The 137952-nt window shown below is 42.5% G+C and overlaps 19 protein-coding genes, 1 long non-coding RNA gene and 1 pseudogene across 47 annotated transcripts in view; 5 read left to right on the top strand and 16 right to left on the bottom strand.

Annotated features, from left to right (window-relative positions):
- LOC122620755 (poly [ADP-ribose] polymerase tankyrase) overlaps positions 1-3225 on the bottom strand; it is an 8327-nt gene extending 5102 nt beyond the window's left edge. The window contains 1 exon segment of the mRNA XM_043798362.1: positions 2528-3225. Coding sequence (XP_043654297.1) covers positions 2528-2723 — 196 coding nt within the window. The 5' untranslated portion in view covers positions 2724-3225.
- Positions 3226-3749: 524 nt separating this feature from the next.
- On the top strand, positions 3750-7566 carry LOC122619648 (myb-like protein P). The gene is made up of 5 exons (XM_043796701.1): positions 3750-4443; positions 4602-5002; positions 5145-5865; positions 5933-6237; positions 6299-7566. The coding sequence occupies exons 1-5, from the start codon at positions 4372-4374 to the stop codon at positions 6642-6644; spliced, it is 1845 nt and encodes a 614-aa protein (XP_043652636.1). The 5' UTR covers positions 3750-4371; the 3' UTR covers positions 6645-7566.
- Positions 7567-9140: 1574 nt separating this feature from the next.
- Positions 9141-19461, top strand: LOC122619675 (relaxin receptor 2). The gene is made up of 10 exons (XM_043796734.1): positions 9141-9228; positions 11229-11510; positions 11583-11763; positions 11947-12231; positions 12889-12960; positions 13941-14012; positions 17849-17920; positions 18080-18523; positions 18574-18848; positions 18903-19461. The coding sequence occupies exons 1-10, from the start codon at positions 9141-9143 to the stop codon at positions 19439-19441; spliced, it is 2310 nt and encodes a 769-aa protein (XP_043652669.1). The 3' UTR covers positions 19442-19461.
- Positions 19462-19586: 125 nt separating this feature from the next.
- Positions 19587-21108, bottom strand: LOC122619676 (zinc finger protein 32). 3 transcript variants are annotated; one of them, XM_043796735.1, is made up of 3 exons: positions 21041-21108; positions 19943-20983; positions 19587-19885 (listed from the first exon to the last, which is right to left on the bottom strand). In XM_043796735.1, the coding sequence occupies exons 2-3, from the start codon at positions 20971-20973 to the stop codon at positions 19717-19719; spliced, it is 1200 nt and encodes a 399-aa protein (XP_043652670.1). In that variant the 5' UTR covers positions 20974-20983; positions 21041-21108; the 3' UTR covers positions 19587-19716. The 3 variants fall into 3 exon arrangements, with proteins under 3 accessions (XP_043652670.1, XP_043652672.1, XP_043652671.1); XM_043796737.1 differs by having other exon boundaries at positions 19943-20867; positions 21041-21102; XM_043796736.1 differs by having other exon boundaries at positions 19943-20973; positions 21029-21099.
- Positions 21093-21825, top strand: LOC122619678. The gene is made up of 3 exons (XM_043796739.1): positions 21093-21333; positions 21420-21605; positions 21661-21825. Exons 1-3 carry the CDS (start codon positions 21208-21210, stop codon positions 21685-21687), a joined length of 339 nt encoding a protein of 112 aa, XP_043652674.1. The 5' UTR covers positions 21093-21207; the 3' UTR covers positions 21688-21825.
- LOC122619677 (S-adenosylmethionine mitochondrial carrier protein homolog) lies at positions 21699-23039 on the bottom strand. Its single transcript, XM_043796738.1, has 4 exons — positions 22834-23039; positions 22516-22782; positions 22037-22452; positions 21699-21927 (listed from the first exon to the last, which is right to left on the bottom strand). Exons 1-4 carry the CDS (start codon positions 22927-22929, stop codon positions 21813-21815), a joined length of 894 nt encoding a protein of 297 aa, XP_043652673.1. The 5' UTR covers positions 22930-23039; the 3' UTR covers positions 21699-21812.
- Positions 23040-23282: 243 nt separating this feature from the next.
- LOC122619880 (isocitrate dehydrogenase [NAD] subunit gamma, mitochondrial) lies at positions 23283-26195 on the top strand. 2 transcript variants are annotated; one of them, XM_043797083.1, is made up of 7 exons: positions 23283-23463; positions 23561-23638; positions 23706-24485; positions 24546-24732; positions 24797-24872; positions 25494-25815; positions 25903-26195. In XM_043797083.1, exons 1-6 carry the CDS (start codon positions 23407-23409, stop codon positions 25522-25524), a joined length of 1209 nt encoding a protein of 402 aa, XP_043653018.1. In that variant the 5' UTR covers positions 23283-23406; the 3' UTR covers positions 25525-25815; positions 25903-26195. The 2 variants fall into 2 exon arrangements, with proteins under 2 accessions (XP_043653018.1, XP_043653019.1); XM_043797084.1 differs by lacking the exon at positions 25494-25815 and having other exon boundaries at positions 23284-23463.
- Positions 26196-26383: 188 nt separating this feature from the next.
- On the bottom strand, positions 26384-26913 carry LOC122619882 (60S ribosomal protein L27). The gene has a single exon (XM_043797086.1). It carries the CDS (start codon positions 26877-26879, stop codon positions 26472-26474), a length of 408 nt encoding a protein of 135 aa, XP_043653021.1. The 5' UTR covers positions 26880-26913; the 3' UTR covers positions 26384-26471.
- Positions 26914-27666: 753 nt separating this feature from the next.
- LOC122619881 (probable cardiolipin synthase (CMP-forming)) lies at positions 27667-29593 on the bottom strand. The gene is made up of 5 exons (XM_043797085.1): positions 29434-29593; positions 28765-29316; positions 28196-28411; positions 27986-28121; positions 27667-27925 (listed from the first exon to the last, which is right to left on the bottom strand). The coding sequence occupies exons 2-5, from the start codon at positions 29263-29265 to the stop codon at positions 27810-27812; spliced, it is 969 nt and encodes a 322-aa protein (XP_043653020.1). The 5' UTR covers positions 29266-29316; positions 29434-29593; the 3' UTR covers positions 27667-27809.
- A 5207-nt stretch (positions 29594-34800) lies between these two features.
- Positions 34801-35421, bottom strand: LOC122621914 (annotated as a pseudogene).
- An 11372-nt stretch (positions 35422-46793) lies between these two features.
- LOC122618984 (very low-density lipoprotein receptor) lies at positions 46794-80364 on the bottom strand. 14 transcript variants are annotated; one of them, XR_006326067.1, is made up of 13 exons: positions 80154-80364; positions 78981-79515; positions 71191-71331; positions 62488-62607; positions 58553-58675; positions 57787-58013; positions 55324-56721; positions 54803-55001; positions 54436-54540; positions 49656-49795; positions 49435-49581; positions 47927-48109; positions 46794-47687 (listed from the first exon to the last, which is right to left on the bottom strand). XR_006326067.1 is itself a non-coding variant. In XM_043795593.1 (12 exons), exons 2-12 carry the CDS (start codon positions 79501-79503, stop codon positions 48068-48070), a joined length of 3162 nt encoding a protein of 1053 aa, XP_043651528.1. In that variant the 5' UTR covers positions 79504-79515; positions 80154-80364; the 3' UTR covers positions 46794-48067. The 14 variants fall into 14 exon arrangements, 12 of the variants coding, with proteins under 12 accessions (XP_043651528.1, XP_043651527.1, XP_043651531.1 ...); XR_006326068.1 differs by having other exon boundaries at positions 47985-48109; XM_043795593.1 differs by lacking the exon at positions 58553-58675 and adding an exon at positions 62158-62277 and having other exon boundaries at positions 46794-48109.
- Positions 80365-81273: 909 nt separating this feature from the next.
- Positions 81274-103960, bottom strand: LOC122618985 (very low-density lipoprotein receptor). Of its 11 annotated transcripts, none has more exons than XM_043795605.1 (12): positions 103764-103960; positions 99465-99970; positions 94728-94868; positions 89309-89428; positions 88096-88218; positions 87011-87237; positions 84998-86410; positions 84701-84899; positions 84374-84550; positions 82345-82478; positions 82118-82279; positions 81274-81955 (listed from the first exon to the last, which is right to left on the bottom strand). In XM_043795605.1, the coding sequence occupies exons 2-12, from the start codon at positions 99850-99852 to the stop codon at positions 81923-81925; spliced, it is 3117 nt and encodes a 1038-aa protein (XP_043651540.1). In that variant the 5' UTR covers positions 99853-99970; positions 103764-103960; the 3' UTR covers positions 81274-81922. The 11 variants fall into 11 exon arrangements, with proteins under 11 accessions (XP_043651540.1, XP_043651551.1, XP_043651541.1 ...); XM_043795616.1 differs by lacking the exon at positions 103764-103960 and adding an exon at positions 89061-89177 and having other exon boundaries at positions 99465-101498; XM_043795606.1 differs by lacking the exon at positions 103764-103960 and adding an exon at positions 100903-101498.
- Positions 103961-114522: 10562 nt separating this feature from the next.
- On the bottom strand, positions 114523-115691 carry LOC122621329 (probable palmitoyltransferase ZDHHC24). Its single transcript, XM_043799163.1, has 2 exons — positions 115583-115691; positions 114523-115530 (listed from the first exon to the last, which is right to left on the bottom strand). Exon 2 carries the CDS (start codon positions 115480-115482, stop codon positions 114592-114594), a length of 891 nt encoding a protein of 296 aa, XP_043655098.1. The 5' UTR covers positions 115483-115530; positions 115583-115691; the 3' UTR covers positions 114523-114591.
- Positions 115307-116548, bottom strand: LOC122621332 (probable palmitoyltransferase ZDHHC24). Its single transcript, XM_043799167.1, has 3 exons — positions 115583-116548; positions 115508-115530; positions 115307-115445 (listed from the first exon to the last, which is right to left on the bottom strand). The coding sequence occupies exon 1, from the start codon at positions 116415-116417 to the stop codon at positions 115587-115589; it is 831 nt and encodes a 276-aa protein (XP_043655102.1). The 5' UTR covers positions 116418-116548; the 3' UTR covers positions 115307-115445; positions 115508-115530; positions 115583-115586.
- LOC122621331 (probable protein S-acyltransferase 16) lies at positions 116419-117490 on the bottom strand. 2 transcript variants are annotated; one of them, XM_043799166.1, is made up of 2 exons: positions 116772-117490; positions 116419-116701 (listed from the first exon to the last, which is right to left on the bottom strand). In XM_043799166.1, the coding sequence occupies exons 1-2, from the start codon at positions 117353-117355 to the stop codon at positions 116578-116580; spliced, it is 708 nt and encodes a 235-aa protein (XP_043655101.1). In that variant the 5' UTR covers positions 117356-117490; the 3' UTR covers positions 116419-116577. The 2 variants fall into 2 exon arrangements, with proteins under 2 accessions (XP_043655101.1, XP_043655100.1); XM_043799165.1 differs by having other exon boundaries at positions 116419-117485.
- LOC122621330 (probable palmitoyltransferase ZDHHC24) lies at positions 117450-118449 on the bottom strand. The gene has a single exon (XM_043799164.1). The coding sequence runs from the start codon at positions 118375-118377 to the stop codon at positions 117526-117528; it is 852 nt and encodes a 283-aa protein (XP_043655099.1). The 5' UTR covers positions 118378-118449; the 3' UTR covers positions 117450-117525.
- Positions 118450-118508: 59 nt separating this feature from the next.
- LOC122621440 (probable palmitoyltransferase ZDHHC24) lies at positions 118509-119526 on the bottom strand. The gene has a single exon (XM_043799296.1). It carries the CDS (start codon positions 119448-119450, stop codon positions 118542-118544), a length of 909 nt encoding a protein of 302 aa, XP_043655231.1. The 5' UTR covers positions 119451-119526; the 3' UTR covers positions 118509-118541.
- Positions 119527-127598: 8072 nt separating this feature from the next.
- Positions 127599-128520, bottom strand: LOC122621184 (receptor expression-enhancing protein 5). The gene has a single exon (XM_043798967.1). The coding sequence runs from the start codon at positions 128500-128502 to the stop codon at positions 127975-127977; it is 528 nt and encodes a 175-aa protein (XP_043654902.1). The 5' UTR covers positions 128503-128520; the 3' UTR covers positions 127599-127974.
- A 1093-nt stretch (positions 128521-129613) lies between these two features.
- On the bottom strand, positions 129614-131106 carry LOC122620695. Its single transcript, XM_043798290.1, has 2 exons — positions 130082-131106; positions 129614-129952 (listed from the first exon to the last, which is right to left on the bottom strand). The coding sequence occupies exons 1-2, from the start codon at positions 131070-131072 to the stop codon at positions 129741-129743; spliced, it is 1203 nt and encodes a 400-aa protein (XP_043654225.1). The 5' UTR covers positions 131073-131106; the 3' UTR covers positions 129614-129740.
- Positions 131107-131513: 407 nt separating this feature from the next.
- On the bottom strand, positions 131514-132250 carry LOC122621513. The gene is made up of 2 exons (XM_043799382.1): positions 132100-132250; positions 131514-132031 (listed from the first exon to the last, which is right to left on the bottom strand). Exons 1-2 carry the CDS (start codon positions 132143-132145, stop codon positions 131622-131624), a joined length of 456 nt encoding a protein of 151 aa, XP_043655317.1. The 5' UTR covers positions 132146-132250; the 3' UTR covers positions 131514-131621.
- A 2674-nt stretch (positions 132251-134924) lies between these two features.
- LOC122621025 lies at positions 134925-136744 on the top strand. The gene is made up of 2 exons (XR_006326184.1): positions 134925-134958; positions 135134-136744. It is a non-coding gene; the product is annotated as an uncharacterized LOC122621025 (long non-coding RNA).
- The last annotated feature ends 1208 nt before the right edge of the window (positions 136745-137952 follow it).

Genomic DNA, 137952 nt, shown 5'->3' with positions numbered 1-137952 from the left:
TAGATGAATGTTATTAGATGAATGTCGGCATGTTTCGGTCGATTGGAAAGCCCCACAAATGAACGGGAAGGTCTAGCCTTCGGGTATTTCAACCTTGCCCATGGCATACGATAAGTAAAAAGGGCGAGAATGGTGTGGTTTCCGCATTTGAAGAACTGTTACCCAGAAAATCTCAAATAACTATCTATCGGCTTATGTTCAAGTGTCAGTTCTAAGTAAACAGCACAATCAAATGATAAATAATCCATAAATCGCATTATAATCAATATAAGCGATTGACAACTGTGATTATTTGTGTGATCAATCCGAGCGCCCGACTTATAAACATACTTTTGGCAACTCTTGCATTGTCTATGCCAGAAATGTGAGTCATCTTAATTGGGCACCGGAATTAGTCACACTGGAGATTGGAGATGATCAACATAAATGTTTATGGTCGCACTTATAGCTACGTTTATAATGAACTGCAGGCAAAGAGAACCGGATCGAATTACAAATCTGGGCAAACAAAAGCTTGAGCCACCCACCACACCAAAGAGTGGTTTGCGAAACGTTTGTGCCGTTCACTTTTCTGTGGGCAAACAATTACGAAAGTTTTGCATTAAAAATTAATAGAATGGAAAACTTAATTCCAACTGTTGCACTTGGAGCCGCCAAGCGTCAATTGCTCGCTTGTGATCCTTGGGACGGTGAACAATATACATATAAATAAAACCTGAGATATATATGCAATACCAAGTTGATTTGCAACTACTGGCCCGAAGGTTAATTTGCTTAACTTTTTGGTCAGCGATAAAAGTACGTTTTAAGTATCTCGCATATGGCCAAGATACGGTGGGGAAGGTCTCTCCGGGTTTATCGACTATATATGTACATAAATATGTAACAAAAACAACAACCGCCATGATAACGGGCCAATGTCAGAAAATCTGATAGTCGCCAAGAAGCAAAGAAGCGAAGTAAAGCGATTGCGTTTTACTATGTGTCACGATTGCGAGGAAAGGAAGGAAGAAACGTGAGCTTCGATTTGGTTTCCATCGCAACAGGTATTGTAAAAATTCGAGTGCCCAAAAAAATGTCATACACTCGACGAGGTGAAAAGCAAACCACAATAAAATATAACTTAAACGGCACCCGGACAATAACAGACCCCTCCAAGATCTCACTTTTTGTCCACAGAACGTGACAAAAAGACAAAGAGACAGACAGACGAAAATAATAATAATGGGAAACCAGTTTATAGAAAGAAAGACCCAGCGAGTGAATCATAGACAGCCAGATAATAAAAAGTGCTCAAGTTAAAAAGAAGTCACAAATGGCCAAAAGGCGAAATTGATATGCAAGGGGCGTCGAGTGAAACGGTTAGAAAAGCTTGATGGTGTTTTTTGTTATTTTTTGGGCTGTGCTGAGGGGCATGGGGAAAGGGAAAGGGGAAGGCGTTTCTTTCCACTTTTGATTTGATGCTGCCGAGTGACTAAATAAATCGCAATGCATAAAATGCTAACTAGGCCAAAGTCACAACAAAAGACGCGAAAATATTGAGCCAAAGACGTCAGCAGGATGGCGCATACAACGCAGCAGCCACAACAAGTCGCCCCACCACCCACTGCCCCGCCCACCGCCCACAAACCACTATCACTGTCAACCCCCTCGAAAACAGACACCTACAATAGCAGTCGAGATAATAGTTAAAAGGCTTGCAGGACTTTGTAAGTAAGCTAAAGATTAATCACTGGTATAAAAGACGTTAGCAGAAGTTATTGTGTTTACCTACTATAATATTTAAAGGCCAAACATTTAAGTGAAACCAGTGAAACAGGTTAGCCATAGAATCAGACCATATGCCGCAAACCTTTATCATTGCGATTCTACGGGTGAGTAAACAAAGCTAATCAGAAACATTGTTTACCATTGGCTATACTCGTATGTTAAACATTCCCATTCCAGTGCTGAGACAGTGAAAGCTCCCATTGAAATGGCTAATTACGTTGGCTCTGAGTGCTATTATCTCGACCGCAGCTGTATGAATGTTTTTTGAAAATAGAAAATGCTTAAATGCAGCACGCACACACATGCAGTGTTGAAGGAGGGGTAGTTCGGGGTATCCCCCTCCCCTTCCCCTTCGTGGTGAGGGGTCTTCCGGAAACAAGCCGAACATATAGAACACATAGAACGCAGAGGCAGAGGTAGAAGCCAAAAGCAGAAGCAGAAGCAGCAGCGACATGGAAACTAGGTCAACTCTCGACGCCATTGGAGCAGGCGAGTGTCCGACCGAGAGCGACGACAATGACGCCCGTCACACCCAGGCGCAACTAGCTCAAGGCCAAATCCGCACTGCAGCGGGGCGGTTTGGGCGAGTCCTTCAACCTTTCAGAGTAGGGGTTGGGGGGTGGGGGTGGGAATGGGTATCGAGGGGATACCCAGCCGTTTTTAGCCCGTCCTTGGAAGGGATTTTTGAGGGGGGACAATAGAAAATAGAGAATGGATGGCATCACATCACATCACATCGTATCACATCACAACTTACCCGCTGCGAAATGCAATGGCGTGGACTTGCGTCCCGCCGTATCCCTGGCGTTCACGGTCTGCGGCGTTATTAGCTTCTTCACCTTGGCGATCTCGCCCGTTTTGCAGGCCTCGAAGAGCTCCCGCAGCGGATCGTTGGCCATGACCGCATCGAGATTAACACTCAAAATGGCCCGACTTCGGCTGCTGTTGGCCATTGTTGTGCTTGTTTGCTACGCTTTGGCACACACACACACACGCCCCAAAATAAACCAAAAAAAAACGAAAAAACAAGCGCAATATTCAGTGGGCTTTCGGGTTTTCCACTACTCCCAGTAGTCCAGTTGCTCCTCCAGCAGTTGCTCTGCCCGTCCTACACAAGCCTCGCTGTTGGCCGTCGCTGGCTTGGCCGCATCCTGTGTCCCAGGTGTCCTGTGCCGCAGGAGCAACAATTTGCCACTGGCTGCCACGCGACCAGCCCTCGTTTTTGCTTAATATTTAATGCACAATTGCAGACCCAAAATCAATAGGATTTCTACGGTTCGACACTGCACGCTTGCAAGGATCGCGGTTGGCTTCGATTCGTTTACACTGGGACGCGGACCAACTCTGGGACTAGCTCCCTGGTACTTGGCCTCCAAAGCTTTGGGCACGGGCGATTATTTCCGGATTAATTCACTGCTCCGCGAAATATTGCATTGTTTTGTGACCGAATAAGAGTGACCGTTCGCGGGGTGGTCGCGTATTCCAGGTTGAGTAGAGCGGTGTGACCAGTTGACGGGGCAGGCCATTCTAGAAAAATACTAAAGTCGACAAATCAAGTGAGCTTTTTTTATTAATTATATTTTTAAAATTAATAAACTTATGTCCTCACATGGCTTTTAAATTTTTGTACTTCAATATGCACTTACTATCTGGTAAGAGATTGTAAACTAGAATGTAAGTCATTGAAACAAAATGACTTTTACATCACAATTGTGTTAAGAGAAATTACTACGTACAAAATAGAAAATTGGTAGTCCAAAAATTAGTTCATTGCTTTTATATGATAATTTAAGAAAAGTAAATATTACAATAAAGATTTGTTATAATAGGGACAAGTACCTATTACTAAGTAAAAGAAATTTAGTCCTTTTTCAAATAAGAACAAATACCTGTTCCAACAAAATGCATTCCCAATCAGCATTGTTATCGATACTCCCAAAAACACCTGTTTGGCCATCCCTGGTTGGCTGGTGGTGCAATCGATTTTTGGCATCGACTGGATGCCCATGCCAACAACAATGTTTGCCTTTAATATTTAGTTAAAATCCGTTGCAAATCCGTGAAATTAAATCAAAAGCAGTGTAGCTGCTTCATAACAAGAGCATCGTGCCTACTATAAAGTGAATAACCACGAAGGTACCCCGCCGGAAGTACAAAAGTAAACACAAAATCGGAAATCCGAAAAGTGAATCAGAATTTTTCCAGCTCACACACACACGCGCATTCCCGCACGCCCAGCAAACACACATGCAAGCGTATGGAACCAGTCGTGTTGTTGTCGTTGCTGCTGTTGCCATGAATAAGTGCAAGTGAAGAAGAAGCAGAAGCTGTGATCGGAAAATTAAGCAAAAAAGAAATAACAAAAAAGGAGCGAGGAAAAGCGGGGGTTGGGGAAAAGCAGACGGAAAAGTGGAAAGGCGGAGTGCAGCTAACACGCTTCGCTGGCTGCGCGACAGCAGAACGCCAGTCAAGCGCCAAAAACCATTAGTAGAACCCCATTTGCTGCTGGAGCGGCACAAGAAAGCAATTTTCTGGTAGCAGAAACACCAAGAAACGAAACTAATTGGCCGATCTTTAGAGACTCGACGACAATTAGCCGGAATGGAGCTGAAAGTTTGGGTTGAGGGCATCCAGCGAATAGTTTGCGGCGTTACAGTAAACACCACATGTCAGGTATGTGTGCTACAGCCGAGGTCAACGTAATAGCAACCGATACTATTAGCTAAATGCTACAGCAATTTTATATTGCCTCAGTGCTCTTATTGTGACCCGAATTGTATGCGCTCTGTTTGGTATTCATGTTGGTCTAATTATCATTTTATTTTCCACAGGATGTGGTTTTCGCTTTGGCCCATGCCACTGGGAAAGTGGGAAGATTCACTTTAATCGAAAGGTGGCGCAATAACGAACGCCACTTGGCCCCCAATGAGAATCCCATGAAGCTGCTGCTCAAATGGGGCGAGTATGCAAATGATGTGCAGTTTATATTACAACGTTCGGAAAACAAAACGCAACAGCAGCAGCCACAACAGCAGCAACAACATCAGCAGCAGCAACAACAGCAGCAGCAGCAGAACAATAATAATAACAACAACAACTATGCTGTGATGACAACAAAAAAGCCGCTGGGGCCGAACAACAATAACAATAATAAGCCAGCGCCCACTTTGCAAAAGCAAAAGTCGAACGTCGAACTCAGCTACCGCACAAAGGAATTGAAAAAAAGTTTTGGGTGGGTGCATTTTATATGTCAGTTAGTTTGAAAACTAACCCTTAAAGCGCTTACCTGGCTCTAATTGTTAATAAGCTAGCAAACTGCGTTCTAATATTCACCTGTGTGGTTACCCTCCACTGACAAAGTTTCTCTCTTTCAGGGGCTACGATGCCAAGCAGTTCGACAACATAGGCATAGTCAAGGGGATTCCGCAGCAGCAGCAATTGCAGTCACAACAAACGGCCGTTGGAGCACCGGCGAGTCCACCACAGGAGCAGCTGACACCGCAGGATAACAATAATGTGGCGCCACTAGTGCCGAAGCATGAGAAATCGCTGTCGAATCCGCTGGACATGAGCAGCACGGGTAGCAATGCACCCGCACCTGCAAGTGGCTACAATGACTTCTACAACAATAACAGCAGCAGTAATCAGCATATCTACAGCCAGCTGAGCAAATCCAGCAATGAACTCCGACGCTCCAGTCCCAACGAGATGTACTACAACAATAATAACAATAACATCAATAACAATAATAACTCACCGGAGCTGTACAAGCAAACGCCGACGATTTCCGCGAATGGAGCCTTAGTGCCACCTCCATATCGTGACCCGCCACCCCCGAGAAACAGCCCCATGTGCCAGGGCCAGCGTTTGGCCAGCAGCAATGCGGACACCATGTCCAATGCCTCCTCCTCGACGAATCCGTTCCTCAGCGACTACGATCAGCACAGCAGCCACAACAATAACAACCTGAACAATAATAGCCAGGCCATGGAGGAGGGTGAGCCCATGTTCCAGACCACGCAGTACAACGATTTGCTGCAGCTCATCAAGTTTCAGCGGGAAAAGATCACAGCCCAGCAAATGGAATTGCAAAAGGTACAACTATTCAAGTTTCTAAATTGATTTGCTATGCTAACATTTCATTATTATTTTAACTGCTTAGTTCGATACGGAAATAGTATATTTGGAAAGCAAAGAACGCGACCACGCCCATGAGTTGGATGCCATTTCGCGTGAGATTTCCAAGGCGGATCAAATCTTTCGACAGGGAAGCGAACAGCTGCAGACTCTGCAGTATGTGGAGGAGGAAAACGAACTGGTCAAACAGCAGGAGAAGACGTTGAAATCGGAAATTGCTCTACTGCGATCCAAGCTGGCCAATTGCGAAACAGAGCTGCTGCAATGCAAGAATAAAATGCGCTTGCTGATGGATGACATTGAGCTGGAGCAGCAACAGCAGACCAATAGGTGAGTGCATGTCAAGATATTTGCTTCATGTGTGTTTATTTACGATTCTTGGTTATTTTAGGCAAACTGTGGAGCGCGACTTCTTAATGGAAATGGAGCGCATTCAGAGCGAAATCGACCAGGCCCTGCACAACACTGACACTTCAAACAAAACAGCAGATAGTTTGAAAAAGGAACTGATGATGATCGAGCATGCCATTGCTGACAAGAAGCGGCAGGTGGAACAGCTGGTCAATGAGATGAAGGAGGTGAATTTGCAGAGTCTGACTGTGACCACTACGGAGGAGATCAAGCATCTGTTGGAGGGACCCAACAAACAGGGCAGCAGCCGGCGGATCATCGGCTCGCCCAGGCAACTTGAAACGGCGGTTCCAACCAGTAAAAATCCTCATGGCGTGTGGGTTTAAGTCACACACACGCCTTAGGGCCTGAAACTATTTTTCTAAACGTATTTCTCCTCCAACAAAATAATGTTTTTTGGGAACAAATTGATGAACATATCTTGAATGCATAATGGAGTTGACACGAAATTGATTCCTTATGAATATCACAATTTTAAACAATAATCTTACGAAATTTACAATGATTAACGTGCTTGATTATTGTTTTAGTATGCTTACATTCCAATCACAATCTATGGATCTCTCAATGCAATGATATGTGTTACAAATTTGAAAACACAACCCATTTATGTATCCACATTCAGAACTGTACTTTGTATTTTAAATTAGTTAATGAGTCCATATTCACATGTCCTAATCTTAATTTTGTGTGCTATACTTTTGTTTAATTTTTGCTGCTAGTCTACATGTTAACAAAAAACCCTTTCCAATCTCTACAATTCGCCATTAGTTGTTAATTTGACAATGAATTTTAATTGTTGCAATAATTCGAGAGTATCGTAATTTAAAAACGCCTTTCTAACGTTTAAGTAGTGCACTTAGTGATTTGTCTCCCACAGAATTATTCATTATAGAATTCACAATTCGAATTACACAAAACTTATTGTACTTAGCAATTAGCGCAGCTTTAAAAAACAAATTAGCAATGCTTTGTTGAAAAGTTTCACTTTTAAAGTGCTTAGCCTTAGCCACCGGATATCGAAACAAAAAAAGACAGAAACATAATTAATTGAAAAGGTATCACGCAATAGTATGATTACTAGCGTAAAACTAAAAGACAACCCACAAGTCGCTTCGATTTATTATGTTTTTAATTAGCAATATTTAATATATTTACACAAACTGATAGCGAACTACAAAAAACACCAACGGAAATGCAATTTATCGAATATTATACATTACTATTAACTTTAAACTAAAAAACGATTTAGAACAAATTCTAATTGCATTACATCTAATTAGCTAATAAATGCATTTTTATGATTTTCTCTTTAAAACTCGAAACGCACTGTCTGTATTTACTTTTGGGGTTTTTTTTAAACACCACGAATTTTCCGCAACTGAATTGAACGGTCAGCCGAAGTCCTGTGGCACACGAAGCTGCTCGGCCGCTTTTCTTTTGGCGGAGGAAAACAAAATCAGCAACACATGCTGCCAACAGCTTCAGTTGGCCGCTGTGCTCGAACGCGTTTGGTCCTTTTTGTCCTTGTCGACTTCCGTCGCATCCTTCGCCTTTGCGACTTCCTGGCGAGGCGCGCGCGACTTTCGATTTTCAAAAAGTGTCTGCCCCGTGAACGGGTCAGTGAAAGTGGCTCGTTTAGAAATAAAGTGGCAAAGGAACACACATTTGAATGGTCTGTTTTGGGGCGCATCCTATCGCATTGACACAATCTGCAAAGTGGTCGAGGGAGCATTAAGTGGCCCGGCAGCAAATGGAGGAGCGAAGGAACCGCTCCGTTTTTATGGCCCCTTTTCCACACCAAATGATGTTCAATTGCGATGATTGCGATAATGAGAGGCCCAGTTTGAGTTTTCTTTGGGGATCATGCATCGCAGAGACAATGTGACCTTTTGCGGAAATTATGATTTGTCTCCGGCTGACCTTGAGCCCTGCAACCCTTACTTCCCCGCCATCCAATTAAGCGGAATTTAATCAGCCGGAGAAGAAATGCTCCGGAAATGGGGGGAGTCACATATTGCACTTCCATTTCGTAGTACATTTGGCAAACCTCGTAACCTTGAGTTTGGCTTAATGTCTTGCATAAATCGCGGAATAAAGTGGCTACTTAAAAATAGAACCTTGCGACTGGAGCCAACTGAAATTATTCATTTCGCTAGACTTAGCGGGGCACGCTTTATGACTTCCTCTTAACTTATATCTATGTTTTTGCTTGTTTAACAAACAAGCATTATTTAATACAAACTTGAGTCATTAAAGCAGCTTTCAGATGCTTAAATGCTTATTTTTGAAACATTTAAATACCCAATAACTTTAATCCGTCTGTGAAACTTTAGCTCGACGTCTGTCAAAGTGGCATTGTGTGCATATATTTTTTATGGACACCAAATCAATTTTATCCAGCGCTGAAATCGAAACCCCACCAAGTGGAAAGCACTTGCCATTCAAAATATTAATTTTGAACCCCAACCCCAGATCCTCCTGCTGGCGTCGTCCTCCTTCCGCTTCATCTGCTGTGTAATCCTGGCACTTAAAACTCTTCTCGCCGAGCTGTGAACATTAGCCAAATGAAGTGACAAGAAATTAACGCAAAACAAAAAAAAAAGGAACGCTGCGATATAAGAAATAATAATATAAAAACTCAATGAGTCAGCACCGCAACGACTGCTGCTGTTGTTGTTTCTGCTGAATGGGGGCGTGGACGGAGTGGGAATTGAGTGCTCCTAATGATGAACTCGGTCAAGGAGCCAGTGCAGCCATGGTGGCCAAGTAATTAGATAAGCGAGCGTGCAGGATAAACAGGAGCGAACCGATAAATCGCAATGGTCTACGGGAGGAGCATCGCCGTAGGCGTCTGTCTGATGACCGTCGTCCTTCTGCTGGCCGCCGTGATATTCTACTTGAGTCTGGGTGAGTCCTTAGAGTGATATCCTTCCAAAAACTCCATAATTCGCACACCTATCTTAAAGGGTTTTGAATGCATTCTAATTTATAGATACTTAGCTTTTAAACTAAACTCTAGTTACTTTCTAATATACTTTATGGTTCTACTTAAAGTGCTTTCAAAACTATTTAGCTCAACATTCTTGTGCTGCTGTAAATACGTATATATTTGTATATCCTTGAAGGGTTTCTTCGGGCCTTCGAGCAAAAACCAAAATCAAATTCCAAACTGCAAAACGGCCATAAATTTTATACTCAAAAGTATTTGAAAGTAATTTGTTGTATAATACGATAAAAAATCAGGCAACAAAAAAAGCGGTGGCAAAAAGAACAACAAACGGCTGATCATAAAAAAAATAAATACGAGTACGGCACAAACTTTGTCTTGAGCGCAAAACAATTTTCGCACATCCATGGAACCATCGAAGTATGAGTATAAATAAATATATATCTGAGGCCTTTTGGGTGCTGAATGTTTTGCTTCCTCGTTCGAGGCTTTTATCTTGTTTTACGAGTATCAATATCGAGAAATTCGCGCTGCTCTTTGCCGCCAGAATATTATATATTTTTTTATGCCAATTTGCGTATTGATTTGCCATAGGCAGCTATGGAATATAGGCGAAACATGTTTGATTTATGCCCTTTTGTCGCCTCGCATTCCGAGTACATGCATCACGACAAATTATTTATCTGCCAGATACAATTTGTCCGGCTTAGGTTTAAATCAGTCATGGAGCAGGAAACTTAAAGCGGGGAAACTGGGGAGATGGATGCCTTTAGGAGCCAGGATTTGTGTGTGAACATGTGTCCTTGTCTTGGACACAATGAAATTGAAAGTCTCGCCTAATGCACAATGGCTTTTGTGTGTGGCCGAGTCCTTCCTAATGAAGTTACACATATGTATGTACGGGAATATGGAAAAGGATATGGGGAAATATATTTGTGCAGCTTGATGTGAATCATAAGGCTATTATGCCGGAGGAAATGCATTTCGACTTCAGGCTTAGCACATGAAAGATTCAATTTACTTAAAGGGCAGTAAATCAATTCAAATTCCTTGATATCTTATGTTTAATTAAAACCATTTATACCATTTACCGTGTAAGGCGAAAAGTTTTTATGAGATAAATGAGAAAGCAGCCGAAAAAAATACGTTTCTGACGCAATCCGTGCAATCGGATTAAAAGCTGCTCAAGGTGCTCCACTTCCAGTTTTATTTGCTCATTTGTCTAACGAACTATGTTCCATAATCTAGTAATTTGAATTGCTCAATTTTTGGAAGGACTCGCAACGCGTGGTACCCAAACAAATCGTAAAAATGATAAAATGCAAAACAAGAATGTCATTTCGTTTTACGACAATTACCCCAAAAAAGTTGTAGGCATTCAGGCAGAAAAACTCTCGGTATAAATTAATTCCAAGCGTAAGAAATTTCAATTGAATAGAAACTTAGCTTAACTTTTGAAGTTAAATTAGCTACAATGGCACATTCATTTATTTAAGGCAATCATTTCGATACATGTACTTGATTTAAACGCTTGAAAACACATATTGTTAACAAAGCAATGCTCTCAAAAATCAAAGAAACGACAGACAAAACTTTTTTGCACATTAAGTTTAATTGCCATGTGTTGACAAAAAACCATAAACTTAGCTACTTTGTTTGATAGAGGTTATGACAATTAAGTTGTCAACTGGAGCTTAAAGTTTGCTTGTTAGAGATTAAAATAATTACTCATACGCAGTGTGGGCATGGAAATTATCAGAGGTTTAAGCAGAAGATATTTAAATGTCATAAAGGTAAAGATGGTTTCTTAACGACGAAGCATTCTTAGGAAATACATATGTTTTGGTTAAAATCACTAGATTGTGTTTGCTGACAAGTGTGCGACTCAAATGCAATATGCTCAGCTGTCCTTGAGTGATAATTAATTTGGGATCTGTTCGCTGCGTTGTCCTTTTCCCAGGACCCTGCCCCGCGGCCAGCTTCGCCTGCGACAACGGCACGCTGTGCGTTCCAAGGCGCCAGATGTGCGACAGTCGACTGGACTGCGCCGACAGCAGCGACGAGAATCCGGTGGAGTGCGGACTCCTCTATGGCAGCAAGGAGATTGCCGACAAGATTGTGCGTAATGCGATTGAAAAGAAGCAACAGCGCCTAATCTCCAGCGCTGCGAATGCGAGCGGTGCGGATTTGACCACGCCGATGGTGCCACGGAATCAGAGCCTAACTCTAAACATGACTTGTGGTGCGTGGATGTCCCAATTACACTCCAAAAATTTCTATTTAGTTTGGCAATAACTTTCTTGTGATCCCTTAGATATCGTCACATATCCGAAGGCCTGTCAGTGCGGCCAGCGAACCATCCTCTACTGCGGTCGCTATGCGAAATTGCGTCGCTTTCCGCGTCTCAGCGCGGAGGTCACCAATCTGATCATCATCCGCAACAATCTGACCCTGCGGGACAATATCTTTGCCAACTTGACGCGGCTGCAGAAGCTGTAAGTTAAGATTCATAGATACAAGAAAACTGCATAGACCTTTAAGCAGTCAACAAATATAAACAGTGGTGTTATCTGATCTAGTTTCACTCTTCTGCTAAGTAAAGTGAAATCAATCTAGGCAGTAATTTACATAAATTGTGTAGAAACACTTGACTCACCTGACTTTCCCTTCTCCCTCAGAACGCTTAAGTACAACAACATATCACGTGTGCCGCTGGGCAGCTTCAGTGGCCTCTTTCACCTGGAGCGCCTGGAGCTGAGCCACAACAATGTCAGCCACCTGCCCCACGGCGTCTTTGTGGGGCTGCACAGCCTCCAGTGGCTGTTCCTGGTGAACAACCACCTGCACCACCTGCCCATGGAGCAGCTGCGCTTCTTCAGACGATTGGAGTGGCTGGTGCTGAGCAGGAATCGCCTCACTCTGCGCAATGTGCAGCTGCCGAAAATCCCGTCGCTCTACGAAGTGTGAGTAAATCGAATTGGATAGTCGCTCTTCTATTTGCTAGATTAAAAACAGAAACTGAAACTGAAACAGAAAGGGAATCAGTTTGGTTTGGTTTGCGGACGAGCAGCTCCGCTGATGTATTCAAGCGTAAAATGCTGCTAAAAGCTGCTGGTGCAACCGCTCATTGGGTTACTCGGGTATTGGGTGTCCTGTGGACTCCGGGATTGCTTGTTTCGCCATAAGCTGATTCCGTTTAGGACTCACACAATGTTGTCAACGTGGCTGCACTCACTTTGTTCCCAAAGTGTTCGTTTGATGTCCTTTAGTGGTGTTTACTCGCGTTCTGAAGTTCACCCTTTAAGGGTGCAACATTGAAGTTTGTCGCTCTCATAAAGTGCTCTTCATCTAGTTTAAGAACTGGTACAATTTAACTCAATCTATTTACTACTAAGCTACATTTTTATATCAATTCTTAAAGCCAACGCAAGTTGTCCTGCATCAACTTTGATTATCTTCGGTCTGCCCGAAGCAAACATTCCTCACTTGCCCACACAAGCACACACAAAAAGCTTAGGGAAGTCTTAGAACAGGGATCCAAAAATATATATAAGGAAAACTAGGCCTACAGCTTAGCCAGATTGCTGGATGCCTGCATAAATATCTCTTTACTTTTACAGCTATTTGGATTTCAATCGCATCGAATACATTGGCGAGGAAACTTTTTCCCAATTGGATAATTTACATTTGCTGTAAGTAAAACAATCAACTTTTCACCCACCCGCAACAACAAAACCAAAAAAAAATTGGAAAAGATGCCAGCAAGTGTCGAAAAGTCTATTGAAATATGTTGTACTTAGATTTTATGGTGCGTATGCGTAATTTTTACTCTTCGTTGCATTTTGCTTTCGTTCGTTTCCAGTCAGATGTTTTTTTTACTTGTTTATTTCGAGAGATTTATGTGGGTTACATTGTTGCTGAGGCAGTAGAAAAAGAGGAATGGAGCATTGCGTATACGCACTGTTGACATGACACTGAGGTGGATACTCGATACTTCGACACCTTCTTGCCGGCAAACCAAAAGCCAAAAACAATGGAATTTATGCACAAATAACCATAAATTGGCACTTTTATTGTGTACGCCAGTAACATATGCTAAACAAATATTTAAACGAAGAGTGACAAGGCGAAAAAGTAAAGTGGATGGCCGACGATAGATATACTCTTGTGCGGTGGTTTCCTAGCCTGTCCTTATTTTTAGTGAAAAAAGAGAAAAAGCGAGTTGAGTTCAGAGGTCTTCCTAAATCTTATAGACTAGGCTTCGCCTGCAAAATCCCCGACTGACGGAGCACACATAATCATTAATTTATGCATCAATAGCTGACAATATAAGTCAATGGGTCGTCTGGGTGGCCGACGCCTTGCTGCTAACTGAAAATAAATCAGTTACCCAAATTGGCCAACGTAAATAAATGTGTTAACCTTTACAGACAGTGGAAACGAGTGGGGCGATGAGATTTAGATGGGATAAATTGTGTCGCAATATTTGTGCCCATCATCACATCATATGTGTTGGCAATTTATCTGGTGATTTGGAGCATATGGGAAGTTCAAGAAAAGATACTAAAGATGTAGAAGGATATTAGTGAGGGATGTTAGTTAGTTTTGTTAGAGAAGCTTAGTTAGTTGTATTCTACGCTCAGTATTTACCATTATCATTATTTATTCGCAGAGATCTGCAGCACAACCTCATAACGCACATCCATGGACGAGCCTTTGCGAATCTAACGAATATGCGAGATATGTGAGTATGCCGAATGGTTTGGGTGGATTTCTGAAAGTTTAACACCGACACTAAGCATGAGTTATGGCACACAGAGCTAATTAGCATAATAATACGAATAATGCCGGCACAGAAGCTAATGAACTCCAGCTCTGGTCAAAGAATCAGCACCGAGCACAAAGCCGCAGGAATGCCACCAGAGTAAATCCTAATTTGGCAAAGGATTTCGAGCAGCCAAGCCAGAAGTTCCCATCCCTCAGTGGACATTTGCTTTGTGATTCCAAATCGTAGTCAATGATATTAATTTTGGGTTCATTAATGCGCAATTACATATACGAAATGCGGCTCACTCTGTTTATGAAATATTAAAGTTGAAAACTTTTTGGGCCCACAGACAGATAAATAATCACAAGGGATACGAAAGTTGGCTGCTGGCTGCTTAACCAAGGAACTGCCCTACAATTGCAAGAACAGAAATATTTTTATGAACTTGACCACGCCCACTCTATAAAAAAGTTTACCCCTTGGGCCAACTAATCTAACCTTTATAGTCATAGTTTATTTTGATGAAAGTAATAGCAAACTGTAAAGTGAGAGGGGTAAATCTATAAACGGCAGTCGTAAAAACGAAAACAAATTGTTTAACGCTTTGAGGAAGGAATTTGATGGGCCTCAGACAACATGGCGTATGCTCGATATTGAAGACTGCCAGCCATCGAGAGCTTTAAGAGCGGATTTGTGAAGAATGTGTGTGGCTGGAAAAGGAATCGAATGGTGCTTTCTGGTGGCTTTCATAACCATATATCAATGGCATATTCAATAAATGTCTCGGGCTGCTCAGCATCCATCGTCTAGCATCAAGCTGTGGCCTTAATAAATTTACCAAAACCCATCCAGCATATATACATACATCAGCATATCAAGGATGATAACGGACACACCACACACCACACACCACATACACCACACACACCACTCTTGACCAGATTGGCTAGAATAGAAAGCGAACTTTTGGCTTTCGCATTTTTGTATCTTTTGGGACTTTGACTTCTGGCCAACGCAGCGCAGCCAGCGCAACAAATAAACAAACATTATTACGACCAAATAAAAATGCAAATAAATTTGTATTTTATGTGAAAACAATTTCGCCAAAGCCTTGGCCAGTACCCAGTAAGCAACTCCGGGCCAAGTTGTGGGCCAATAATGAAGGAGTTTATTGAAATCGACTCGGGGCGCTATTCCCCAATCGTCATTGCTTCATTAGATCTAGCCACTCCCCCCATCCGAGCTGCAAATCCTTTACGCCTGTTGATGACACCTCTTACCATCTGACCATCTTACCAACCATCTTTCTGCCAACCAAACCCCCACCCACCCGGTAGCCTTCCCGCCCCTCAGCCATGCAAATAATTTGCCCTTTGTTGGCGTGCTAGGAATTTCTCAGCATTCCACCGAAGAGTAGCACTTTTGTAGCTACACAGAAAGAAAATGTGCCCCTTAATGACCATCAATTGAGGTTTAATAGATTTGGAAATGCGCTTGATATACGTTTAAATTCTTTATTTATTTATGTTCTTAGTTAAATTTAAAATATTTCTTGAATGCATTTTTAATTTTGAGGGGCTTTTGAACAAAACTTTATAAATTCCTTTTTTGTTTTGTGCATCGACTAGAATAAACTGCACGAAAATTACTTTTGGCCAGCGTATCCGTGTATCCGTATATGTGTACAGTATCTATCGGATACGCATCTAAATGCTGCTCATGTATCTGTCTTCCTTCAGCAATTTCTGCTGATTTGTTTTGTCTTTGGTATAGCATCCCCCAGGGCTTTCGGAAGGGGGGCAGGGGGGGAGCGTGGCCATAAAACAAACGAATGCGAAAATATTTGAGAAATCGCTGCACTAATTTGATTCCTGCCGTCAAGCCACTGAGCCACTGACAGGTCATTACAGAGATATGCGAATGCTCCATTGGCTTTAAAGACCCACAACTTCTGCATTGTCCACTGGACACGGCCGTGACGTTAATTATGGTCAACATAAGCCCTTGGCCACCATCTCCGCCTCCGCCCCCCCCGCAGCAGTGCAACAAATGCCGCAGTTTCGTTGTGGAGCACATTGCCCCAAAAGAATCCACAACTGAAACGTGTCATTTGCAAGGGAAGCGCAAATGGCATCATTTGGTTAATATGCACTTGGCTGGAAATGGGGTGCGTTGAATGAGTTAACAGGTGGAGAAAATGGCGAGGATATATAAGACTTAGTATACCCTAATAGTATATGATACTAAATACTAATATAAACTAATTTCAAACAGGAGGCTAGTCAGCTTCTATAGGATTTCGTAGCCTCTAAAATATGTTTAATTTTGCTTATATCAGGACTTTCGAAGAAGAGTATAGATCAACCTGTTTGAAGCTGGCAAACGCCGTACTTGGAGATATTTCTCCGCCATGGTTTTTGCTTCTTGCACGTAGCACACGAACACAACTACGGGCATTTATTTGTCATTTTCTTAAATGCGCAATGACCGCCATCCGGCCCTCCAACGTTTACTCAGGCCTTTTGATGCTGACGCACTTGCGATGCCCGCCGAAATGGGCCACGTGAATGTGGCCACCGGAGGATGTGCTCGTCCATGAACAATGGGCATTACTTGGGGCTTATTTGGGGGGCGAAAGCCCACAACCGAGGGACTGCAACTTGTTGCCCTGCCAGGGAAATATGTTAATTGTGCTCGTGTGTGTCGTCTGGCTCGGTCCGGATATTTATGAAGTTATTAAGTGCGTTCCTTTGAGCGGCCTGCTTTCAGCTGGACAAAATCATGAGGCCAGTCGATCCAAGAGGCCTGTCCCTCAATAATTAATTAGAAATTTACATAATAAATATCAGTGGGCAGCCCGGGTGGAAACCAATTTTTCGACGGCTCAATTTGTGGCCAAGTTAAATATTTAGTTGAAGCTTTTACCCGCGCTGCAACTTTATAGCCAGCCAACAATTACCAGCAATCTGTGTGGTGGCTCCTGGTGGGCGTGGGTGGGTGGTGGAAGGGGGGCGTGGCCATTGTCTTTGGGCGACAAACCATAAAAACAAACTGTTAACAGTTGGCGCTCGTCCATTGATTGACCAGACAAGTGCAAGCAATGGAGCTCAACGTCAGTATCCACACCCACATCCTCATCTACATCCTCATCCACAACACCATCTCCATCAGATTCAGTTCCTTAGATCTCACATCAGCTGCTGCGATTCCCATGGACGTGACACGGTGGAGCCAACACACCAATCGCGACCCATGGAAAACATTAAAGTTATTATGCCCCTACGCGATGAGCATAATAATAACGCAGGATAACTTTCTCCACACGGAGTGTGTGTCATTAAATGGGTTGTTTCTTGCGGAGTTTAAAAGGAAGTAAGAAGGAAGAAGTTCTTAAAGCTTGAATTGTTTATATCAAAACAGAAGTTGTGGCTTCGGATCCACTGTGCCGCATCCAGTCTGTCATGAATGCGAGCACATAAAGCCCCGGCCAGTTGCATCTACGCCACACACTGATAGACAATGTTTGCGCACTGATTTATACTCAGCCAGCTATTAAATAAGATTTTTCGTTATTACGCTGCCCAGAATTTTATTATGTGACTTTCAAAAGCTCCCGGCCAACTTGTTGTGGCTTTGCCTTAAAGCCGCGCCAAGCTGAACATTGTTTTTTTACTCTTTTAACTTTTAAAGTCGCGAACGCAACTGCGTTGGCTTTATCAGCAACAAATGCAGGGCCATTATGCGTGGCGCACGCGGCGTATGAGCAACGTTAAATCTGCGAATAATTCTTAGACGTGCGTTTCTTTTTACAGCCGCCTTGTCGGTAATCCCATTAAGGAGTTATCTGGCGAAACATTTTTGCACAACACTCGACTGGAGGCACTGTGAGTATACTCGGAACATTTGTCTGTTTTAATTTCGAAAAATCACAAAATATTTCATCAAGTACTATAGTAAAAGGAGATTAAACGTAATTTGTGTTGAGATAGTTGATGATTTCTTTTAATTACGATAATTCATTTGGGCATTGACCAATTTTTCAGTTCGCTGGCCCTAATGCCGATCCACATCAGCCGCAATTTGATGGAGCCGCTGAACATCTCGTTCCTGAATCTCACGGGGATTCGGTATGATCACATCGACTTCGACGCCATCAACTCAATGCGCAACCTGACGTACATCATCTACGATCGATTCTTCTACTGCTCGATGACGCCGCAGGTCAAAATGTGCAAACCATCCACCGATGGAGTCAGCTCCTTTCAGGATCTGCTGAGCAAACCAGTTCTACGTTACTCCGCCTGGGTGATGGCCACCCTGACAATAGCTGGGAATGTTTTAGTGCTGTGGGGACGCTTCATCTACCGGGATGAGAATGTGGCTGTGACAATGGTGATTCGGAATCTAGCTCTGGCTGATATGCTGATGGGTTTCTATCTGGTCACCATTGGTGTGCAGGACTACCGCTACCGCAACGAGTATTACAAGTAAGGTACATCCGATTGATTATCGCATTAGCTAATCCCCGACCGTGCAGGGTTGTGCTGGACTGGATAACCTCGTGGCAGTGCACACTGATTGGCACCCTGGCCGTCAGCTCTTCGGAGGTTTCGATGCTCATCCTGGCTTTCATGTCGCTGGAGCGGTTTCTCTTGATCGCCGATCCCTTCCGCGGCCACCGCAGCATTGGCAGCAAGGTGATGTGGCTGGCTCTGATCTGCATATGGATAACGGGTGTGGGTTTGGCTGTGGCACCGGTGCTTCTGTGGCGGACCAGCACCCTACCCTACTACGGATCCTATTCCGGAACCTGTAAGGACAATGTTTAAAAAGTAAGTTTACTTATAACGAATTCGAACTTTACAGGCTTCCCATTGCAAATCCACGAGGCCTTCCCAATGGGCTGGCTATACTCGGCGTTCGTGTTCCTGGGCGTCAATCTGCTGCTGCTGGTGATGATTGCGATGCTCTACACGGCACTCCTCATTTCGATATGGCGGACGCGGAGTGCCACTCCGCTCACACTGTTGGACTGCGAATTCGCTGTGCGATTCTTTTTCATCGTGCTGACCGACTTTCTGTGCTGGGTGCCCATCATCGTTATGAAGATCTGGGTTTTCTTCAACTACAACATCTCCGATGACATCTACGCCTGGTTGGTGGTCTTTGTGCTGCCACTGAACTCGGCGGTTAATCCTCTCTTGTACACCTTCACCACGCCCAAGTATCGAAATCAAATCTTCCTGCGCGGCTGGAAGAAGATTACTTCTAGAAAACGAGCGGAGGCGGGCAATGGCAATGTGGCCACCACCACGACGGGCACGGCAACAGGTTCCTCTCAACATCCGGATGACTCCACGACCTTGGCCAAAGCCATTCCATTAGCCCTTACGCTGTCGAACTGAAGGATTCTTGTGGCGGAGATCGAACTTGTATACCATCAGATTTAACAGCATTTATTTTGTCTATGATATCGAATATCTATATATGTATGTGAATATCTATTCCTATCCGTGTAAGATAACCAAAGGAAAGTGTGAAATAAATTGAATGTGATATTTGTAAGGCAATTTTACCGGTTTTATAATGGATGCTACTTAGACTTATGTTTGCAATAATTTTCAGTTTGCTCCACTATAAATATTGTTATCTAACTTTGGATAATGTTTTTAAATACTTTTCATTTAGAAACAGCAGCGTTATCATTCCTGGCACTGTCTGATTCATTCTGGTCAGAGTAAATCTTTGCCATCACCAACTTGGAGCGCACTATGTGAAACTTGCGCATTTCTTCCAGGTCCTCCATCTGCACCACCATGTTGTGCTTACGTTCCAGGTGCAGGCGTAGTCTAAAATATGATTAAGGTTACTTTCATGTTATGTACGTGTTTAACAAGATAACAAACTTGTTACGAGCTGGATAGCTCTGCTGGCAGTGGGCGCACTCGAATGGCATGGCCGTGTGTGTGCACTCGTGATTTCTGAGGGATGAAGACGAGGTAAAGGACTTCTGGCAGCCGGGAAACTCGCAAATGAAACGGGATCCAGAGTGCTTCACCTGCTGGTGGACAGTCAAATGGGATCGCTGTGCGAATCGACGATCGCAGAGATCACAGGAATAGGGAAAGTCTCTGGTATGATAGCGTTTATGAATCTCCAGGGCTTTGGCAATGGCAAACACCTTGCCGCACATGTCGCAGTGGAGTCCGGATTGCCTGTGCTTCGAATCGACGTGGACTTTGAGCGCCTGCTTCGTGAGGTAAACCCTGTCGCACTGATTGCACCGAAAGCTGGGACGATTGTCCAAATGAATCAACTGGTGCTTGGCCATGCGAGAATGATTCCTGAACTCTTTCTGGCAGAACGTGCAGTTGAATTTCCCCGAATACCGATGGCGAGGCACAATGTCCTCTAAGCTTTGGGCAGTATCGGGGGTTTCCACCATCTCCTGGTCATCCTGCCTCTCATCAATCTCCTCCACAAAGAACTCCTCACTCATATCCGCCTCATCCTCCTCGTCTTCTTCCTGCTCCGTATCGCCATTGGCTTCAGTTGCCCCAAATATCTCCCTCAGCTGCTGATTGGCAATGGCCACTTTCTTGTGGAAGTCGTAGGCCCATTGCAGTTCCACCGCACATCGTTTGCACAGGGTTCGTGGCTCGTTTTTGGGATTTTGTCGCAGGTCCTCCTTGGTGCAGATCTCGTAGCAGTCGTAGTAACTCAGCACCGCCTCCTGGTCATAGATGACGGTCATGTCCAGCATTTGGTTAGGATGCGGCTCCTCCAAACACAAGCGGCAGCAATTGCTCAGCTCCAAGTAAGTAGAACTGCCTGAAAATGAGACTTCTTGGGACACAAGTTTCAGGGGAGCTTCTGTAGTTCTTCTTGCTATTGTAAAATTGAGCGTTTTGCACGCTTTTGACGTTTGGGGTTCCATCTATGGAAAACTAATTTTGACCAAATTTGTAAATTTTACTCTAATTACTTAATACTTCTTTATTTACAGTTGAAAATCCCCGCTCAAAACATTAAATGCGAAGAAAAACTAAACATAGCTGCTACAGAGTTGCCACCTATTCTTCAAGAGATCTGGCATCACTTGGTAGCGCTTAAATTTTTAAGAACTTTTTTGCTTCGCAGTTCTTGTGATTTCTTTGTACATCCCCTAAAAATGAAGACGGTTCTCGAGCCCGAGACAACCATGAGTCCTGAAGCGGACATACTGCATCCGGACGACGCTCAGTACATATGGCTGCCAATTTTGGTGCTTGTTGGCATTTTTGTTCTCGCTGCTTTGGTGCGTTACATTCCTTATCGCCGCCGTCTGTTTGTTCAAGTGGATGGATGAACATTTGTTTAATTTATGCATTTGGGTCTCCCCAGGTCTACGCCATGTCACGTAGTCGCTGCCGGATTTCCTGGGATTGCCTTAGATGCAGGAAGGCCCAGCGAAGTGGATACATCAACGTGGATGAGGAGGATTCAGATGTGCCCATGGCCTGCGGAGATGAGCTAGGAGATCAACGCACTGCAGCTAGTCTGCTCACTGGTCGCCTTCACATTCAGGATGTGAGTGAGGTTTTGACAATGTACCATTCCAATTATAGTTTTACTTCTTCCACAGGGAGCCAATAACGCCTCCAACGCTTAGTGAATCTCAAAAGTATTCCATACACTTTATTGTCCACGTTGTCTTCAAACGGTGGTTGTCATCGGTTAAGTTACTACTGCAAACTACGTGCCTCTACTACAAGTACAACGAAAATAGCCCTAATTTTAATGATCCGTACTGGTGGCGCCAAGGACTCGCGTCGTCAGGTCGTAGAAGCCAAAGAAGAATGCACCGCCCAGTGTGATCCACAGCACCCGCGGCACAAAGCCAGCAAACAGACTGAAATGTAACATAGACGTACATTAATAAATGTAATAAACAATTTATAAAGTTCCGTGGGTAAACTATAAGGATCAACTCCAGTCGAGTCGAAACTGAAAATAATTACCCGCTGAAGCCCCGCTCCAGGTAAATGCCATGCAAAATTCTTCGAGCACTGCGACGTCGGTTGAGACTCTCCCTTTCAGCCAGCATAATTCGGGTCTTGACCACATCGAGCGGCGTGGTTAATCCCGCCGAAATGCCACCAGCGACAGCTCCACAGAGAGCCACCGAAAAAGGAGAGGATTCAAAGCCGGTCAGCGGAGTCCATTGCAGCTTAAAGTACTCCCAGAGGGGGAACTGAATCAAACTGAATGGAATCTCCCGCATGATAGTCGAACCGAATCCACGGTACAGACCGCGTTTCAATCCCTCAGTGCGATATGCCCGCAGCAGGATTTGCAGGCCGGACTGTTTGTTGCCCAGCAATGTTTGGGAGCGTTGCTTGGCAATCTCCACGGGAACACGGATCAAGCAAGCCAACTAAGGGATACAGAGATTCGTCAGATTTACACACTAGGTGCGCAGTTTTAAATGAAATCCTACCACTTCTGCTGCTGAAGCCGCCGCCATGTGGACATAGGGTGAATCTTTGGTGTGGGTAAGCGAGCTAAGGAACTGCTTTCCGCACTCGTAGGTACAGAAAAACAGGGCCGCCGTGGGTGCACTTCCTGCAGCCGCAGGAGCGAGTCCTTTGTAGATGCCCCTGAATCCTCCTGCCCGCCAAAAGCCCAGCTCGCTTTGCAGTCGTGTCTTTACTGTGTCTATGGGAAAGAGCGCTATGTCCACCACCATACCAGCCACGCCTCCAGCCTAAAAATCATTATTTATGAACAGAGTTTGATTTAAATTCGAAATACTTACAACAAGTGCATGCAGAAACTTTAATTTATTGACCGGCTCCTGCATGTTGATTCCCACGGAACCCGCGCCCGAATCCAGACCCAACTCCGCTGCCATGTCCTATAAATTCTGTTGGTACATTCACTTTAAGTCATCCCTTCGGAATATTAACTACAATTATTTTAGTAAACAAAAACATAAAATGTGGTTGTTAACGTAACAGTCAGCTGCTTATTGCATATCTGGCAAGGCTGCAAATAACAGCTGCTTGCTGTAGAGTTGTCAATATGCTGAAAGCCGAACCAATAAATATGTTCTTAAATAAATAATTATTATTTTGTCGAAAGTGTTATTTTAAAAAATATGTGTATTATTTAAGTTTGATTATTTTCATTATAACATACTAACATTATCCTTTTAAAAAACCAACGTAATTATTTTGAATTGCTAATTGCTTGACAACCCTAAAAAGCCGTGGTTCTTGGCAAGAAGCAGCAGCACCGATTTGGCCAAGTGGAATTAAATTTGCCGTGATTTAACTGATAGTAGAATCCCAACTGCAGCGGTAGAAAACAATAGTCCAAGGATCTAATCATGGCCCTTCGCTTGACCCAGAGATTGCTGCAGACGCAGACGCCGTTCCTTACTCGCGTAAGTTTTCTCGGCCGGAAAATTGGCCCACAAATGCAAATTACATAATGCGCGCCTGCGAGATCCTATTGATCGTACTTATCTATTCCAATTGTAGGGCTATCCCTTGCTGGTGACCAAGGAGAAGACCGAGGATGTGGCCCACACCAAATCGGCGCTGCAAAAGAAAGTCACGGTGAGTCCAACCGCTGGAGTTCATCCTCAATTGAGGTTATAGCATCCGTTTATATCTTCGAGAACAGGGCACCGATATTCCCTCGGCACAGTACGGAGGTCGTCATGCCGTCACCATGCTGCCGGGCGGCGGCATTGGTCCCGAACTGATGGGCTATGTGCGCGAGATCTTCCGGTACTGCGGTGCACCCATCGATTTCGAGGTGATCGACATCGATCCCTCGACCGAGGGCAACGATGATCTGGACTACGCCATCACATCCATCAAGAGGAACGGAGTGGCACTCAAAGGCAACATCGAGACCAAGTCGCAAACTTTGACCGAAGTTTCGCGCAACGTGGCCATCCGTAACGAACTAGATCTATACGTCAATGTGGTGCACTGCAAGTCGTATCCGGGCATTCCGGCCCGTCATCACGACATCGACGTGGTGCTAATCCGCCAGAACACCGATGGCGAGTACGCCATGTTGGAGCACGAGTCTGTGCCCGGAATCGTGGAAAGCATGAAAGTGGTGACCGTCGAGAATGCCGAGCGTGTGGCTCGCTACGCCTTTGAGTTCGCCCGCCAAAACAATCGCAAGAAGGTTACCACCATCCACAAGGCCAACATCATGAAGCTGTCCGATGGCCTTTTCCTGGAGGTCGCCAACCGTGTGCACAAGGACTATCCCGAACTGGAGCACAACAACATGATTATCGACAACACCTGCATGCAGTCCGTGTCGAATCCCCACCAGTTCGATGTCATGAACATGACCAACCTGTACGGCACCATTGTGTCTAACGTTCTTTGCGGCCTGATGGGCGGAGCTGGCCTCATTTCCGGCAGGAACTACGGTGACCATGTAAGTCTCTGTGCCTTTTGCTTAACGCATAATCCTCAATATTTTCCATATCAATTTCAGTATGCCATCTTTGAGCCGGGCACCCGTAACACCGGAACCGCCATTGCCGGCAAGAACATCGCCAACCCTGTGGCCATGATCAGTGCCAGTATCGACATGTTGAACCATCTGGGTCACAAGGAGCACGCCAACGTCATCCAGGAGGCCGTCTACCAGACCATTGTCAACGATGCCATTCGCACGCCAGGTGATTATGGCCCCCATAGTTATTCAATAAACAGAATCAACTTTATCATCTCAAACCCTTGCAGATATTGGCGGCACCAACTCCAGTACCGATGTGGTTGAAAATATACTCAAGATCTTGAGTGCCAAGCGCGTGAATTGGTAAAATAATCGTCTGCATTTAGAGTAGTTCTATTTGTTCTATTATTTCGCTGTCACAACCAAGTGTTGTATTTTCTATTACGTTTTAAGCAATCAAACATCTATCGCTTGTCCCCTTTTACTTCACTGTCGCGATAAGCCCAGCCTAGGCGGGCCTTCTTGTATTATAATTTCATGCTGTTATTGTATTATTTTAATTACTTACTTATTACTTCAGCAGAACTGTAAGTGTTATTGCCGAATTGGCCTAACTGTGTCCTATCCAACCAGCACACCACAGACTCCACTTAACCACTAACTTTTTATTTTCCTTATATCTTTTAGTTTTAAGTACTTCTTTATGGGTAACACATGCTCGTTGGTTACCTAGAAGAGGCCACTTAAAATGTGTTTATATAAATTCGACAACTGTTTAGCAATTGCTTCGTTGAACTATTTTCTGTTGTATATTTGTCCTAAGTAGTGCCCTTAGTAGAACACACCACCACACACATTCAGTACACAAGTATGTAGTATTTTCGTTTTGAACGTGTAACCAAATTGTCCTCGTGCAGCTCTAATGAAAGAAATTCTGTTTTTTCTCCTCTCCCCGAAAATCCGAAACGCTTTACCGCTCCGCAGGCCACATGGAAACTATTTTAGCCAATTTTAGGCACTATCGCACTACCGAACTCAACCAACTGCTAACAAACTCAGCAAGATAAACCAAATCGAACCAAGTCTAATACCAAAACCAGTCAAAATTATATTAACCCCACAACTAAGCCAATTTGAGACATCCTGTACCCCAAAGCCAATGCATTCAGCGTTAAATGTGATGCCCAGAAAAATCGGTGTAATCAAATCGAGATTGAAATATTCCGCTGCTTAACCCAAACAAAATATGTTACCCCGGCTAAATGTCCATTGTGTGTTCATTCGATGTCCAAGTGTGATAATTCAGGTAATACAAACTCCAAATATTTTTCAGCTTCATTTCTCCAGCTCTGTTTGAGAAGGTACTAATCCGTTTTTATCTTATATTCCACAGATTTTCTTGCCGGCCCTATCCCATGTATCTGCACTCTGATTTTTTCTTTCAAATTCCCTACTGGAAAGCTGTATATTTTCTTTTATTTTACCTTTAACGCAAAATACCCTGAGGCAACAGTACATGAACAACAAGAATAACACACTTTGCGCTCTTCAAAAGCCTAGCAAGTTCCACAAGTAGTCAATCAAAGCGATATTAAATTGTACATTTTCCAAAAGATTTGTAATATTGAAAATGTATTATTCTGTTCGAATATTTATTAGTAAAGGAAAAAGTAAAAAAGACACTAACTATCATGTTTCGGATTTGGGCGGTTAAAGGCTCGGGAAATGCACTGTATTACGAAGAGCAGGTATTCCATTCCAAACAGTCCGAAAATTCCTGTTGTGCACATCCTATTCTATGTATTGCATATACTATCATCACCGTAGGCATATTTGCCCCACTTGAACACTCAATAAGAAGGCGTAGGTTCCACTTCGGTCAGTTTTATCAGAATTACTTCTTTGTTTATTAAACCTTAAAAAGAGCGACAATCCAGTAACCACAAGTAGCGAATGGGCAGCTTAGAAACGCAGCTTCTGGAAGAACCACTTGTTCTTGCCCTCCTTGTAGACGGACTCGAACTTGACGCGGGTCTGGAAGCGGTGCGTCTTGCGCTTGACGGGATCCTTCAGGTCCTTGGGCGACAGCTTCTCGAAGCTGATGTCGTGCGCCGTGTAGCGGGTGGGCATCAGATGGTTGTAGTTCAGGCTCTTCAGGAAGGGCTTGACCTTGGACTTCTTCTTCAGCTTGTTCTTGCCCATCTTCTTGGTCACCTTGCGCGGGTAGCGATCGATGCCGGCAACGAGGGCGTGTCCGAAGGGCTTCTCCGGGGTTCCATCGTCGTGGGTCTTGACGATGATGGCCTTGCGACCGGCGTAACGTCCGCTAAGGACGATTACGATCTTGCCCTGCTTCATGATTTTCCTCATCTTGGCGGCTTGCTCTGTAAATTAGGCGAAAAGTTAAAAGAACGTTAGTAAACTCGTCAGATCTCATAACTTTTATTTATAACTATTTGGCGGGGAAGTTTAAAGGAGATGATCCTAGTATCGATATTATTGTCGTCTATACGATCTCGGCACAAAAGGAAGAAACTAAAATAAGTATTTCAAGTAACACGTTTTTGGTCACTGTGGAGCAAGTGTTGTAGTACCACAGGTTGCCGTATGTCTTGAATTCACTTATTATCTGTTAACACAATTAATATATTCCAATTGAAATACACAAGTTGTAAGCAACTTCGAAGATCTACTCGTTTAAACCATGCGGTAAGTTATAACCAGATATTGTGTTTTTTTCATTGAAGAGAAATAGGCAGAGCCTCCATAGAATCGTTTTTTCTGCTTTGTGGGACTGAAAACGTCGTTTCACTCCTTTTAAAATCATTATCCATTTTGAGGGGGCATAGCCTTTACAATGCACACCACTCGCAGTCCTACCGAATCGCAGAAAATAATATTTTGGCTAAAATTTAACTAAAATTACACGCGGAACACACCACTCACCGGAAACGGGCGAAAAGAAAAGAAGGGGAGATTTTAGAGAGGGCAAAACGTCGTCTTTTTATCGATACTTAGTGGCAACATTTCCGGTATTTTTGGTGCGGTCACTCTAACGTGTGGCGGTGTTTTATACTATCTGGTAACACTGGGCCATGTATTTTTTTTGTCACTTCAATTTAAAAGTTTTCCGTTTGCAAATTTAAAACACGAATAGTTGTGGAAAAACACTTAAAATTTATTAACAAAATAGATTTATTTTATGGTAATCATTTAGAAAACACAATACATACTAATCATTGCTTAAGGAGAGCTACTACTTCTTCATAGTACTCAGATATTTAGCGGAAATGCCCGATCCTACGTCTTTTTTTGGATAATCTTAAAGGTATTATGCCGATTCATGACGTAGCTGAGGGCAGTGGCAGCCGTAGTTAGGCCAGTCAGGTACCAAAGGCCCTGCAAAGCTGGATGATCTGGAGTGGGATAATACAGATGTGATTAATCCGTCTTGCAAAGTGTGCACTATATCTTACCCAAATAGTTCCAAATGGGAGCACCCAGGCTCAGTCCAATGGTGGCCAACTGGACACCCGTGTTGATCTTGCTGAGCAGCGTGGGCTCCAGTTGGGCAGTAACATGGGTGGCGTCGAAGTAGCGCGAAAAGGTTTTCTACCAAAGAATGATAATTAAATTGTGATTATACAAATCAGTAGCATAGAAACGTAAATAAATTCTTCACTCACCGGCGGTGGCAGACTTATGTAGCGTATAACAAATCCAGCTCCTAGGAGGAATACATCCCGGAACACCACGATGCCCATGAGCCACATGGGCAGCAGATCCGTGTAGCACAGCGCGATGACCAGCGAGCCCATCAGCAACTTATCTGCCATGGGGTCCAGGAAAGAGCCGAACTTGCTCGCCTGCGAAGGCCACCGTCGGGCGATCTGTCCATCCAACTAAAGAAACAGGAAAATAAATATTAAGTAGAATGCAAAATTATGTTTCTAAGTATCTTGGTTGGCATACCAATGCCGAAATAAAACGTGCATGTATGTTTAGATAAAGGAACTATTTTTGGGTTTCGTCTGAGCAATTCGGTTAAAAAATGCAACATTATATATAGATATTTCGAATCTGAAAGTACTATATATGTAGAGGAAAACAAAACACAGACCGGGCAGAAAACAAGACAATAAATAATGCAATAGAACACATCACATGTTTTTTGTTTTGCTTAAATACTAGAGGACCTATTCTCACTTCGAGTATATCGGATTTTTATTTAAAATGATGGTCCTGGGAAACTCACCAGATCCGTGATGCCGGCGAAGGCTAGGAGACTCATGCCTAGAGTGAAGTCGCCCTGGACTATTACATATCCGATGTAGGGTGAGAGGACGGCGCGACTGATGGTCAGCATGTTGGGTATGGTCATAATGTTCTCTCGCTCCTCCCGTATCTCGTCGATCTTCTCGCGCACTCGTTCCTGAACCTTGTGCTTGGCCTCCCGGATGTCATCCACCAGGAAGTTCTTCCTCTCGATGACGCCCTGCAGCAGATGGCGTCCCTGCAAGGTGCGCAAGTGGAGTGACTGCTTCTTCTCATCGGCAAAGAGGCGGAGCCGGGCCAGTTCATAATTCCTGCGCCGCTTAATGTCCAGAAACGAGATCCGTATGAATCCCGTGGCGGCCGCATAGCGATTCAGGCAGTTGACGAAGCTGCTCCCACCGCCACCCAAAACGTGCTCTAAGGTGGCGGCTCCATGGTGCAGTGGCCGCTGCACCTGACGGAAAATGATGGCGGGCAGCATGGGTTAATAGACGTCCGATCCCTGTCTCAAGTCCAGAATCGTTCGCGGGCTCTGTAATCACACAAAATGTCCACAATCAGTTTCAATTCGTTGAGATCCGTAACCTTGATGCCAAATTGATCGGCCACCGACCCTTGGCCATTTGTTATCACCAGCTGAAACACTCACCATTGGTTGGGAATCCTTGCTCAGTGCTGGCACCTGGGTGCAGTACGAAATCTGAATTATTATTCGATTACAAATTACTGCACTGCATTTACGGAAATTTTTAATTCAATTTTTGTTTTTATTACACAAGTCGGCTCCGATAACACTGCTGATACGGCGATAGCACTATCGATTTCAGCGATTGCAACGGACAAAATGTGCCGAAAAATGCTACTTATTTATACCAAAAATACCAAACCAAGCAACGAGCGGTTTTTTGAATTTCCTAACTTGAATTAAAAATAGTTAACTATTTATGTGTCAATCCAATTGTTAGGCACATGTTACACATATTTTATTGTAAATTTGCTGAAGAAATGGATTTTTTGTTAATATTTGTAATTTTATATGCATTACTGAAGCAATAGGCAATATGAAGCAATAGATAAAGACATATTTCAAAAGCAATTGTACGTCAATGCGCATTTATCGCCAACATTAAACGCAGAAGAGAAAAGGATATATGTAGATTGTGAGTTCCTTTTCCGTGTAATAAAAACTCGGTTCAAACGATAAAAACATCACAGTCGTCGTATGCTGGATAGGTCATAATAATGAAACATATAAAACTTTTTTCTCTGGTAGATTTAATCGGAATCGCTTGTCAAAACAGCTCAGCGGCTGTAAAGGTGTGCATTTCGAAATTTTTTGAATTAGAATTTTACATTATTTACTTTAAATAATAAGGACTTTGAAAATACTTAGAATAACATGAAAATTAGTGATGCAAACGACTCTTGGTCGAGACTGTCACGAGGGGTGCGAGGTCTGGGTAGAACAAGTCTGGGGTCTGGGTACATCTAACTAAAATTAAACCAAAACATGTTGGAAATTATTTGTAAACGTAAAAAAAGAAAAATGTAAAATGCGGGCTGCGGGCTGCGGGGTGCGTGGTCTGTGCTGAGGGGTGCGGGGTCTGGGTAGGTCAAGGTACATCTAACTAAAATTAAACCAAAACAAGTTGGAAATAACTTGTAAACGTAAAAAAAAATGTAAATGTAAAATGTAAAATTTAAAATGCGGGATGCGGGCTCTGGTCTACGGGGTGCGGGGTCTGGGCTGCGGTGGCTGTGCGGGGTCTAAAATTAAACTAAAACAAAACATAAAAATATAAAATGTAAAATGTAAATGTAAAATGTAATATGTGGTGTAATGGTGCGGGGTGCGGTTTTTTTGCGATTTTAATATCAGTATTTTAATCAACACATTCGAAATATTGGTCCAAATATGGAATGGTTTATCTCGTTGAATTCGTAAATAAATGTTCAATCGAACTGTGTTTACCAAAAAAATTAATTTTTGTTTCAAATTTTGTCCAATTTTTGATGATGATGTTTGGAGTTTGGCCGAAAATTGAATTTTGATCAAAACATTCGAAATATTCGCACCCCGCACCCCGCACCCCGCACCCCGCACCCCGCACCCCGCACCCCGCACCCCGCACTCCGCACCCCGCATTTTACATTTTACATTTTACTGTTTACATTTTACTTTACAAATAATTCCCAACTTGATTTGGTTTAATTTTAGTTAGATGTATATTGATCTACCCAGACCCCGCACAGCCCCCGCACAGCCCCCGCACAGACCCCGCAGCCCAGACCCCGCACCCCGCAGCCCAGACCCCGCACCCCGCAGCCCGCATTTTACATTTTACATTTTACTTTTCTTACGTTTACAAATAATTCCCAACTTGTTTTGGTTTAATTTTAGTTAGATGTACCTTGATCTACCCAGACCCCGCACAGCCCCCGCACAGCCCCCGCACAGACCCCGCAGCCCAGACCCCGCACCACGAAGCCCGCATTTTACATTTTACATTTTACACTTTATATTTTACTTTTTACATTTTACTTAACAAATAATTCCCAACTTGATTTGGTTTAATTTTACTTAGATGTATATTGATCTACCCAGAACCCGCAGCCCAGACCCCGCACAGCCCCCGCACAGCCCCCGCAGCCCAGACCCCGCAGCCCCCGCACAGACCCCGCAGCCCAGACCCCGCACCACGAAGCCCGCATTTTACATTTTACATTTTACACTTTATATTTTACTTTTTACATTTTACTTAACAAATAATTCCCAACTTGATTTGGTTTAATTTTACTTAGATGTATATTGATCTACCCAGAACCCGCAGCCCAGACCCCGCACAGCCCCCCCACAGCCCCCGCACAGCCCCCGCACAGCCCCCGCACAGCCCCCGCAGCCCAGACCCCGCACCACGCAGCCCGCATTTTACATTTTACTGTTTACATTTCACTTTACAAATAATTCCCAACTTGATTTGGTTTAATTTTACTTAGATGTATATTGATCTACCCAGACCCCGCAGCCCAGACCCCGCACAGCCCCCGCACAGCCCCCGCACAGCCCCCGCACAGCCCCCGCACAGACCCCGCACAGACCCCGCAGCCCCCGCACAGACCACGCAGCCCAGACCCCGCACCCCGCATTTTACGTTTTACATTTTACATTTTATATTTTACTTTTTACATTTTACTTAACAAATAATTTCCAACTTGATTTGGTTTAATTTTACTTAGATGTATATTGATCTACCCAGAACCCGCAGCCCAGACCCCGCACAGCCCCCGCACAGCCCCCGCAGCCCAGACCCCGCAGCCCCCGCACAGACCCCGCAGCCCAGACCCCGCACCACGAAGCCCGCATTTTACATTTTACATTTTACACTTTATATTTTACTTTTTACATTTTACTTAACAAATAATTCCCAACTTGATTTGGTTTAATTTTACTTAGATGTATATTGATCTACCCAGAACCCGCAGCCCAGACCCCGCACAGCCCCCGCACAGCCCCCGCAGCCCAGACCCCGCAGCCCAGACCCCGCACCACGCAGCCCGCATTTTACATTTTACTGTTTACATTTCACTTTACAAATAATTCCCAACTTGATTTGGTTTAATTTTACTTAGATGTATATTGATCTACCCAGACCCCGCAGCCCAGACCCCGCACAGCCCCCGCACAGCCCCCGCACAGCCCCCGCACAGCCCCCGCACAGACCCCGCACAGACCCCGCAGCCCCCGCACAGACCACGCAGCCCAGACCCCGCACCCCGCATTTTACGTTTTACATTTTACATTTTATATTTTACTTTTTACATTTTACTTAACAAATAATTTCCAACTTGATTTGGTTTAATTTTACTTAGATGTATATTGATCTACCCAGAACCCGCAGCCCAGACCCCGCACAGCCCCCGCACAGCCCCCGCAGCCCAGACCCCGCAGCCCCCGCACAGACCCTGCAGCCCAGACCCCGCACCACGCAGCCCGCATTTTACATTTTACTGTTTACATTTCACTTTACAAATAATTCCCAACTTGATTTGGTTTAATTTTACTTAGATGTATATTGATCTACCCAGACCCCGCAGCCCAGACCCCGCACAGCCCCCGCACAGCCCCCGCACAGCCCCCGCACAGCCCCCGCAGCCCAGACCCCGCAGCCCAGACCCCGCACCACGCAGCCCGCATTTTACATTTTACATTTTACTTTTTACACCACCCGCACCACGCATTTTTTGTCACATTTCACATTTATTTCAATTTTTGATGATGATTTTTTGGTTTTGGCCGAAAATCGATTTTTCGTTTTTTTGCGATTGAAATATTACGAGGGTCGTTTGATAAGTCCGTGACTTTTTGTATTTGCCGCGCACCTGCTCTAAATACAACACTGCTCCTGTCAGCAGTTATCGATTAACAGCTGACTGTAAAATTTTGAGAAAGCTGCGTTTTTTGGTTTGCGTTTTATAGGCATTGAAAGCAGACGATCTCGTGAATTTTTTGTTCCATCAGGACAATGCACGGGTGCACACGTGTGTAGTCAGCATGGCAAAATTTCATAAATTGGGCTACGAACTGCTACCCCATCCAGCATATTCTCCAGATTTAGCCCCCTGTGACTATTTTTTGTTTCCAAACATGAAGAAATGGCTCGGCGGTAAGAGATTCGGGTCAAATGAAGAGGGCATCACAGAAACAAACGACTATTTTGAGGGCCTTGAGAAAACCTATTATTTGGAAGGAATAAAAAAATTGGAAAAACGCTGGACTAAATGTATAGAGCTAAAAGGAGATTATGTTGAGAAATAAAACGCTTCTTTGACGAAAAAAATATATTTTATTCAAAAAGTCACGGACTTATCAAACGACCCTCGTAGTATTTTGATCCGAACATTCGAAATATTGGTCCAAATATGGAATGTCATATCTCGTTGAATTCGTAATTAAATTTCCAATCAAACTGTGTTTACCAAAAAAAATTAATTTTTTTCCAATTTTTGATGATGATTTTTAGATTTTGGCCGAAAATTGATCTTCCGTTTTTTTGCGATTTAAATATCAGTATTTTGATCCGAACATTCGAAATATTGGTCAAATATGGAATGTCATATCTCGCTGAATTCGTAATTAAATTTCCAATCAAACTGTGTTTACCAAAAAAAATTAATTTTTTTTTTCTTTTTTTCCAATTTTTGATGATGATTTTTTGATTTTGACCGAAAATTGATTTTCCGTCTTTTTGCGATTTTAATATCAGTATTTTGATCCGAACATTCGAAATATTGGTCCAAATATGGAATGGTATATCTCGTTGAATTCGGAATTAAATTTCCAATCGAACTGTGTTTACCAAAAAAAAAATTATTTTTTTTTAATTTTTTCCAATTTTTGATGATGATTTTTGGATTTTGGCCGAAAATTGATTTTCTGTTTTTTGGGGTTTAAATATTAGTATTTTGATCAGAACATTCGAAATATTGGCCCAAAAATGGAATGTCATATCTCGTTGAATTCGTAATTAAATTTCCAATCAATTTGTGTTTACCAAAAAAATTTAATTTTTTTTTAAATTTTTGATGATGATTTTTGGCTGAAAAATGATTTTCTGTTTTTTGCGATTTAAATATCAGTATTTTGACGAACATTCGAAGTATTGGTCCATATATGGAATGTCATACCTCGTTCCATACCTAAATTTTTTGCAATTTTATAAGATAATTTTTGAATAACCGGACTGATAATATAAGCGGAGTCGTTATAAGCGGATTCTACTGTATTTGGATAGAAATTAACAAAACTATAACACCCTGGACCCCGCACGAAACATATTTTGATATTTTTTTATTAATCTTATAAATTTCTCACCCTGCAAATTTCAATACTGTTTTAGCTTTTAAAGGAACATTTGTTTTTTATTCATTTACGATTTTATTGAGTGGATCAAAAGGCCAATACGTTCCAGAAAATAAATAGTGTAATAGTGATTTCGAATAGCCTTTCAACTTTGAGTCAATCCTTTCTTATTGCGTAAATCTTAATGGATGTTCGATACTCCTTGTCAAATGCAACTTTCAATCTAATCATGATCTAATCATCACCATTTGCTATTTGCAGATCTTTCAAGTCGTTCTCCTTGTACATAAACTCATTTATTATCAGATCGTGCTGTTAATAACAAAAATATTTATTCCGAATTACTAATTACTTTTGATACTTTTCTTGTTTTACTTGCTTTGTTTGATACTTACATCATACGGACAGGTGTGATTTACATATGTTGGATGCTTGTATAAATACCTTATGCATCATATATATCAATGGATGCGCTTGGGGATTCCGCATATAGTAACAAAAATCCAGGGTCTGGTTAAAGAGAAATCGTCGATATCCGTTTGATTTCTTGTACAATGACACATTTATGTCCACGTTGTTGATTGACACTTTGAATACTTTCCAAACCATATAGAAAGCAGTCACGCCCCGTCGAATGAACTTCATCTCGCAGCGGCTAAAATTCGTAACCGTGGTGTCTAAGGACTCGCAAATCACATTTTGCAACTGAAAATCTCCTGCAACTAATATTGACCACAATAAAGTCCAAAAAATTCCAATGACAAGACCGCTCGACATGCCCAGCTATTTTCAATTCCATTCCTAGAAGTTGAATTAGTTTTGATTTCTTACTGAATACTTACTGAAACTTACTCCTATTTTAGGGCAATTTAGACAAGTTGCGATCAAAATGATCAGAAGAATGCGACTCAATTTGCTCAATGATGAATGTCTACTTTCCTTTCTCATTCTGCATGCTAGAGAATTTATAGCCTGGCCTAATCGATCAATCGGCAAACGAGTCCTTTTTACTGATGATAACAGTTTGACGCAAGACTTCGTCCTATTTATCTAAAGTATCTTATCAAATATATTCGCAAACTATGACGGAATCATCATAAGTTTATTACTTTTTTTAGTTCGGCTTGGTATATATTTAATGAAGTCACTGTAATCAAGCTGACCGCAAGCTTTTCGGGACTTGTCAGTCGTTTAATTGGATTTAATTTAATTACACTGCCACTTAAACCAGGCGACTGCCGCTCCCCGCTCGCCTCCCTTCTTGGATATGCAAATAAGCCGCGTTTAACGCTTATTACTTAATATAAACTTTGGCAGCGGCTCGACCATGACCTGACCCCATCAGCTGGCTAATGAATTTTCCCGAAAGTTGCCACGCCGAATCTGTTCCACGTTTAATGGTCACCATAATGGACATGCCCATCCCATCCCATCACATCGCTTAATAAAGACAAGCCAGGGCAAATAATTATGAAAGACTGCCAGGTTGCATATTCATTCGCCGGGGAAAGCTTTTAGAAATATATCTTCTCGTTTGTGAGCTGGGCGAGTCACGTCTCCCGGGTGACCCAGTAATTAAGGGCGGGGGGACAATGCGATGACACTTACACGGAATTTCCGCCCATTGGGCAGCAAGACAATGCATCCGCATTAATAATGAACTGCATGCAGGGGTGTTCGCTTCAATAATGTCCATGGCATGTCAACCGTCAGTCCGCATGTTAATTTCGAGAAATCTCCTTCCTTTTTTTGCCGATTTTCTGAATGACACTCATGGCCACTCAGTAGCTGTCTGCCATAAACAGGAAGCTCCAGCAGGGCGGGAAATGCGGAAAATGCGAAAAATGCGGAAAATGCGCGACAGCATAAGAGATTGACAACTTTTTGTGATGCCCTTTCAATGGGCACGAGTATGGCGCAAAAAAAAAATGCAAAACTATTGATATCAGTTTGCAACTGAATGCTGCTAATAAAAGCTGTTACTGATGTGCAGCTTTGTGCTAGAAACTATAATACAATACTTTGAATGCTTTTGTAGTTACGATACATCATTCAACTTTTTATTGCTTTCATAAATACACTCTGAACTGGCTGTGCATATAGAATGAAATGAAATGAAATGTATACTGCCAAGCGAACCATGCCTTTGAAAAGGGAATTCCCGCTTGATGTTCGACCTTAGCCCGTGTCCTTCCATTGCTTTTTATAATTTTTATTGGTTTTTCTCCCTGCGCGCCTCATTGCGCTTCATTAATCAAAAGTAATTTTCCGCCTTTCACGGCAGTCAGCCCCCCAAAACGCCCCCCGATTTCACCTGGTAAATGCTACCCAGTGAAGATGTCTAACGTCAGCGGCGATGGCGGAAGAAACCGGAAAGGAAATGGCTGGAAAAAAACAAAATGATGGCAGCCATTTTGCATTAAGCCTGGACATTTGCTGTACGTGTGTGAGTGTATAAGTGTGTAAGTGTATGAGTGTGTCTGTGTAGGTGAGTGGGGCTAATTAACTGTTTTACATTAAGTGGCCATAAAGGCAGCCGAACGATGGGCATTTTAGCCTATTTTAATGCGCTTCCCGTCGCTGGCGGGCGTGATCGGCTCGGACAATGAAGAACCGCTGGCCATTAGCGGCCATCTCTATACTACTTTTGCTATTCGGTCCATCCGCTTTTGGCGTTTTCCTTAAATGATTTACGAGTGCTTTAAAGGCCGGGGCCATAAAAACCGAAGCCAACTTCATCTGGCCGCTCGCTACTCGCTACTCGGACTTTGGTGTTTTCCTTTGTGCTTAATTTAATTAAATACTTGCTCGGACTTTTGCACTTTTGCCCCCACCCCTATACATTCTCTCTCTCTCTTGGTCGAGAGAATGGTTAATGTGGTCAGCATAAATTGTGGCCAGCTCATTTGGCTTTAAATCATTTGCGGCCAGCTATAACGCCATGGCCCGAATATACATATAAACCATATGAACATGAACATGAACTGCCAATTGGTTCAACTACTAATGAGAGAATGGACCGCTCTTTATAGCTTTCTCAAGCAGGTGTGGTTCTGGGTTTCATCGCAATAAAGGTGTTTCTACACTGAGGCAAGTTTGTCTATTCCATTCGGCTTTAATTTAGTTATTTCTACGAAAAGTGTTGGTAGAACCTCTCAATTTTTCGTATATACTTTAAACTAAGCTAATGGAAAAATCGTATTATTTTCTATGCAATTTTATACTCTAAATTGAAACACAAGGCATGTGCTATTTCCCAGTGGAAGGCAATCCAATTTCCATGCTGAGGTAAATCAAAAATCTGAGCACAATTACAAGTTTGGTTTTGTGGCCAGTGGAAGTTCAGGTTTTGGGAAATAAGTTTGCTTCTCCAATTTCGAAAATGCTCGACGGCCCGCCCACAAATCACACGCCAATGACGACTAATTAGAGAGCAGAAGGCGAAGGGTGAAGGACGACGGACGAAGGACGAAGGCAGCACTTCAGAGTAGAGTAACAATGACTTTTCAGAAAACTCCAACTATTTCCAAGCTGTGCAAAGGACTGCCCTCGTTTCAGGACCTCCCTCGACGGCCACGCCCCCCAGTGCCATATCCCTTTCCAACGTCCACCCCCTTCCCCCCTTCACCCTCCCACAGCACGACTTTGCTTTGTTCTAAGTTATAAACCCACAAGTGGCGGCAAACTTTTGCTTTACGGTGTCGCCATCTTTTTTCCCGATGAAAATGGAGGCGGGGCGGGCAACTTAAAAGAAGATTAAACCGCAGCTGCCGGGGGATTCCCCTACTACAATTTTTATGGCTAGGGTAGCGAACAACTTTGCCTGGACAGCGCCACTTGAAATGAGAACGTTTGGCGATTTTCCGGCGACACTTGTCGAAAGTTACGCGTAATTATAGCAAAGTGCGGGCATCCAGAGAGTGTGCTGAAGTCGGGCCTGGTTTCCGCCTGGTTTGCCGCCCAAGGAACCTACTTTAGTTTATGCATAAAATCAGATGCTGGGAGCCACGGGATACAGGCCATAATATGCGGGTCCTTCACCCAGGATGATAGGTGTTAGCCCAACCAAAAAGGGCAGGAGAAACCGCACACAAATTAAGAAAGGGCTACTACTACAGATAAGGGAAAGTTCAAAGGACTGCCGTATTTACATATTTCGCTATTGCCAAATATTTCGCTTTAAAGGTGAATTATTTTATATATTTTAAATAGGGAACTTGGCTTCCGCAATATTTAAATATCTCTGTAGTAACCAGCTTAGCCTCGCTTACAACTCGTCTTAATTTGCTCATTTCAAACATTCGCCGACAATTTTCTGAAGCCCATTCAAACTTCGTCTCGCTTTCAGAAAAATGTAATTTCACCAACCCAAAAATAGGAGCAAAACTCTCGTCTGTTGGTGCCCGAAAATGAAATTCTTGCGAGTGGGGAAATAAAAGCGTAATTTTGTTTCAACTTGAAGTCCTCGCATTGCCATGGCGACAACATTAATTCGCTTTTAATATAATGAAGCCGCTTAAATGTCAAGACAATGAGACCGGAATCTGGAATCTGGAATCAGAACGGTTGCGAAGGCATCGGCAGCGGGAAACCATCAATCAAAATTTCGACGAGGGCCGTATGAAAAACTATAATAAAATCATTAGCCTGGTAATCCCCCAAACGTTACGGAATCAAAATAAAATCATCAGCCCGGAATGATGATGAATGGCCGGCTGGGTCGACTGGTCGGCTGGTCGCCCGGTAGGCCCAAGTGGCCACCAGTGGCAGAGAGGCATCATCCTTCGGAATCCATGACAAAACTGGGCAGCTTTCTGCACTCCAATCTCTTTTTAATAAACACAGACCAACACAACGCAAGAAAACACAAAACACACAGCAACAAAGTGATTGTGTTTGGTATGCTCCAGCAGCCAACACTCAACGGCAAGTCGGAAAACAGCAGTAAAAGCTACGGCGATGGCGATGGCGAAGGCGATGGCTCAGCGGCATCATTATCGGGGAAAACGTCCTGCATCGACGAGGTCCCAGTTCAGATCGGACTTTGTATACGAAAAGTTGTTTTTGTGCACTACCCTTCAATGGTGTTTATTTGGGTTATCTATAAAACAGTTGTCACACAGTTTTTATGCCACAAAAACCAGCTGTATTCAAAGAAAAGTAATTGCATTTAGGAATTATAAACCTAAAATGTATTTTACTTTACTAAGGCAATGCCTAAGAATATGAAGACATTTGTAATCAACATACTACAAGCTTACATAACCTGTAGTATAATATTCCAATTATTGGAGAAGCTTTTGCAATTAATTATATAAATAAGTATTTAATATCATCAAGAACATATAATGCATAGGGAAAACATTAAGCGTACGTAAACAGCACTAATCCTATCAGATTTTCTTTTATAAGCCAAAGGGTATTAACGTTTTCGGTCTGCCCCATATTCGTCATCTATTTTTGGGGAAGAAAAATGAAAATGTTTAACGGAAAAAATAAAATACTCACGTTCCTCCTAGGCGAACGTGATTCAATTTGTTTTGTTGGTTAGAAAACTAAAATAGCAAAAGCAAGCCACAAGAAAGGAGGGAAAATATAACTAAGGCCAGCATGGCCAACAAGCAAAGTAGAGGAAAGCAGCGAGGAAAGCACCGCAAAGTAAGGCGAAAACAGGAAAAATTATAGCACAAGCAAAAAACGTTGGGCGGAAAATGTGGATTGGGGGCCCATCCGTTTGGTCACTCGCTGTTCTACGCTCGGCCAAAAAAAAACCGAAAACGATGGGGAAATGGAAAAATGTTAAAAGGCAGCTGGATGAGTCTTAAAGCCAGGATTGAGGCGACTCTGTTTTTGTCTTGGCCGCAGGCGGGTGTTCTCAAGAAGGCACTGCTCTATGAATGCGAATTGCTGCACTGCAGTCCCTGCTGCTTGGGCCCCAAAAAGTAGGCTACAAAAACAAGCGTGGGCAAAAGTGGATGGAAAATGTAGTTGGGAACAAATAGTTTAAAGTATAACTTAATATATTGTTACAGCACTGAGTAAGCAAAGAAATGGATTTATTATCCAACCTAAAGAGCTTAAAGTTAAGTTACTACTTTCATTATCGTGAGAGTACTACCTACCAATCATGAAACTCTTGTGGCTGCCCTCGCTTTTCGGAATAAAGTTAAATACATTGCGGCCGAAAAAGGCAACCGCCCACGCATCCAGGGAGACATATTGTACTACATTGTAACATGACCGGACTATTGTGAGCCTGGTCCACATGTCGAAGGTCATTTTAAATTAGTTTTACTCCTGCTTCGTTGTGTTTATTTTTTTCTGCCGCATCCTTCGATTTGAGTGTGTGTGTGTGTTCCTGTGTGCTTATCCCTTACCGGCGTCGCTTGGCAGATCTTTAACAACGTCTGCCCCGGGACTTGCCCCTCTACATAGTCAGCGCTGTGGACTAAAATAGTCATACGCCACGTGGTCCCGGCGCTGTCGTTATGACAATTACGTTAGACATTTGCGTCACGTAAGCGAGCAGCAGCGAGAGCGAGGAAATCCCAGACTCATGCCGACTGGGCCAATACAGAATCGCTGGCTCATCCTGTGCATAACCTCCTGTTCTTGTCATTGTGTATGTATGCTCGGAGTATTCGGAGTAGGTGGGTACGAGTGTTTGCAGAGCCACGTGTAACAGTATTCGAGATAATCAACAACTTCATTCGGCGAAAATGGTTGTCAATACTCCCGGGTGATCCGTAAGCTGATGGTTGGCACCTCCAATTGTTGACAACTTGTGCTTGTCCCCCCCTCTTGAGAACGTAGCTCAGAAAAATGATAATAAAATAATATTGCCAGGCGGTGCGTGCCATTTTTTGGCACCTGCCAGTTGATTGCTTGGCTATATTCCACAACACAAAATTGATGAATGTAAAAGATTTTCAAATTAAATACCAACCTAAATAAGAATATATTTTTGTTGCACTCAATTGTTAGTATCCTTTTCAATTACGATTCCATCTGCCGCTTGTCCTTTGTGGTTCTTCATTATCTGCTGGCCAGTGTATCCCTGCAAATCCTTCATAAATTCGCAGCAAATTCACTTTGTATAGAGTAAGCGTCCGCTCACTACAGGTGACACCGCTCTGCGCCCTGTCACAATCAGGATCAGCAGCATGGGACAGGAGCAGGCAGGACAACGTCTGCAATGTTTCTTTATTGGAATTGTCGTAAAAGTCGATAACAGAGCCTGGAGGCGCGGCGCACTGTGTGAGTGGGGTTGAGGGTGGAGAACTGACTGGGTTGCCATTCGGGTCACAAGCAATTTAATGTCAATTTTGGTATTAAACGTGCTGGCTGCCAATTCACCTGCTGTTTCCGCCTACCAACCTCCCAGCCACCCAGTGTCCCATATCTCTTCCTTTCTGTCTGACTGTCATTCGCAAGCTGGACTTGGCCTGCTTTTGCTGTTTGCAAAGGCTGCCACACGCACTCAAATCCACGGCAATATCATAGCAGGCCCAGGCTCAACGAGAATATACCCCGTACTCGCTGTCCTGCCACAAATGGTAGTTCTTTAATCAATAAAAGCCACAAAGTATTGTCTGGCAACTAAGTATGTGCTCTCTAATTTAATTTAAATACACCCACCATAAGTCTGGTGTACCTTGGCTCAGTTGAAAAACATAGGGTATTGTGGCAACAGCTGAGTAAAGAGGATCTGCTAGGGAGTTCCTTCAATAACTTTGGCAAACTAATGTTGACAGACCACTGGCATTCGATTAGATCTAATTAATTTCGCAGCACAACGCCACGATTTGCGAATTGGTTTGTCTCCCCATGTCGTCCATTCGCATGTGCTCTCTAATGGCGTTCGGATTTGTTTGTTTGCCATTAATTGGTTGACCAGTACAAAAATATTTCGCATTATTTGCCAAAAGCAATGCACACTGTCAGCAATTATAATACTTAATTAAATAACATTTTGGTCGATTGAATTTTTCGTTCACTAAACCCATTATTTTGTTACATTTCGAAAAGTGGAGAACGAATTTGAATTGTGTATTCCATACACTAATCATTTCCAGTTTCATTGAGTTAGAATAATTAAATGCTGAATGGCGAAAAGCTTTGAACGGAGTGAAATATACAAAATATGGTGTATGCTGCAGGGTTCTATATTTTTTTTAAATATTTGGATTCATGGGAAATAGAAAGCCATGCATTATTGAAAAAAGGAATCAACTCGCTACTTGCAGATGTCCTGTTCGGTCTTTTCTGTCATCGGCATTGCATATCCTGTCACGCACACTAGTTAGCACGTTAACAAAATGGCGGAAACACTCGTTTACACTCACGCTCACACACTAACACATGCACACACACAAAGTGCAATCTGCTGCCAACCGCAATGTGAACTTTTCAGTTTCCCCTCGCTTTTGCTTTTGCTTTTGCCCCTACTGTTGCTTTAAGTAATGGAAAAGCGAAAAGAAATCCTGCCCGCTGCGCTGGGAACTCGAACAGTCGACATCTGGCGATGGCGTTTCAAGTTGAAAATTTGCAAACAAGCCGAGAGACGCACAGAAATTAAATGAAATTAAGTTGTGGTCGACGCGACCATATCACGAAAGATAAAAAATGGAATAAATTAAAATGATTTGTTTTATGCAGTTGCTTGAATACCCTTTTTCCAGTTGAACAAGGAGTAGTTACGTTAAAAAAAGTGTGGAAAGCGATAATTGAAAATTTATATTTTATACTTTGTCAAATCAGCACATAATTATAACGCTTTTCCCAAGTTTTAAGCTAATGGCAGTTCATTAATTAATATAAATTGCAATTTATATGGTCGCAGCTGGCTTGCTTCCACACATTACCTCGTTTTTTTTTGGTTCGCCCATAATAACTTTTTCTACATTGTGATGCAGCATCAATTTTCATGTTCCCTGCAGCGAGCGGCAACCTTTGCGCTGGAGTAATTTTACCCGGTACAAGGTCAGGGAAGAAAATCGCACAACTTTTTCCAGGGCAGCGAATAAAAAAGTGAAATTTAAGCCACACACGCAGAGCAGAAGACAGACGACAGTTTTGCGCCAAGGCCAAAGGACTCGGGACTCGAGTGTGTGCCACATGCACTCCCACACACACACACACATAAACACTCACACACACCCAAATAACAACACACACCCACACACAGTGTTAAGTCAGCTGCCGCCATTTTGTAGCCATTTTATCATGGCAAACAAAAGCGGCTTACAGCCTCCCGTTGGCCTTCTGTTGTCTTCTGTTCTAAGTCTTTCCATTTTTTTTCGATTTTTTTCGACTTGAAATTGATGAATTTTATTCATGTGTTCAACGAGCGTCTGAAAGGTTGTTTGGGGAAAACACTCGCAAGCTTGGAATGGAATTCGTCAGTTGATTAGCTGCGTGTCTCGCACGGCAATTAGGCAAATTGTCAGGCTCCATTTTAAACGCCCACATGCTTATCGACTTTGGCTTTGATTAGGCGCCCCTTGGAAAGGTGGAGACGTAGGGCTCTCAGGCGTAATTACATTAACAATTCCGAAAACATGCCCCCGAAAAAGCCGGAGTCGTCGTCGGCCAATGTCACTCACAGCTGGGCATTCAATGTGGCACGAAACGTATCCATTATTCAGGACGTGGTGCAAACAACTCGACCGACAAGCCAACAACGTCCTGCTGCGTGTAAGACGCACTGGGTACAGTGGTGCACCACTCTGCTCCTCCTCCACTTCCTCCTCTACCTTCTCGTCCTGGAAAGCACGCCTGCAGCACCCACTGCAGCAGCAGCACCACCACCACCACCACCACCCACATTCACATTCCATGGCATACGCACAGCATATTTGGCTTGTGAACTTGCCTACTAACCTTGTGTGCATGTGCCATGCAATTGGCCCCAGGATAACCTGGCAATAATAACAACAACGACAGCATCGTCAACAGCAACAACAACAACTGCAACTGCAAGGATGTGCAAACATGGCGAGGTCCTTTCGCCTGCAATGGCATCGCTGGGCTTCGGTGGGCTGGTGGCCAGTGGAGTTGGCCTGTAATTAAAGTTCCCTCAGTTGCCACTCTCGATAACCGCATGGCAATGCAGGTACAGTTGCCGCAGCAGCTGTACCACGGAGATCCTTATTTGCCAGGACTTTCATGTCTTACGTGGTAATTACTTCATGGGATTAAGACGAGTCCTTTCTAGAGCAGCTATATGCTCATATCTGTTACCATGAACACCGCGAGCCTGGCTTTCATAGAAGAACCATTTTAGACGTCAATTTCACTCTCATTCGAACGTGAAACGCAATTGCATTTCCAGTTTCGCTTGACAAAGGACACAAGCCCAAGAGGCAGTCAAAAAAAAAAAGAAGAAAATTGGGGGAAAAAAGGACACAAATGAAACCGAGAGGGAAAGTTATCGTTGGCTGCGCATCGCTAACAAAGTACAGTGGCGTCGCCGTGACCAATGACAGCCATGTTTCCTGCATCAGGAGTTGCACAAAGTTGTCGCTCAGTTGCACTGCACCCCCCGGCCCCCCGCATCCCACTGCATATGCACATCCTCATCCACAGCCACATCCACATCCCTTCGAGCCACACACAATTCTGGCCACGTTTCCTCGTTCTATTTCTTTTGCCCAACTGCCGAGGCTCATTGGCTTTTCGAAAATACACGTAGCGAAATGCAGCAATGCTTAAAGCTTAAAAAGTATGTCTGATCCCAAAAACATTTTCAATACTGATGACTCTTTTTGCTCAGTGCACGACTTTGAGCGGGTTGTGTGGAGTTTTGTTTGGTGGCCGCCTGCGGCTGGCAAAACGACAAAATGTATGCTATGTTCCGGCTGAATTGCAGATTTTCATCCTTTGGCACCCTGCGCCCCCAAGCACACACACACACACTCACGCACCCGCACCCGCACACACACTCGCACACACCGAGTCGCTTATTCCGTGCGCCTTTATGTGCAAAATGGGGGGTGTGGGGGATTCCTCGTTGATTTCACTTTGCTGGGGAGCGAAACTGGGGAGCGAAACTGGGGAGCTGAGCGGCGCCAAGGAACAGTGTTTTGCCATTTGGTTTTACTCGCATATTGCTAATGGAAAGCAGCCATGCCACCTGGCCCAGTTGGATATGGGATCTGGGATTATCCCAGCCGTTTTGCGACATACTTTCGGGATCATATCTAAATTGAAAAAGTTATCGGTGCCGTGTGTCAAATGTGTCGCCATTGCCATCGCTGTCGCCGTTGGTGTCGCCTTTTATTTACATTTTATTTTCATGGCAAACGTGAGCCGTGCACCACGTTAATCGATTCAAATCGATGCGACTGCCGAAATCCGCTCACAATATGCCAACATTTCGCTGACAGCCAGCTGTCCGGCAGGCAATAAACGAAAATAATGTCGTCCTGCTTGCGAGGGAGCTACATAAATTATAACATTAAGCACACCCCGAGAGGCATAAAACTCTTATTTAGTCGCCGGAAATCGCTGCGTCGCACTTTTCCCCCATGCCGATAATTCCCAGCCATAAATTAGGCAAACAAAAGTTGGAGCCTCTTAAATACATATACATACTAGGGGGGCTCGATAAGCGGGATTAGAGATCAAATTAAAACAGACTGGCGATTATCCTGACCGAAAAGCAACCCAAACCAAACTGTTCGATCTCAGACTTCGAAGCGAATCTGTCGCCGGACGAAGCTCATTACGTATTGATGCCCTCTCATGTGAAATAATTGCCGTAGTTGTCCATTAGCATTTAATAATTCATGGCTGCGTGTCCATGTGTCGGTGTGTGTGCGTGTGTGTTTGTGTGTGTGAGCCAGCAAAAGTCAAAACTGTGTGTTGGCATTGCGGCTATTAAGTTCGGGCCATCGGGCTGAGTGAGTAAACACGATTGGCTTCACGGTACTGGCTTGTATGATATGCGGTTCGCCCATCATCGTGATGATAATTCAGTTGCACTAATCGAATGCCGTTGATTGATAATCGTAGTCAGTTGATTTGTTTTTGCAGTAGTTGAGTTTCCTGCAGTTTTGAACTAAAAAAATAAAATAGACTCTTGTTTCATGTTTTCAAATTCCATTTTATTTCTATGAATAAACTTTAATTTAAAATATTCTATATAATTCTTGTTTTGTTACTATCGTAAACGGCTTTATTCAAATTTTCACACATACCATTTATAGTTAGCTAATATTTTTGTTTCAAAAAAGCATTAAAGCAAATACTTTTCATGCCTAAATTAAAATACATTTTACAGGAACCAAAAATTGCCAATACATATTAAAAATTGTTTGTTTGTTGTGTAAAACTTGTAAATAAGTTAAAATGATTGAAATCTTCTTTACACACTAAATAAATGAGAAGAATAGTAAAATCACTACACATAAGATGATTTAATGCAGGTTTAATGCTTTTAAACTGATCACAGCAAATTGTTTTGAATACCCAAGAAAGAAAAAGAAGCAACGTATGTAGGTAATAAAATTTCAAATACTCTAAAAATCTTTTCTTTTTTTTTATAAATTTTGTCTAAATATTTTAGTTTTTTTCTCGTTTTATATATTTACAGTGGGAGTTTTGTTCAAATATTTTGCTAAAAAGTAATCCAACTTGGTGCTAAAAACTTTACTTTCAAGATAATAACTGTTTTTATTAATTCCTTGATAACAAAAAATATACTATACCTAATCACAATAATTGTTAGGTCTATAAACAGTTTCAGTTTAGCTATTATCCCTATTTTTTTTTTCGATTTCACAAAATGTTTCTTTTGGTACCAAAAACTTCAACGAAATGTCTTAACTTTTTACAATTGATTTCATGGACGTGAAAGGAAAGTTGGACTTCTGGCTCTGAATCCTGGCTCGTTCCTTCTCTGAGTTCTTCTGGGCTTCTGTGTGTGTGCGTGTGTGTGTGCTTGTGTGTGTGTGTTTGAGAGTATACGTGTGGGTGGAAGGATATGCGTTGATGTCTGTGTGTGTGTGGGTGCGACGTTAGTTGATGTCAAAACGTTGCGCCTAGAAAAGTTTTACGTTGTTATTAGTTTATGGGTGTGAGTGTGTGTGTTCAGTGTATATGTGTGGGTGTGTTTAGTGTTGTTACATTTAAATTAAACTTTAAACTAGGCAACAAATTGAATTTGTTGAGTATTTTCAATTTCCCCATGCTGATGTCGTTCTTGTCTTTTCTACTTTCTTTTTGGCATTCTTCTTTTCTTACTGCTACACATAAGTTTCATATTCTTCGCATTTCTCACATCAAAACTTGCACTCAATAGTTCAGTTTTTGGGCCTTTTTGTCCAACAAGGAATTACCAGTAGGAGTTACTTTGTGGATATTCGCGGTCAGCCGGCCAGTATTAGCTGGATATGCATTTAACATGGTCTTTGGCGGTGGCCTAAACACATTCGGTGCCAGGTTGAAAGAGGGGATTATTGGCCTAAACGGGGTTAAAAGAGAATACTTAGTTAGTAAAGTCGAAATCTTTCCTGTTTGCATCAAACAAGTAAAATAAAACTAAACAATTAAAATTGAATAAATATTAACATAAAGTAAGGAACTATAAAAAGTGTATCAATGTAAATCTATCAGCAATGTTGTTGAAAGTACTTAAAAAACAAAGATAATCGGCGCTTATCGAAAATAAATCAAAATAATCCTATTAGTTCGTTTTCAAATGACCGTTTTTTTTGTGAAAACCTTTTGCCACGCGATAAACACCACTAAATGGCAATAAAAAAGAGATTTACGGCGAACACTTTAATTATAAACCTTAATGAAAACAGCCGACCGCTAAGCCTGTGGCTTGTGAATTTTCAGCCACCAAAATTGCTTGCTTATACTCGTATGCAAATTTTGATGTTATTTATTGGTTGGCAGGCACACGGAAAATCTCTCTTAATGCCATTTTGTTTAATTTTGCGTAATTATTGTTATGCATTGTTTGTCGGTTTCCGCTTGGATTTGTCTTATTTTTTATTTATTAATTAACCGCTTTAATTAAAATTGGCAACGAAGCAGCTGCAAAAATGCGTCAAGGTGGAAACAAAAAGAAAAAAAACGCTAATTTAATTGAAACATTTCACTAAAATGTCCTGCCAAATTGAGTCGCTTTATGTTTTAGTTGGGCAGCTGTCGGGCTGTGGGACATTTTGACGCTCCATTGACGCCATTTAATTGGCCTTTTAGTTAATTGGCCAATTGATATGCATATTTTGATTGCATTTGCAGCTCTGCAATTAGCGTGACCCACGGGCAGTGAATTCAAAGAGCACGCATTTCAAAGCGGGACACCACGCTCAAATCGACGGTAAATTAAATTAAAGTCCAATAAAATCATAATTAAATTGCGCACACGAGACGGTAATTATGTAATACAATACGCCAATAATGGTTCCTATATGGATTTTATAGCCACAACTTACCGTTTTTAATATCTAAATTGGGACTGCGGTTTCGTTTCACTCGCGGCATTTTCAGATTAAAGTAATTGCAAAAAATGAATTCGATTAAAGTGGATTACAAATGGGAAAACTTGGCGGCTACGTTCACAACAATTTTTGGTACTTATGCCTAAACTTATTTGCATCAACTTACTTAACACTAGATACAACTATGATACGACCACTTAAACCATCTATGTACAACATTAACTTAGCAACTAGCTGCCTAGAACATACAACCTAGAACTTAGAACACCGCCTAGAATCTGACATAGCTAAAGTCGTTAGGATTCGTGGCCATCGGTGGGGCCGACCCGCTTACCTCCTCCTCCATGGCAGTGGCGTACATGTGTGGCGTCACATTCTTCTCCAGACTGAAGTGGTCCTCCGTGGTCTTGTGGTACACGGGATTCTCGAAGTTCATCGAGTTCACGGCGCGCGTGCAGCGTCGGTACACGACAAAGACGACCTGTTATGTTACAAAGTGATTTAATATTAGTATATACCATTATGAGTTGACTGTAGCTATTTTGCAGTACTTACGCATGCTAGTAGAGCGGTGCCCGTTAAACTGGCTATCACAATCAACGCTATTTGGCCGTAATCCTTTTCTGATTTCGTACCAGATAGGTCTTGGGACTTATTAGCTGTGTCTGTGCTATTGCTTTCAGTTCTTCCTGCAACTGTGGAAAGAAAGAGAAAATTGTAGACGCAGGTAAAAAATGAGAAAAATTGGGCTATACACATATAAAACCAATTACACACAAGCATGTAAATATTAATCTTAAAGTATGACATTTTCTCAGAGATTTTACGTTTGAGATTTCTCACAATTTAAATACATGTTGCAAAAATTGAAACCACTACCACCAATTAATGATGAAAATTTGAACTTCCGCGCACATTCCACAACTTCCAATATCAAAGGCACTCTCGCCAGATATTAATAAAATATGCCTGCCGCAGCTTCAGCTTTTACCCATAATTTGATAATTCCTATGGCCAAATATAATTAAAATGTTGTCTTTTTGTGAGTTTGTGGGGCAATAGGAAAAGAAGGAGTCGACGACGACAACGAGGACGAGAACGAGGACGACTACATCCCGTGGCGAATGTTTCCGCTTTCGGGGGCTTCGCTGTTTTTTGCTGTCAGCTTCTGTGCTCTTTTATTCGGTGCCTTTTGCCTTTTGCTGTTGTTCTGGCAGGATGTTGTAGGATTTTTCCGCTGTCATCATAATTCGTTTTCATATTTTTCCGTTTAGAATTTGTTCAACAGCAGAAAAAAGCGCGCACAAAGTTAAGCGCCACCAGAGTCGCGCGCGTTCGTCTGGCAAAGGATATGCGTCGCTTTCTAGGAGGCTACCCAAGTTTTATCCATCCCCACCCACTCCGTTTAAATCCCACTGCTCCTCCAAGGATACCCACTTCTGCCGTTGATATTAATTTCTGCTCTACGAGTGTCCGCAAGGAGGACTTTTTGATTCGCGCGAGAGCGTGTGGCAGGGAATTATCATTAAAAGTTGATAGCGGCAACAGCTGTGTGGCATCGATTCGTGGCAATTTCGGCGTAGGCGCGTTAAGAAGCTGCAAATTTATTTTGCTGGCATTAACAGACAGTCAAATGGCAGGGCAAACATCTAAACATCTGAAAAGTTGCACGTTGCTGTGGCATATTAATTGCGCGATTTTCCTTCGGCTTAAGCGTGTGGTTGCTTATCTCTTCTGAGGCGAAGGTTGCATGAAATTGCTAGCAGCTGTTTTAATAATTTTTAAAAACATTTTTTTTCAGACTTTTTACTAATCTTTTCTCATTGCCCTAAGCTATATATTTTCAGAAGCAGCATTGGTTATTTGCTACACTAAGTTATCGTATTTATTATCGTTATTGTCTTTGTATCATTTTTCGGAAACATTTGGAATTTACTCAGACCTCTGGAAACTTAGCTTAGTTTCATGAAAATATTTGATACTAAAATACATGAGTGGAATTCGTATTTATTTGCTACACTAAGTTATCGTATTTATTATCGTTATCATCTTTGTATCATTTTTCGGAAACATTTGGAATTTACTCAGACCTCTGGAAATTTAGCTTTGTTTAATGAAAATATTTGATACTAAAACACATGAATGGAGTTCGTATATTCGTACTCGCATTCGCAGAGATTAATTTATTTCTGTACTTTGCATTTTCTCTTCGGTATATAGCATCCATTTCTCTAACGACTGCTTTAATGCTTGCCTATAAATGTCACATATGATTGCTTACTTCTAATCTATACGAAATGCAATTTCCGTGCTTCACACACACACACACAGCTCCCTGAAAACATGCAGACATATGAGAGTGAGTTATGCCTCATCGCCCATTTTTATAATCCCGCACATGTGCTCTCATATTTATTTCGAAACTCCAACTGAGGATAACGCAAAGCAGGTGCTCGGGAAACCCGAAACACCCGAAACACCCGGAACTCCCAGGAAACCCGGAACCCCTAGATCCCCCGCCACCGGAAGTGCCATAAAAAGTGCGACAAAATGGCTGCCGTGCCACCGTTTCGCCTCCCAAATGAAATAAAAACGCATAAAATATGTTCCGTCACCTGTTTTGGGTATCCGCGAGGGGTTGTAAACAGATTAGATAAACCAAATAAAAACAGAGTTTCAAAGTTTCAAGTCCAAAATGGTGTGGCATGCAAATAAACAAAATGGCGGCTTTCCTGTTAATATTTGACCCCCATTGTTGTCTTCGGTTCGGTGGCAATATGCAGTAAAGTTGGAGGCGAACAATAACAATTGCCAATGACTGGACTGACCGAAGTGCAGGCAAATGAAAGTCATAAAATGCTGCAAGGAGCAGCAGCTGTTCACCCAGTTTTCCTCGCATTTCCCTCCGATTTTTCCCTCGATTTTCCCCCACGCCCTGCTGTGGCTGGCTATTAAAAACGCAGTCGTTACTTCGACGGCTCAAAGTTTATGGTTACTGGGGCTCTGTCCATCTGTCCATCTGGATTTCACCCTGGCATTTCGCAGCCCGGCTCTGTGCGCATATAGATACGTATGTCTCCCTTGGACTCTGGGGTATTTGCGAAACTTTGCCTGCCTGCTGCCTGCCTGCCTGCCTGCGCTTAATTAAGCAATTTGAAGTGGGCAAAGATGGCCATAGAAAAAGTAGCACAAACCGCTAATTGAAATTGCAGTTATGCCGGACCGGGCCATCTAATTGAAATAGTCCCTAACTAGTTTATAGTTATTTACTGACCCGCGCTTCTCGGGCTCCTACCAACTTTGCTTAAGCCCTCTTTGTCGCCATTCTTTGGCCGCAAATGTGTTGCAGCTTTTCTCATCTGCCGGCCGGCCAAGAAGAGCGCAGATGGCGCGACCTTCAACCTCGTCTTGGCCCATGGCCCATCTGCAAAGAGGGCCACTATGACTTCTTCAAACTGGCGTAATTAGGCGCAATTGTGCGGGCTTCTCGCTAAGCACTTCCAGGAAACTTGATTTCACCCCGTGGGCATGACAACGTTTTAAAGCTCCCGGAAGTTTGGCCACTTTTCACTTCTAAGCCGGCAGGACAACGAAAGCGGATAACGACTGGCAGCGGGTGCGATTAACATTGGAGCTCGGTAAACCGGGGATTTGTTTCATTTCTTCTGTGGCCAACTAATTTGCTATACTAATTGCATAAGGAGTTTCGCTTTTTTACCAAATTGATTGCCGCAATAGCTCCTTAATAAACTTTTTCACAAAATAACAACAAGAACGCATATTTGTACTCGTTAAAAATTCAAGTATCTTTTTGGTGCCCGCGGAGCCAGAGTAAAATACCCTTTATTGGCCTTATTTGTTGCACGAAAAATAAGAAAATAATCTGGTTGCCATAGCGAAATATCTGATTTCGTGCCGCTGGAGCTCCTTATTTAAAATGCGAGGCCTGTATAATTTTGCATTCGCCAGTGATCAAAGTGCGTCTGCTAAATGTGAGATTATTAAAAATAATGATACGGCATTTCGAAAAGGAGCCCAGCATTCAAATCCAAATCAATAGCAACAACGAGTGAAGCGAGTGCACAAACGCCACTGGACAAGTATCTTTTGGCATTGAAATGGCGTTGTGAAATGGACTTTGTGGTGGGACATATTTTAAGGGATAAACCGCAGGCTAGATGGGTTGTAACTCACTTTCGCCACACGGCCAACGAAAACATTTTGGCCCAATGTCGACAGTTTCGAGGTGTTGACAGTGCCAATTTGCTGGCCGGATCAGCATCGCTATGATGAAGATGATGATGGGGATGGGGATTGGGATGAGGATGATGGGTATGATGGGGATGATGGCAGTGGGAATGACGAATTTCTGGTTAAACTATTTGCCAGGCTCCATATCAATCCGCTTGCGTTCGTGTTTCGCTTGCCCTTGCTTATGTACAATTTAATTTCATGGCGATTTGTTGACGACTGCCGCTGAAATGCTGCCATTCTGCCATACTGTCCTGCTGCCGTTGCGGTTGTCAGTCGTTCATCATTCGCTTCCGTTCCGTTCCGTTTCGTCCATGGGAGTAGGAGTGGGGAGTGGGATTCCCATTCCCATCCGAATCCATGTCATGCCTGTCAGGGAGCAGTTCGCAAATTGCACGGAGAAATTCGCCCGGATCCGGGTCTGATTCTGGTCCTGGTTCTGGTCCAGGTCCTGGTACTGGGAGTCCCAGAGTCCCGAGCTCGGGCAAGTGATGTGCTGGATTTGAGTCGGCGGCGGGAATCGGTTGGTGGGAATCTGGGTGGTCCTGTTGCCATTAAACATGTCACCAATGCTTCCCTTTTGTGGTTTTTGCACTGTGTGTGTGTGAGTGTGAGCCCGATATTTATGTTTTACGCTCCGCACTTTGCATGAGTATTGGGGTTAAAGTTCATGTGTGAATGTATATGCCTGTGTGTGTGCATTTTGAGTGATTACGTCGATATCATTGATGTTGATTTATGATGATGACGATGGCTGTACATACATATATACCCGTGAGTGTTGTTCGAGAAATTGTCGCAAAAAATGTCAAATGAAATTAAAACATGGAAAACACAGGTGAAAATTATGCTCTCAGGGATATAACAGCACATGAGAACACGAAACAGAGAAGCTTAGATAAAACCGACACCAATCTATATCCTTTCTTCACTCGCAGGATTCGCAGAATTCCAATAATATAAATGTATTTCGATTTATATGTCTGCTTTCATTCAATTTAAATTTACTTTATAGGAACTTTTGCGAACCCCACTTAATTCTAGGCAACCACCACCATAAGTTTCGTAGAAAAGTGTCGCATACCCGGCGCTTCACTGTACCCATCTTGAGGTAGTTTTGTGGTTGAAGTGGACGACTGTTTGGTTGTCCGGTGCATCGGTGCAGTGGGATGCACAGTTGGGATACGCACTACAAACAAAAGGTTATTTCATAGGTATAATGAAATTCGCAAAGGTGAAAATGCAATTCAATGAAAAGCGCACTGCAGTTGGCCACTTAAAAGGCCGCAACCGCAGCGGGAAAGCGTTCTGCATCTCCACGCTTCGCGCTTTTGGCCATTGCGCCGTTGGCCAGTTGAACCGCAAAACGTTGCCATCGAGCCGGAATGTTCAAATGCAATTACGAAATCCCCCGTGCAATTGCCAAAAAGGACACAGTGAAATCTACTTACGATCTTCGACGCACATTAGCCCGTCGGGCATCAGTTTCAGGCCGGTCGGACAGGCGCAGGATATGCGAGGACTCCGCTCGTTAATCCTGGGCGCTGGCAGGCAGAGATGCGAGCAGTGGCCATTCACCGACTGGCAGTGGTTGACACCGTCTGGTTGGCGATACGGGTGGTACACGTGCACCGCCATGGGGTGTTCCAACTGGAAATAGCGGAAATACGAGCACATTTTAGAGATATATAATTTATTTTTGGAGAAAAAAATCTTTAGATATATGGAATTTTTGTATCTGGTTCACAAGGGTTTACACATGTATCATATTTTTTGTTTTAATTCGTTTTTGTTGGTACAAGGCACGAGAAACTTAGATAAGAAAGCCAAACACTGCGTATCATTTTTCACCCTTATACACCAAGTGGCATTCGAAAATGTAACGTAATTTCATAAATTCATTTATCTTGAACACTTCCGAATATACATTTCAGATTAATTCAAGAGCCAGCAAATTGGGAAATACACTTACCATATGCGTCGCTGTGACGGGCTCCACATCCTCTCCGTTGAACTTGTTGGCCTTGAAGACGGCCTGCTTGTCCCAGTCGGTCCAGTAGACGTAGTCCTCGAAGGTGGTGATCGAGAAGGGATGCTTCAGATACTCGCTGGAGTAGAGCACCTGCTGCCTTTGCGAGCCATCGTAATTCGACGACGAGATGGAGTTTAACTTGCCATCCACCCAGTAAAGGCGCTTTTGAACCAGGTCCAAGGTGATGCCATTGGGCCACTTGACATCGTAGGTGATGATGGCAGTGCGGTGGGAGCCATCCATGCCCGCCCTTTCGATGCGCGGAGAGGCGCCCCAGTCGGACCAGTACATCCAGCCCTCGATGGGATCCAAGGCGATGGAACGCGGAATGTCCAGCGAGTCCTTCACCAGGACCCTGCCCATGCTGCCCTCGAAGTTGGTCAGTTCGATGGTGCACCTTTGGGTGTCCGTGAAGTAGACATGGTTGTAGATCCAATCGACAGCCAGGCCATCCGAGGTCACCGAGGACTTGGTCAGCACCACCGTCTTTTCGCTTCCCTCATCAATCGGTGCTTTGTATATGCTCTTTGTGGTCACATCGCTCCAGAAGATCATGCCAGTGCGGAACACAAAGTCCAGCGCGGTGGCTGCCTTTGTACTATTCACTATGGATGTCATTTCCGGTCGATCCAGTGCTATTTTCCGGATGTCATGGCGCCGGGCCAGCAGCAGCGAGGCATGTCCTTCGCTGGCCTTGCACCTGGTGTGATTCTTCAGGACTCTCATGTAGCCCGCCTCGCACTCGCACTTGAAGGCTCCGATCTCGTTGACGCACACCTGAGAGCAGATGCCCGGAGTCTGGCACTCATCGATGTCCACACAGGTGTGTTGATCGGCGTCCAGTTTGTAGCCGTCGTGGCACTCGCAGCGGTAGCCCACCTCCAGATCCACACACTGGTGCATGCAGCCGCCGTTCTTCGTGGAACACTCGTTGATGCCACACTTTCCGGCCGGCTCGTCCTCGCCATTCGGGCAGTCCTTTCTGCGGTCGCAGACCTTGGCATTCGGGATGCACAGACCGCCGCCGCAGTCGAATTCACTGGTGGCATTGCAAGTCTTCGGTGGCGCACTGATGTTGCAGTTCTTCTCATCACTGCCATCCGCACAGTCCCTGTCTCCGTTGCACGTCAGATGGCCGGCGATGCAGGTGTGATCGTCGCATTGGAACTGATCGGGACGACATGTGGTTTTCGCGCAATTCGAGGGCGACTCGTCCTCGCCATCGGGACAATCGGCCTCGCCATCGCAAACCCACGATGTGTGCAGGCAGGTGATTCTATCCGCGCACTGGTACTCTCCCCTTTGGCAGAAGTTCAATAGATTGGCGGTGCAGTTTTGCTAAAGGGAAATGATTATAGACATAATGTAGTTTACTTAAAAGTCAGAGCTTAATGCCAAGTTTTTGTACGAGGTCGTCTCTTGAGAGGCATTGCCTTAAAAGATGAATCTCTACCCGGGACGGGGATAAAGGAAGTTAACTTTGCTGCTGCTACAACAGTTTGCTTTTCTTGTTAAGTGCCAACCAAATATTCAGGCAGCTAAGCCCGGTGCACAAACACACTCTCGCACACGCAAAGCCCTTATGCACCAGCACGCACACACACATACACCGACACACACACACATGAGCATACGTACATGCACACTTATATAGAGGACCCTGTGGCCATTGCCTGCATTTTTTGTACTGCATTCTTTTAGGAGATGCCAGAAAGCATTTTCCACATTTTATACGCTTTGCGAGAAGGAGTACTTGTGTGTAAATAGTCAGTTTATTTTTAAGAATTTAATTAAAGGGATTTTCAAAAGGTATTGTGTAGTGATTCGATTATGTTTGATGTTTTTGCGATGCAGGCTAATAAACATTTTAACAAATATTCCATATGGAAAAAAAGTGAACAGCTTAAGAATTTGAATACAATTTTTTGCTTTGCGAAAGGGTATTTTTTTTGCGATCTGTTCGGATAGTGTGTGCAGTGTTTTTATTGCTATTCGGAGCCATGCAATTTCGGGCACCACCCAACGGACAACAAAAGCCATGCGTCATACATATAAATGTTTATGGGAAACAGTTGCCGACATGGTCCTCGTCGTCGTTGCCAGTTTTGAATAATGCTCGCGTCTTGCATAATTTATGCTTCCTAGCTTGCTCCATATAAATACATATTTATATGCGAGGGCTGTTAAACAACTTGCCATTTGTATATGTGCGTGTGTGTGTGTGGGTGGTTTGATAATGTGCTCATATCAATTTTCATTGCTAGTTGAAGGGAAAGGGGAAAAGATTTCCGGGCCTTACACGGAAAAGTAAATGTCTTGCCCATTTTATTTGTGGAAAAAGGACGTTTGTTGTTCTCTTGCTATTAACTTCAAGATTGGCTTTAAATATGAATGTTTACTCACCACCTCATCCTCGCCATGACTGCAGTCTGCATCTCCATCGCAAACCCATTGATTGGGAATGCAGTTGCCACTCCTGCAGGTGAAGGAATCGGCATTGCACTTCGGCTTGATCCCGCAGTTCTTCTCATCCGATCCGTCACCGCAATCGTCGTCATCGTCGCACTTGAAGCGGTTCTGGATGCAACGTCCATTGCCGCAGGTGAACTCGTCGGAGCGACACGTCTTATCTGCCAAAGTCCAATCCAATGATTAGCTTAATTCGTAATTGGCTTAAATGGAATTTCGGTGGGAGGATTTGGTGAATGTGATTAGTGTGCGCACGGATGGGATGAGGAAAAGCCTAAGCCGCAAAGAGCAAGTCTTTGAGACTTGGGAAAAGCCAACACCATTACATAAATTGCCGACAAACAAAGAAAGCATACAGAAAAGCGAGAGATGTGCAAGTGACAACAAAAGAAACAACAGAAACAGCGCCGCACACACACACAGGAAACCAAAGTGTTCCCTCTGTGTGTGCGTAAATATTTGTACATTATTGCATACGAGCTTCACCATGGCACAACACAAGTCTTCAGGAACATGTGTGTTCATGGCACAGTCAAGTGCAGGGAATACTGCACTATAGTATCTAGAAATAAATATCTACCAACACCAAAAAGAGAAGCAGGGAGAAATCTACGATTATTTCGGTTATCACGCTAAAAGCAACACCAACACCAAGCAAAGCAGGTAAGCGGTAGCTAGGAAATATTCGTTTGTGGCTTACTGCACTGCGCCTCATCGCTGCCATCGCGACAGTCCTTGTTCTGATCGCACATCCAGGACAAGGGAATGCACTCGCCCCCGCCCGACTTGCAGGCAAACTGCTCGGGCGAACACGTTGGGCTTCCTAAAAAGATCAAGGTCAAGGAGAAATTCATGATGAGTGGCGAGGTTTTAATATATTCAACAAATAAGCCAGTTTCGGAAAGCCGAATATATTTTGTTCATACTTAAGTAGTTCCTAGAAACAAACCATATAAAATTATTATGTTTTATAATGTCTTGTATCAGCATTTAGAAATAGCACTTATAATGGGTAAAAAATGTAATAAATTCCGGAGCACCTCCTTCAAGGCTGTAATCATAAAGGACCCCGGAAAAAACCCACTAACTGTCTAGCTAATGGGACTTGCTCTGGCTGAGATGGGAAGCGCTCCTTAAAGGCAAGCGAGGGATGTCCTGTAATTAAGTTTATAAGCAGCTGCCGTATACGAGGAGGTGGGGCAGCAACCGTTCTCCAAGTGATAAACATAGTTGTCATGCCGACAGACACACCCTCACACCCACCACACCATAGTGGCACAACCAACAGCCAACAAGCATTCGGGGGCTAAACAGTTGGCATTTTATCTAGGCAGTAATTAAGACATTATCAGCCAACACTCCATAAAGTTAAAACGCACACATGCGTATGCATTAAAGCAATTATCGCACACACTCACACTCTGCAAGTTCCATTGAAGTTATCCTTGCCAAAGGAACGGACATTAAACAAAGCTGACTACACTCCCACACACACGCATAGACTCTCTCACACACATACACACACACAGACACACTGGCGCATTAAAACGCTTGTGTTTAACCCTTAATGCGTATTAGTATGCCAGTTCTTGGCGCCTCGCTTTTGTGCCTTCTTTCGCCTTCTTTCTCTCTTTCATTGCCTACTACACGCCTTGCTTTTGTTTCACGTTGTGTGTGCGTGTGTGTGGGAGTGATTTTCCCTGATATGATTATGTACATACATCGCCGCGTTACCTCTGTGTGTGTGCGTGTTAGCAATAAAATCTTATGGCTGAGCCGCACATTTGAATATGCTTTTTGGCGTTTTGTCTACCTCCTTCCTCCGCCTTCCTTTCTTTCCTTTCCTTCCCTTCCTTTTCCTTCCTTCATCCCGTCTATTTGTTTACCGTTTACACGTGCAAGGCGTACGGCATTCGGCGGAAATTTCTGACATCGTTGCAAATAAATTAATTTATTATTATTCTCTTCTTGGTATTCGCCATTTTTGGCGGTTGCTTAGCATGTACAACGGGTCGTATGCGTGATATGCCTGTAATTGGAATTTACTGTGACCAGCTTACTGAAATTACTCGTCGTTCGCCCGCTGAATATTTACTGAAATTGCTCGGATGCCACGGAAATATTTAAATTTAGGTAATTTTTGTTCCATACTCGTATTTAGCGCTTTTATAAATAAATAAAATTACTTTTTTAATTACAAGTAATTTCATAGCTATTTTCCAAGTAATTTCATAGCTATTTTCCAAGTAATTTCATAGCTATTTTCCGAGTAATTTCATAGCTCTTTTTCTTGTAAATGTGTTCGTTGTAATTGGCCTATTTAAGTGGCCTTTAAACCCATGTAGTCCCCAGCAGCAGTTCTAGCTTTATTTTATAATTGCTCCATCGGGTGTCCAGTGAATTACGTTTGAGGGAATATGGTTTCCTCACAATTATTGGATAAGTTGACTTTCTCTTACATTTTTCACAATTAAAATCATTTCCTGTTAAGCATCGTTCATATTCAGTTGAAAATACTTTTCGATTATTTCGCTTGCCCCGTTCACCGTGCGCCTGATATAAATTCAATTATCCAATATCATTTCGCCCCACCATAATTTATGGCTTCATTAAATTCTCCGTCGCTGGTGAGGAAAATATTCGCCTGGGGTCCTTTCATATATAACTATATATGTATGTATGTATGTGAGTATATGTAGAACTTTCCATTTTATCCATTCGAAGGTAACTACTTGGCTGAATGGACGTTTCATTCTCGTGTGTGGTGTCCATGGGGACACAGCTTCCAACTCGGCTTCTTCTTCGGCTTTTGTGAGTCCTGGCAGAATCAATTTGCTATCGTGGTGGGGTCACAGTCAATGGACCGCCGAGGATGCTCCGCTCTGGATGCTCCTTGCTCAACGCACACAACGCATCCTGGCAGAACTTTGGCATTGTATTCAATAGCATTTTCTTGTTATCTGACGCTAAAACCCATATACTTGCAATTTGATTTTAATTTTATTTAAAATGCTTTTTTGGACCATGTACAAGACATGTCCTGGTCGAGTGCAGCAGCCACGCCCCCCATCCCCTCTCGGGCACTTGAAAGCCAATGAAGCTTAATGCCTTTGTGGGGCAGTTTGCGTTTTGTTTATTGTTCAGCTAACCCCCCAAAACCCCACCCCAACCCCTTGGTCTCCTTTTGTGAGATGGGCAGCCGAGCTTTTCCCATAATGGTAAACAACGAAATGAAGAGTCCGAGCGGAGTGTTAAATGGAATTAAATAAACGGGGCGGGCACCATAACTGAAAATACCACTTTTATAGAGAGAAATCCGCAGCAGCGAGCTGAACTTTTGTTGGCCCCCCAAAAGCAAGTTAAATTAAGATTCACAAGGGTAACTGGGTAAAAGCAGAAATGTCAACAAGGTTTGATGACAATTTTAAAGCACATAAAAGTCATAAAAAGGCACACATATCCATTCACATGAGCAGACGTGGCTTTATGCTCACACAACACACACTCGTGGTCAACTCAACAGTTTAGACTGAAGAACATAGGTAAGTTATATTTTAATTTAAAATGTTATAAAGAGATTTAAGACTATATAATGAAGCAGAAGTGATTCTAATTGAAGTATGTATGGAAATACGTTAAAGTATTATATTAAAGATGAAGCACTAGTATTTTGACGAGCACTGTACATCCTGGTAGGCGACCATTGAGCCACGACTCCCCGCGTATAAACCACAGGCTCAATTTGGCGCTGCGTTCGGCTTTTGATTACCGGTTTTTATTTTCATCAAGGATAACATCATAAAAATCGCATCATTTTTTCAATTACAGCGCTGAAATTCCGTCCGACATAAAAACATTTTCCCTGCTTTATGCTTTCCCTCCTTTTGCCAGGCACTCTCTTTCTCTCTTTATATAGTTGGAAAATTGTGTCACAGACAATAAACCACTAAACAAGTTACTCGGCGGCAAGAAAAATGCGAGAAATAAAGTGAATGAAAAGCGGAAACTACGCCCAAAACGGAACAGTGAGCCAAAGTGAGCCAAAGTCAGCCTAATGCATAAATACAAATTAGTTCCGCCGATGGTCACGTTGCGATATTGTCCCCAAGAAGTGACATTAATTTATGGCCTGGTCAGTCCCGGGCAAGTCATAAAGTCCACCCGAGATCTCAGTGGTCCGCAAAGGTCTTCCATGCATTTAAATTTCGATTAAGTGACTTCGCTTTTTCGCTCGTTTTAGTGATGGACAAATCCTCCGGTTAGTATGCAAATGTGTGAGGGAATAATTCATTCTGTTTCGCTTACTGCCACAATCCATTTCGTCGGATCCGTCGCGACAGTCCGGGTCGCCATCGCAGGTGAACTCCATGTATACACATTGCTCACCATTCTTACACATCATCATGGCTGCGGAACACCTGCCCCCTGTGCACATTATCATGTTTTCGGTTATAAGGATTTACAAATTAAAAATTACTCTTAAACGTAAACATTTCCAAGTGGAATACCAATTTAAGCTGTGATTCCATTCGGTGAGTTAGCCTCACAGTCGCAATTTCGCGATTCAATAACGTTTTCAATCGCATATACCTCGATATCTACTGTCTATATCAAAGATAATGGGCTGACACTTACGGCACTGGGACATCGCCTCGTCGCTTCCATCGGCGCAGTCGTTCTCCCGATCGCAGACCCATCTCTGTGGAATGCACTTTCCGGTGCCACACCGGAATTGTTCCTGGCCGCAAGTCGATTCTGCAAGGGTAAATGTTTGAAATCAATTTTACATAACTGCTGAAGATAATGGCTTCGATAGAATATTCCCCCATTGCCATAAATGTATATATATATATACGAGTATATATGCACACATTTATGCAGAGCATGGCTTTCGAAACTTTTAATGCTCGAATGGTTAAGTGTGTCAAAAATAAATGTGATTTCTATGTTCCTGCGGCTTCCGCATCAGCTTTTGTTTTATGCTTTAGTGGAAATAGTTTTTCTGCCATTTTATGCTTACTTTATTTTATGGCTTTGCTCGTTTAGACTTTTTAGGTTACTTTTAAAGGTCCAAAGGATATTCCTATTATTTCAGGATGCTTTGCTGCTGGGAAAACAATTTGTTTGGCTGGCTGAGTGATGGTAATGCAATTAAGAGATAAAAGGAAATTCCTGATCAAGTTAGCTTTGGCTTGTTAACCAATTGACGCGGGAATGTGATGAATGCTACTGTCTGAAGAGGTTATCTATTACTCAGCAGCCGTAAAATGGCAATTAAGGCAATAGAATTGAAATAACATATATTTAGTCTAAGGATTTTGTAATGTAATTTATGTAGTATGTTTTCAGGATTTTTAAAAACTTTTCTTCGGCTTTTCTTTGCTTTGCACCTTTTGTGATTTTGTGAGCTTCTACAAGAGTGCAGACAATTTGGCGCTTAATTCAAACGAATTCCTCTGAATGACATCTGCATTCGGTTCGACATGACTTTAAGGGGATTCTTGGCTGCTCCGCTGGGTGAAGTTTTCCGCTTCCCCCACACTCTGCCGGGAGTCGTTTGCCATAAACTTAAGCGCAACTTTTGTGGCAGTCCCAAACTCCGGCACAAACTGTAGTAGTCCCCGGTAGCCCCAAACCGAAAGCCCCACCCAAAAGTGGAAGCCAAAACCCAGGGGACGCAGACATACAGCCGCCGCAGTGCGAAAAATGCGCATCACGTTTTGCGTTTTGCGTTTGGGGATCCGGGAAAAGAGGGAAAACTGCGAAAACTGGGATGCTGCGATGCTGGGAAACTGCTGGGAAATGGAAACAGTGAGCTGGAATGGCGAAAACGTTCTGGGGCGTATTTACCTAGACAGCGGCATTTAGCGGCCAAAAAAGAACATTAAAACGGGTTTGGATGGGGGATTAGTTTCCCGGGGTCTGGGTGTGGGATATAGTCTGGTTTTCGGTTTGATTTAGTCTGGGCTTAATGAGCTAACGCATCAACGGGAGTCAAAGGCAATGATTAAATATTTATTATCGACTTGGGTGCCGGCTGTGGTGTGAATTGAAGTGCCTTTCTGATTTTTGTACAAGTCTTTGATGCAAAATGTAAATATCTCAATGATTTATTTATGAAACCATAAATAGTCTGTCATCGCCAGAATATTACACACGGAATTAAGGACATTATTCTGAGCTAATGCACAAATAGACATTTTGCACAAGCAATTTGTTTTGCTTTGTTACACAGCGAGAAATGATATAATAAAAAAAAATAAAAAAATAACAATAAACATAATAAAAAAAGTTCTTGAATTATTAATGATTTGTACATGCAATAGAGAACCTAAATCCACATGTTTGGAATAGTGCTTCTTTTATGCGTGAATACCATATTCGCAAATAGTGGCTCTTGATATTTGGCCAACAGTTTGTTGGATTATATACATAAATCTAAATAAATGTGTGCATTTTTTGTTCCTGTGCCTAAAAGCACTTTTCGCAGCTGCTTTGCCACTTGCCACCCAGATGTAAACTTCATTATTTACAGTCTGCCGCGTCGCGACAACGTGGAGCAAAAGGTGGGGGGGGTGGGATTTTCGGGGTGTTACCAGTGGGCGGGAAAGTGTGTGTGGTGTTACTGCCAGACAGGCTCTTAATTCCCCTCAGCATCCCAACTGCAGATTGTGCAATTCATTTAAAGTCCTTTCGCCGAGGTGCGAAAATCTGACGACACGACCGTGCGATAATGAATGGCACACCTGCTGGCGAATTTGAATTGCTCGCCAATATTTATTAAACTCCAACTGCAACACTTTGGTGTCGTGACGCGGGGGGGTTGGATATCACAAATTGAGGTTCCCAACTGGCGACAACAAAAGTGACAAAGTCAGCCGACTTAAGCCAAAGCAAATACATCGGAAACTTTCCGTCTTGCCATACAGACACCGAGTACTAACCTCGACAAAGTTTGGCAACAATGCAGGTCCTTCGTCGGCTCCTCTGCCAGGACAACAGTCCCCAAGCTCATTTACAGGCCGAAAGCTTAGTGCTAGAAAAGTTGCCTTGTACTTGGGAAGTGTCCACGGGAAATGGGCGTAAAGTTTTTGCGGTCATTCATCGATTTGGCGCATTAAAAGTTTTCTGATATTTGCCGTTTTCCAATATCCTTTCCAGTTCCCTTTTCGTGCCAATACATTTTGTGAAATTACTGCATGAATTAAGTTGGCTAAACTTAAAAACTCTTCAAATCGAATATTCACTTTCATAGAAAAACATAGCCGCAGAGACAGAAAAATGTAACATGAAATTACTTTTATTGATTCCTGGGTTGCGAGGCAAAAAAAAAGATGTCCTAATGAAGTTTGTCTGTCTGGCAGAGCATAAATTGAATTGTCCGATTCATTTAAACGGCGGAAGGCAAGCGAAAGCAAAAAGTATACGAGAAATGCGAAAGTGAATTTCACTTTTCCCCCAAAACTCCATCCACCTGACCCTCATCGCCCACTGCCCATTCGCTCTGCCTGTCTGTCTCGTCTCAATAAATAAATGAAAAATTTGTGCCACAGTTAGGGGGATTTTCCTTTTTCACTGTTTACAATTGTTTTCCCCATCCGGTTTTTTATTTATTTATTTTCGGCCTTTGTTTAGAGAAGTATCTGCTTCCGCACACAGCGGGTTGTGTCGTAAAAAAAAGGCTCGCCACTCGTTGTTTATGGCACCTTTTTCCACTTTATTGAAGTCGTACTCCGCCTCAAGTATTTCAATAAAAAAGGAAAGGAGCAGCCAGGCAAATGGGGCAGCTAAGGGTTTGTTTTTGGTCTGGTGTACATGAGACAATGTCGGCATCATAAATCATTCGCCGAACAGAGGCTGCGAGTCGCTCTAATGAGGCAAAGTTTTAAGTTACACATGGCTTGGCAACTGTTGCTACATTTTTACATTTTGTACAGTGCAATCGCACTTTAAATGCTTGCCCATTTATATGTTAAATAAACTTGTTCCGGGAAGCGACGCAAACAAATTGATTCGCGGAATGGAAGAAGAATAGATGGCACTGTGAAGTATTTGAAAAGTAATTCCCATTTCTGTGCATTCCTAGCCAACTTAGGATCCAGCCAATTCGATGGATTGCTGCGCTTAAAAATGTGCGGAATACATAATTTATGGCTTTCGGGTAAGGACACGGATTGGGTAGCAAGGAACAAGGCCAAGGATATGTGACTGAAGTTATCTAAGGACCGCACTCGGCGCACAGAAAATACGTAAAATACACGTATGTATATAGAGGATTCAGCTCCGGCACCGTCGCATTTTTCTTCGATTTTTTCTTGGTTGGGTGGCAGGCTTATCAGCTGTCTGCTTTTCCAAATGCGCCGCATGAATATTTATGCCCTCGATATCGAGCACTAGCATGCCCATGACCAATATGTATGGCATCCACACCACATGGCATAAAAGCTGCTTAAAAGTCGGGAAGCGTTTACGGCGTCTTTCGTCTTTTGTCTCTGGCTGTTTACGCGGCGTATGGGTAATGTGGTGAATGTTGGCAACACGGCGTATGAGCAACGCCAAGGGAACGGGGCACTTAGCGCTGCTCTAATGTCTTAGATCAGCTCGGTTGTTAATGGCCATAGCCAGTTTAGTTGCCTATAAGTTATTTACTTATTTACTGCCTCCTAAGACATTATTTTTTGTCATCTCTGTGGAATTGACATCGATTTTCGCCCACCTACTGTGTAGCGCCCATGCATAAGGGATAACACCCACTCAACGATTACGTCGCACAGACAATAACAGTAAATTGAAATTCACTTGAAGCGGTTAATGGGGAAAAACTTGGACCGAACATTTCCCGATTGGGTTTTTCTTCAGCTTCATTGCGGATTTACATTATTAAGATAATGGACAAGTGCACTACAATACTCGGAATAATGTCAGCCCTAAGTATATACTTCAATGTGGGTATCTTTTATCAATTTCATTTTTATAGAAAACGGTAGGAAGATGCAGCTATACAAGTGTTTGAATATAGTTATTGTGGCGTATTATTTAAGTAGTAAGACTGCCCTTTGTTCGTTATAGATCGGCATTAAAAAGTATACGAAATAATAGTAAGCGAAAACCAGCGTATTCCCCATTTTAATCTGATCGCTAATCTGATTTGCGGGTATTATCGTTCCACAACCAGAACAAACACTTTCCCATCATACCCGTTGTTTCGAATAATCCGGCGATGAGCAGCAGGATGGAGCCGCCCAGGATGCGGCGTGTTGGTCCCATGTTGGTTCTTTGGAGGCTCTACCGTACACTGCAGGGCAGTGTGTTAATGTTCTTGCCAAAGTGCTCCGCTGAATTATTAAATTAAATTACTGTTTATTCGGGTTTTGTCGTCGCGCGAATGTTTGCACTGGGCTGCTCTGTTGCGAACGTGTAATCATAATTATTTTAAATGGCAGTCAAGTGGTCTGCCAGCAAAAATGGCAGCAAAATGGCGGAAACATCATCATAACATCAGGACGGCCAACAGCAGTGGCAGTAACTCAAAAGTAGGCAACTGTTTGCCGCTCACGAATAATATGCGAATTTATTCTGGCGAAAATGTCATTTTAATTGGTTTCATATTCAACGAAGTCACTAAAGTTTTTCCTCTCAGGCGTGGAAATTGAATTTATGTACTGTTTTTATCAAAGGATTCGCTTTTAAATATTTGTAAATATTATGTGCAATTCCAATGGTTAATTGTTTGGTTTAAAACTAGTTGAATTGCGGTTGCTTCGTAAGTTTTTCTGCTATTTTAAAAAGGCAACTGGTTTCGGTTTTAATTGTTTAGCTACGAATTATGAGGATGAATAGTTGAATTTTATCAAAGTGTGGAACATTTCGCACTTCATATATCTACGTTATGTAGTTAAAGGTTTTCACAAGCCGAAGTTCTTAATTATGTTTTATGTGACCCCTTTTGTTTTTCCAGCATTCACAGTTTTTTCCACGCATTTAACGCTATAATTAAGCCACTTTTTTCTCGTCTGCTTGTCATATTTTTATTGAATTATTATTAATGCGGTTGCGTATTCAGAATTTCACATAATTCCCGCTTGAAACAATTTTTTTTTAAGGGACGTTGAGTTAAGCCGAGTTGAGTGTTTACATTTAATAGCAATTTCGTATTTTGATAAGTCGACAGGAATTATGACGCCCGCAAACTCACGCACAACTGGGAATTTGAAATGAAAATTAATAAATATTAAAACCAATTATAACAGATTAAAGTGCGGGTAATGTGTGAAGATTAATTATGTTTAAGCTGCATTGCAATTCAAGAGTCTTCTTCAGTTCAAAACTACATGCATGCGGATTCGGTGTCAAGTTCATGCAATGCAATGCAAAACAAAGGCCAAATCTTGGCCGAATCTCGACTGAAGAGCGTTTGGTAAGAGATGCTGCCAAAAAGAGCGGGCCAGAGGGCCAAGTAAAAATGTAATAAAAAGTGGCGCGCAGAAGCGTGAAAAAAACATAAAACACAAAAAACGGAAAAGGAAAAACACAGAGACACTTATGCACACACACACACACAGAGCGAGAGAGTTATCCTGCGGAAAAGCTTGCGTTGTGGGGGAAAAGCTGCTGTTGCTTTGAGCGCTGCTGCCTTTTGATGTTACCGCCAAAGAGACGCCAGCCAACTGTTTTCAATCTGTCTGCTAGCGTTTGTCGGCACAATTTGGCCTTGCCATTGATTTTTGCCAGCCGACCACTGCTGTTTATTTAGATTTCTTTAAATCAATTTGTTTAAATATTTTCACTTTCTTATAATATGCATTTACAAATCACTTTAAGCTGAAAGAATTATGCACTTTATTTTTGTTAGTTCCTCTCGACTTGTGTTTTACGAAAGTGATTTTATTTTTGACGCCTCGGAGTCCTGAAATCTCAGTTATCCTGGCCGCAGAGCACACACGTCCGCTTCTTTGCAGAGCTCGAAGCAAACTGATGGCAGTTTGGTCCTCATCGGATGCTGAGCATCCGAATGGCAGAATCCAGTATTTTGCAGACTTTGCTGAGCGCCTCGCTGAGAGCTTTCACTCATTTGCGAGACTCGCACTCAAATAAGTGAGTTTAGGACGCTCCGGCATTTTAATTTAATCCGTATTCACTAATAATCCATATTTTTGTGCGCAATTTGTCAAGACAGGAAAAATTCACAAAAACCCAATGACCCTATGTCACTAGAAATTAATGTGTTTTTGTGACGCCTTGCTAGTTCACTTGAATTATAAGCCACTGATAACGCTCGTCTGTAAACTACTGCTGTAGTTTCTAGATTATAAGCTAGAGATCCGTCTGAACTGCCTTTGTGTAGAACTTATACTTTAATACAAGTTTTTGGGTCAAGTTTAGTCTGGATTTCCTTGTTGTGCATTTGTTGTTTCTCAATTGTCCGGTTGATAAAAAGTTTAAGGCGCATATTAACAATTCATTGAACCAATTCTTTTTTTAAGATACAAAATAAATATCTAAAACATGATTGTTTAATGAGGCAGTGATTTTATAATTGACAAAGTGTATTATTATTATGTAAAATATCTTTAACTTCATATATTTAATCACATTTTTTTCTATGTACTTGCATTACTTTGTCTAAGATTTGACAAATAAATTCGCAAACTTAGCTTATCAGTATATTTGTAATATATTTACAAATTTGTGTTGGTGATAAAGTACCTGCAAGACTTATTGAATACTTTTAGCAATCAAGTTGCAATAAGCTTTTCCTTCTTTGAGTGATTACAAGCATTTGGTTTGAGTTTGAGTTCTTGAGCCCGCCGTCCAGTTTATCACCCAAAGCTGATGCAATGGCTTAGTTAAATTGCACTTGACTTGCTTGCAGTGCCTCCAATTAGACTCAACTCGAATGGCACTGCAACTGCAACTGGAACTGGGACTGGGTTGTTGGTAATTTAGCAGGCGTGTGCTCGACATAAGACCCTCTATACTATATATAATTGCGGCTCAGCTGGTTTCTGTGCTTAAAGACCACTACTAAGCCCCAAGCCCAAGCCCAAGCCCCAGTCCATGCCCAATATTTACGGCTGGCAGTGTTTTGAGCACTGCTGCCCGAAAGTAGGCAATGTTAAATTTTTCGGGAAGCCCCAGGCCAAACGAAACCAACGAACCGTGGACCGAAACAGACTGGTCTGCTAACCAAACTTAAATTAAATGTAGTGAGGCTAATAAAAAAATCCACACACACACACACACACGCACACGCAGAGTGTAAAAATTAAATGAAAATAAAGTCGGGGAGTCACGGGGATTTTGGGGGAATTTCTAGTCCTGCCTACATGACACTAAATAAACAGCCAGTTGTTACTTACTCAACAGCGAAGCCAAACAAACGGCCGACATAGAAAAGCACAAAAACACAAAAACACCAAAACCAATACGAGGGCAAACAGCACACGCAGAGCGAAGTAAATGGTTAGTTCTGTGACATTTCTAAATTGAAAAACTACAAATGACTGACAACAGATTAGAGCGAGAGCGCACGTAGTTCGCAGGCAACAGCTGCGTTTTCAGGACCAGCACCAGGACCAGGACCTCCAGGATGCAGGGATCCTTTAAATCCCAATCCCAATACCAAACTCAAACCCAAACCCAATTGCGGAGCCAGCGCTTGACTTTGCAGATACTCCGTGTCCAGTTCTGGACCATGGCCACACACATACTCATACTCGTATATGTAGGAAAGTAAATAAGACGAAAAAGCAACACCAGCAACGAGTAAAACTTTCTTTCCTTTGGTGAAATGGCTACAGCAGCAAAGGATACAGCCAGAAAAAAAGCGGACTGCAAATACATTTTGCGGCTTTGGCTGTTGAGTTCTTTCAAGTGCGAGGTTCCGTGCAACCTTTCGAGTGTATTTGTATAAGACAACAGCTGAATTGAAGGCCTAATCAGAGCCGGAAAGATAAAAATTGTATGGAATGGAAATGGAGAATGGCAAGGGCAGAAGAGCTCCTTAGAATTTCGGGTGATTTATTTGCACAAATGCAGGAAGCACCATGATGAACTCGACCCCGGGTTGGTCACACAAAAAATCAAAGCTCAGCCGAAACTTACAGGTTATTTCATTTAAATGTCAGTGTTATTGATTTAAACACTCAAAAAAAGAGCTGTTTATTCAAAGATACCCAATTACAATGTATAATAACTAAAATATGACACACTTTTGACACAATTGAAAGCCAGTCAGTGCCTAAACGCTAATTTGCAATTAAAACCAATCCAGTTTGGCTTTAAATCAGAGTAATTTATGCGTGGATTTTAATGGGAATTTTCCCGCTGTGCACTCACCTGTGAACTTGCACTCCTCCAGCCGCTCATCACTGTGGTCCCGGCAATCGGAGGAGCCATCGCACACGAACCGTATGGGGATACACTCGCCGGTGGAGCACTGGAACTGCTTCTCATCGCAGTAGTTGGTCAGACCGAGCGCTGCAAAATCAAATGCATATTAATTAATTAAGTTGAAATCCTCGGGTTAGCCGCAGACTATAATTAAACGGAAAAACGAGCGTGGTTGGAGTTTGCACATCCCAATGGGAGGGCCTAATAAAATTCATAACTAAAATTTAAGTTGAAAACTTTGGCTCGTTAAGCACACACACTGAGCAACTGAGATAGCGATGGTTTACTGCGAAGGGGAAACGGGGAGGGGAGGGGGGATTGTGGAGAAAAGGCGTTTGTTGACAAGCCTTAAAACCCTTTTTAATGAAAGCCGAGACTTGACAATAAACAAAAACTTGTAAATAATGAAATCCAGCCGAAGGGCGAGGCTTACACATGTCTATGTATATAGAAGTGGCCAAGTGGGTGTTGTTTCTGCGGTCCATGTTCTTGTGGTGGACCGCAAAAGGACCCCAAACGACGAAGGGCCGCAAGTTTTTGGGGTGGCGAAATTAATAAGCGAGAATTTGATGGCAGCTAGTTGGAAAGTTTCGGAAGTGATGGCTTCATCAATCGTTTTACGGGCCACTTGACATTTTGCTCGGCCGCCCTAATCTATCTTTCATTTTCTGTGTCTTTGGACCGATTAGCATATGCACGTATGTATGTTAGTATCTGCTTAGCATATATGCTAGAGTCAACCGACTTCGGTTAATGTGACGCCATTATGCCAAAGTGTCTCGGATTGTGTCTGTGTGTTTGGTTATGTGTGTGTGTGTGAGGCGGTCTATCCGCGTAGCATTTACCGTTTAATTGCGCGCATTTAACACAAATTGACAATTGCTTAGGCAGCGTCAAAATCACGCACGAGCTCACCCAAAAAGTCACGCACACTCACAGGAGCTCCTAAGAGTGGACCCAAATTGTAGGCAACGCACTTTGGATCCAGCTCGACATATATAAAATAATATTCTTTAAATAGATTATAAAATGTAAGATATATGTATATATATATACAAACAACTTATTTCCCTTTTTCCCAGATTAATCTATAACATTCTGTACTGCTACAAACAAAATGTTGAGTTTGTCCACTGGTCGTATGAGTAATGTTTATGAAAATTGTTTTGATATCTTTCTAATATGCAGTCCTTTTTTGGTAAAATTGTGAAAATATAAGACAACTTCTGTTAAGAACTTCCAATTTAGCTCACTTTGGTCCACTCCTTTGGACACACACGCATTTAATTACGAAATCAGACCTGTCATGCATTGCCCTCGGCACGCACACATGTCCAGGAGGACTAACACACACACGGTCACACGCTCACACTCTCGCACACACACACACACTTAGATAGCCCGAGTGACACGGATTTGACGAGTGTGTTTGTGGTTCATTACCATGGGAACTTCAAGGCATGCTGGCTTCAAATTCCGACTTTCATCGCCTCAAATTTTTTCGCTGATTGTATCTTTTTGCTCTTGCTTTAAACTTGCGCCTGCATTTTGCATTTTTCCTATGCAAGCACGTGTATTTATTTGCCAAAAAATATATGTATGTATATTCAACGCTTCAGTTTCTTGCTGCCTTTAGCTGCAGCTTTTCATTCTTTTGCTGGGTGGAAATTTTTTATTAGTCCCCCGTAAATTATTAAAAATGTGCGCACACATTTTGAATTTATGAAAAGAGTTTTGTTTGCTCCTGTCGTACGTGTTTGTGTTTCCATGTATGTGTGTGTGTGTGTTTATGTGTGTGTAGGGTTGCACTTGTTTGGTGCTCAGAAATTGCAATTGCTTTTGTAGACAAATCTGTATGTAAATGTGCAATGCAATTTGCATTTTAAGTGAGTCGTTTAGTAGCTTAATTGAAATAAATATTAAAAGCGAATGCCCCATCCAATCCATTTGACAGAACTTGGATTATAAACCAAAAAGAAATTTATACATCTCCGTTTCTCGCAAGCTATTTATTTTGCATTTCCAGAAATGTATTTTATAGCTGGCAATTGCTAAATGGACACCCACAAATTATTTTCTCTAATTCATTCTCATCGCTTTCAACTGTGCGGTGGGTTTATTTTTATTCACAAAGCTAAGTAAGCGGATACTTTAGAGCAGCTTAATGCATTTGAATCGACTTTCTTAATAAAATGAGAAATCAACCTGCTAACAGAATTTTTGATTCGTTGGAGGCATTTCCAATTAATGACTTTTGTTTGTGAATATTTTAAATACTCAAACAAATCATAGGAAATCATTGAAGGATTGTAACTTGACTCTTGTAACTCTTCCTTGTTTAATATTGAATATCCGTTTCTAGTAAAGTATATACGGAAAATGATTTTCTTTAATATTTAATTTGATGTCTCTCAGTGAAGCCTTATCATTATAACCTCCAGGCATTTATTTCCAGCGCATTTCACCCAATTCTCACAGCCACCTATTTAATACAAATTAAATCAGTGGGGCAATAATTTGCGGTGTGCTCCACAGAAGAGTGCAAACATGGAGCAGCTGCCTTCGTGGGTAATAGCCGCCAATTTGATTGACAGAATTACGAATGTCCGTCCGTCCAGCGCAAAGGCAACTGGCCAATTAAATGCTTAATGCGAAGTTCATTGAACAGTTTTATTTTACTTCTTGGAGCAGGAATCAATCAGGAAAGAAAATGCTGGTCAAGAGTGTATTTCACATGAAAATCTCGCACCATTAATTCAATGACAGCAAAGGGCATGACAGGAGGGCTGTCTTGGTTAGCCAAGAGGGCGAAATAATAAACAGAAATCAGAAATCAGCGCAAAAGTCAATCAGAGTTCAAATCAATATAAATGCTTTATTAATGGCCCGAAAGGTTGTCGGCGATTGTGCCTAAACCAAACCCCACCCCCCCTCTGATTTGATTACGCCTGCAATCCTATTAATAGTCGGTGATTAATCACTGATTCGACCATGGTCAACTACACCGCAATAACAACATGGCATTACGCAAATTAACCGAAATATTTCCAGTTTAGATAAACTATGAAGCCAGCCAATTTCGATAGCGAGCACTTTGCACCTGAACAGCAGTTCAAAGTGATAACATTGTTCTACGCATGGGTTCAAAAAGTTTAATCATTATTTTGCTGGCTGTTCTTTTTTTATCGACTAGTGCAGTCTGGGTTACCAAAATTAAACTGCTAATAATTGCGTAAGTATAGTAAAAGTAAGTTTTTATTGTGCCTCGTGCCTACTTATTTGTGTCTTAAAACGTTGTTTGCTTGAATTCATGTAGTTAATCTTTAATCCTACTATTTGAGGTTCAGTAATAGGGGTCTGCTACTTAACTAGGTGCTAACAAATGCATTAGATTTATTATCTGCTAAGTTCTTGGTATGCATATATAGTCTTTTTCATTATTTTCCCAAATTTGTACACAGTTTAATTTTAATGTTCTTTTGTTGACTACTGTAATTGCATTGCAACCTAATGGTTGTACAAACTTCACTTCAATTGGATGCGTATTCGATTTTTAATCAGAACTACTATGTGTAGATTAGCTAGTTATCTATTAGTGTGTTATCTAGACTATCTGTAAGCGCCTGCCTGGGCACTTCAGATAAGACAGATAACCTTCTGGGTGGGGGAACCAAAGCCAACAGCACTATCTTCAGGTACGAGTACTACGATTTGCAGACGCCTTATCTATACCACGTAATGTTTTGGTACCAACTAGATCGTTAGTATAGTTTTTATTGCGAAAATAGATTTAGACTTACTCATAAATTCGATTCCGAAGTAAGCGGAAGATTAATAAATCTTATCTTATAACCACCATAAACAAGTCATAGCTACGTAGTTGGTTTTAATTATAAATTTACTAGTCTAGCATGAGATGCCTAAAATACTTTAGATGAGTCAGAGTTACTCTATGCAAATAACATTGAATTGAAAAATGTAGTTGCTTAAAGTTTTTATCATAATTATAATAATTTCGTGTGATTTTTTTCCACTGTTGTGGAGATAACATATGGGCTGATAAAAATGGTTACCTTTGGCACAACGATAAAGAGTAATCAACAAATAATTGTATAATCATGTGAGCACTGCGCTTTGGATACCAACCAGTACAGTTTGCACTCGCTGTAGGGGATCGTCAACTCTGAACTTTATTTCGTGAGCTCTTAAAAGTTATAAAAAACATAAGAGAAACTATTGAAACTGCTCTTAAATGTTGGCAAGAGATGTGAATTCGTTCGATATGCTTCAGTACGAGTGTCTTGTTATTGTTGCTGGCTGCTTCAGTTGTTGTTGCTTAATGGGAAAAAAGGTGGCCTGATCGCTAACGTCATAGCCGACGAAAACAGACAAACAACATTATTAACAACAATAACAATTACTCACACATCTGTTGGCCAAAGTCGCTTGGGCGTCGAAAATGGCATTAAGATGACTCAGTACTATCTGCTAATAATGAATGATGTTCCTTACAGTTGTATGTACAGTGGAATTTCGCCAACGTCATCACCTGTTTGCTGTGAGATATAGCGCTGAATATAGCGCCACTGAATTTCTAATGCATGCACATTCGTAGTATCTATTGTGGGATTTTTTTGACAGCCCTGCTAATGCTAGCCAACAAATCACGCCACCTTTTTTTGCCTTGCAATTGAATTCGGCGCGCCAACGCGGCGTATGCGTTATATTTCGATGAATGCCCGAAAATAGAAAACCAATTAGAAAAGAGAAATTCGCTGGGCTGTGTGGGAAATAGCTGGCATATGAAGGTCTGACCTTCGCACTTTGTTGGCAGTACTCATTAGGCCAGCATTGAGATACAGTTAACACCGTCTGATTGTGTTTTGCATGCATCGCTTATGAAATTTGTCACTGGAGCACGAACAATTGCAGTGCATTTATTTGGCTTCCATTAGTGCTAGTGCTGGAAACCAGTTTTCAAACAAAAGCACAAAAGAAAATCGGTTTTTTTTATTTCGTGCCCCATAATTATACATAATGGCAAATGTTTTTGTAATTAAGGCAGACGGACTGGACTGGCTGCAATGCAACCAACTCCAGTTAAGGGACCAAGTTTGTATCAGAGACAGTTGAGTCCAGAGAGCACGTGCAAATTCCAGCCGTAATTAGCCAAGTTAATTATAAATGTCCCGGCCAAGTTGGGACTGGCCGAGGAGTTTTTTTTTATTTTTTCGCCTCGCCATCGTCGCCTGCAAACTTGTTTAAATTCGATTTTGAAATAAATCAACTCGGCCAGGAAGTCGATGCCTTGGGAAACTTACGTTGTCGCAGTTTAAAAGCAGTCATTAAAGCTGTCAAGGACGTGCCCAGAACTTGCTGCCAAATGAGCGTTGTCAATTTCGTCGTCCTGCAAACTACTCGAGTTTGCAATGATTTCGATTGGGTTTGCTCCAAGTTTTGTTGGGCGGAAATTACTGCCATGCCATGACCTATAAATCGGATTAAAACCTGTCTCACGATATATTTGGCACCTGAGATATTGGTTTATATTAAAACTGTCAAAAGTACAGCGGAAATGCATTTAGACACCAGGAGTGGGTAATCCTCGACCAGAAACCATTAAAAAGCACTAAAATCCATTTGACATAGATTGATGGCAAACTATATATCTTATGATGCAACGGCTTATCATTCGCTAGTTCCACTTTCAATCATCTGCTTTTAACCTTAAAGCTACGGCGATTATCATGACCCAGCGTTATTCAGTTTGTTTTTACCTTTGACATTCGTTGGCATAAACGCAAAGCGTTTTAACCCTCCGCTTTTAGCCAAGTTGAAGGTTTCATTAAAGATTAAACACAAACTTGCTTGGAGTCCAACGATTTGTGACTCCCCTACTGCGAACATAATGAAAAGCTCTTTCGAATTCATTCATCATATCGAGTTTTAAAATTCAGAGATGGTGAATCACAATGGTAAGTACTTTGATACTGTGCCCTGAAATTAAATTAAGTTCCACTGTATTGTATGTTCTACACTGTACTTTTAATTTGTGCAAAAACTTGGTTATTCAGCAACTTTCTCATAGTTATAAATGTAAATGTTTTACGTAGGTTTTTATGTAAACTACTTGCTGATACAATACCATTTACAAACAGTCGCGTTAAAAATAAGTGCATTTAAATTACTTCGTCAGTCAATTTTCTGTTTATGTGTTCAGAGTTTGGAGTCTATAAAAGCGAAGTCATAGCTTAGGTTTTAATACTAGATAATTATTTTTGAATGGGTAGTAATCAAAATAAATATCAAGATCAAGATCAGCTTGGTAACAAGAAATCTTTATAAATAGGTTGGGATATTTCCATTTTTATTGGAGTTGTATATCTGCCACGTGCTGGGATCGTTTTGAAGAAAAAAAAACGTTGACCAATGTGCAAGGCCAAGAAACTCCAAGAATCGGACACTTGTTGCTCTTTTTGTTCTCTTCTCCCCCGCCTACCACTCAGTTTCTCTCCTCTTCGCTCTTTCTCGGTATTTTCTCTTTGAGTTTCACGAGAGCCGCCGGAGTTTAAGTCTTCAAGTGGCGCTCCATTCGCTTCATGTAGCGAAGCCGGCCGGTACAAAAAATAAGCATAAAACGGAATAATTACAAGGGGAAGCAGAACAAGCAAAGAGTGTACACTGAAAGAAAATTCCTAAATTCGGAACTATCCTTCATTGCAATTATATGTCATAGGTCGCACGCCAAAAAGTATGCTATATTTTATGCCGGTTGTTCAGTCACTTTAAGCCTATAATTTTTTGAGTTATTTTTCGAGAGTTTTAGTGGAACTTTGGTTACAGTGTAAGCAGAGGCGAGTGCAGAGGAAAGTAAAAGGTTTCTGCCGACAAAAAGAGCACGGAACGGGGGAAGCAAAGGGGAAGAGCTCTGCAGTCTGGAAATCGTATGACGTTGTGGAATGCTGAGACATGGAAATGGAAGTGGAGTTTACTGGCATTGCCAGACGCTTTGGCTTTCGGCTGGCAACGAAAATCACATAAATAAAACTCGAGCCTTAGCTAAAATCGGAGTCGGACTGGAAAACGGGGTATGCATATATACATACATATGTATATATGTACACATGGAGCCGTGGCTGGTGGCATGATCGCCAGAAATGCGAGAGGCGGCGGCAGCAACTATAAACACCGCCTCCCCTTACACTCGGAGAAATCGAAGAAGATCAGATAAAATCGAACCGTGATTAGGAACTAATTAAGATTGATTATGAACGCCAACCTAAGGTGACTTCCACTTTTCATTAAGGTTGAAAAGGAAATGGTTATTCAAATGTCTTTAGGTCAATAATTCTAAACAGCTTTACTGCAGCTATAATATTGTATTGATAGCTTTTTTAATAGATTTCAAAGACACAAGTATGAGTTTTGCTATGATGTAAAACCTTATACACTGGTTATTGAAATGTCAACATAATTATGATTTTCTTTAGACCGTCATAGTGACTTGTGATTTGTGATTTGTATCTTAGTTATGTTTTTGTTTTAATCATAAATCTAAGAAATTAAAAAATTGAGTTCAAAGTAAAATAATAATGTTATAACCAAATGAGTAATGAGTCAAAAACTGTTTGATTCTTTTAAAGCGTGACTAATCAATTTATCGCTACAAAAAACATCCGTTCAAGAAATTCTCCGCAATTATGATTAGTAATAAATCAATTGGCTTAGTAACTTACATATATCCAAAGGAGTGCCGATTTTGCCCGACACATTCAGGAACTTTAGTGGATTCCCGTTCAGCACCGAGTTGATGGAGTTGCCAAAGTGGCCCATTCCGATGCCCATGCCAGATCCTGTCGCAGGACTAATGCTGTTGGCTGCCGCAGGAGCCAAGTGCTTCAGCTGATCGAGGGTGGGTCCCAGAGTACTGGCTTTCAGACGCTCCAGCAGCGCCGATCCGGTCAGATTGTGCATTATCTCGCTGGCAGTGGGCGTGGCAGCGGTGACATGGGCGGCATTTACCGCCGCCGCATTGCAGAATTTGCTGATGCTCAGAATGCAGGTGATGAAGAGCAGGTGAAACGATGAGGTGAAGCTGAAGCTGATCAGCTGCTGCACTTTGCTGTGGTAATGTGTGCTGGCGCTGTAGAAGAAGCCACTTGTTTTCGACGGTTCTCTATTGCCACTTTCATTTGTTGGTAACTCCAAGTGGGTGGTTTGAAAAGATTCCGTAAACTGCGGCATGCAGGCTGTGGCCATCTTTTGCAGCTGCTAGAATATATACGGTAGAAATTGCACTTTAGGCTCAGTGGGTCACACACGCTTTTCGCTCTGGTTCGATTTGCCAACTTATTTATATACAACGTCCATTAAATAATAAGTTTAGGCGAATACACGCAACGTTTGCCAAAAAAAGTTCACGAATGTGAGCGACTGAATCGAATGTATCGGGAAGAGAGTGCGAGGCGTAGGTACGATAAACATGCGGAAAAAGCCACGACGGAAAGAAGAAACATCATACGATGTTGCGAAAAAACAGCATAAGAGCAAAGAAAACACGAAATACACACACACACAAAAAACTGCAAGCTAAGGGCGACGACTTTGGTCAAAACGAGGGTTAGGCCCTCATGCCGTCTCGCTCATTTGTAGTTTGCTCTCATTTAATGTTTATTTGAATATATCTGCTATCAGTGGAGTAACGGGCGATAAGCCCCAGGTAAGCCTGGTAAGTCATGCGCAGCCGCTACCCATTGACACCATTATTCCAGTTCGGTATCGTTATTGGTTCTGCTTTTCCAAATCTTTTATTTACTTTAATTCATGGCAAAACACATGTACGACTAAAAATTTATGCTGTTTTTTCACATGACATATTGACGTAACGTTCGGCCAAAATAGATTCATACATTATTTTTCAATTAACACTTATTTCCGCTCGACAAATGCGATGAGCTGGCCTTAAAGCCCCGACTTGAACTTTTTTTTTATTTGCTTTGAACTTTTGCTTTCCGAAACTTTTTTCGCATTCCGAAATTTCTCGGTCTTAACGGTGAAGTTATATCCAAAGCATGGGGCGGATGAGCGATAAGCGACCAGCGACGACCTAGCGACACGCACTGCGAGTACAAACTGCCGGCAGAATATCGGTTCCCAAGTGAGCGGTGACCAATGGCACTGTTTTAGCAACTTCGGCTGTGCTCGTCTTTCGTTCGGCGACGAACCGAAGATCGCCACGCGTACCATATCTTACCTGTCGAGAAATCGAGAAAAAAAAGAGAGCGAAGAAATGACAGCGCCACATGCGCCGACGTCATCATCGGGGGAGCCCTAAAGAGTTGAAAAGTATCAAAAGCATCGATCCCCCAACACTAAGAGAATTCAGAGCGCAAACAAAACCAAGCTGACATTGAAACAGGTGGTTCTCTCTTCGGCCGCTCTCTTAGCACGTAAGCCAATCAATTTTGGAGGTGTGTTCCACTATTTGTCGTTTCGGCTTCCAATTAGTGAGGTAGCAATTTCTGAAATTATAGGTCTCAATTGTTTGTTGGCCCGGGTCAATCAGTCAAGGTTTGCGATTGAAACTAGTAATGTGCTCCGTAGCTTAGACACACGTGATTCAATCAATACTGGCCAATAGGCATTTGAACATTTACTCGAGCGGAAATTGATCAATGCACAGCACCTGTGCCTCTGAATTCCAATTCATAATATGCTTTCCATTTGAATAACAAAGTTGCTCGAGAAAAACGAAGGGCTTTTAGCAAGTCTGGATATCATCAAAGTGTAAAATCATCAAACTTCGATGAATAATTCCTCTTAGGTACGTTTCCAGTTGGCATTTCTTTAGGGAACACAAATATATGTGCATTTTTAATACCTTTGCACCTAGAGATGAAATAAAATGTTACAAGTTCAGCAAAATAAGCAAATAGAAACTGGCAACCGTAGGAATTACTTACCACCTACATTAGGGAATAAATCGCATTAAAATCCCATCCACAAAGTCAGGTAATTATATCACAGGAGTACGCTACACATAAGTATATTCTGAGTTTATTATTCATCGTATTTTCTTTTTAGTGGGGAAACATATACATATGTATGTACACTTAACAAATACAGTTAACAAAAGGCTAATACGTATGTAGTAATAATTTTATAATAATAAAACGACTCTGCTCCACGACAACAGAAATATAATTTCTCAACTCGCTCTAATAGTAGACCATCAGCAGTCGATGATCTTTTTGTCATGTTTACGTATAGTAATATTAATTTGCTTTCATTTAAAAATAATGCACACTTACAGCTATATACAGTTTGGAACTATGTAATTTATAATTAGCAATTAGATTTCTCTTTTCTTTCTTTTACGTTTCTCGTAACTATTTGTGTTTCTTTTTTTTGTGGTTTTCTTTTGTTTTTTGTGATAGAACTCTGCGACATAGTATTTTGTACAGCATCCTTTGAGGATGCGCTCCAAGGTGACCCGCCGTCCTTGCCGTGCCTTAAAATTTTAAAATAATTAATTTACACAATACACAGAGTTGCTCAGTCTTCAGGCGTGTGTGTTACTGCCGCGGGTCTCGAGTTTGGCATTGGTCATCCAATTTTGCCAGCGACCAAGCGCAACAATCATCCAATCCACATTTCACACGATTCCAGAGGAATCAATCTAATACGAGGATATGCCTATGACGGGTGAGTACTGTAAGAAAAAGTAACAGAAGTTATAATAATTATAAACTATAACTTAGAGATTATAGATATAAAGGAAGAACGGTGGCATATTTGTGTTTTCTAATACCTCTTATTGCAATTATACTTGGATTATGTGATTAGTAGTTAAGTAATTGGTTTGGAAACCCACCTCCTCATCCATGACACTGGTGTGGTCGTAGATCCGCGCCGGCAGGTTTTTGCGCAAACTGAAGTGATCCTCTGTGGTGGTGGTCTTGCGGTAGATGGGATTCTCGAAGTTCATCGAGTTGATGCGTCGCTTGCTGCAGTAGCGGTAGCCAATGAGCAGGAGCTGTCAGTCACAGGATAAATTGATTAGTTAATTGAATACCCCCCTTCACAGCCCAGTTAACTTACCACCGATAGCAGGACAGCGAATCCACTGAGACTGGCTATGACCACCAGCGCAATAAAGCCGGAATCCGGCTGCTCACTGGGCGTTGTGGTCTTTTCGATTTGAGTATGGTTTTTCACTGGACGCTGGTCGGCAACTAGGGGTAAAATTAGTTCGGAATTAGATAAATGTTCAAGAAAATAATATACAAAAAACCAACGATAAAGCACATAACATAACGCAGCTTACAAATATGCACACAACTCACACAAACTTACATTAATTTATAAACATATTTAAGCGTGTGATGAAAAACGTAAAACCAAAAACCACGTAAGCATTTAACAAACTTTTACAGCACCAACATAAGTTAAAATAGTTTAAACTGTGAACAAGCCACACAGTTTAAAATTGTTATTATTTGGAAAAAATAGCAAAAGCGAATTTAATCAGCACACAAGTTACCAAACAAAATTTGTATCTTAAAACATGCCGAATTTAATGTTTTGGCCAACTGCGACATTTTTGAAACCCTTTAATACGGATTCAGTCGCACGATGACAGGGCTTATACGCTACTTCACCTTCGGCGATGATAAACAAAAGGGAAAAGTGTATAAAAAGGAAAACGGAAATCATTGCAATAAAAGAGCAGAGCGAAAAAGGGAATCAACATCAAAATCCAAGCCGCTTAAAACCCCCCTAAAACTCCCTCTATCCTCCACAGAATCCAAGGAATTTTCAATCAAATCGCTCAAAGTGCGCATTTAGGCGCAAATAAACACTTAAACGCGCTCGCGCCTTTGATGGCGCAAACTTTTATGCGAAAGAAGCGGCCTGCCGCCGATTTAGATTGGGAATGAAAATGGCAATGGCAATGGAAGTGGGAATGGGAATGGCAACCTAATGACATCGTTAACGCAGCGCATTTAATGGGATTTTTGTCAGGCGTCGTGCGAGGTGGAGTCCTAGTCCTCCTCAGTTTCCTAGTCAAAACATTAAAAGTTATCAACATTAAGTTGAGCCGCACTTTAAAGCAAACTCTCCTCTGGGAGGGGGGCGTGTCACTCGAGTCCCCCGATATTAACCTCATACTTTGTGGCTTGGGATTGCGGGGATTGGGGATGAAGGGATGGCAAAGGATGGGCTGGGATTGGGGGTGACGCTTGATGGCTTCTCTTTAGAGGTTTCAATTGCAGTGTTGGGCCAGGCGAGGGCCTACTTGCGGTTGGCGGCAATGCAAGTGGCTCAACAGCGTTGGCATTTATGAAACTGTCAAGGATATATGGGGATACACTCCCAGCGAACTCCTGATGATGATTAATGTGGGCCATGACAAAGCCAATGTTGTGGGTTCGCTGCACCCGCACAAAGGGGTCTCCGGTGGAGTGCGGTGCAGGGATCTTGTGGAGCAGTTTGATTAATACGCTTGCAATAAATCTGAATCAGAATCCCACGAAAGTGTTTATAAACAGTGCGTGGATTGGGAAACGAAAAAGAATCGGTGACAGCGAAGACGTCAAACTTATAAATTGAGAGGAAGTCCCTGGGTTGTCAACCCATCCGAATGGATAACTATCACGCTGCTCGAGCGTCTTATTAATCAAATTTTCCGTTGACGTGCCGCTGATTAAGTTTTCTTCGCTTCCGTTTTGTCAGTTAAAAATCTAAAGTTGAGCGAAAAATATAAAGTTGTATGTGGCTGTTGAATGTGTTTTTGGGACATCTTTGACTGATTGGCGTGTCAAAACCAACTTAAATCAGCTTTTATAATTATCTGGTTATTTCTTCAACTTATAGTTAAAAATAAAGTGACAAATCCACTTCAATTTATGCACGACAAAACAGTAACAATGAAAATATATATGTATCCCATATACATATAAACGTGATGAAGTAATACTTTGAATAAAGTTTTAAGCAAATATTTGAAGGTGGCACCAAGACAACAAACACGAAAAGAGGACAACACGTAGATGGGTATCCCCCGTCTTGGGGTGGACCACAAAAGGACACACAAGGACATGACACAGAACGGGTTGGTCACTCCTACCGAAAGTCGTGGGCAACAGGGGCAGCCTGGTGCTCAGCTGGAGATCATCGTTAGTTTCGATCCGAGTGTCAGCATGTCCCACTTGGACACCCGTGGGCAGTCGCCTCCTCGGGGATTTTGGCCTCGGTTTCGTTTTGCGGGCGCGCGGGGGTCTCGTGACCGGAGGCAAATAAAGTGCTGCATGCGGATGCAAGTCATGCCGGATGGTGGGGGGGAATCGGGTTTGGGGGTTTCATATTAGTAAGCATAAAATCAAAATCAAAGCCATGCTGGTTAGGTTAAAAGCAAAGTGGCTAAAGAGTTACTGAAACTTGTCGGAGTACTTACGATCCTCGACGCACATGAGGCCATCGGCCATCAGCTTCAGACCCGTGGGACAGGCGCAGGATATGCGAGGACTCCTCTCATTGATCCTGGGCGCTGGCAGGCAGAGATGAGAACAGTGGCCATTCACCGACTGACAGTGATTCACGCCATCCGGCTGGCGGTAAGGATGGTACACATGCACCACCATCGGATGCTGGAGCTATAAAGAAAAAATGATTGTAATATAAGTAAAAGTTTGGAAGGAGCGTTTGCTGTTTTATATATAAGTCATTGATCAAATCAGGTAATAGGACTTACCATATGCATTGCTGTGACGGGCTCCACATCCTCCCCAGTGAACTTGTTCGCCTTGAAGACGGCCTGCTTGTCCCAGTCGGTCCAGTAGACGTTGTCCTCGAAGGTGGTGATCGAGAAGGGATGTCGCAGGTACTCGCCGGAGTAGAGCACCTGGCTCCGTTGCGAGCCATCATAGTTCGCCGACGAGATGACGTTCAGCTTGCCATCTACCCAGTAGATGCGCTTCTTAACCAGATCCAGAGTGATGCCATTGGGCCACTTGACGTCGTAGCTGATGATGGTGGTGCGGTGGGAGCCATCCATGCCCGCCCTTTCGATGCGCGGAGAGGCGCCCCAGTCGGACCAGTACATCCAGCCCTCGATGGGATCCAAGGCGATGGAACGCGGAATGTCCAGCGAGTCCTTCACCAGGACCTTGCCCATGCTGCCCTCGAAGTTGGTCAGCTCGATGGTGCACTTGTGGGTGTCCGTGAAGTAGACATGGTTGTAGATCCAGTCCACAGCCAGGCCATCCGAGGTCACCGAGGATTTGGTCAGCACCACTGTCTTTTCGTTACCCTCATCAATCGGTGCTTTGTATATACTCTGGGTGGTCACATCGCTCCAGAAGATCATGCCTGTGCGGAAGACAAAGTCCAGTGCAGTGGCTGCCTTTGTACTATTCACTATGGAGGTCATTTCCATGTGGTCGAGTGCTATCTTGCGGATGTCATGGCGTCTGGCCAGGAGCAGGGAGGCGTGTCCTTCGCTGGCCTTGCATCTGGTGTGATTCTTGGGGTCCCTCATGTAGCCCGCCTCGCACTCGCACTTGAAGCCCCCGATTTCGTTCACGCAGATCTGAGAGCACTTGCCAGGCACATCGCACTCATTGATGTCCAGGCAGTTCCGCTTGTCCGGCGACAGCTTGTAGCCCTCGTGGCACTCGCAGTGGTGGCCCACCTTCAGATCGATGCACTGGTGCATGCAGCCGCCGTTCTTCGCGGCGCACTCGTTTATGCCGCACTTGCCAGCCGGCTCATCCTCGCCATCCGGACAGTCCTTCCGCTTGTCGCACACCTTCGAGATGGCGATGCACTGACCACCACCGCAGTCGAATTCGCTGGTCGCGTTGCATCCGCCATGGTTGACGCCCAGACTGAGGCTCAAGCCGCAATCCCGCTCGTCGCTGCCATCGGCGCAGTCCTTGTCGCCGTTGCAGGTGAGGTGTCCTGGAATGCAGCTGCGATCGCCGCACTGGAACTGGTCCGCCCGGCAGGTGACGTTCTTGCAGTTGGCCGTGTGCTCATCGTCGCCGTCGGGACAGTCGCGGTCACCATCGCAGAGCCAGCTGTGATGCAGGCAGGTGATGCGATCCTTGCACTGGTACTCGTGCGACAGGCAGGGCGTGGTCGTCTTGGTCACATTCGCACAGGACTGAAATGATAAGGATAATAGAGAGCTATGTTTATAAGTGTGAAACATTAAATTACAGAGCTGGAAAATATAGCTATTAAGTTATTAGAAGTGCTGATTCTATTTAAGAGTAATTTGCACAAAAGCATTTGAATAGTACTGCTGAGGAATTCCGGATGCACTTCAACTTAAATAGCTTAAATTGCTGAAATTTTCCGTTTGCGGGCAAGGTGCAAAATAAAACGAGGGTCAGGCTGCGGAAGCAGGCAAAGTTTCCGGCCCTCAGTTTGGGAAGTTTTCCTGCAGAAAACTATGCAAGGGGGGCAGAGTATGGTCGTACACAGGGGAAATTATGCACCCCCTAAGCATGCAAAAATGCAATTTTATGCGTGCCATGCGTTGACAACAAAAGCTGCCAAAGCTGGCAGGGCGCTGAGTTATGCCCAACTTGGCCATAATTCATGTGGCTTAGGCGAGCACCAAAAAACGGAAGGATGTTTTGCAAGCCAGAGGCAGGGAATTGGGTTTTTGCTTTGGGCTAAGGATAAGGGTAAGGGTAAGGGTAAGTTTCTTTGCGGACTGGCGGAGAATGGAAATTTATGGCTGGCATTATTCACTCACCCGCTCGTCGGAGCCATCGGAGCAGTCCGGATCCCCGTCGCAGACCCACCGCTTGGCAATGCAGGCTCCATTCGTGCAGGTGTGCTCCGCCACGGAGTCGCAGGGCACCACTGGGCACTCCTTCTCGTCGGAGCCGTCGCCGCAGTCGTCGTCGTGGTCGCACTTCCATCGCTTCTGGATGCAGCGGCCATTGCCGCAGGTGAACTCGTCGGCACGACAGGTCTGGTCTGCGAATTTATCAAAAATATTTAGGCTTACCCTCGCCACAAAGGGAGTTGCAACACTAGTGCGAGGCAAACAATAGAAACCAAAGCGGAAATGAAGTGACTGGGGAGTTAAGTTGGCTTGCAAATGGGAGTTACTTTATGGCGTAGGGATGGAGTTGGTAGATGGAGTTTAGGTAAGTTTAGTTGGCGATGCAATTTGTAAAACTAGAAACTTGCAGGACTGCATGAGTAAACAATAAAATGTATTTCCAAATGACGTGGAACCTTTTAATTGAACTTTCTAACAAAGAAAATAAATATTCACAAATCAAATACGAATACGAATGCAGTGTTATTCTATCTGAGTTCGTAGTATAGTATGAAATGATTATCCGCACTCCATTCGGGGTCATCGAAGTCCTTGCCACAGCAAGCTGAAGGCACGAATGGAAGGCAACTAAAAACCAAAAGCCAAATGAAGTGCGGTTGCCTCAATAGTTGGAATAAGTTAGCAATGAGGTTTTGTTTTCAGAGGGCGATGCCATACCGTTGGTTGCGGAATGAACGAATAGAAATAAAATTGTGTTTGTACATCCAGGAGCAGCTCAACTAGAACTTCAGCCATTTATCTTAGCTCAACTTGAATCGAAGCAAGTAAATAGCTGAATTTAAGCTGCTGCAGTGGGTAGAAAACAACTATAAAAACAAATTATTTGCACTCGAGGTGGAGGAAAACATTTCAAAGAAATCTAAATTAAAATAAATATTTTCAAGAAGCTTGGCGCACAAAAAAATACAGATTGTCAGAATTGCAGATAGAACTGAAAGAATTTCCCAACTCAAACTTAAAGAAGGTAAAACTGGATGGATGATTCTTACTGCAGTTGTGCTCATCGGAGCCATCGCTGCAGTCCTTGCTCTGGTCGCACATCCAGGCCAAAGGAACACACTGCCCCTCGCCACTCTTGCAGGCGTACTCATCCGGCGAACAGGTTCGGGCTCCTGGCGATATCCATGTGCGGCGGTTATTAAAAGTGGGAGAAAGGAAAGAGAAAGCATCGGATTGTAGATGTCAATACTTTCGACGCATCATTTAGCGCTATTCTAGAGTGGGAAAATATGGCCAAATATTTTGGCCTTCGAACTTATCTAAGAGTGACACTTAAGTACAGCAAAGCTTCAATAAGATATATTACTACAGCATCTTAGGATGCATTTGAATTTACCCAACGAACAGTAAGCTTTTCTGGTAGCGAGCTCACAAGTCTTTACCCTATTTTACTTAAGAACAAATCAAGTTGTTTTCGTAGAAGCCCGACTGTACTTGAACCCTGAGAGCGACAGGCATCCTGTGGCAGCAGCACACTTGTCTGCGGGCGGGTATTAAACGAATTTCATGCGATATTGCCGTGCCCCAGCGACAACGCGTCGTATACTTGTTGTCAAGTGCCGCTGGGAATGAGTACACAATACACCCGCGCACACACACACAAGCACACTCGATGCTCAAATACATGCATACGCGTACGTATGCATACACATACACACGCATTCGCAGGACTCTCACTCTCAGTGACTTGATTAAACTTCTAAGCACAAGGGCACAAGGTGGGGTGGGGGGAAATTGTTGCGAAAATTATGCAAGCGCGCCACTCCATTAAGGGTGCGTATGAGTTATGCGGCAAGTTGGTTAGTGAAAGCGATTAAACGGCACACAGTGGGTGGTTTGGGTGGGTTGTATGGTTGTATGCCACACAGTGTGTGTGGCATTTGCTTTTGCTTTTGCTTTGTTTCGTATCGATTGCAAGGACGAAGTGGTGCTAGTTCAGAAGTTCTGGGCTTACTGCAGTGCGCCTCGTCGGACTTGTCGCGGCAATCGTTGCTGCCATCGCAGAGCCAGCTGCGCGGAATGCACTGGTCGACCGTTTGGCATTTGAACTCGTTGTTGGGACAGGCGTTCACTAAACACACAATCGAAATAGTCGTCGGTTAGCTAAATGGCTGGATTGCATTCTCCACGGGGGATGTCCCGTTTTCAAATGTCCCGGAGTTAAAGGACTTCGTTGCCAGGTGGTAACTGGGTAATACTTACTGCACAATTCGTTGGCTTCGTCGGAGCCATCGGCACAATCGCTCTCCTGATCGCAGCGCCATTTGTTCGGTATGCAGTTGCCATTCCCGCAGCGGAATTGGTCCGACGAGCAAGTGGCCTCTGCAAAAGCGGAAAAAGTCGGCTTAAAACATGGTACATGCTGGTCCTGATGTTGCAGGTGAATAAATAGACTTAGTTGCGCCTCAGTGATTTATTTCGAGGCACTTTAGGTGCTCCAAGTACACATGCTTTTATCGCTTAAAATTAACTTATTTTGTTTGGTAACTTATACTCTAGCTGAGCTTAGCAGCCCTTTTTTGTTTCTTTAAAAGTTGTTGAACTTATTTAGATACCTATTTTGTAATAGCAAGTTTAATGCGATTTTAAACTAAGCTTACAGTTTAAACTCTAACAGAGTTTCTTCCCATTTTAATTCATCAATTAACCATATTAAGTAAAATGTCGGTTTGACTTGATTAACTTTGTATAGCCCTATTTAAGTACGCATAATTGACACACAAAAATATTTGAAATTTGACGCAATAGGTCTTTCTGCGACCGCAGTTGTATGTTTGCCTGGCTTTGAACTCTGCAGGCGACCCGTATCAAAAACAAAAGCCAAACAAACGGCACAGGAAATGGGGGCCACTCAGAAGTATGCGCGTGTTTGTGAGTATATGTGCGGCCACGCCCACACGCCCCGTTTATAAACACACACACCCACATATGTATTTACACGCACTTGAGCACGTGCTGAGGAGGGAAAATACCCCACAAGCACAAACAAAAAGAGCGCTGCAATGGCTTTTCAATGCCACTCCAAGGGGCAGCAAAAATGTGTCATTTTTATTTTACACCGCGTGTGTACACAGATATATATATATACATATATATGTATACTATATATGCAGGGTACGTGTAGGGCTTGTAATCGGATTAGTCGGTTTTAGATTCCGCTGACTTGTTGCTATGAAACGCAGCTCCTTTTTTTGTACCGCCACGCAGCCGGAAAAGCTGGTCGCAAAATTCTATTGCATACTTTCGGGAAACAGCCATGGCAATTAGAAAAGTGCCTTGCCTACAACTTTTGGTGGCAGGAGAAGCTCTGGCATTTAACAAATTCTTCGGGCACTTTTGGGCTATTTTTACGATCACTATAAAATGGAATTCGGCATATTTTTGTTGTAAATGATTGGAAAATGCCTTGTGGCCTTTGTAAATGGCTGTTGATTATGCAAATCTTGGCCGGCGCCAAAGAGGAAATGCGTTTATTTGGCCCTCTAAAGTTTAATCAATTTTTATGCTTGTCAGGCCTGTGTTGGCCATATCAATAACATTTTATATGATTACTTTTCTAAACTTTTTATGAATTCCAACGGAATGTGGCAACCAAAAAAACGAATGGTTTGTGTGTGTGCAGGGAACTGGCGCAAAACAAAACTTTGATGTGCGCCAATATTTGTTAAAAAAATAGAAGCAACACAAAAAAGGCAAATATAAATACACATTCAGTGAACAATAAAAATTGGCCACATGTGTGACCCGAGCGAGAGTAAAATGTATAAAACGAAATAAAAGGAAACAAGTGCAGAGGAGTGAAAAACATTTTCCCCCACCCACTTTTGGCTCAATGATTGTCGATTCGGTTTTATGTTGTTATTCTTTGCTTTGCGTCTCGTTTTTGCTAATATGTGACATTATTTTCTGGAAATTGCGCCCAGCGGACAAATGGGTAATATCTGCTGATCCGCTCGTATTAAAATGGGATGTCACCTCGGTCTCCAATTAAAAATCAAATTACAGCACTTTTTTGTATCATGTCTGACATTACAGGGCGAATCCTTCATTGATTGCATTTTAGTGGGGCCAACCCCCAAAATAAATGGTAAAAAATACAGGCATAAATAGAAAAAATAGACGGAGTATGAAAGTTGCGCTGTCATGCAGCATTTTGCAGCATAATTTATTTTTTAACTAAGTTTAAACGGCTTTTCAGTTGATTAAAAAACTTTGGCCTTTGGCAGTTGATGTTTCCGTGTATTTTCCCGCTCACTCTCTGCACTCAGCCAATTTGTATGCAAATGCAAAAATATTCTGTTGCATGCGAGGCATAGCCGGAATCCTGCATAAAGGATACAGGCTCGGGGAAATGCGGGAAAAATTGGTGTAAAACTCCAGGGGAAAAGTCGGGATTTTTGTAAATCCAGCTGATTGGGATTTCGGTGTGTTTAATTTAAGTTAAAAGGTGTCGAAAACTTTTCCACCTGATAATAGTTAAAAGTTTCCCCACGAACTTCGACTAGTTTAACCGAGTGTTCTTCAGCATTTCAACAGTTTCCATTTGCGACTCCTAAAGAAGGTTGATAAAAGGACATGATAGCAACACTACAGAGTTTTAAGGAGTACTTAAGACTTGGTGTAGTAGTGACAGTGTGCTGAAAATCAAGAGGGATATATGACATTTAAATGCATATTAAAATATTTTGCATTATAAAATCCACAGAGCTCTTTGTTTATTTATTGGCGAATACTCATTTTGGCAAATAAGCTGGAATTATGCATGATATGCATAAATTATGTGTTGGCTCTGTGTGTAGTTTCTAGTTAAATAACTTTAGTGTGGCGGATATTGCTGTGATTACTCTAGTTATTAAATGTCCATAAATAAACAGTTCACTTATTTTATAATAGTGTCAACTCAAATATTGTGTTTGGCCATCGACATAATCACTATAATTTTTTGCATACCGTTTATGGCCAGAACGCGAAAACTTTGGCTCTGAGTGTGCAGCAAACTGGTAACGAAGAATAAACACCAAATGCGCCCCATTTTCCGTGGATTTTCCCGCGACTTTCACGATGTGTTTTCCTTGTGGAGCTGCAGAAGATTAAACGTTGAGCACTTCGATTGGCCAAGACTCTCGGTCCGCCGTTTATGATTGACCAACAAAACACAACAATTTGCAGCCATGAATTGGCCAGGACACTCGGGTGACATATTTAAGTGGACCAGCCAACTTGCACAAATTGATTGCATAATTTCCGCAAACAAAAACTGCCCTCAAGCAGCACATTTCAAGTTCATTACAAACAGAGCAGAGCGGACAAACGGACAAGCGGACAAACGGACAGAGCATTCGCATAGAAATTGTAAACATGATAATCCATTTTTGGGTTCAGACGGGCCAAATGGCGGAAACTCATTTAATGTTCAACTAAATGATAAATGGCAAGTGGAGGAGCGGCTGTTTTGTTTGGGGGCTTTGGGGAAGTGAGCCCCATCAACTGTCACCGATTGACTTTGAGGATAAGTCTGGCCCGCAGAAGGCGAGCAACACAGCGCTTCCTTGGCACATCCTTTGGGGATGGATTTGCATGTCCTGCTGCTGGCGTTTTGTCAGAGATAAAACGAATCTTGGCAACGCAGACCACGTCTGGTCGCCGTCCGATTAGCCTTAAGTATTTTCGCTGAATTTGTTTATCCTTTCTTGGCTTTTTATTCGTATCCTTTCTTTTTTTGGCACACACTTACACACTTGGCACAGTTTCGCACGCTGACTCTTCACACGTTGCTTTGAGTTTTCGGGCTTCCCCGTATTCTTATATTTATATATAGTATATATATATATATATATATTTATATGCAAATTCCCCTTTTAGCTGAGAAGGCAGTCCTTTCACACTTCAGCGCGTTTACATCCGTTTGGTTGAGAGGTTCGCCGCCAACTGAGTGGTTGGTTGCAGAGCGGCTATCCTTAAAAACAATTCCGCCCAAAGTTGTTTGCAGCCTCCGCAGCAGCCGCGAATTCGAAAGCTTGCCAAACTCAGCGAGTCGAGTGCAAAAATCCGACTCGAGTTGAGTGGATTCATCGCTGCTTGAGTGGATTCGAAATGAGTGAACGATTGGAGTCACGCTCGTTTGTTGTTATGAGTGCGAATTTGGAGTCAGTACATGATGAGTTCTAATATCCTTGTATCCTGGTGCCACAGAAAACTAAACAATTTCTAATATATTATGAATATATTGTATTTTTGTGAATTTAACTATGTTGCAAACTCGAACCTAATAACCAACCCCCTCGACACAATTTGCGCTGCAGCACAAAACTATTTTAATGTCGCAGTAACATAAATAAACCGAGATAGTGCAGTTCCGTTTATGGCATTTAGCATAATTACGGGTTGCATTCTTGGGGAAATCCAAGCTCTCTCTTATCGAATTCCCCCCAAGTTCAACAGAAATGCAATTATTTTTTTTGTGCTGCCTCATCCCTGCTGCTCATTATCAATTTCTCTGCAGGGTACTGCGATTTCGCACCAGCAGCGAGAGTTACATAAAGGCACATTGCATTATGCGCCGCAAGAATCCCAAAATGGATGCACTCATTTCGATTGCTCAGTTTTCGGTGTCTGGCACTAGTTGGCTGGTTAAAGTTGGAAGATAAACGGCGAGCAGAGCAAACGACCTCACATAGTTTCCTTTTACGATCATTGGGCCCGCCGCCATAAGTCGCAAAAGTCTCGTGCGAGTCGCGATGATAAAGCGGCAGACAGTGGCACACAAAAAAAGGAAAAAAAAATTGCTGATGCAACAGAGCGGCATGTTGCAGTCAGCTAAATGCTAAGTGCGTTGCAGATACAAAGCGCTCGCAGATGCACAGATACAAAGATACTCGCGACGGGGCGAGTGCCATGGCACAGTTTTTGGTCAGCAGTCAGCGACAATTGCGATGCGTAAATGTTGCAAACTAGTTTCAGTTTCCATTTCGATGGCAGTTTCAGGTTTGATTCAAACAAAAGGAAAACCGACAAATGACCAAATGACCAAATGCTGACCATGCCTAATTACGCGGACGCCATTGTGGGCGCTCTGTTTCAGCGACCGCCCCAAAGTATGCAATCAAAAACAGCGGCACAATTACGATTGCAAGTGATTCACTTTTTTGCCTGCAATCGCGATGGAGCTTCTCTTGCTAACTAATTGCTACGTTTCTAATGGATACCTGCAAAATAATGATATTTTCGAATAAGCTACCTATTGTTTCAAATGCCATATATTGATTAGCAACCTACTGAAAGCCATTGGCATTATTATATCATATTTATAGTCCTAATTGAAATAAATTATTAGCAAAAATAATTAGAAAGCAATTGAATGTTTCCGGCCAAGTAGGCTAATAAATTAGATATTAGTCAACTCAGTTGTCAGTAAGGTAAAGCTAATAAGTATGTTTATCACAAAAATAGATATGTTTTAACACAAGTGCATAATAAACACTGTTTTTATGCCAAATTCATTTAAAATTAATTATATCTATTTATCAAATGCAGTGATTAGCTTTGTATATTAATCTGATATTTCTAATGATATATATAAATATGTATATTAAAGTCGAGTAAAGATGCCAGTTGGACTCACCTATAAACTTGCACTCCTTAATCTGCTCATCGCTGTGATCCTTGCAGTCCGCATCGCCGTCGCAAACGAATCGAATGGGAATGCAGTCGCCGCTGTGGCACTGGAACTGCTTCTCATCGCACTTGGCCTCCAGGGATTGGCCTGCAACATAAACAGAGCTGATTTAGATGGGCAAACAAGCGCTTTAAGCCAATTATAAGGACTCTGAGTTACGGGCTTACTGGCTCAACGGGCCACTCTCGCACAGAAGAGCAAACTTTTCTCATTAAAGGAAAAATAACAAAGGCTCAAATTGATTAGGGCTAAAAACTTCAAAAACAATCAGCTGCAGACACAGACAGATATATATCCGCTTGTGTACGTACTTACATACATACATATGTGTGAGTGTGACAAGTAATTTGCATACTAAACGATAAAATGGAGGCAAATGGGTGGGGCGGAGGAGCTTTTAATCAACAGAAAAGCCTCAAACAAAATGGATCACAAAGTTTTTTGGGCTCCTCGCCGGGAAATCCAAAACATAGGAGCCCTTGAAAATATGCAATACACATATTCGGAACAAAACAAGCCATCATGATGGCCAGAGAACCCAAGGAATGTCAACAGTATTACACAGAGAACAATTTCGTGTGTTTATATGCTATAATATAATACGTGGATCAGTAACTTGTTAATGCGATAAGCTCATATGAGCTTAATTTGATATTTTAATTATTTATTTCTGAAATTCTTTTCTTTAAGTTGAACTATTTCTTCCTTTTTTCTTTGTGTAAGAACCTAAAACAAAATGTGACACATAAAAAAATGAATGTAATAGATTGCCATTGAACAAACAGAGGGCCTGCAAAAGCGATAATAAAGAATGAGGCGAAATTGAAGTGGAGCCGGTTTGAAAAGGGTTTTTCCGACCGGCCTGTCGCTGACAGCTGTTCGCTTGACCCATTCACATGACCTCCACCCCCACCTCCGACTCCCTCTCCACCCGCTCCATGATCCCGCCCGTGATCCATCACACTTTTGCATATTTGAATGGCCCACTGTTTTGTTTTGCCATTTCGATTCCCATATTGCCATATGCATAAACTTGCTAATTGCTGTAACTGAAGTTCCCAGCAATGTGGAGTGCGTGTGGCAAAATAAACAATGGGATATCTCCGATTTTCAGCCGTCAATCAATAAGGTCAAATCAATTTCGATTTGGTGTCGCCGCGCTGGCTGGCCGGGAATTGTTTTCAATTATGCATGATGACAGTAAACAAAATGGCAAATTATAATTCGAGCAAATGCATGCATATATGTATTTATGAGGCACATGGGGGGAATTTCGTTGAAATAATTCCAGATGACGTCAAGCCTGACAATGAATGAGTTCCTTTGCCTTATGCGGCGCTTGTTTGAACGAAAAAGTCCAAAAATAAATATTTGCTTGCGGCTCAGCGAAGGATTTTGAATAGGATAATGAAAAAATAATAATATGTAGGCTCTACGAGTATAAATAGGCAAATGGAAGGAGGTATTTATAACTTGTGACCCCGAGTGCGCCTTCATATAAATTAGCATAGCTTATTGAGTTTGATAAGGGTCGTTCTTAAAAAAACTGTGCAACATATTGGTAGGAAACTCAAGATGAATTCAGAAAAGAACTCACGAAAAAATCCTTGAAAAGTTATTTATAAGGTCAGCTTGCTTATCAATTAACACACTACTAGTTTTTCCAGCAATTGAGTTCTATTGTTTCCTTGTCAAAATCTTAACCCACTGAGTTTGCCTGAATTGAACCAGTCGGTTATTGATTATAGAGGTTCCGTAATGAGGCAGAGACACACCCCACAGATCGAAAAACCAGATCGGTATTACCATTATGGCCAACAGTTTGTCTGCCGGCAACTTTGGCCAAATGAATAAATAAACCATATCGAAAAGCAGACTGCTTAGCATAGCTAATGATATGGTTAATCGTAGAGGCGAAAACAAGTCCACTCGCAATCCGGTTGGCTTAACCCAATAAACTTCACTTCGCCGCTCGAAAATCAGAAACTGCAAGTTGTCATCATCATACGATTCGAGACTCGATTCCAAATAACAAAAAACCAAAGAGCAACAGCAATAGACAGCCAAAAAAAAGCTGATAAGCAGTTATCACATGCTCATATATTAGACAAAGAATTAATCATAGCTGTGGGAAAAAATGAGCATATATGTTGCTGATAAGAATACATTGGCTGAGCAAGGTGTTAAGTGCTGGGAAAAAATCGCAATCAGTTCATTATACTCTATTTTCCGATTTAACACAAATTAATATTAATTCAGTTGCGAGCACAGGCTTTGATAAGCTCAGCGACCCGATTGCGTCAAAATCAAGGTTAATGGATTACCTGATAATTGGTAATTGCCTGAATGAATTGAAATATAAATTGAATTTTGTGTGAGAATTGACAAAACACGTGATTCCTGGGGGATGCGGTCCATATACGGAGAATGATTTGGTACTTATACAAGAATGATGTTGATGCATCAACAATTTCCCCAGAATAGTTGAGTCAATCAAAACATGTTTACTATAAGCAAACAAAACAATTAAACTGCATCCACATTCTCTCTACGTAAGATGAGCACACGCCCACTATTAATTTGTTATTGTTATTGTTTGTTTGCCATCGGTTCTGGCACAAACTAGTTCTATATGCTAGAGAAATCTGTTGGCACAGCGAATAAATTAAAAACTGAAGCGAAATGGGGCGGTCAAATAAAAATTGAATCAACTTCTGCCTCTCTTCGGCGACCTTGCCACATCACATATAGATGCAAACATATTTATCATATCAAGCATATGTTAATTTATCTGACAGCAACTCTCTGGCGTGAAAAATCAAATGGAATTAATGAAAAGTTAGCAGGGAAATACAGGGACAAGAGCATATCAAAGAGATAATGCACTTTGATAGGCAGCATTACAACGCAAATCGACAGAGAATTGGGGGCTCGACTCGATCTATATTTATGTGAATTTTCCTAGTACACTGCATGCTGAAGAGCTAAAGAAAATATTTAAATTTAACTCAGGCATCGCAGTAGCATGGCGCACCGATGTTCTGGACTACGTCAATTTCAGATACAAATATCTTCGAAATGCGCCTTGTTTTTTGCGATCTGGTTAGAAAAAGATGTGTTTTTTTGTCAACAATTTATAATATATAGAGCAAAGTCCAAGATTCCCAAGAGCAATGTATGGTACAAAAAAGCAAGTAAATGGGGCAATTTTAGCCTTAAGACTGTTTTTTGGCACTCAACATGTTGATTGATTTTCAAAAGTGGGAATTGCTTAAAAAAGATTTAACGATTTAAAAATAGGTTGAAAACGCTATTTGTAAACAATAAATAATAATTTTTTCCTATAGGTTTTTTAAATGAAATTATAATTCATAACAAACGTAGTTTTTACACTTTAATCGACATAATTTCAAGATCATGTGAATGACTTAATGCACTAATTCGAAGCTCGTTGCACTATCAATCCATTAACTCTTGATTTATAGAAGGAAATTTCTATTGTCTGACTGCTCTTTATAGTCCACTTATCTTCAAGTTGCGAAATCCCGGCGGTCGAAAAATGCATAAAAACAAATCGTAAAACTGACCGATAAGATAATCCCCAGTTCAGGGCTGGCACTAAACGCAAATCCGTATTGGCCAAAGCAGGTGGTTAGATTTAAAGTTAGATTTATGATTGGAATGCCCCGCGCCACCTGAAAAAAAACGTCACAGACAGACGCCAAACGCTTTTCTTATCTCGAAGCCATTAGATACAGATACAGATACTCGGTGGTCAGCCAGGCGGAAATCAATGCGGAAGTGGATAAACCATTCTCGGCTATTTCGATACCACGGTAACCGCATTCTGTCTGTGTGTGCAACAAGTGGAAGGTGCAAAAGCGCTTGCATCTGTATCTGCAACCGCATTGGTACTTGTATCTGTATCTTTCTAACTGAGCCCATTTCAAGTGCACGATGTGTGAAGTGAGCAAAGCTATTTGAATGACTCGGCGTTTGGATGATACCCTTGCAATCAAGATTGTTCAGACTATAAATCATCTTTGAAGAAATGCAATATTAAGTAATATTACGGAAGGGTCATATATTTGAAATGTTATTATTGACTCATCTACGTCAGTGTTGTTTGTTTTTTCTTCAAAGAGGATTACTTGCAATGGCAAAGATAATGTAATAATAATATTTTTAATAATATTTTTTTAAGATTATGATCGATTTGTTTGTAAATCATGTAATAACTAAAACTCGAATACTATCAGCTTAAATGCGTTTGAAAAAAAAGCGTCTTAGCCCCAGTTGATAATACTTTAGCGATTAAGTTTTAGTTCGATTGCACGTGCTTTAAACTATCTGCTCGAGTTAAGCACCATTAAGTTGGTTTTACAACGCAATTTCCCTTCGTTTTACACACTTTTTAAAGATTTCATGAGTTTTTCTTTAGAATGAAACAAAACATAAATGGAGGCACAACATATATACCCTAGTGCAGGGTATTCAAACTTCATTTTCGACCGCAGCCTCGTCGACATCTGTGGTCTAAAATTAGCACAAGCTAGGCTAAAAACAAACTTCGCACTTTGTGCCTCCTCCCCCCCTTTTGCCACCTTTTATACAGGTTTTCTCGCTATTTTCGCCGGTTTTTCAATCGCATATCACCCAATGCAGAATAGCCTGCGTTCTCACCTATGCCGAGGGGTGTGCCAATCTTTCCGGAAACGTTGAGGAACTTGAATCCCATGTTGATGAAGGCCTTGCCATCGATGAGCTTGCTCAGCGAACCGCCCTCGTCCAGCGCCTGTGCATTATGTGGGCTAACTGCCGCGGTGGGCGTGTCCGTTGAGGGCGTACTCAGCGGCGTGGGCGTGGCAGTGCAGCATTTGCCGAAACCGAGTATCAGAGTCAGCAGCAGGAGATTGAAGTTGGCGCAGGCGCAGCGGAACAGCTGTTCGGCGCGTCTTTTCTCGCCGAGATTAGCGAATGTTACTGGAGATTTTGGGCTTATTGTTGATTTGATGGCGGCTTTTGTGGTTGTTTCACTTGCAGTGCTCGTAGAGCGTGACTCTATGGCCATGGTATGGTATTTTACTTGTCTTTACTCTTCCTTTGCCTTAGTTGTTTGCTGTTTGTTTTACGCTTTTTTCACACTTTATTCACTTTGATCTTACAATGTTTGTATATTTGTATTTACACTGTATTGGAAAGGGGGGAAATTAGGTGGGGTGATTTTTGGTGACCCTGGCTAAGTAGATTATCTAAGCAGGAAGCGTGAGATCTTCGCCAGATATTATCTAATCAGAGAAATGGCCAAAACAGAAAGAAAAAAATAGAAAAAAGGCGTCAACGTAAAAATAAACGCAAGAATTAACGCGAAAACATTGAAGAATCGCTTGCCAGCCAAAAAAAAAAAATAAAATAAAATAAACAGACGATCTGGCCAATTCTCTTTTACTTTCGGCTCTCTTCTCATTTCTTATTTCGAGCTGAGAAGACCGAAGAAACTGGTTGAAAATCGTGCGACACACAAAAACGCGACAAAACCGAAAAGGCCGAATAAAAATGTAAGCAAAAATATCGAGCAACAACAAAGTTGCCGAAAAATGCGAAGAGAGCAAAATAAGCAACGCACAAAAATACACAGAAAATCCGTTTGTATTAAACTCAGAGTATCAGTATATACCTGATAAAACCAAACATTTATTTTGAGTAAAATATGAGAAATTCAAACGATATGTAAAATATTTGGTATTAAATACAAATCCGCAAGAAAAACAAGTTTTTAACTAATGTGTATGGCGGGAGGGGCAAAAGCATTTCTGTTGACGTTGGCAATTAATAATGGTGAAGTATAATTAAAAGTTTTGTTGATCGAACAGCCACGCCCCCTCGCAAATCGCGCAAATGAATTAATTAAATATTATTGTTGCCGTTATTTTTAGCTAGCACGCGTTTACTCGCTCCGATAAATAAACTCTTATCAGTTTTGCCTTTTTATTTTGATTTATTTTTGCGGTATTTTCAAGGTGTCTGCGAATGTGCGGCACGTGCTCAACGCGTCTTTCCAAATTTACTTCAGAAACAGATCTATGCATTAACGTTTAAATTGGTAGAATGTTTCAATTACATGAGGTTTGTTTTTATTTAGCTTTGTTTTCTGTTTTGTTTTTCTGGTTTATTTTTTTGTTTTTTAAGTTGAAAATAAACCGCTAAAAACTGTTGATGCCCGTTTCGCACAACGCGCCTTTTTCAACTGAATTCGTTTAGAGAATTGGCCTGCAAATTTAAGCGAATCGCCAGCGTTTTTAATTCGAGAGCCGAGAGTCGCTGTCGTTTTGCGATTGTGCTTGTTTTTGCACCGTCTCAAGGTGGCCTTATCAAAACTGACAAGAAAACGACCAGACCGCGTCGAAGAGATACACAAAGAGTGATTTCAGCAGATCGCAGCACTCTCTGACTTTTCCGATGCTGTATTGCAACTCTTAAGATTACCGATGTATAAGGTGCTCTTAAGGCAAACCTGTTGATCAGTGATCAATGGAGCGTACTTCGATGTGAATGGATAGATTGGGCAAGGAATCGTTGGGCGATCTATAGAAACAACTATTGTAGCTGCTAGGTTTGAAAACTACAAGAATTTAGTTCTGAAATTACATGTTTTGTATTAAAAGAAAAGCAACTATGTATCTGATGCATTTCAAAACTAATAAACAATTTAAAGTGTGGTTTACTACCAAAAACTATTTAAAATCGAATTAAAATGATTAAGAATCGATCAACCTTTGCTTAAGTTGTTAATCTACGCACTAGAAATATTAATTAAAGTACTTTCTATGTATCCCTTATCACGCTACTTTTGAAATAATGCGACTGATTTCACAACTAGACAGAATTCCCTGGAAATATATTGAATAAGTAGAGATAATTATCTTGTCGTAATGCCAAGAAGCCACTTTAATTTTTAAAACACTTTTTGTTATTTTGTACTCAAAGTGGGCAGATGTCCACAGGGAAAGCAAAATAAGGACTCAAGTGGTAACTTGAGAATGATGTTTGTGAATCAAACAGGGTTATATAGGTTTTCGAAAAGTTAATTGCACAAAATGTACTTAGAGAACATGTAATTGGACAAACAAACATTTATTCTGATATTAAAGGCTAATTAAAAATAAGTGGTTAAGGGCTCCACATTGGAGGGAGTTTCTCGACAGACCTCGGAAAGAATCCTACTTTCTACAGTACCAACCTGAATGCAAGGAAAACGCCAAGGAGATCACAATCAGCACACAGAGATCACTTTTAAACATCGTACTGTGCCGTTCGTACGTTCTTCAGACTTTATCTAGACTTCCTTTTTGCGTTGCCACCGCGTTTATCAGTGCGAAAAACAAAGATATATTTTAATTAAGCTGGACAACCGGACGTGAAAAGTGTGCGATAATCGTACGACAGTCGTGACGTTCTGCATGGGCCCACCGAAACTCTATCCAGGTATCAATAGGGTATTTTGCCAATACTAATTTCTTTTTATTTTTATTTCTTCGAGACCCGGAAGGTTTTGCGGTGTGATGCCCAGCGAAGACCGATGCGAACTGAATTGCCTTTGGGCGATTGGTAGACGGAATCGCAGCTCATTAGCATTGAAAGTGTCGCCGCTTTCAATCAGACCAGGTGTGTGTGTCCGATTGAAAGTGGTGTGAAATTCGAAATTGAATTGGAGTGTCGTGGATTTGATTTCATTGGCTTGGTTAGAGCAGAGTTGACTGACGTCGCTGATAAGAGGCGGCGGAAAACCGCAGCCGGCAGACAATGGCTTCGGTCAGTGCTGAAATGCGTCATTTTTACAACAATCATTGGCACTAGCAGCATCCCAATCCCCAATAAAAATCTCAATCAAACCCACAATCACCATCATATCAGCCATTAGATGGCATTGCAATCGCCATAGTCATCGTCATCGGTGCTTGGGCGTCATCTGCATTTGTCATGGATTCTCCGGCATAACGGGCCACTTGAAATGGGCATAATTTATGATTTGCGCGTGTAAATCATTTTTCAAGCACCACCCCGCGTTGCTTGTGAATGACAGAAACGGGGGAAACCCCCACCCAAAACAACGCCCCTGCCAGCCATTCCATATATTTTGCAGTGCGCCGCCGTCTCTAATTGCAGGCGTTGGAAATCGCTGGCGAATCGCTCGCAAATCGCCTAATCAAGCACTTCAATTGACACTGCATTTTATCGCCCTGCAGCCCCGTGTCGTGTGTTCAAGTTTTGTCGAGTGTGAGTTTAGAAATACAGAGATATATATATGTATATGTACATATGTATATGCGTCTTTTGTGGTTTTGGCAGGCGTGAAGGGCCATCCCATCTATCGCTGGGCCAGATAATGATCAGCGTTCTTTAATCTATGAGTGCCTGACTGTAATCGCTATTTTCGGATACCGAAATGGGAGTCCTTTAACTTTGTAATATAAATTAAAAACAAATATTTAACAAAAATAATAAATTTCAAGCACTTTGTAACATAATAAATTAATCTAATCGAATTAAAGGATCATAAAAATTGTTGACTTCAGTCAAGTTAATGTTCCTTAAGTAGGACTGCAGTTTCACTTTAATAAAAGTTCATATTCCTTAAGTAGGACTGCAGTTTCACTTTAATAAAAGTTCACTTTTATTAGGTAGGACTGTAGCTACACTTTAATAAAAGTTCATGTTAACTAAGTAGGACTGTAGTTGCACTTGAATGGAATGAATATTTAAAGTGCATTGATCGAGTAATTTCACAGCGGAAATTCTGACTTAAGTCTTTATCAAATTTCAGCCCAGATTCCATACGCTCTTTCTACACTTTCAATATCACGGCATTATAAGTTCAGTGGGAAATTACATGACCCAATGTTTACTGTTGTTATGGTTAAAGTATCGTTTTGGTCTAATCATAGACAATATCTGAAGATCTCAACGCAGTGGCGTCTACACCTCAATTGTGGTAGGTCTGATTGAACTTTTGCTGCGCTTTTCCTGGAAATTCTTTATTATTGTTTGCACTGATATACACCGAGAACTTGAAGTATATTTGTTGTTTTGGTTATGAACAATTCGTGTGGTCCTTGCACTTCACAGTTCATATCATTCATTTCATTATATATTTCTCAGCACTTTATTGGTTCCGATTCACTCGACTATCGACGCGGTTCTGAATGTTCGTCGTTGGTTTTTTTTGTAGTGGATATGAATTGTCTGTCTCTTTACCATTTCCAATCACATCACCCCACAGAGGGTTGCATTAATTATCTATTACCATATTTGGCTAATTAGCATAGTGCAGTGAGTTTGATTACAAAAACGTCAAACGCATTAGGTAGCAACGAAAAGTTTTCCACGCGTTTTTTTTTACGATGTTTGTTTGTTGCGTTCTCTAAATAGGAATTTTCTAATTATTTAGTTTTTAAACATTTTAAAAGGAATTCTAACTTTTAAAATACTGTGAGAAATACGATTTTTTTAAGCAAACTCATATATTTTTCGATGATCTAAACTTAAACGTATGATCGTATGGAAATAACAGTGGCGCGGCTGTAATCGAAAATTCAAATGGAATATATTTTCGAAAGTCGCGCGCGATTGGGAAAAGTCTTCGAATCGGAATGTAAACAGCGAATGAATGAGCGAAGAAGTAACGGTAAATTTCACATGTGGCAAATGACAATAGAAGTCGCCGACGCAGCAGCCTCTGCCACAGCCGACGTCGGCGTCGTAGTCGCAGTCGCAGCGACCGCGGCGCATTAGCAGAGGTTTTCCCTCCAGCAAAACAGTTGTGGATGCTGCTGGAAAAGCGCTGTTAAGCCACTGCTAACCGCTAACAGCGAGTGTTGCGCAGCGGCGACGTCAGCGTTATCGCTCATAAACGTCATTCAATGGCCATATCTTTATGGGCGCTACTGCTTCGGGGTGTTCAACTATGTGTGTGCGAGTGTGTGTGTTTGTCTGCCCAGCGAAGCGTTGCTAAATATGAAAACATAAAAATTAATGTTATATTTATAGTGTGGCAGCAAAAGTTGCGGCAGGAGGCGTTGCGGTCGCTGCAGGGCAGCAACAACCATGCGAGCAGCACCACCAGCAAAATCAGAAGTAGTAACAGAAGCAAAAGGAGTAGTTGCACTGAGCGAAACAAGGAAGCTATGTGGTTAAATGCCCAAAGCATACCTATGTGCTGCTTAGATGCATTTGTATCCAAAAGATACATTGTGAAACTGTGAACTACAAGTGGATCTACATAGTTCGTCCTATTGAAATCTTTTATCAATAATTTCTGAACTTTTGAATTCTTTAAAAGTAAACACCATACTTCGATTTTGCATGTGTACAGCCATTGTTTTAACTTTAGCAGTTCATTATTTATTATGTATTGAATAATACCATTTTTCTTGCTTTTTTTCTAATAAACTTTTCCCCCTGTGCAGCAGCAGTATTAAGTCCTGGCCAAGTGTCGGCTGTTGGCTTTTGCTGGCTGGTATTTGTTGGTAGTATATTTGCTTTGCCCCGCGGCGACTTGGTCGCTCCTGCTACTTTCCACTCACCCAACTATTTGTAGTTATGCCACAGGACATAGGGGAGGTGGCGGGAGGTGGGGTGCCAGCAGTTTATCCCTTTTGAATTTCAATGAGCAGGACAAAATATTTTCAACTATAAATCGCTAAAACTATATATAGTACATGTATGAATTGGCAGTGGTTACTCGCCAATGAAAACGGCTTTTAATATGTCCAACTTACAACTTACAGTAAGCACTCGATTTTCTTTGCAATCTGAAATATTTAAATGTATGTGGTTTGAAAGTTTTATCTTATTTTTATTCATCAAATGTGCTCACTGTATGTTCAGACATTCTGCTGGTATTTGTGGCATGCATTGTGTGTGTGTGCTGTGGCCCACATACGTGGCATGCCCCTCCGGCAGCCGTGCGAAAAAGTTGCGGCCAACGTGGCGTATGATGAATTCAATTGTCTACCCAGGCATTTGCGGCAGATCACTTTAGATAAGTTAGTTGATTACATAGAATAACTGAGTGGTTATTAAATCTGTGTGCTCTGCGATTTACTTGTAGTTTAGATTTTAAAGAGCCGTCAAGTTCTTATTTCTTTAAACCTAACGTTTTGTTTATATAAATCGGAACCAAAAGTGTGATACGTCATGTTTCGTTGATGACGGATATCTAAGCAAAGCTGTTCACTAACTTGATTTCCTCTTGCTTCTCCCTTTTGCCATTTTTCCTCAAATCTCGAAACTCTGATTGCAGCGCACTCAATTGGTCCACTTCCGTTGCCCGTTCGATGGGGAAAAAAGGGACATCAGCAGCTGCTGCCAACTCTACCTACGTTTGCCAGGCCAGCATTTATTCTTGAAGGTGGGAGAGCTTCGAAAAAGCTGTGGCTGCCACACGATGGACACAAAGAACCAAGCAAGACCACAAACCAGCCGAAAAGCGACGACTTCCCTCGCATTAGCAGTCAAATAATCATACGCCGCATTGTCCCCAAACTACGAATTTGGTGGTATGTGGAGGCGAAGGCATGTGTCACGGCATCTGTTGTGGATATTTGAATGTGCCATCAACACAGGGCCCATGGAAAACGTTTTCATATCAGTGTACTGGCAGTGGTATGAATCGGTGTGGGTTGGAGGAACTTTAAACTGCGGGCCTATCTCCAAAGGAGCGGTTGGTTTCGGATGGTTGGAGGTGAGTGCGTCCTCGCATACAGATAGCAACCACTGCCAGGAGCCAGGAGCCAGTAGTCTGCTGTCCCTCGACCGCATCCTCGTCCTGTGTGCAGGACGAAAATTTACCGCTAAGCATTTGCCAACAACGTGCGAGTGTTCAAAGGACACAGGGGATCCTAGGAGTGGGGTATGAAAAAGGAACTGGAATGACACGCGACTGCTGGTCGGGATCATGGAGGTCATTGTAATCATAACGGTGGCCCTGCCCTCCGGCTGAGACTTTCCCGAACAGGACACAAAAAGTGCACTGAAAGGGCGCCAAATTAGTCAAATCGCATAATGGGCATACAGGGTGCATGCTGCATAATATCTTCGCCATGTTAAGCTAGCAATTCGAATTACTTCCCCAAACATTGCCAATATTAAGCGCTATACCACTTATATATACCCAACTCCTTTGGCAGACAAACAAAAGCAATCGAGTGGAGCGGCTTTTCTTGATATTTTTCGCTGCGACGCTGACTGCGCCGCTGCTGCTCGGCGACAGCGCTGCTTTCCCGCAGTTTTTCCTCTGCCTTTGGATGATGGACAAATGGCATCGCCAAGTGAGCAGCTAAGCAGCGAGGGTTTTTATGATTTTTCGCTTTCATCCCGCATTTCTGTTGTTTGTTTTGCAATTATTTCCCCTCACGGTAACAGCTTGCCTTTGCCGCCGGTTCTGTTATCCTTTTCTGGTGGTGTCTGGTGTCCTGGTACTATCATCTCCAGTTGAACAGAGTGTGCGCACCATTATTACCAGCCCTTCGAAGTAGTAGTCGTGGCCCATCCCCAAGGACCAGTCAAAAGTTAGGCAAATAGACAAACAAACAAGCGGCGAACTTATCACTTTCCACCTAATTGATATCAGTTGCCGATTCCCTTTCAGCGGCAAGTGGCCAAAAAGTTTCTGATCCCCCAGGGAGCTCGACCAAGTGTTGGCCAATGTAAATCCGCTTACAGCGAAGTGGACTCATAAATTATTGATTTGATTATGTCACCCGCTGGGCCGACACTCAAACACTCAGCCACTCAGTCCGGTAGTCACTCACTTTTGGGCAGGATGTTGCGGCAGCTGCTGTCCTCGCCCGGTATTTATAAAGGATCAACAAGCGATTATGTCCTGCCGGCACTCGGCGCCAAGAGAAAACTGGGCAATTGGACCCAGCTCAGCGGGGGAGGGGTGAGGGGCGAAGAGGTGACCTCAGGTCGCCAAACGAAAGTGCTGCCGGATTAGTTGACATATCAATGTCAACTCTCCGTTGCCCATCGCCATCTCCAGTATCCAATCTCCATCTGCCTTTGTATCTCAATCTGCTGTTGTATCTGATTCAATGCGGAATGCATTATTGATGAGTGGATTCCGCTTTTAGCGCTTGCCATTTTTTTTCGTTGCCCATTTGCATGCTTGCCCCATGCTCGTCTATTTATAGTCGTCGGTTAACTCGATTGCAGAGTCCTTGGCCGAAAACCCATAAAAAAGAAGGCACACCCGCCGCCCACCTGCGATGGCCTTGCCACATGTTTGCCATTTTCGTGCTGGGAGAATTTCAAGACGATTAAGTGCAAGAGTTCTTCCACTTTGGGATGAAATTGGGCTGCTTACTGTATAAAGAATTTGCCTGTCCTTGATTGGTAAAAAGCTGTAGACTTTTTTCCCTCTTTGGTTCATTAACAATCATTATCATCATATGATAATTATATTGATATAATATGGATAATCAGAAAGAGTATTTCCGCATGCGAAAGTCTGGCGATGCATATATTCGTTTCATTCCTTCGTCTTTGGCAACCTTTGGTACCATTTCCTTGCGTGTCCTCCGTGCGTTTTCCAATCCTGCCCCACTTCCGTTTCTCGCATCCTTGGAGTCCTTCCCTGCTTATATGCCATTTGAGTGCCTGTCATGTTTGTCGGACGGATGAAGCTGGGCGCACTCAGCGCTGCTCGATTGATGCTGCTCACAGATTTCCCAGTGACCTTGGGTGGGCGGAATTTCCCATTTCCCCCAACTAGCTTGTAATTAAAGCCTGTCGCTATCTGCGGTTAGTAGCTTGCGTTTTCTGCGTGTTATCTAAAGCTGCTCAGCCACTCCGACACTCAAGAGATCCTAGTTATCAGCATTCCTGCAGTGCGGTATTCTACACAGTAAGAAAACAGTACGCACAAACTGTAAGCATCTTTATTTCTATCACATAAAATTTTGATTATTATTTTAACTATTATTATTAACAGTCAGTTTTTGGGGTACTGTAAAAAGTTTTGTTCTGTGTGTGCCCCTCAGGTTTACAGAATGTGTTAATCATTTCACTTGGCGCACGTTTCTCCTTGGCTGTTTTGGGTCATTTAAGGGTCTTCCTTTCAGATGCTCCCCAATCCGTTAATTTTGGCCAGATCTCCCTTCCCCCAAAGCCATGTCCCTGCCCCTTGGTTGTCGTCCATTTGTAGACATATTTGTCGTGCGGTCCGCCCACTTTGTCACTTTGCAGTCCACGTAGCACCGCCCACCGCCCACGCAGCCCTCGGCTGTTGGCTTTTATTTATTTGTTTGCCTTTTGTTGACAGCAATTTAAACGCTTCAATGGACTGCCGCCACCACCCACCACCCACCCCACTGAACCGTTAGAGCGCAAAAAGGGTTTCGCAAATAAGTTTCACCTCGTAAATTAATTTCCCCACCTCTTGGCAAGCAGATACATTTTGTTCGAGTGTGTGGCTGGGTGTTTGTATGGGGGTTGGAAAAACGAGGGGAGACGGAAGTTTCAACTCAAGACACGACCTCCGCCAAAAGGTCAAAGGGATTTGCGAACTAATTAATTACCCCTCCATCCCGAAATGACTGCAAAATAAAGTGCGAACATAAAACAATGAAACGAAACGACCAATATTTCAACCAAAAATTGTTTGGTTATTTGCATTCCGATTATTTCATTTGATAATTTTATTTGTTTAATATGCAAATAGTTTCCCTTTTTTATTTTTGGCCAAGGCTAATTTTCATTTGCGGATTACCGGCACGAGTGCGAAATTATTTAAATGGTTTTTCGCATTTATTGGTGTGAGTTACAACCGACTATTGATTGGATATATTTTAAGGCCCTTTGATTTATTTCTGTAATGCAATTGTACGCATATGTACATGTGTGCAGCGAACAGTTAAGCTTCTTGAAGCTTAATGGCGGAAAATCCTTTATTGGGCTTTAAATAAATGCTAAGAGGAAAATGTCTGCTGCGTACTATGTGCTTAAAAATTCAGCCTACAACTTATGAAAGAATATCTTAATTATTACCGAAATATATGAGGATATATTTAAAAAAATAATGAAGCAGCAAGCTGTTCCGTATAAACTTATTACGGTGAGTTTTAAGCTGCATGAATTAAGTGAATTCTTGAGTTCTCAGTTATGGCTTGAGTTTCCTCAATATTTTCCATATTAGCCCCCAACCTTTCATCCTTTTCAGCGTGTTACTTTAGCCAAAGGCTGATTCGCTTTCACTCGAACAGCTTTCACTTCCCGTTGGCACAAGGACCTCGCTAAGGTCGCTGCTCTTTGCCCTGTTTGCGAGATCCTTCGGGCGCATTGCCGCGTTTATGTGATTCAATTTACTTCGATTAGGCATTCCAATCGGTGGGGGGAGCTGACAGATGTGCCTTGTCATGGCTGACAGATTTATATTAAGTCGAGGCGGGAGCGTTTGAAATTAAAATGGCTTTTGCTCATCAAGTTCCGTTCTGCAGCGATAAGCGCGAGAAGGAGATCAACCTCCCAGTGTGACAGCTGTTGCTGGCATGTGTGTGTGTGTATATATATGTGGGTGTGTGTGTGTGGCATATTTGGATATTGTATATTGCATATTAGGACAGGACATTCCAGCAAACAGCCAAAACTGTTTTATATCCGGTTGCGACGCCGGTTCCAACTTTTCCGTCGTCCAGACAACACCACGTGCCCTCCAGGACTTCTTCCGCCGTCCTGCTCCGCAATTCGGGCTCCTCGATCCTTGGCCTTCGGCTCTGTTCCTCCTCCAAGCGGCTGTCACGTCGCCGTCTGATGGAAAACTGTCAACTTTATTGCTCGTACACAGCACGAATTGTAGCGCTGTAATTTTAGAAAGTTATTTTTAACTTTCAAGCTATATTTAGCATTTATCAAAAGAAACTGTATTCCTAACATATTTCGGATAGAACCTTGCTTTAATTGCATAGAAAACATCTAAGACAATGTAATAATTTATCATTAGTATTATTTGGTTTTGCCACTGTGACAAAATAAACATTTATCCAATATTCAGCAGAGTTATTTTAGTGTAGTGATTGTCTCGTCTGTCAATCTTCGTCGCCACGTAGCCAAAACTTCCGGACAGCACATATTCTGACTCCGGCATATGGTGAATCGGATTTTCCAGGCAGAATTTTCCGGGAGCAAATGCATGGCATTGCACGTGCCACGCTTTCGTAGGTGAGGGGCGGAAAAGCGAGGGGGGAGGGAAAGCGGAGGGCGTTAAGCGCCCAAGCGAACAATTGAAAAATTAACAGTATTTATTTATGATGAACAACAAAAAGAAAGAATGGCGATCCCGATGAAGCTCATTCGCAATTCCTCGCTTGAAAATACACCCCCTCCTCCACCACCACCCCCTCCACGCATTTTCCACACACCCTTCTGGAATTTTCCCACCATTTCCCCGCCCAATTCAGTGCGTGCTCGGCATGGAAAAGTGGCGAATAATGCCAAGGGCCAGAAAACGAAAACGGGCAGTTGCAACAATTTTTTAATTGGCGCGGAAATTGCTGATGGAATTGACGCTATGAAAGGCAATTTCGGACTACAAGCAGCCAGGCTGTTGGCCAATTTGCTGCTGAATGCAAAACGAGATGCTTGAAAAGTGCAAAGTGCAAAAGGGGCTAAGGAAAGGGCTACCATATACTTGGAAAAGTCCAAAACTATCGAATTTCTGCTACCTTTCACCTTAAATAAGCCAAATGCATTTCATTATTCAGCGTATCTCGGAAGTTACCCAATAAAGTCATAAATGAAATGGGGCCAAGCTTCGATTGATAGCGTCCTTAAAGGAAATATCAAATATTCAAGCGGCTAACGCTGCTCAGGTGCCCTTGGGCTATAAATTTCAAAGGTAAATGGAAATCAATGCAGAATTATAGCACATTAAAGCCATAAATAAGATGGAAATAAAGGCGAACCCGATCCAAATGGGAATGGCAATGGGAATGGGCAAATCGAGAGCTGGTCATTTATTTAATTTTTCGCACGATTTCAGCATTTGCCGTTTGCTGCCCGGAAAAGGCCGCAGGCCGAGAGCGAGCGAGATGGCGCGATGGTGTGAGCGAGACGGAGACAAAGGAAGTCTGGACGAGATAGAAACATCAGTTAAATGACCGCAAAGAGGAGCTACAAGGGGGGTGGGAAACTGAATGTGCGTACGTGCGAGGGGGTGGTGGAAAGTGCGATGTGGAAAATGCGAAATGGGAAAGTGGCATCGTGTGAAGTGCCAAGCAAATAAATGGGTGGTAGGAATAATATCAAGGGGTCACGGTACAGGAAAATGCAAATAAAGGCAAGAAATACTGAATGGCAAGAGGTGAGGCACTTCGTGCAAATGAAATTACCCAAAGACCCAAAGATCCCGAGAAACAGTGAAACATATATGCATGTACATGAAACTAAGTGCAAGCCACATGAAATGTATGCAAATGTCGAGAATGCCACCAAAGGAGTTCTCGAATTTCAAAGAAAATATGACAAACTCATTCGTATGCCCCCGTCCAGAAAATAACAAAGAATGCGACAATTGTGGCACTGCGGAAAATTGGGGTGAGTTAACATAAAAGGCAGCAGCGAAAGAGATGGCTATAGTAACATTAGAGTCCACTTTTCCCGTCAGGGGAAATAATTGCCAAGCAAACAAAAGGAAAACGCGCCGCAACCGAAAAATCATAAAAACTGTCGCTGCTTAGTTGCTCACTTGGCAATGCCATTTGTCCATCATCCAAAGGCAGCGGAAAAGCATGGCAAAAGCAGAGGAAAAGCAGAGGAAAAGCAGTGGAAAAGCAGCAGACTAGCAGAGAAAAATCAGATCCATGGCAGAGCAGCAGCAGCGCAGTCAGCTGCTCAGCGAGCAGAGATGATGCTGTGTGAAAATCTGCAGAAAAAACCGCTTCACTCGATTGCTTTCGTTAGATTGCCAAAAAATCTGGGAATTTGGGATTAAAATTGCTACTGGTCAGGGCTGAAATGATTTAATTTCCATATGAAATTGTTTAGAATTGCTGATACAGCGTGTATTTAAGCCAGCAGGACTATGACTAATTTGGCGCCTCTTTAGCGAGCATTGCAAGTTTTCCTTTTGCGAGGAGAGCCGCCGTTATGATTACAATGACCCCCATGATCCTGTGTCAGTGCAGCTCCTCTTACCCCTGCCCTAAAAACAAAAACCCCTTTGTCCTTTGAGCACTCGCACGTTGTTGGCAAATGCCTAGCGGTAAATTCTAGTCCTGCACACAGGACGATGCTGAGTTTTAACATTTGGGTTGAGAGACAGATACAGTTGGCCAACCAGTTAGCAAACCCGGCTCTCGGCTCCTGGCAGTGGTTGCTATCTGTGTGTGAGGGGACCAAAGGACTTAGTTCCATGTCTCCATTGGAGCTGGGCCCGCAGTTAAAGTTCCTCAAACCCACATCGAATATCTGAACCCATTCCGCCCGCTGGCATGCCAACGTACTCCATGGACCTCCTTGATGGCACATTCAAATATCCACAACAGATGCCAGGACAGGCTCCTCTCATGAAATTCCCACTCTCGGGGGGAAGGCAAATGCGGCGTATGATTACTGGACTGCCGAGTGGTGTGGTAAACTGCTTTGCGGTCTTGGTTACATCTTTAAGGCCAGGCACACGTATCAGCTGTTATTTTGCTCCTCCACTTTTGCCCGCTTTTTTTCTTTTTTCGGAGGAAGTCACCCAATTGGGTGCGCTGCAATCAGGAATCAGAGGTCATCAGACATCTGTTGTCCGGAGGAGGCGACGGCGCAATGAGATTCGGAATCGGGAACTTAGATATGACCGTCGCAATAAGCGATTGCCGGAACAAATGTCGCTGACGGAGAATCCCCGCCCCGCCCCTTCCGATTGGTCCAAAAAGTGTTGACAATGCCATTTCTCAGTGGACCGGGCGGACATTGCCGCTTAAGGCCGAAGGCATCTGGGCTCCATGGCTCCTCTCAAATGGTTTTGCTCATTTTTCAGCCAGTTTTGATTAATGGTCAGGCGGTTTGAGCCGGCGGCGACTTTTTTATTTGGCAATTATGTTGTTTAGACCTCGCAGCAGATTTCGCACCTCGAACATTTTTCATGCACCGAAACACGGAAACGCCCACTCATGGACTTTGATTCCATGTTTTGGGGCTTGTCACTGGCATGCGCCGTCATTAATTCTCCCTCGATTTCCACAGCCCCCCTGGGCTCCCCTTGAATTGTCTATAGCGGTGCTGTTGTTCTAGCCGCTTTCATTTTTCAAAACGGATTTCAGCTTTTTCCGACACTTGACAAGTGTTTTCGACTTGCGGCAGAAGGTGTCACAAGCCATGGACAGATTTGAGCTTGATTTCGGTGGGCAGGATGTACTCCTCAGCGATTTTCGTGGGCAAAGATTTATGCAAATGCGGAGAGTTTAAGGACTCCTATCTGGTTTTCAAATTGTGTTTTGTCTGCATTCAGTTTTCTACATTTTACATTATTTATAGTCCATTACATTCCTTATTCGCCACAAATACTACCTTATGCCAAATGCCAGGAATCATTACTCAGAATATTCCTGGAAAATCTGCCAAAAATAACTTTTGCTAAGCCCTACAGATGGCATCAGATGAACTAGGACACGTGGCAGACTCCTGTCCACAACCACCAGTCTCCCACTGGTTTTTCCATGGCAATTAGCAAAATTAAATGAAGTGAAAGACACGATTGCGTGGCATGGTATAATACATTATAATCTCAGTGGACAAGAATGGATAGATGATATCGAATTTGGGACTAGACGGCACGTTTCGATTTCCATTGGGTGCCATTGTGGGGCAGTGGACTTTTGATATTTGGCGATAGGCAAGTCCACAGTCGACGACTTCCGAGGATCAGAGTCAAGTTATTCCTGATTCCAAGATCATAGGTTCGATCACAATAATTGTTCATTACCGAGTTATTGCGAACAGTCACCACTTGAGAGCAGAACAGAGCTGCTGGAAACAGAACGGCGAATAGGTTGACACCTAAGACACTGATAATTCGATAGAAAACCACTAAGTCCAATGCACCAGGATTCATAAACGCATTAAAAATAATCAAATTGACGGTGAAAATATCGAAAAATCCAATACCATGCTTATGGGCCAACAAGACGTTCTCAAATAAGGCCACTCCGCTACCGATGGCCGCGTGAAATGAGAACCATATGAAGTATCGCTGATTATTGTGCCCCACGCAGTTGCCCACAAAATTGCAGTGATGATCGCGTTTCAAAATGCACGCGTTGCACGTCTCGCAGTGCCAGGACCTTGGCGGCACAGTCCTTTGGCATATGTTGCAAAAGTGCCACAGGTGCTCCTCACCTTCCAGCGGCTGCTGCACTTCCGGCGGCAGGGAGTCCACAGTGCTCAATGTCTTGGTGCACAGCCATAGGTTTCCCAGAATATTGTAGACAATCCAAGTGGTCAGCAAAAAATGAAGCGCCTGTCCAAAGTATCCCAAAAACTGTGGCATTACGTAGAAAACGTCGAAGAAGTAGAAGAACAGGATAATGCAGACATTTAGTGAAACGCCCAAGATATCTGGCCACGATTTTATGCTCTTAACAACACGTCTTGGGAGGCTGATGGTCTCCACTTGATCCACTGATTCCATAATGCCCCGAAGATGTATAATATTCATTAATCGAAAATACGAAAGAACTTACATTTAAGTGCATGGTGCCGAACACTATGATTAGAATATAAAAGGTAATATGAATGGTAAGTAGGTTCTTCCAAACCTTTTCAATACTCGCTGATGTCAGCCTTTTTTATCTTCCACTGGGTACCATCGTGGGGCAAAGGACTCTTAACGGTGGGTGAGAGGAAGGTCCACAAGACTTTTTCGCCCACAATCATTTTGAAATTCTCCCATAAGCCCATATCGTAGATATCACTGTTGAAGTCGTACAAAGCGCCATTATGTCCAAGTTCCGATAATTGCATAATCACCAAAGATACAGGGGCTGCAAGAGCGTAAGTATTGAGCATTAGGGTAAAGACAAGCCAAAACGGAGGTAAGTTGTGCGAATGTAGATTCGAATATATGAAATACTTCAGGGAAGCAATAGTATGGGTTGCCCATGCAACGCCAGTTCCCAATGCCATAAAGAAAGTGCACCAGAAAAAGTATCTCTGATTTTTGTGTCCAATGCAAGTGGCTGCGAAAATGCAGTGGTGGTCGCGCTTCAGAATGCAGCACTTGCACAGGATACAGTGCCAGGATCTGGGAGGCATTAGCTTCTCGCAAATATCGCAGTAGTGCCACAGGTGCTCCTCTTCCGGTGCCGCAACTTGCCGATCCTTTGGCAGACTCTCCACCGAAGTGTTTGTAACATGACAGGCCAGCATATTGCCAAAGATATTGTACATTATAAAGATGGCCAGTAGCCAGCCGAGCTTGTACATCATTCCTCCGACATCAAACAATTGCGGCACCACGTAAAACATTTGCAGCCCCACAAAAAAGAAGGTGGTCAAGATGACGAAAAGTACTGCAAGCGGATGGGAAATTCTCACGCAAACCTTCGGGTTTCTCCGAGCCAAGTATCTGGTGCAGGTCCATATGAAACACATATTTTGCTTGGAAAATTGTATAGAGTTTTACAGTATACTTTTGTGTTTGGTGATGATGACGAGTTAAGCTTAACGTACAAATTTTCGATACACATATATTTCTTAATTTAGAAGCATTGCTTATTTTGCCAGTGGGTTCCGTCGTGCAGCAAAGGACTCTTCAGCGAGGGAGATATAAAAGTCCAGAGTCCCCGCTGACCCATAATAAGTTGGCAGTTCTTTCGGAAGCCCAGATCATGAAGGCGACTGGAAATTTGATAGTAGGTTGAATTGAACTTAAGGATCTGCACTTGAAAGCGCAACATGAGGGCAGGAAATCCGAGTGCAAATATATTGAGAATCAAGAACACGTACCGCAGGTAACTCAACGTGATTACTGTATTACCGAAACCAGACTTCATTCTGTGCAAAAGATAAACGCTCCTAGCCAAATCACAAAATAGGGTGAGCATGCTTATGAAAATTCCAAATGCCAAATAGAACGTAAACCAGAAGAAATATCTGTGATTATTGTGTCCAATGCAAGTGGCTGCAAAAATGCAGTGGTGGTCGCGCTTCAGAATGCAGCACTTGCACAGTGCACAGTGCCAGGATCTGGGTGGCATCAGTTTGTGGCAGATATCGCAATAGTGCCACAGGTGCTCCTTTCCCGGTTCCGGAACTTGCCGCTCCTTGGGCAGACTTTTCACTGCCGAGCTTGTGCGGTGGCAGGCCAGCAAGTTGGCCAGAATATTGTATGTGGTAAAAATCGCAGATATCACATAGAACTTGTACATAAAACCATCGTGAACATCGGGCGCCACATAAAAGACCTGCAGCGTGAAGAAAAAAGCCGTGCCCACCAGTAAAAAAATCACCGACACAGGATGTCCTATGCTCACGGCCTTCTTGGGATACAGATTGGCATATTCGCGGCACCAATCATTTACGATACACATGGTTTGGATGTCAGTTCAGGTTTGATTGTAGGATTTAGGATACAAAAACGACACAGAGCTTGACATAAGTTGAAAATAAGTTACGATTGGCTTGTTAAAATGTACACAGCTAGGAAAATGTTTCCTATCTTTAATAATAAGTTACAATTTATTGTGAGGCATCTGTTAATTTAGTGCGACTTCTTCATCTGCCAACGTGCACCGTCGTGAGGCAAAGGACTCTTCAACAAGGGCGATACAAAAGTCCAGAGTCCTCGTTGGCCCATGATAGACTGGCAGTTCTTACGGAAACCCAGATCGTAGGTGCAATCGAAGATTTTGTAGTACGACGAGTTTTGGCTTAAAATCTGCATTTGATATGCCAACATAAAGCCAGGCATATAGCTGGTGCTTATATTAAGGAGGAGGGCTAGGGTCTCAAAATTATTGCCACTATACTGTTGGGAAAAGATCTGACTTATTAAGTCCACAATCAAAAACGAGAGCCTCTTGAAGTGACCGCCATTCTGCAGCACATACATACAAAGGGTAGCAAAGCTTATGAGTAGGCCGAGCGTTGAATAAAATGTGAACCAGAAGAAATATCGCTGATTATTGTGTCCAATACAGTTGCCAACGAATATGCAGTGGTGGTCGCGCCTCAAAGTGCAGGTGTTGCACAGAACACAGTGCCACGATCGTGGCGGGCTCAATTGCTTACAGACTTCGCACTTGTGCCACAGGTGCTCCTCCTCTGGAGCTGGGGATCGGGAATCCTTGGACAATGTGTTCACCGACGAGCTGGTCACATAGCAGGCCATCATGTTGCCCAGGATGTTGTGCGTTATGAAGGTGAATAATATCCAGTAGAGCTTGTAGGTTAAATCGCCAAACACTTTGGGCGCAATGTAAAACATCTGCAGGGAGAAGAAGAACGCAGTGCAGCTGAAGACAAAGATTGCCGCAAGAGGGTGGACTATCTGCACAAATCTCTTCGGGCAGCGATTGGCAAAATATTGACAAACACGGTTTACGTAGCACATTTTTAGGATTTTGAAAACGTATGTTGTTAGGAATGATTGCAAAACTAAATAGAAATATACATGTCACACAAGAAGAAAGGCCAACCCGACTGTATATTTTGTATAAGATATTTCGAATTTATTAGCTTTCTTTTATACACGTACACAGTTGTTATAAGAACAATTTACACTATCTGATTTTGGCGCCACTGTGTGCCATCGGTAGGAAGAGGACTGGCGATCGTTGGCGAGAAAAAAATCCAGAAACGCCGTTTTCCCAGCACCATTTCGATATTTCTCCTCCAACCAACATCATAGCTGCGATCGAGTATCATGTAGCAAGTACTGTTGCGATGGACCATTACCATTTGAAAGACGAACATAGCGACGGGCACCACAAAAAGAAACAAATTCAGTTTGAAGAGGCTGGCGATGGTGTACTTCCAGTTGAAATCATCATCTTTTGTTTGATCTCGGGATATTAGCAACAGTGGATCGGAGACCATAAAGGCTTGGTTTTGCCAGTTCAAAATGCCATTGTAGACGAGCGCCTGTCCGCTGCCAAAACTCAGGTGAAACAAGAAGGCGAGGAAATACCTCTGATTCTTATGGCCAATGCAGTTTGCGAAGAAGGTGCAGTGGTGATCGCGCTTCAGAATGCAGATGTTGCACAATCTGCAGTGCCAGGACCTCGGTGGCACCAACTTTTGGCAGGTGGTGCAGTAGTGCCACAGGTGAGCCTCATCCACCACAGGATGCTGTCTCTCCAGAAGCAAGGCCCCAACTGAAGTATTGCTCATAAAGCCCAGGCACCAGTTGCCCAAGATATTAAGCACTGTGTAAATTCCCATAAACCAGCTTAATTTGTGCCATATCCCATGGGGATCGGTTATTGCCGGCAGAACGTAGCATAATTCGTATACAAACATGGATCCAATCAGACAAAGTAAAAATATTACCGAAAAAGGGTGAAGTAGACCGACAACTTTGAGGCGATGCAGATGAAAGTAGCGATGAAACACTTCCTCGGCTCGAAAACACATTCTTCTTGCCCAGGCGCAAGCAGATCTTAGTGTAACTCGAAATCGAAGCATTTATCAATGACAGACAAATTGTTAAATTTATCAAATAAAAATTGTTTGTAACCTAATAGACTTTGGGCACCAGAGCTGCCACGATTTGGAAATATGTCTATCTAACTGGCATAATCGCATCACTCAGTGAATTGGAAAAATCTGACATTGTATGTGGACTTTGGTGGGTGCTTTCAATTTCAATTTCTTTTCCTTTCTAAGCGGATTAATGCGAAATTACGTTTTATAATTGCTGGCTTCATTTGAGGCTTGTGAGGCAAAATTTTAAAAAAGTGGGGGAAGAACATTTTTACTTAAGTGTTGCTTTAACTTAATCTCTTTTAAATAAATTCTGCACTTCGGAGGATTAGGTTTTTAATGGATTATATGAAAAAATAAACTTAAAGTTGCTCATATTTTTACCTCATTCACACAGCAGCAAAGGCGAAACCTTGCTTATAAATGCAAGCTTATATGCAGAAAATAAATAGGAAAAAAAAATAATAACAATGGAGTGAGCAAGTGCATCAGCATGAGCAAAATATGGTATTTTGCAGCAGCTGTATGTTATGTAAACAAAGAGCAGACTAAAAACAACGGAGAATGCATATGAAATACATGTAGGAAACAGCTGGCTAAAGTCGACTTCATCAGCCCACCAACCGCAAAATGGCAGCTGTCGGCCAGGTTTAGACCGCAGCAGCGAGTGTTGTCTATTTCGCATAAATTTTTATGAATTATTAACATGAACTAAGCATTTTGAATGCGGCCAGCCCAAGTGGAACGGCGGTGAGGACGCGGTTTTTCATTTTAAGTTCACTGAAGTGTACCGCACACCTATAGAGGTGGGTTTTCTTTTCTTTTTGGAAGTAAAGTAGAGAGTGGCAGTTTGCTTTTCGTTTGCATAAAATATGTACGACGACGGGGCGGGAATCTCCTCACTTCGTGGCTAAACGTGTTTGCCGTCTTTGGCCTAGACCGGAAGCAAACAAACAGCCATTTTGTGCTGCCATTCGACGCAGCCATTTCCGGCAGCCACTCGGCGCCGTCGATGTGTTTGTCAGTCAACCTGTGGCTTGACTTTCACCCACTCTCGCTTAGCTCTTTCTTTGACTTTCTGCGGGCACTTCGAGTCATTAGCATTTGCTGGGTGTACTCTGTACCTCTACCTACACAAAAAAACTCTTGGAGTTGGCAACTGCTTTTGGCCAACTTCTCGCATAATTGCCGAGTTTTGCTGCTAATTTAAGACGATTTGCCCCCCATGGCAGTCAGCTCGCACTCGGTGTCTTTGTTTGATTTCATTACGAGAGGAGACTCTCAAATTCAGACAGCTGTGCCGGAAAGTTTTTCGCAGTTCGGAGTTCGCACTTTTTGTCTCCCCCGCTTTTTATTTTCCGGGGGTTAGGTCGGGGAGTATTACTGTGTAATTTGCAAGCAATTACCTGGTAGGGGCAACCCACATAAATATATCCCCCATTATCCCATATCTGCCACATCCCACGGCGCGACTTCTGGGAATGTAATTGAGTTTGGAAAATGTGTAAAATTAGATATGTGCGTGGCTCGAGCCGGAAAAAGCACCTGCGAGAGTGGAGTGGCAAAAGCAAAGAGATGAAAGATCTAACCACATATCATCGACAGGGAAATACCGCGTGGTACAGGGTAATACCTAAACATTCGTAAATTACTGACTTTGGCGATTAATTGTTTATAGGAAAACAAAATAACGTAATATAAGTATGTACAAGTGAAACCAAAATTAACATGATTGAAAGTACTTATATACTACTACTACCATTGTTTACACTAAGAGGAATTAACTTACAAAGGAGGATTCCAATTTTTAACAGGGAAATAAAATCTGAGCAACTTCGAATGTCACAAGCGTATAGAATTGCTTTCTCAGTACTCCATTTAATGTTTTGCCATTTCGGGATAAGTAATGATTGTAAGCACTGGCGCACGTGTGCCAAGTACCCCATTAATATGATTCTACCTTAGGAATATTTATATTTTAGGTTAAGATGCCTTGCAGTCTCAAGCACACTCGGCAATTAAGGTGCAGGCCAAGTTGCACACTTTAATTTATTTTGCTATTTATCTAAGCTTGCGGCAAAACATTCATTTAACATATGTGCCCCTGGCAAATGGGCTTCCTCCTGCCCCAAAAACCTTTGAGCTGCTGTGGAGATATTGCAACAGAATGCTCGGTTGGCACCTGGTCTCGATTTATTGTGCTCGATTGCTTCGAGCCAATGCAGCAAGCAAAATTTTAATGAACCATCAAGCGGCAATTGAAGCTGTTCAATGCTCGGCGTCAACGTTGCGTATGAGTGATTTTGCAATGCGAGCCAGCTGCTCTGCTCGTTCGCAGTGGATGTTTTCCAACGAGAACTCCATTTCGTTGAGTTGTTTCGGTGCCAAAATATGTTTGCCTGGATGGCATGTAAAATATTTGGCACTTGGCACACAAAATGGCTTGTCATTTGGGCGAAATGAGTTGGAAGTTTCACGTAAACGAAACGAAAATTCTACTTTTTTCATTTCGCCATTGCAAAATATGTTTTTTTTTTATATATATTTTTGGGTACTACGTTTTTGTAGCCAGTCGCGACATATTTTTCGCTGCTCATGTTGTTGTTTCATTTTCGTTTTCATAAATTTTTCATTTCGTTTGTCAATGTTTTGCGCCTTCGACATGTGTTTGCAATTTGCATGAGGTGAGTTTGGGTTTGGGTTTGTGTTTGGTGGCAGCCTGTGTGCAAAAATTGGAACGAACATGTCCTGTGTTTGTGTGCAGGACCTTTTCGGATACAATGTTTGATGATTGATACTCTGTGGGCGTAAAGTATTTACCTTGTGTGATTAAAGCTGCCTGATACCAAACGTTGGCAGAGCATAATTTGATTACAAGTATACAGATGATAGGAATTTGAGCTCTGGTTTGATTTGTACGGACTGCAGAGATGGAACATTAGCATGCAAAATACTTGTAAACTGATAAATTGGGTGTTGTGACTGAGTTTCGAAGAGCCATTTGAATTATTCACAATTTAATTAGGCCATGAAATATCAATGCTATTAAACAGTAATGGTTCTATATAATTAGCTATTACAATGCCTAGTCAGTTATAACAAATGTAGATATATATGCAAATAATTGTAGTAATAATTCAATGCATTTCCTTATTTCCATCCAATCCTAGCTGATTGCTATTGTTAGTCCTGAACTGAGAGTGTTTTACTGTCGTCCTGGCCTCTTGGGCCACCTATATATTTCCATATTGACATCCTTCAATATGTGTGAAATATTGAAAACCTAATAGTGAGGGAGAATGCCGGCTAGCACTTTGGGTTTTTTCATTATTTTCATAGATTTATTGCGAAAGTTTTGTGATTACTTTCCTTTTTAGCCCGGCAGCCTCCGTCTGCTGGGGGATATTTTCATTTTTCTGTTCGCATATTTTTCATGGCATTTTTCTCGCATTCAAGTGAATGTGGACGTGAATGTGGATGTGGATCAGACCCAATTGCTGATTGACTTTGCCCCAGCTGCATGGCGCGTAAAAGTTGTGAAAATGGCCGAGACGGGAAAGTCCGTAAGAAAGCCCTGAACTATTTACGTTTGGGTCTCGTAGTCTCGAATTCATGCTACTCCTGCTGAAAAGCAATTAAAAACTAATTACAGTAGCTGAATGCCGGGGACGAAAAATGCGCAAAGGCATTTAATAAAAATTTAAAACTTAATTCAGTAAATGCCAGGCAGCGATGGCGACAACAACAACAACAAGAACAACAACGCTGTCAGGTGGGTGACAACGCGGATAATTAGAGGAAAAGGCGTGGAAAGAAAAATACGAGGGGGTGGGGTGAAGAAGGAGAAGGCGGGAAAACTGCTGCCGCCACGCACACCTGACTTTGTTCTATCCGGGCAACGTGGCGTATGAGCAATTAGTAGTTAATTGTAAAGTTACCCCAAGTGAGGGGAAAACGGCGGCATGCAGTCGTGACATTGACGACGAGGATGAGCCAAGGATGATGGCGAAGGATTGCAGGAGGAAGGGAGAAGGGTAGAAGGGATGTAGCACAAAGGATGCGATAATTAAGTAGCAATTTTTGCCACTGCAGCTGAATTTTTAGCAGCTTGGCAAAACGTGTGAGCATGTGTGCGCTGTGTTTGATAAATTATCGCGTGTAATTAGCGTATCAATGGCGATAAAACAAAGTCACGGCACGTTGAGCTGCTAAGCCTAGGTAAAAATAATAAAGTAGCCTGCCCCGACTTTGAGCTGCGCAAATGTCAATTAAATATTAACCTAATAACTCAAACGCAAGGCATCAGCACGAGGGATTAAGTCAGCAGGACCAGCAGGACAGGCAAAGCACTTTAAGCACTGCTCCTCGACTAATTGAAATGAAAAGCCCGGCTAAAGATGGCTAAAATCATTTGGCAGGATAACTAAGCAAGGCGATTAAAAGACCAACTAACCGAGAAATGAACAATGGCCACTGGCTAAGCCAAATAACAAGAAACAAAAAGCAAAAAACCGAAAAAAAAAGGCATCAAGCTGAAACAAATGGTACTCAATCCTCGAGCGAGCCCATCTTGGCCAAGTTAGCAGGACCAAAGGACGAGCACTTATGTAAGCAAAGTGAAGACCAGCCAGAGAAGCGTTGACAAAAATCAAACAATGAAAGCGCTGTTCAATAAAAACAAAAACAGATCCAAGAGCTGGGCAAAAAATAAAAGGGGCAGAGATAAGGAGCAGAAGGCAAACGGGTAATCCAAGGCAGGGCAAACAGCAAGATAAAAAACAAAGGCAAACGGGCTGTGAAGGTCCTTTTTGCGCTCATTGGGCCAAAATGAAGTGGCAACAAAAACAGAATTGTGGCCATGGAAAGAAGAAATGTGCTGGCTAATGCGGAAGACATGGCAAAATGAAATTTAAGCGAAGTGGGATGGCCCAAACACGGCAAGAGTAATGCAAAAGGACATCAAGTGTGAAGAGTGCTTAACTCAATAAGGACTCAATGGCAGGACTCATGTGGCCAGAGCTTGAGTCCTTTCGGCCCAGCATCCTTTGAGCGGAGAGAGCCAAAAGCTGCAACGCTAAGCTTTCCTGCAGAGAGAGCCAGAGAAAGTGGAGGAAACATTCACTCTCTTTCTCTCTCTCTTTCTCTGAGAGAATAATAAATTCCTCTCTTCAAATGAACTTGTTTACTAGCCAGTGCTCTTAGGGTTCCTTAAGGTGGCATGGCATACTTACTACAGCGATTGTAAAGCAATGTAGCCATCTCAATTATTAATTCACATTTTCCCATTATATCCTCAAGCCATCTGGCAGCAATTAAAATCCATTTTGAATAACGCAATTCCATTCAGTAGCCATTAATTTAGTCAATATCAAATTTATCTACCTTCCACTTGATTGACGTGATGTAGACTTACTTACACGTCGGCATATTCGAAGTTGGGAATATTTACACAAACTTCCTGGCCTGCAGGCTAATAAGTTCTCAATAACTGTCTGGAAAATGGATTTGACTAGAGACTCGGACGCACACCGTTAACACAATTAGGACATTAACCCCTTGGTGCCAAGATGATGGATAGGGGCCGTTGGCTGGCTGGTCGTTCCCTGTGTCGTTGCTCAACTAATCCGTTTTAATTCTTACGCCTCGTCCTTTGAACTTTGACACGCCCAGAGACACGGACACAGTCGAAGACAGCTATCCATGTCAAACAGCTGCAGCGGCGCCTAAAAGAATGCTTTGTTTGTCTTTCATTATGTGGGCTTTGTTGGGGCGTGGCAGTGTCTTTGTTTTCGCCTCAGCTTTTAGCTCCCAGCACTGAATAAATTACATTTTTGTTCGAAATGTATGTCGCATTCCGTGTGTCATTGACGCCGCCCTTTCCCCTCAAGAGGTCATGACTTTTCGACTTTGTCCGGCATGGGAAAATCACTTATTGCTTTATCAATATTTGATTTGATATTTAATTACAATGGTAATTCGATTTTCATGGCAATTAAACTGCATATGCGTGTTTTGGGTAGTATACTCTACACTCATTTAAACCATAGGTTAAGAAACAAAAATCTTAATATAAAATGCATGTTCCTTATTTAATGGTGTTGATATTCAAGGCATTGGAACTTCGATTTTATTGATTTGCCAGCGTGTTGTAGCTCGCACTTAATGAAATCATTTGGCGCCAGAAAAACACAACACGCAACATCAAGCATACGCCATGTGGCAAAATTCATTGACTTCTGGCCACCCTTGGCCAAAATGAAAATGTTTAGTCAAGTGTTGCCTGACCTCCTGCTCTCACTTACACACACACACACTTGCACAGAGCACATGCTCAACTGAGCAGCAGAAAATACATGGGAAAACAAGCGCTTTTCCCATTTTCCCCCGGAGGCAGCTATTTTTAAAGCATGGCCCTTGGACTCATGGAAATTTCATTTGCCTGCTCAGGTTCCTTTCGCCCGGATCGGCCTAACTGCGGTAATTACTCACACTTGACCCGAAGGGTTATCCTGCCGCCCGAAATCAACTCGATGGCTGAGTTGGATGCAGATAAATTGAAATTTTCCGGTCTGTACAGAGCAGCCGGTGAGTTGTAAGCCAAATATGCATTACAATGTTGCAAGCGGTTGAAATTCGCAACTGATGATGTTATGCAATTTGCGGAAAAACATTTGCCACTGCCTTTTTTCCGGCCTTGTGTGTGATATCGAGTTGATTGGATTAAAACCTCCACAAACCGGCACTCGGAAAATCAGTTCGCTAATAGCAAATAAGTTGTTTTCCACCCAACTGGTGACAAGTAAGTCCTGACCTGAGTTTGGCTGCTGGCTTATTAAGTAAATGTGGTATTGGCACAAGTTCGGCTTGCCATAAATTCACTTGTTCCAGTTCACTAAACATACTCGCACACACGCACAAATGCGTTCGGGAATAAACAATACTTTATTTACAATGTAATGGCATATAAAATGGCTGCCTTTCTGCCATTTCTTGTGCTTTTCTTTGTCTGTGTTCCACTTCTTTCAGGTTTATTTGCCAGCGGTCAGTTGCTTAATTTCTTCGCTTTTATTTGCCACAATTTCAGCATTGCTGCATTGCCACATGAATCTGGGTGTGTGTTTATGTGTATGGCTGTGTGTGTGTGTGTGTGTGAGAGGTGGGTGTGGCCACGCCTCCTGCAGCCCCCAGATTCATTTCGGTCCTTGCTGTGTTCTTGCCTTTCTTATTTATTTTCGTAATAACAATAAATTACATTTTTCTTTGCGTTTTCCCCCTCATGCGAGAGTGTGTGTGCTCATTTGCTAAGTTGTTTTATGTGGCTGTCGCCTGTTTGTGGCTTTTTGACATTATTTGGATTAAGAAAATAAATCCTGGCCATGGCTGGACAGCAATTTTAATATTTTCACTCCACCCCTCCAGCGCCCAGCAAACTTTGATTTTCATTTTGCTTCTTTTTTTTTTTGGTTGCCAGTTGTGCTCTGGGCAAAGCAAAGTTTTAATCTATGGAATGGCTTAAATCAAATTTCGGCTCTCTGGCATAGAAAGTTTTCCAGCCTGAACTTGTCATTTCAGCAGAAATACAATTAAACAAGGTAAATACAAAATTCCCGCTCTGCCAGTCAGGATAATGCTATCGTAAAAATGACACCACATAAAGCACATGGGTTAAGAGTAAAACGAGTTTCCTATATTATAAAAAATGCATGATGTTTACATGTTGCCATTTTAAATAGAGGAAAATGCAACAAGCTCGTATTTTCACATCGCAACACATTGCAAGTTTTACTAAAAGGCAATTATGAAAAAACTGTTTCAAGTAAGTACTCGGGGTTTCATTAAATTGAAATCATATTTACACATTTTTTAAGTGCGTGTTCATGTAAGCGAATGTAATATTGAAAGCAATTTAAGTGATAAAAGTTGGAAATATGCAAAACAATATTTATTAAAAATTATTATGGCGCGATGTTAAATATTTCAAAGGTGTTATTGATGCACTTTTTTAAGATGCATAAGTTGTCATATTTACAGTACTTTTTTTCATTCTATGAATATTTGACAAACATGCACTAGCACATAAAAAACTTAAAATAACTTGAGTAAGAACAAAAAATTTGTGGCATGCTTTTTTTATAGCTTTTTACGCGCAGCATTTATGTCGCATTGTCGAGGACGACTCTTTATGAGGTACACACATTCACAAAATGAAAAACTATGGGTAAATGGCTTGCATTAGGCATAGTTGGTTTTCCGCCATCCTTATGTTCTATTTAATACATTATATGATCTCCAATACATTATCACTGTGCCATCTCGAGAATATATATCTTCTTTCCGAATGTCACTTAAAGATTGGGAATGCTGTTCTTAGCCGGTATCCCAGTTTGAGTTTACAGCCGAGCCGACAAAAAGAGAGATATTTCGTTTTTACGTTTAACAAGTGGAGCTTTCTTTTGGTTAAAAATATAAATTTAAATTTATTGCGAAACGTAACCAATACGAGGTCCTAGTCGTGCGTCATCATGCCATTATCAATGGTTCTGTCGACGGATTCGTGATGTTTCAGCAAATAGGGTCGCACCAGGTTGTGGTAGATGATGGTGGAACCATTCTGTTTGTTGGGCAGCATGCACCAGATGAGGAAGGCGCACTTCAGCAGCCAGTAGAAGGGAATCAGCGAGGTGAGCAGACTCGAAAAGAATTCAATCACAGTGAAGATGCCAAAAGTGACCCAGTAGATCAGCCACCTGGTGTCCTCCTGCTTTGTGCTCGACTCGATGGCATGGATGGAAATGTATGCAGGATACAAAACGCCAATAATGTTGCACAATATCTGGGCGCACCAGCCAAAGGTCAGGTAGAGGGCGCACAGACCAACAGCACCTGCGAAAATATTGACCCTGTCCACGCCGGTCTTCTCCTCCACGGCATCGAAGACTTTGGTCCACGGCTTGGACGCATCCCGCAGAGATCGGCTCACGTCCTGCTTGTAGCCGTTGAAGAAGCGCTGCACCTGAGTTACCTGCGCGGCCATTTTGCACAAATTGTATTTAAATATATTAAGTTGTCAAACAAAAAGAAAGTTACGTCGCCAACTTTCTAGATGCCAGTCGATATTTGTTTGTTGGCATTAGAAAAAGTCATTTAAAAGATGGAAAAGGTAAAAGGAAGAAAATGGAACAAATATGGAATGTTATATCTCGATGAGCTCAGAAAAACTTCCACAACAAAACTGCATTTAAATAAAAATTTTTTTTTTTCGAAAATTTTAGGGGTATTTTTACCGCTTTAAAAAATCTAAATTTTGTCAAAACAAATTTTTTTTTTCAAAATAGCTTGAGATTGTTACTTTATGTGTGTCGAGGAGTTCAGCTGTACAAAAATGTGTGTGCGAGAACTGTAGGTGAGTTTTCATCAAAGTTATGGGGGAAACACACTAAATATAAACACTTTCCACAATTAGCTTTAAAAAGACCAAAAACATTATTCTTTTAACAATTTTGTGATGGTATCCACCCTTGAGAAATTAAAATATTAATATTTTGCAATCAGCTGGATTTTTTTTCTTTCTACAGACGTTCCTCCGTTTTCATTTCTTCTCCATTAACTATAATAAACTGTTGCCTAGTTTTTGGCGCAGGCCGGGCTAAATGGCATAGCTTAGCCTAATTGCACTCTGTTTTAATGCAGTTGTGAATACAGCAGCGCCAGCGGCAGACACGTCATAATTTGGTTATTTTCCAACAGCTTGGCCCGCCATTTCGCGCCAAAGTTTTAATTAAGCTGAGGCCAGGAGCACGTGCAGAATACCCCAGCCCCATTTGGTCCGACTTTTCGTTTATTCACATCCACATTTTGCATTTCTTTTCAGAGCCATTTTCTGTGGCAGACACGCACTCACAGCTCCGCATGGGTTCCATTCCATTCACTCATTCAAAATGCTAAACAATTCAAAAAATGTGTGTAACTATTCTCGCCCTTCCATTCGCCGCCTCCGACTTTCCATTTTCCCATTTCGCAGCAGCCAAATGTGTTGCGCATTTGTCTAGGCCAGCTGAATGTGTTTTCGTTTCGGCCTTTTTCTCCTTATTTTCCTTTTCCGAGTGGCAACTCTGTTCATAATTCAAAAGCCTCTGACGGCTGGCTTTAAAATGCCTGCGGCTGTGGCTGCCATGTTTTATGTTTATTAGCTCGTCTAATTGAAATGTCTAATGGGGGAGTTTATGAAAAGAAAAAAAAAGTGAAAAAGCGGAAAATCCGCTTCCACCAGGTTCAGAGGCCTTCGAATTGCCACGGGTCCAGGAGGCCTTCCAGCTCGAATTGCTTCACCATTTGCTTAATTGAGTCCTGGATGCCCGGGTTGAGATACAGCCGCCTTTTCATATTCATTCCACGCGGCTTATCCGAAAGAAGGGCGGCGAAATCCGCATCCGTATCATCGTTGTTTAACAGCACAGGTAGCAGCAGCAGGCCACAATGAACAGCTGAAGGAATATAGATTAGCACTTTATTTCTTACACAAAAAAAAAACACGAAATGCGCGGAAGTGTAAATATATTATGATTTTTTTTCCATTTTCATTCCCTAATGCGCTGGAAATTAAGTTTACCCACCGTAAAACCGTTTTTGCTCCGACTCCAGGTGAAACTGCTTTCGACTGGGCAACCTCTGACCTTTGACGTCATGCCTCTGCAGCTCCGCGACGAAGACATCGTGGTAGACACATCTCATCTTCATTTGCAGCCCACACCGCACCTGCTCCACGGCCGACGTGTTGAGCAGATGATGGATGTCCAGCGTGGGCGAGCCCCAGAAAGCGTACTGGAAGTCAATCAGAAGGACATCGCTTGGCACGCCCGCCTCGTATTTGAACATCATGTTGTTTGTCCACAAGTCGCCGTGGGTGAGCACATTAATGTGCGCCACCTCGGGCTGAAAACAGCGAAGTCCCAGTCCCATATAATGGGGAGCCAGTTCCTCTAATAGTTTCGCATAGCGTTCATAGCCTGGCTGAGTTTTCAGGTACGCGGCACAGGACTTAAGGCAGCCCAGAAAGTAGGCACTGAAGCTTTCTGTATAACGATTGAAGAAGCCTTTATCGTATTTAGTTAGGGAGAAAGTAGATTCCAAAACCGCCGATGCTGCATGCATTTTAGCCAGCTTCCTCAGAACCAAACTCACATGCTGCTCATCCAACCTCTGGAGTCGTGGAGCCATCACAAATCCCTTGTAGCTCAAGTCTTCCATTATGAGGGCTCCTCTCTCACGATCAATGTGCAGTACTTGTGGACATAGTTGTTCGCCGGCAAGTTTCTGCAATTTGGGCAACACTTGCTCGTAAATCTCCAGTTCCCGATTGTAAATATCATACGGGGCCTTCTTTTTTCTGGTCTCCGCATCTTCATTCTCTAGAAGAGTCTTGGCAATCAGACGTTCCTCGACTTTGCTGCTGTACACAAGGCGTATGCGTGTTAGGACAGCTCCATAGTTTTCTCCTTTCCCCAGAGCGGGACTTGTAACCATCGATTCCACTCGAAGTTCGTTGTCCTGGTAATACCGACGCAGTGCCGCTTCCAGGTATTCAGAAGTGAGCCAATCTGCCATGACTGCCCTAATCCGACTAAAAGCGTGAAACTTAGCTACACAGATCAGTAGCAGCCACTGATAACTGGAAAGCTTTTAGTTTACAACCGAGTAATAATTCCAGTTCTTATCGCTATATAAGCACGCTCGCTGTTGCTGTGATTACAGTCACTTTGTTTATATTTTGGTTTTAAAAACCAAACAAAACAAAACGAATAAATGCAAACAGATGTTTGCATGGAAAACAGATTTGATTAGTTATAAGCAAAAGCTCAGTTCAATGCCAAGTGCTAGACAACCATTACGAATTTCACTTATATGTAAAAAATATAAGCCAACATCGAATTTATCCATTAACAAATTAGTACCGAAGCTGTAGCTATTCCGGTAGAAGAACATACCACTAATCTTGACTAATCCCACGAGTTTCGCAACTTGATGAAGATAAGTGAGAATGGCTTGGCTAACTTTATTGCCGTACGAAATATAATGCCATACGAAGTATAAATGTATAAATCGGGCTAACATCACCCGTCCCATCAGCTGGTCTAATCGCATGCAAAACCCCGTTCACTCAGTTGGCCCAAACCCTTCCAGTTCGCCGGCTGCCAGTGTCACAGTTCGGGGCTTAGGCACCTCCGGCTCCCGTCCGGCTTCGAGTTCCGGCTTCGATTCCGGCTCCTGCCCTGGTGGCTTACTGCAACTGCTTGCAGTGCGACGACTGGCGCATTCATAGACGTAGTTGGCCAGAAACACCACAGGAGGGGCAGCTACGGTGGCTGCAACCTCCGGATCTGGTGCTACCATTGTAGCAACTGCCATGTCGACTGCAGACGTTGCTGGTTTTCCCATTGGTTTTCCCATTGATGTTCCATTGCTGGCCAGAGATGCCGGTCGATTGCAACTGTTTGTGCCGGTGGGTGGCTTCAGCTGCCACATGTGGCCTGTGCCCCGCAGACAGTTGGCCTCGATCGCTATAACTGCTCGGATTAGTTTGGGTTTGAGCTGCGTTTGTTAAGGTCTAATTAAAGTACTCATGGCCACTTACCGAAAGAGATGCCAAGCAGGGAGCAAATAAGAAATATGCAGTTCATATTCTAACTTGTTGCCAGTTGAATAGCTCACACTGTTTTGCCGATTTATCTACAGACTTCTGGCTCAAGGACTACTTTCACATAAATTGGGTATACAAAATTGCACTGCACTTAGACCTTTTTTGTGCATTGCTTTGCTAAAGTTTCGTGGCCAAACTTTCGACACTTGTTTTTGTGGATGTTTCTTATCTGCTGAGGCTGCATCTTCTGCTGCCTCTGAAAGCCATTCAAATTGACGCATTGACAATTGTTTTACCAATTTCAACTCGCTTGTTTTTCGACAGTTGGCCAAAAAGTTTGTACCCTCCATTCCCAGCAACGTTTTGACAACTGCTAAAGCCGCTGCTAGTGGAAATGCATCATTGTTGCTGCATTTGTTGCAGATTAAAGTTGCCGGTACCGTCTTCTCTTCCACTTTTCCAGCACTTTTCCCTTCTTTGCATAGCCGTAGCCAGAGAGCTAGTTTATCAAAACATTTTCAAGTTGGAGTGCGGCTGCAAAAACAAAAGCACCCAAGACATCATCGATTTTCTCGAGTGGAATGCGCCTCGATGCGAAGTGGGGATGTGGCAACAAGGAAAACAACTCAATCTCGATGCATGGCACTTAAGCAGCTGAAGGAGCCGTGGCAACAGTGGCAGCCACTTGGTTGCAAGGTGCAGAGCCCGCCACGACAGCAGAATGCAATTTCTGGAGGGGCGCCAAAAAGGAAGGCACACGTCGCTGCTTGTCGAAGGGATTATAATCGAATTTTAAAGACATTTTATGATTCCTTTCCGTTATTTACGAGTTTGCATGCGTCATTAAAGTCAGTTTTGCAATGTACAATTTATATCTCAGGTTGCGTATTTGCGTAATGCGAGAGACTTCAACAACAAACCATTTACCCATCCATAGCCATATCACCTTCCAGTTTTAATTCACGAAAAAGAAACTGAAGCCAGAAAGTTTGCTCATTATAATTACTAAAATGCACTGCACTTGGCAGCTGATTTTGCACATATATACAATAGATGCGTATATTTATAAAGCCGGAAAGTAGATACTTTCAGATCGAGGGGCGTCTCATTAAGTAAATAAGTTTAAAAATGATTATTATCCATAGTGAGAAGTCATTTACTTTTACACATGTTATTCATAAATTTGTATAATTGGATCTTCACCATAAACAAACTCATGTGTTACATTTGATTTAGTGGTGCTATCAAGTACGGAGTACCCCGTAAATATGTTGCAGCTTTGCACAACTTCTCTGCCGCCCCTCGTGCACAAGCTAGTTCCGGAGCTGTGGCACCTCGAAGAACCTTATCCCATCCGAACGGGGTGCCACACGGAAGCGGGCCAGGCAAACGCTTGGCACGTGCATTTCATTTGATAAATGTTGTCGTTGTCGTTGCCGTTGTCGCCGTCGCCTTTGCCTGATTATGCAGCGCAGCCAGCTATGTGTTTTCCCACTGCCCGACTGCCACCAACCGTTGTGGCGCCTCCTGCCTCCAGCCTCCAGCCTCCAGCCTCCTGGCCCTGCAACCGCCGTGGATGCCAAAAACTTGCCTCGACTTCCGTTATGCAGGGTATATAACCGACTGGGTATATCTTTTTATTGCACACGCGCGCTTGAATATAAACCGCAAAAAGGTGAGGAGCGGAGAGCCTTGGCTTTTTGTATGCGGCATCAGGTTTCGCCTGTGTGTAAAATTTACACTGACATGAGCTAACTAGTCCTGTTTTTGTGCCGGTGTGAGTGAGTATCTCTGGGCTCTGTGTGTGCGTGTGTATTTGTGCCGGGTGTATGGTATCTGTGTATCTTTGGAAGCCGCACGTTGCCGTTGTAACTTGCAACTTAAATGCGCACGTGATGCGCTGCCTGCGCTTGCTTTATTGCGTGAGCTGCTCGAAAATTAACAAAGTTTTTCCTCAGGTTCCTCACTTTTCATTGTTTCTTTTTCGTTTGAGGCACTCAAAAAAATTCGTGGAATAGAAAAAACCACAGGTAAAACTGTGAACAGGTAAGGAACTCCCTTTGATACTATTACTCTCTTATTTTATTAAATGGTTTGTATTAAGTAAAGATTTATTGGCACAAAATCACTTCATTCAAGTTTTAAAACATTTCTTTCAGTGCGGAAAAGAATATGAATGAAGATGCCAGCGAGACAAGTGCGACGACACGTTGTCGCAGCGAATTTTTGATAGCTACTGCAATCAGCTAAGTGAACGACGGCAATCAGCCCAACGGCATAACAACAGCAAGGAAAATGATTAAACGGAAGCGGAAGCTGGCAGTCAGGCTGGCAGGCAGCAGACTCGAGTTTTCCAACTTTCGAATGACATTTTTGCAAATGCCAGAAGTCGATGCATTCGAATTATAATCAGGTTGGCTTTCGGAAAACTGGCGAAAATCCGGAGCAAAAACTTACGCTCGCGAACAGAAATGGAAAGTCAACACAGACACCCAGCGACGATGGGTGGATATCGAAATCAAATCACAGCATCGTCAAATGCATTTAGAGCTATTTGCATTCCTTGGCATTCCTTCTGCTCGCTGATTCCTGCTCCTTGATTCCATCCGATTCAGATTCAGATTCAGATGCAGATGCAGATGCACAGGCAGAGGCAGAATCAGATTCAGATGCAAAGGCTGTGCGCCTTGGCATGTGTCTCTGGATATTTTTCCTTTTGCCATCGGCTTTTTTCCTAGTACGCTGCATTGCAAATTGATTTTCATCGCCTTGGGGACATGCATTCGACTCGTTGACAGATATTCAGTTGGAATTTTATAGTTTGTTAGTTTCGACTCGAAAATGTCAAAAAATGTAAGACTGCTTTGAAAAATGAAAATGACTCTTGAGCAAAATTCTAATTACCAAATTTCACAGCGTTTTATCTGAAATTGACTTCATAAAAGATAGCATTTTAAAGTTCTTCAAGAATAAATAGTGCTTTAACTATTATATTTTTAACAACAATTACACTTTGTGGTTTTTTCAGGCGATATCCGCTTTCGTGTTGTTCAGATATCACAGATCAAGCACTTCTTTTGTTAATCAAACAAATGGCAGTCATTTTAAGCTTAACACGTTTAATGAACGAGAATAAACAAAATTAAGTGCCAGAGTTGGATTTCGACCTGCATTATTAATGAAGATAATAAAAAGCGTAATGTATTTGCAACTGATTATGGCAGCACATATGAATCGGGTTGAAAAAAGAGACCAATTGTAATTCGGAGCAGAATTCAATGTTTTTTATTGTGTTAATTATTGACAATAATTATGCATTAATCGGCAACAAATGTATAAATAATTGCTGGGACAATTGCTTGTGCCTTGAATATTGCGCATACGACATGTGCGCCAGCCATATGTTCTCAATTTCGCATTCCACGCAATTTCAACATGTTTGCGTAACTAAATTTTGTTGCACAACCATTTGATCTATGTATGTTCGAAAGTTTGTTATAATTTTAGTCTTTTGTTTCCCAAAGCCCGACAAAGTTTGCCTGGAAAAACTGTTTTCAAATTGAGCCACCAGCCACGTGTTCCTGGCTAAAAACCAAGCAGAAACTTCTTCTTTCATCTGCTTTTAATTGAACATTTTTAATTTATGCACAATAAAAACTGATTTACCGATGGCTACCCGTTCGGCTAGAAAAAGTTCAACTTTAACTTTTTATGACTGACCCAAACAGAAAAAATGATGTCGAGAAGCAGGAAAAGAAAAAAAAATTATGAGCCATAAAAGCGACCAAGGTGTGTGGGCCTGGCCTCTGTGTGTCTATGAAAGCAAAACTAAAGTTTTGGTACAGCAACTTTTGGTTTTTAGTGCCGGCAGCTTGGTCCATTTTAAGTGGCCATGAATTTCCCGGCCAGTGAGCATCGGCTGCCAGCAAAGCGAGCACGTGGCTCCATAAAGACAACTGGGATTCAGCACCGAACCCACCCGGATATCAGATATTCTATCCCAAAAAGTCGAGCCACCTGCAGGCGCCATTGTTTTAGTTGCGGCCATTCGCTCCATTTTCCCCGCATCCAATTGGTTTTGTTTTTAATTCCGTCATGGCAGCCAGAACACGTGTGCCCGAAATTGTTTAGAGTCAGTTAGCGTCGAAACGTGGCAGCCATAAATTGATCAAAGCCAAATACTTCAACTAAAAGCAAAAATTATGTTTTGATTTTCAGAGGAGCAACCTGTTTTATTTCGCAACGAAAAGTGTCAAATTGCAATTTCTCTTAACAAGCATTTTAAATTACATTTTCATACTGTTAATTAAATCAGTTGTGCCGAATATATTCACACTTTCTGAAATGTCTAACCATAAGAATACTATAAACCAATCTACCGACTCATAACCAAGATGAATCTATATTTGGCTCTCATCCTGGCTGCAATTTCTGGAATTTCGAGTGCACCACAGCCTGGAGGTGGTTTCGCTCCCTATATATATGTTTGTAATCCACCGCATCCTGCTTGTCTGCTCTATCAGCCATTTAATAATACAGGCGCAAATACGAGCTAGAAAAGCTACGTGAAAATAAGTACGAAAAATAAAGTATGGAAGCCCTAAAGGTAATAAACCTAAAGTGAATTAACATAAACGAATGTCACATCTGTGTTATAATTTCTCATGCATTCCTGGGAAACATTGTTGATGCAACTATTAATGACTAATTTTATAAAAGAAAGAAATGCATTTCTGTATCTTCGTGAAGGAAGTGCATGGCACCCACTGTATGCACTACAGGGTATGACAAATGTAGCACAACAATGCATCACGCTGTCGGAGGTAGGAGGTTGTGGCACTTTGCATTGCATTGTAGGGCTGACAACTGCAATGAAATGAATGGGGGAAGCTACGCCAAAGAAATAGAAAGGGAGCAGCAGGTGAAGCTGTTGGATTCGCCTGTTTTTACTACAGTGACAACAAGCTGGGAAGAATCCTGAGCGACAGCCACAAACAGAAACAGAAACAGAAACAGAAGCAGACGACACTCAACCCGGTCTACATATCCGTGGCTTCGGGATGTCCTGGCCATCTGCATCCCAGCTTGTTTGGGACTTTCACATTTGCCACATGCAGTTTGCACATGGTGCAACGCCTGACATTGATGTGACGTGCAACACATTAGACTAATGAAATTTTTCCACGTTTGCAAAGCCGCCTGCGAATAAGGTTTGCAACCTTAATATTAGCACTCCAAAAAATACAACCAACCATTATTCCATCCCATAAAAGTTAAAGTGGCTGGCCGGCACAATTTCCCGATGGCTCTGGCCAAACGGAATCGGTCCACAACTCACTGTTTTAATTATATTTGACTCTGTCTTCGGGGACACAGGGCTCATTAAAATGTGCTGCCTACTTTCAGGTGGCCCACCAAAGACATTCAACTTTAATTGCGGCCATAAATATATTGCTTGCCCTGCCAAAGAGTACTTTTACACTTTAATACAATTTCTTAAAGAATATATGCCTTGCACAATCCATTTTCATAATCCTTTATTTCCTTTTATAGCACTTCATATTATATTGCGAATTTCCTAAAACAGAAATCATTTTAAGTGCCAGTCTTCTCTGTAAAATCTTCTTGCTGTAAATTCTACAGTTTAATTTAAGAAGTGTATATAAAATTCGTGACTACCCCCTGTTATCTTCGATTCCATTTCAGCTCAAGTTTGTCCACGTGCCGACAGCTTGTAAGCTTATTTAGGCCACCTTTTTAGCCTCTTGCAAGAATTCATTTTGTTTCGTTGTATTTTTTTAATGAGTGTGTAATTAAAATGCGGACAGGCCAAGTAGCCAAATTGAT

Source organism: Drosophila teissieri, chromosome 3R (genome assembly GCF_016746235.2).
Source record: "Drosophila teissieri strain GT53w chromosome 3R, Prin_Dtei_1.1, whole genome shotgun sequence".
Classification (NCBI taxonomy): Eukaryota; Metazoa; Arthropoda; class Insecta; order Diptera; family Drosophilidae; genus Drosophila; species Drosophila teissieri.
This window is presented reverse-complemented; position numbering and strand designations above follow the sequence as displayed.

Coding starts and splice junctions, on each gene's coding strand:
- LOC122619648 (XM_043796701.1), top strand. CDS start 4,372: ATGGAGCTGAAAGTTTGGGTTGAGGGCATCCAGCGAATAGTTTGCGGC. Junction 4,444..4,601: donor CAGTAAACACCACATGTCAG/GTATGTGTGCTA, acceptor TATTTTCCACAG/GATGTGGTTTTCGCTTTGGC. Junction 5,003..5,144: donor GAATTGAAAAAAAGTTTTGG/GTGGGTGCATTT, acceptor TCTCTCTTTCAG/GGGCTACGATGCCAAGCAGT.
- LOC122619675 (XM_043796734.1), top strand. CDS start 9,141: ATGGTCTACGGGAGGAGCATCGCCGTAGGCGTCTGTCTGATGACCGTC. Junction 11,511..11,582: donor AACTCTAAACATGACTTGTG/GTGCGTGGATGT, acceptor GTGATCCCTTAG/ATATCGTCACATATCCGAAG. Junction 17,921..18,079: donor AACACTCGACTGGAGGCACT/GTGAGTATACTC, acceptor CCAATTTTTCAG/TTCGCTGGCCCTAATGCCGA.
- LOC122619676 (XM_043796735.1), bottom strand. CDS start 20,973: ATGGAACCCCAAACGTCAAAAGCGTGCAAAACGCTCAATTTTACAATA. Junction 19,886..19,942: donor AGCTATCCAGCTCGTAACAA/GTTTGTTATCTT, acceptor ATCATATTTTAG/ACTACGCCTGCACCTGGAAC.
- LOC122619678 (XM_043796739.1), top strand. CDS start 21,208: ATGAAGACGGTTCTCGAGCCCGAGACAACCATGAGTCCTGAAGCGGAC. Junction 21,334..21,419: donor TTTTTGTTCTCGCTGCTTTG/GTGCGTTACATT, acceptor GGGTCTCCCCAG/GTCTACGCCATGTCACGTAG. Junction 21,606..21,660: donor GTCGCCTTCACATTCAGGAT/GTGAGTGAGGTT, acceptor CTTCTTCCACAG/GGAGCCAATAACGCCTCCAA.
- LOC122619677 (XM_043796738.1), bottom strand. CDS start 22,929: ATGGCAGCGGAGTTGGGTCTGGATTCGGGCGCGGGTTCCGTGGGAATC. Junction 22,783..22,833: donor AGTTTCTGCATGCACTTGTT/GTAAGTATTTCG, acceptor AATGATTTTTAG/GCTGGAGGCGTGGCTGGTAT. Junction 21,928..22,036: donor CTGGAGCGGGGCTTCAGCGG/GTAATTATTTTC, acceptor GTTACATTTCAG/TCTGTTTGCTGGCTTTGTGC.
- LOC122619880 (XM_043797083.1), top strand. CDS start 23,407: ATGGCCCTTCGCTTGACCCAGAGATTGCTGCAGACGCAGACGCCGTTC. Junction 24,486..24,545: donor GCAGGAACTACGGTGACCAT/GTAAGTCTCTGT, acceptor TATCAATTTCAG/TATGCCATCTTTGAGCCGGG. Junction 24,873..25,493: donor AGTGCCAAGCGCGTGAATTG/GTAAAATAATCG, acceptor ACCGCTCCGCAG/GCCACATGGAAACTATTTTA.
- LOC122619882 (XM_043797086.1), bottom strand. CDS start 26,879: ATGAGGAAAATCATGAAGCAGGGCAAGATCGTAATCGTCCTTAGCGGA.
- LOC122619881 (XM_043797085.1), bottom strand. CDS start 29,265: ATGCTGCCCGCCATCATTTTCCGTCAGGTGCAGCGGCCACTGCACCAT. Junction 28,412..28,764: donor TCGCCGGCATCACGGATCTG/GTGAGTTTCCCA, acceptor CTGTTTCTTTAG/TTGGATGGACAGATCGCCCG. Junction 27,926..27,985: donor TCCCATTTGGAACTATTTGG/GTAAGATATAGT, acceptor ATCCCACTCCAG/ATCATCCAGCTTTGCAGGGC.
- LOC122618984 (XM_043795592.1), bottom strand. CDS start 79,503: ATGGCCACAGCCTGCATGCCGCAGTTTACGGAATCTTTTCAAACCACC. Junction 62,608..71,190: donor GGAGGAGTGCAAGTTCACAG/GTGAGTGCACAG, acceptor TTACCCTTGCAG/AATCGACTTGCGGCCAGGAA. Junction 55,002..55,323: donor CCGTCACAGCGACGCATATG/GTAAGTGTATTT, acceptor CGCTATTTCCAG/TTGGAACACCCCATGGCGGT.
- LOC122618985 (XM_043795616.1), bottom strand. CDS start 99,852: ATGGCCATAGAGTCACGCTCTACGAGCACTGCAAGTGAAACAACCACA. Junction 94,869..99,464: donor TGGCACACCCCTCGGCATAG/GTGAGAACGCAG, acceptor TTTATGTTGCAG/GCCAATCCCTGGAGGCCAAG. Junction 89,178..89,308: donor CGAAGCCAACGAATTGTGCA/GTAAGTATTACC, acceptor TTGTGTGTTTAG/TGAACGCCTGTCCCAACAAC.
- LOC122621329 (XM_043799163.1), bottom strand. CDS start 115,482: ATGAATATTATACATCTTCGGGGCATTATGGAATCAGTGGATCAAGTG.
- LOC122621332 (XM_043799167.1), bottom strand. CDS start 116,417: ATGTGTTTCATATGGACCTGCACCAGATACTTGGCTCGGAGAAACCCG.
- LOC122621331 (XM_043799165.1), bottom strand. CDS start 117,355: ATGTGTATCGTAAATGATTGGTGCCGCGAATATGCCAATCTGTATCCC.
- LOC122621330 (XM_043799164.1), bottom strand. CDS start 118,377: ATGTGCTACGTAAACCGTGTTTGTCAATATTTTGCCAATCGCTGCCCG.
- LOC122621440 (XM_043799296.1), bottom strand. CDS start 119,450: ATGCTTCGATTTCGAGTTACACTAAGATCTGCTTGCGCCTGGGCAAGA.
- LOC122621184 (XM_043798967.1), bottom strand. CDS start 128,502: ATGGCCGCGCAGGTAACTCAGGTGCAGCGCTTCTTCAACGGCTACAAG.
- LOC122620695 (XM_043798290.1), bottom strand. CDS start 131,072: ATGGCAGATTGGCTCACTTCTGAATACCTGGAAGCGGCACTGCGTCGG. Junction 129,953..130,081: donor GGAGCAAAAACGGTTTTACG/GTGGGTAAACTT, acceptor ATATTCCTTCAG/CTGTTCATTGTGGCCTGCTG.
- LOC122621513 (XM_043799382.1), bottom strand. CDS start 132,145: ATGAACTGCATATTTCTTATTTGCTCCCTGCTTGGCATCTCTTTCG. Junction 132,032..132,099: donor CCTGCTTGGCATCTCTTTCG/GTAAGTGGCCAT, acceptor TAATCCGAGCAG/TTATAGCGATCGAGGCCAAC.